Genomic DNA, 144,179 nt, shown 5'->3' with positions numbered 1-144,179 from the left:
TTCCTACCCTAACTATTCTATGATTCTATGATTCTCACCTTAAAATGTCATTACTGTAGCAATTAAAAGGTAGTTAGGTTATCTTACAATGATTTTTACTAGTTAGGCTATCTTACAATGATTTTCCCCAGTTAGGCTATCTTACAATGATTTTCCCAACTTTCTGAATGCAAATAAGGAGATAATAGTTTGGAAGTAGGCAGGAAAAAGCCATGGGAGTTTTCAGGAGTGCATTGCAATGCAACCATGCTGCATCATGTATTTTACCCTGAATGTAACTGATACACCGCAAAACGTTGTGTAGGGCTTAAGCAGTGATGGGATGGTGGATCTCAACCCAGGTAGCCAAATCCCCAGCTGCTAAGAACCAAGTAACTCTGCCAAAGGACAAACCTGGCTTAGACCAGCTCAAATTTGACCTTTAATGTGAAAGATTACTCCTCATGTGGCAGCTGGCTTTTCTTCCCTGCATTTTGTAAAATAGAGATCTCCTGTTTGATGTGAGAGCTGTTATCTTCAGGTATCACCAGGGGCTAAAAACCAGCGAATAAACCTAAAGGTTTTACAGCTAAAAGGTTCATTCTGTTCTTTAGAAAGGGCTCATCTAATTCCCATTACTGTCACTCGCAGTTATGTGTAGGAGATGCACTAGAAAGGATTCTAGACCTTAAGAAAAATAACATGTTTAATATGAAAATGGATATAAAGTTATCAGTGTCTTTTAATTGTGAAGCATCAAATATGGGGCATATTCAGTCACAAGAATGCTTTTTGTTTTTCCCAGTGTTTCTGCAGTTACAATGTGAATTTCTTTAAATATTTGTATTTAAATATGTAAATATAAATACATAATAGACAAGTATATAAATACACATAAATATAACTATAGATATATAATATGTAAGCATCCAAAGGATACAGAAATATATTGAATATAAGCAGATAAATTTAAATATGCAAACATGCAAACATACATAAATGTGTGGAATATCAACAGAGATGTTTAAATGTGTACATGTGAAAACATGAATATGCCTTTTGCAGCATTCTTTCTTGTCAAATGCACAGTTTCTGGTAGTGAGACAGGTAATTTTCCTGCCTTCAAGCAGTAGTACCTCTGTGTGAGGGGAGATACCGGTTATGTTGTATTGTCATGGGACAAACAATTATTCTTTATTAATTCCTTATTAATTCCAATTAATTACAATTAACACACGGTTCGGAGATGTGGGTCCTCACTGTGGGATTAAAGCATCTGGAGCTGTACGGTCATGTGAGCTTTCCTCTGCAAAGTAAGTTGCTTGCCTTTATTGTTGAAGAGAACAGCTTAAAGCAATCGTAGGATCCCAGACTGGTTTGCAGCTTGCTCCAAGCCCCTGTGTCCAACCTGGCCTTGAGCACTGCCAGGGATGGGGCAGCCACAGCTTCTCTGGGCACCCTGTGCCAGCGCCTCAGCACCCTCACAGGGAAGAGCTTCTGCCTAAGAGCTCATCTCAGTCTCCCCTCTGGCAGGTTAAAGCCATTCCCCTTGGCCTGTCCCTACAGGCCCTTGTCCCAAGCCCCTCTCCAGGTTTCCTGCAGCCCCTTTAGGCACTGGAGCTGCTCTCAGGTCTCCCCTTCAGGAGCCTTCTCTTCTCCAGGCTGCCCCAGCCCAGCTCTCTCAGTCTAATTTGTTTTCTTCAGCTCACTTTTCAGAGTTCACTGTTTCAGAGGCGGCTTTCCCGGTTCCCACAGCTCCTCCCAGGAGCACCACAAGAGCTCTGTGGATGGAAAATGAGATATTTGGGATTTGATTGAAATCCAGGTCATTGTGCGAGTGAATTCAGGCTTCTGTTTGCCCTCTGTAAGGAGGGGTGGTTGGGGCTAGAGAGTTCATCAGGAGGTGTCTTTGAGGCTCCTCACGGTCCTGCATGCCCTTCCTCACTGGGCATCCCACACAGCAGTCTGGATTTGTTGGGAACCGTGGTCATTGGGAATTGCTCCAACCCTCTGTGGACAATGCACGAGTAATTTCATCTGAGGAAAGCAGGGACCAAACCAGCCTGTGGCCAAATGCCACATACGCATATCAAATCCGAACTAATTAGTGGTACAATTCCAGTAACAAGGGTGGAATTGGACTGTGGGTGACCCTGGCCATGTGCTCACTTCAGCGTTTCCCTGGTGTCACAAGACAAAGCCTTAGGGATCAAACCCCACGTTCTTCTCCCTTGAGCAGCTCTCCTGGGGTTAGCAAAGCCAGGAGCAGTGCAGGTGATGGTAGAGGCTCTGTAGGAGCTGTGCTGAGGTGCAATGGGCACCATGAGCGAACAGGGAAGCATCTGTGCTTGGGATGCGCTGGGCATCCTCACCGGAGCTGCTCCTCATGGATCGTGTCTGTCGTGTCGCCCACGTCAGAGCCAAAATGTGATGCACATCGCCAGACGCTCAGCCAGATGCTTTGGCCAAGAGATTGTGTTTCCTCTCTTGATCTGATTTAAGCTATTCAGGTGTGGTTTGCTTCAATAGATAAGCTGTTCATATGAAAGAATTGCTATTTTGTCATTGTGCCAGAGATGAAAAGGGCCAGAAGACAATGATATGAATTAAAAATAAAAAAAGTCAGGCTGTCTGTGGGTTTGGGAAGCTAGGTGGCTTTTTCTGCTAGAAAGTAATGTACTTCTCACAACAGTGAGAACATGGGCAGGTTCCCCATCCCTGGCAGTGTTCAACACCAGGTTGGACACAGGGGTTTGGAGCAACCTCATCTAGAGGAAGGTGTCCCTGTGCGTAGCAGGAGGTTGGAACTGGGTGAGCTTAAGGTCCCTTCCAACACAAACCGGGCTGGGATTCTGTGATTCTATGGTTATTTTAGTTATTTCATATCAAAGTTTTAATCAGAGAGCTGTGTACTATAAACTAACAGTGTTTTCCTGACCTGTGGTCATCGGACATGTTCATAACAGCCATAAGGGAACCCACGCAAGCCTTCAGGGGGACCTCACTGGTGTTTGGGTGGTTGGAGGTGGGAAGCTGTTGGAACGCTCTCTCATAGAAGTCTTCCTCAGCAGAGAGGAAGCAGCAGGGTAGCAGTGGCTTTTACAATCCCTTTCCTCTTCTGGTCTGACCAAGTTTGTGGAGGAGGTGTGTGGTCGCATGCATGCATACGTGCAATGCTGTGAGCATTGGAATCTCAGCACATCTTCACATAGCGCATGTAAATGTAAGGCCGCTCTGTTGCTGGATGCTCATGATGTTGCTGTGTTTACTCTGGAGTGAAGGTGGTGGGCATGAGGCATGGGCATTTCTGGTGAACACGATGCTGGAATCCACATGTAATGGGCAAAACTGGAAGAATGAATGTGTCCTTGGTTTGCTTCCAGCAGATACCCACAGGGCTTATTTGAAAGTGTGAACATGGCTGCCTGAATTTGTCTGCTTGTATGTCTGTATTATTCTTCTAAATTGCTGTTATGTTTTGAGGAGAGAAGGAGCATCTGGTGCATCAGAAGGACACTGCTATGTAGAGCTGTAGTGGTGTAGGCTGTGCCCCAAGTCCCTTGTTGTGGGAATCCATGAATTGTCCCTGCACGGTTGGGAACTCTTGAGTTTCAGACTCGTATTTGCCTCATGGGACCAGAGAGGAGCAGTGAAATAAAAGCACGGACAAATTCTAGTGCTTCTCACTGGGGAGTCACAAGTGGGCTCAGAAATAGCTTCTTCAGGGGATAACACAATTTAGTCACTGTTTTTCTGGGCACTAGCATATGAAATTTAGGGTTAAAATGGGAGTCCAATGATTTCATGCACCCAAAACACGGTTGGTTTATAACTCCCATTCAGGCTAATTACCCACGTTTTTAGAGAGCATGAGAAAGGCAAATTTTATTAAACACATATTTCTTAGGCTTATTCTCTCTATGCTTTTGAAACCCAAGCTGTAAGTCTCAGCTAGACACACAAGTGGTGTCCTGAGGTTTTGTAGCCCGCAGGAGGGCTTGGTGGCAGAAACAGCGCCGTGCTGTTGAACTTGCGGTGATATATTGCCTGTGTCGGTATGAACATCTGTACAGTGGGAGAAGATGTATGTGCTGTGGAAGTGGAAGCTGATGAAATGAAATCACCAAGCTGAAACATGAGCGATTCCAGCGAAAGCCACATCCATCTATGCGGTGATGGATGCCTCCCTGCAGGCCCGAGTGGGAAGCGTGGCGGAGCAGCAGCAGCATGCTGCTCACTGCTGCTTAACTGCAGGTTGAACACTCGCTGGAGAGCCGCTGAGCTGCTGCTGCCTTGGGAGCAATGCTTGAGTAATGCCAGAAAGCAGAGCTGAGGGGCCTTTCTTGCTTTCGAGCAGGAAAGAAGGGAAGCATAAAAAAGAGCAGAAGGAAAGAGGAGAAAGTGTCTGGTTATGACTCGAGGTCTAAACTTTCCCCTTTCCTTCCCTTCAGTGGGATTTGGTGAGTTATGGTTTTCTATGATGATTCCACTATGCAGGTTTTAGTTCAGTTACTTAACACAGAATAAGCCCCTGAGAGTATCTTGAGGTGAGGATAAAGAGAAATGTAGTGTGCTGATATGCCAATATAAAATAAGTAAAATACCAATACTACGATGATTTGGGATTCTTTTAACAGAGCAGTGGGCACGTTTAGTAGCGTTAATTCTTGGATTTCTAAGTTGAGCTTGAAAGGTAAAGTCACAGCCAACATAATCTTACTGCTGCTGGGATGGTAATCTAAAAGCTGAGAGTTCCTTTGTGGCTCTTTCTTGTTCCTGCAGTAAATACAGCAGTAGGCAGAATTCCTGCTAGCAGGCTGCCAAGTCTTCATCTGCAGTTTCCCAATGTATTTCCATGAGCTTCAGAGGAACTTAATTTATAGTCCCAAACCTGTTTCATTGTCTGCTCCTTTCAGTGTCTTAGATCTTGCTTTTAATTTTTTATAGCATCATTGTTCTACATCATCATCATTTATACAAAAGGTTTCGTTCCCGTGTTATCTTCTCCTCAGGAGTTATCCCAACATAACTTTCTGTGGGCTCCTCCATTTCCAACAGTTATTGTTGACATCAAGAAAGTGGTTTTAGGTGGTGTCTTTGTCAGTAGTTGTACAACGTGGTTTTCTGAGTTCTGTGCTTTGTCTTTATTCACTGTTTGGATTTGCAGCAAGCGTTTTCCTTTTCTGTACTCCTGTTATCAGAGGGGGTTTAGGCATCATCTGGGAAAACTGCTGAGTCATTTTCCTCAGTACATATTTCATAGCTCTCTGATTTTCCAAAGGAAGAGCCCTTCCTAGAGATTTGGGCTAGGGATTTTTTCCTCTTCATCTCTCCTCTCTCCCTTTAACATGGAGTGAACATTAGTGGGTAAGATCTCTTCCATCTCAGGTTTTTGCAGCAATTTTCTTTCCTATTAGACTTGTGCTTAACCGCTGGGTTTTGGAGGAAGCTTTTTCCTTCCATTTCTGATTTCCCTCATGCACTGTGATGTTCCACCTCACTTTTCCCCTTACTTCAGTCCCTTTCACTCTTTCTTTATGTTTCCCATGAATGATTCCCTACTCTTTCAGAGCCAATCTTTGCTGCCACTGTGTTCATCTGCCTGCAAGTTGCTGGGAACTGAAACAGAAGAAAGCAAAGTCATTTATTTCATGATGCAGCTCATCTCCCTGCTCTCCAGGCCCTTACCTATCCTTACTACTCCTGTATGACTTTTGTATGTGTGGTGGGCAGTTATCCCACTGTCATTTTTAGCTTTCTTTTCTTTCACGTGCACTTCAGCTTTGTTTCTAAGCCCTTCGGTCTTTTTTTTACAGTCTTGCACATTTGGGAAGTACTTTATCTTGAATTCAGTATTACCCTGATCAGCTGCTGATGTCAGTAGATATTTGCATGTACTCCTTATTCATTAAAACCCAAAGATCATTCCTGAATCAGCGTATGAAAGTCTGATTGTCCTGTCCATGCAGTGCCATGAGGAGCCTCCCTGATACACTCCTCTAACCTGTTTAAAAAATCCTTTCTATTTTATTTCTCAGTCCTTGGTCCAGCACCAAGCTCTGGACATTTTGTGAGTTTGGGGTTTTTCATTTATTCTGTTTTAGTTGTAATCTCTGGGGACCGAAGTCTTCAAATGTTTGTTATTAAATTGTATCAGCTAAAGGCCATTCCTCCTAAGAGCTCCTGGTGTTCAGCACTGGTGGCACCCTGCAGTGTGTGTCTTTGCTCCCCATCTCAGCAAACCTTGGTACCTCCACAAAATTGTATTGGTTTCAGTAGAGCTCACATACATCCATAAACAAGATAATGGACTGCAGCTAACCTCACTGTTGGGAAAATAGGAGTAGAGAAATCACAGCGGAAGGCAAGGCATCAAATAAGGGGAAATGTGTCTGTGCTGTTCCTGGGCTGGGGCTGCTGCTGCTGCTCACAGCAGGACACGTCTGTAGCCAAGCCAGAGGGAAGCTGTGGGTGGCAACAGCCCATGGAAGGAACATGCAGTGAAATGAATAGTCCCAGTCTCCGAAAGCCAGAGTGGTTCACAACACAGTGTACAAACAGCTTGTACAAACAGTGTACGTGAATGATTTCCTACCATGACTTCTTACAGTCTTCCCCTTCCCTGTCCTATTATTTCTCTGAAAAGGTTTGATGCAGCGTGTCTTTCTTGGGATGACTGGCAGCTGGTTTGCCAGTAGGTTCTTATTGGCAGGGGAAAGTAGAACCTGGGGTGGGTATGCTGGCATTTAAGTCTCTCCTATTATAAACATATAATATTCGTAGTAATACCACATAAGTTCATGCTTCCCTATATACCTCCCTATACCCTCATAATATTAAGCCCCTTAAGGATTTCCTGAGCCAGGCATCATGTCTGTGTATTATTACTTGGTCTTGGTTGGCTTTTCTCCCCTCACATGCATTTGAATGCTTTTTTAAATCCCTTCATAGCTTTGGCTTGTATACGGTTGTGTTGCAAAGACTCATAGAAAAATCACTCATCTCCATTTCTTTTCTATGTTGCCTTCATGCACAGGTTGAAGTCAGTGTTATCTGTGGGGGTTTTGAACTCTTGAAGTTGGCTGTACTGAAAAATAGCTCTTTGAATGAAATATAGAAATTACATGACACTACTATTTACTAAAAGGTGATCCTCTTTAACCATCACATTGTATTATTAGCCATATCTTCAGCTTTCTTACAGTTCTCAAAGCAGTGCATCCAAATACGTTTTCCTAGTATACCTGAAGTTTGTGGTTAAACTGAATGTCTCGTGGGGGTATTGACTGCATATTGCAGCAAGCATCCTTTGTCAGCAAATGCTGTGCCAATGAACTAACAGGAAAATCCTTCCTTTAATTCCTTTTAGGAAGCGATGCCACAATATAATGAGAATGTTATGGAGTACAATTGCATTTACACTCGCTAAAATTGCTTTCCTACGTGAAACTAAAGCTGTTGTAAGCCTCCTCTATGCAGTGCCCATAAATATTGCTCTCACGTTAGCCGGGATCCCTGCTGTTGGTCAGGGACTGCGGCCTGCCTGGGCTGCAGGGTGCATGCTGACCGTGGCATGCAGATGTTCGGTGTTGGCTGGCACACGCAGCAGGTTGATGCACCTCACTGAATATCCAGAGGGAGCCCCTGGCATTATTTAGGTACGGATGTGCGCTTTTCCCAGTTTTTAGCGGCTTGGTAGCTACTGAATAGACACCAAGGGACGTATTTTCAAACTGGGCTTTAACCTCTATCTATAATACCCACATTTACTTGTACTGAAAGACATTTTTACGTGCAGGTTGGGTAATTAAGAATTAAATTGCCCTTTCTCCAGTAAAAATAACGTTTTCTGCACAGAAAAAGAAGCAAAGTTGAGAGGCTTCATTCTCGAGAGCTGTTTGCAGGATTGGTGCGGAGTCTGGAATGACTTGTTTGCCTTAAAAATAACCCGATGGTGAATCCCTTGAAAATGTGCTTTGCCAAGTATCCACAAGAGAAGGAGCCAGGCCAGGGCAAGGCAGTGAACTGCAGAAGTGACCTCAGTTTATCCACTAGCATACAGATCTGTCTGGCAGAACTGAATTATAACAATTGCTGGAAATATCACAGATATAAAGTCCTTATTTTTTCACCTTTAAGTGAAGGACATTCACAGATTGGGGTGAATGGGGGTGATTTCATGGCCTAGGCAATGGACTTGCCTCTTTGCTAGGGTCTTGTGGGCAAATTAGTTTCTTGACAGCTCATGGCAGCATTGATCAGCTGGATATATAGATGACTTGTGTTAACTCACCATTCATTGCTTCCTAGCAATGGCATGTGGGACTTTCAGTGATGCTAAAAGCTTTAGTGGCAGTGTTGTTTTGTGTACAGGATTGTCCATGGAACATGGATCCTGGTACTCGGAAAAGATCAGTCTAAATGAAAGCACCTTCATCTTAGTTGTTCCAGAAATACACCCAGTGGGTAAACCAGATGCACTAACCCATGAATGGAAAGGTTCCCATTTTCAATTACATTCTGTGGCAAGCAAAGACAATGAGAGAAGCTTCATTTCAATCTAAAATAGATTTAAACTCTGGGATTTATAGTCTCTTTTTGTGTGCTGTTGGCTGTTTCCCCATGTGTCACTGCATTCACCCAGCTGGTGGTCGTATGCTTTAGCTGCCCTGAAAGACAGCGTCTCCTGCAGGGCAGGAAACCTTCGCTCCTTTTGGTCACCATAGTGCTAATCGGGGAAGCCAACTGCAAACATGGAACATGTGCTGCTAAGGGAGACGTGTGCTCTGGAGGGCTTTCCTGTTGGAAAGAAAGACTGCCAGAGTCAGCCGAGTTAGCTGAGAAGCTGATTTACAGCGTTGTGGATATAAATACGAAATACAGCCCAGAATTATGCATATATCATTCATTTTGCATTCTTTCTTGTTTTCTTAACCTGCCTTCTATGACTTCAGAAGCTGATGGATGTTGCCAGGTGCTTGTGCAATTCAGCCTCTGTGAAAATTAATGTAGTATCATGCTCAGACACTTGAGACCGCTTTGGTGCTACAAGTGCTTATGGTTACTTCAGCTTTGATGTTTGTAAGTCAATACAACAAGCTGTATTATTATTTGCCTTTATGGTTTTAGATTTGATGTCTTGCTACATTCCTTTGGTGACATACACAGAGAGTGCTACTGAGATGCCAGGATTCCCTCTCATGGAACTTAGGCTTCTACCAGTAGTGAATAAGGCTGCCTGGGGCTGGGTAGTCTGGCTTCCAGCCCTCTCTAAGTGTGTGCAACACATGCTGATGTTTGCTTGAAATGAGCTCCCACTGGTATGATTCATACGAAATGTATATATTTAGGTCACTTACCATGATTCTTGTTTTCCAGTGCAAACCTGGCAGGGTCGTAAGTGAGTTTTAGGAAGATAATCTCAGGAGCATCCGGTTTGAAGGTTTCCAAACCCTATCTCCAGCCATGGCACTGGCTCTTGTGGTGTTTGCTTATGGGTTCTGGTTTTGCAAACTCTTCCAGACTCCTGAGTACCTTGAAGTAAGACACTGGTCAAAAGAGCCTGGAGACCCAGAGCAGCCTCCTGGGACTCGGCTCTCTCTGGGCACTGCACAGCCAGGCATGGTGTGGCTCCAGAGCAGCAAACTTGACTACTCCACTGACCTTAGGTTCTTCATGTATGTGTGTAAGATATGCATATTTATATATATATATGTGCTTTGTGTGTATGTGTAATATAGACATATTTATATATATATGTGCTTCGTGTGTGTGTCATATATACATATTTTTATATATATGTGCTTTGTGTGTGTGTAATATATACATATTTATATATATATATGTGCTTCGTGTGTGTATGTAATATAGACATATTTATATATATATATATATGCTTCGTGTGTGTGTAATATATATGTATTTTTATATATATGTGCTTCTTGTGTGTGTGTAATATATGCATATTTCCTTCTGTTTTGCTCTATGAACTTTTGGTCCTGTTGACTGATTTCAGTCACGTTTGCTATGGAGGAGTTTCCCAATGTGTTTAAGTATCTGTGGGCAGAAGGAGAAGAAAACTTTCAAGTGGCCTCATTGGTGTCCCACTGCAGGGGCAGGCTGTAAAGTGAACTCACCGAGGAGAGAACCCCAAAGCAAACAGGCTTTGTAAATACCCCTCCTGCAGAAAAAGCTTCAGTTGAGCAGAAGGAAGTTGAAGAGAGAGGCTCTATCCAGAGGAAAGCAGGCTTTGCTACTACTGAACATCATGGAACTACTTCATTTTCTAAGTCTGAATCCTGTGAAGAATGGAGCATGCACATTGACAGGAAGTTCGGTTTCACCTGCTCATTTGGAAGTGTCTTTAATTAGCTTCTATTTGAAATTTTAGATAATAGGCAGCATTTTAAGACTTGTCTTATTTGTTTGGTGTGACAAGGAGAGCTGTTCATCTAAAGAAATGGAACTGTTTCTGCTGAGCTGAGGTATTGATTGTTTTCAGATTAGATTCTATTCTCTGTGGGTGATGTAATTCATTTCCATGCTCATACAGAAATTGCAAGTGAACTCATTGGTAAAGGAAGACAGGAGTTTGTGATTTTAAGGGATGAGCTGGGTGCTCATCCCCAGGCTGGAACTTCCTCCTGGGTGATCTTTATAGGGACATCTGACTTTTCACCTTTGGGATTAAATGGCACATAAATCAAATATCCCTTGTATACAGCATGATGCTAGGTAGTGCTTCATTCTGTATTTCTTGCTTCCATGGTCAACTGAGATTGTGATGCTCTGCTCCAGTTCCTCATATTTCCCCCAAGTTTTTGGATGTTGGTAGCAGAAACGAGGTGTGACACATCCATTTTGCAGAATGGGTTTGATACTTTCTAAAGCCATATTTGACCTTGTAGTTGTTGTGCATTAGTAAGTATGCACACTTGGTTCCAGAAGGCAGTTATCGTGAAGTTGGTTTTGTAGGACAGGATTCAGGATGGAGATAAAGAGCGGGATGCTGCTGATGGTGGAAATACTCAAGAAGGAAGAATAGAAATAGCACAAGCTGTATGGGTGGAAGTCAGATTCTCACCTGGTTTAAGGCAACGTGAGTGGTGAACTCCAGTACCTGGAACGTTTTATTGGCATTTAGAGACACTAACACCACTGAATGAGTTGCCCTTTGCTGTATGCAGGTGAGTTCTTGGCAGGTCATTCAGGTTTAGCTGCTGGAAGTTAGTTAGGAACATCTTTTTTCTCCAAGCTGCTTGCCAGTTATGTCCGGGTTTATCCTGAAACATGGTTTTAGGTGAAACTTCTCTCATCAGCCTGTTTGAGTTGTGAGGGCCAGCCATGAACGGCTGCCTCTGGGAGTGTTCAATCCATGGCACAGTCCTTAGGGCAGGAGTCTCCTTTTATTTCTTACTGTACTACAGTGCAGGAAGAAAGGGGAAGAAATCATTTGCCAGTTGTGAGTGAGGCTTACCATGAAGTGAGGAAAAAAGAACTTCACAATTATTAATAATGCAATTATGGAATAAGTACTCGGTTATGGAAGAACGAGACTCTGCCATGGTTACAAATCTAAAGCAATTTATGATGCTCTCAAGTGATGCCCATCTGTGTTTCTGACTTAATCTGCAAGAGACTTTCTTGCAGTTTGTAGTGCACTGGAAGTCTTTGCATTCTACCGGGTCATACGTGAACAGAGCTGCCCCTGTTACCTCCTTGGGAAGGGCACAGGGTCATTGGGAAAGAATTGCTGTCATGCTCATGGTCTGGCTCTCTTCTCATTTTTAAAGGCTGTATGTCAAGGTTAGATGTTAAAAAGCAAACAACTTATTCTGGAAGACGAATGTCTTTATGATATTCAGAGGATGGATTGTGTCTAAATAAGAGTGGCCTTAAGTTCAGCTTTATCCAGGGCTTTGAAGTGAAAATAAGTGAAGTACTCGTGTGTTAGCTGGACAGCGTAAAAGGGATAAAACATGTGTATTTGGAAGGCAATATTGATATGTCTTAGACCATGTTCTTCAGGCATTTATAGCCAATAATATCTCAAAATCAGGCTTTTCTATCTTAATAGAGTTGCTACGTGGAGAAGCAGGTTCTCAGTCATTCATCCCATTAAACCACCTTAAGGGGACAAACTGATGAGATTGTTTTCTTGGTTCTTGTTTTATCCTTTTCCTCATGCAAGTTTAATGCAAAGTTAAATGCAAAAGCAAATTACTTGACTGTGGCACTGAAACTGGTGTTTACTTGTCTGGGGCTGAATTTCTAATGGTGCATCTGTTCCTCCCTGGTTTATAGACAGAACAGTACCAATATGCATAATGAAGCAGGCTGAATGATTTCCAGGATGTCCACACACTTTCAGTTGCCGTAAGTTGCCTGGATGAAGCAATAGACTGATGTATTCTTTTAATGTTTGGTTTTGGCTTGTTTCTGGCCAGTTCTTTTTGTTGTTGTTCTTGATTTGTGTTTTTCTTTAAAGTTTCAAGTTTTAATAACTGTCAGAGCAGCTTCTGAGGGTGAATGAAAAATCTGACTGTTCTTAAATGTTGCTAGAGTGGTTTTGAACATAGAATGAATCCCAGCCTGGTTTGGGTTGGAAGGGACCTTACAGCTCACCCAGCTCCAACCCCTGCCACGGGCAGGGACCCCTTCCACTGGAGCAGCTTGCTCCAAGCCCCTGTGTCCAACCTGGCCTTGAACACTGCCAGGGATGGGGCAGCCACAGCTTCTCTGGGCACCCTGTGCCAGCGCCTCAGCACCCTCACAGGGAAGAGCTTCTGCCTAAGAGCTCATCTCAGTCTCCCCTCTGCAGGTTAAAGCCATTCCCCTTGTCCAAAGCCCCTCTCCAGGTTTTCTGGAGCCTCTTTAGATACTGAAAGGCTGCTCTAAGGTCTCAACTTTCTGGCCATGCAAGTATCTGGTGCAGCATGTGGAAATCTGGCAGTAATTGTGAAATGGAATTGTTCCTCTTTCCATGTTTATGAACAAGAATTCCTAACTGTGCGCTGAGCAGCTCTGCTGTATTCTTGGTAGGCTTTCTTACACGTTCCCCTTGATTTTCAGATTACTTATGCCTCAGAGAGAGCCCAGACTCAATTGATAATACCACCCTGTTAAGACTGGGTCACACTGTAGGCTCAGAAATGGGTAAAATCAGGTTGTAAGGGCAGCCTCTTTGGGGCATTTCTTAACTTTGAAGCCTTGATTTTCCACCTTCTTCTGAGCTAGTTTTTGTGGGGGACCCTACAGAAATGCAGTCACATGCTGCCATTTTGCCATGCACAATGGGAAGTAATGAAGGGGACTGGCCAAAAGCTAAGAGGCTGCTTTTCAAAGGCTTTCCAATATTATTGTTACTGGACCTATAAATATTGTTTAAAAGCCTTTATAAAAGCGGTTTTCCCCTGGGGGTGCTGTACAAAGCAATGGTGTTCTGTAGTGGAACATAGACATCCTTAATACAGGGCTTTTAAATATTGTTACTTCCCTTACTGTCTTTAGTCTAAAAATACTGAATAAACCCATTTCTGACGTGTGCTTTTCCCCCTCCCTCTGAGATATTTTCTTGTCCTGGATCGTGCCTGACTGGGGATGTGGGTGACTGGTACCGGCTGCCTGCATGGCGTGCAGCTGCCACGCGGTAAGATTGAGTTATGAAAGGGAATAACTGAGCAGGCCTCACTGCTCAGTGAGCAGCTTAGTTTGGGGAGATTTCTATATGCTTCCTCCAATTCCATCTGTATTTTCAGTGTTGGAGTTTTCCAGACTCTGCCTGTGGCGCTTGAGGCACCGTCTTGTCCCCATACACCTCTTTTTCCTCCAGAGAAGGGTGGGTACCCCTCACAGTACAGCTAAGTACTGCATTGCTCTGGGGAAGTCACATTCAAGCCCCAGCCTACTCTGAGCATCCTACTTTAAGGAAAGATTTGGTTGCTTGGAAACTAGAGCTGGTCAAACTGTGGAGTTTCAGTTCTAGAGATATGGGGGTTTCTGGTTTTTCCTTTTGGATTGGAACAAAGACTGGAGAATTTCTTACAGAATCCCCCAGAAGTGGCCGGTTGAAACATTTCATTGCAATATAATCCACATGCCTAATTTCGGATTTGGTGGAGTATATAGAGTCTTGTAGAGGCCAGGATGGGGCTTGGAGCAAGGAGGAAGGCGTCCCTGCATGGAACTGGGTGAGCTTTAACGTCCCTTCCAACCCAAACCAGTTTGTGGTTCCACTGCATGACTCAGCTCCATGATGCAGAGCGCTGACGTTTTGGTATCCTGATCTAGAAAGGTTGAACCGGATCATGTTGAGTTTATCAAACCCCTCTTACCCCTGTTTGGAAAACAAGGCTCTTGTAGGAAGATATTTGTATGGCAAACTTCATTTTTGGCAAAATATTATTCTCAACGGAAAAAAATGGTCAGTTAGACATTTTTTAGGGAGTTCTGCCTGTCTTGCTAAGTGCAGTTTTTGGCTTTCTGGTCATGCTTACGCCACCGCAGTGACTTTTTAATCCTTGCCCATTATATTTTCAGCTTGAGAACACTGAATATTTCTCCCCTCTTTCTTGAATGTTTCAATTTGAGAAGTGCTCTGTCCTGTCAGCTGCTGTGTAGAGGAGATGGGAACAAGTGTTTAAGAGAGAGGAAGGCATGACATGATGCTGTATCCTGGGGAAGGCTTCTCTCCAGCCCCTGTATGTGAGAGTAATTGAATCACAATACAGATATCGCTCTGTTGAGCTCAAGAGGTGCCTGATGAAAGGAGATTTTCTTTTATTCCCTTCATTTTTCTGTATCTGCTTACAAGCTTGAGTGAAGGGGATGGAGATTGACGTTTGGCACTTCCGTGGCATTGTGCTGATACTGATATTAAATTGGGATGAAGAGTATTTACAGAGTGTCTGAAAATTAATCACCAGAGCACTTTCCATCAGATGCAGGGTGACTCCTTCCCCCTTTCCTCAGCCGTTTAGTCTCATCCTACACTGGCAAATTTGTGTATGGCAGTTTTTTCATGGGTGTGTTTATATTGCACCACTAACAGGAAATCAGTAACATTTATCTTTGAACAGATAAATTTTATCTGTTAGAATAACTTCTCCACCTTATGATCAGGGTAGGTGTCAGGAACTGGCCTGCCAGAGCAATGAATTTGATGGTGTGAGATTATCCACCTTTCATAAAGAGGGAATGATGGTGTGAGCTGATTGTGGCAGCAGGAGGCTCCCATTCTGGAGACACAGCTCAGCCCTTCTATTTATCATTTTTAAGTTCTTTTCATTTTGCTTCATGCATTTGAAGTTAACTGCTTAGGTTGGGCTTATTGAAGGGTAGAAAGTGGAAATTGAAAGTGTGCGGAGCTCTTAGCACAAGCATTGCTGTACTGATTTCATTCAAAGCAGGTGCTGACCTACTTGCTTTAAATTGGGTCCTCTTTAACCACAGTTAATTAAAATCTATCCTTTTTTTCTGTTTAAAGGAACCCACTACATGAAAAACTGTTGTGAATGAAAATACCTAAAAATCTGCAGCTGCAGGAGTAACTACTAAGTAGATACTCTGTTGTGGTCAGGGGTGTGCAGCTGATGCACATGCACACGTTTGTGATCCTGAAAGGATGCTCAGTAGCACTCACTACATTTTCATCCTAATCTCTCAACAAGAAGGAGGAACCATACAAGAATGATTTGAATGAATTAAGAGGGGAGACTGAGATGAGCTCTTAGGCAGAAGCTCTTCCCTGTGAGGGTGCTGAGGCGCTGGCCCAGGGTGCCCAGAGAAGCTGTGGCTGCCCCATCCCTGGCAGTGTTCAAGGCCAGGTTGGACACAGGGGCTTGGAGCAAGCTGCTCCAGTGGAAGGGGTCCCTGCCCGTGGCAGGGGTTGGAGCTGGAGGAGCTTTAAAACCCAAACCATTCTATGAATTGACTGCCAGTGTAGCACTTGAAGTGTGCAAGGTGTGGGTAGCTGGGAGGGTGCCCAATTTCAAGTACTTTTAAGACTTCCCCATTCATTTAAAAGCAGACGTTGCTCTTAGTTATGTCAGATGAAATGTCACTACTACAGATTTGCACAAGGAGAGTTGAGAGTAGGCTCTGGCTACCCATTCATCATCATGTTGCTCGGCTCTCACAGGGCACGCTCTGTTGATGAGAGAGAAATGCCCGTGTCCATGAGGTCAGAAGTACATACAGCTCAGCTCTGCAATGTCAGTGAAAACTCACCTCTCCTGAATTGTTTCCATCTGGAAACTAAAGGGTTTGTCTTGTTTCACAGGCTCTAAATCTCCTTGAAAAGGTTATATTGCAATTAATTACAATGCAAGCAAACAATGAAAAGCAATCTAAATCCATCACTAGAGTTTGCTCTATTTTTATTGTTATGGCATTTTGAAGTGAAGTGAAAGAGATTATTTGCAAAGCAGGTGTTCAAATGAAAGTGAATGAGGAGAGTGCCAAGTGAACAGTCAGGGCTGTGTAGCTGTACCGGAACAACCTTCCTAGGGTCTCTCTTGCTTCTTTCAAGTAGGAAACTTCTCTTAGAAACCATAATCTGCCTACTGGTAGGGGTTACCAGGAGAAACTGGAGGATTTCTTTGAGGTTTTCCTTAACTTTGTTTTGGAGGATTTTCCATTTTCCCAACTTCTACTCTTTGTGGCATTCAGCCCAAACGAGTTTGGTTGATGTCTGAAGGCCTCGTCTCTCAATTGCTTGGCCAAGGGAGTGATTTGCGAAGATCCAGTTTTTGAGATTAGGGATTCTGATTTGAGGAAAACCAGCACCAGATGTCAAAACACGCCAAGGCGAGCGCAGTGGGAGTAGCACTGGGAACACTCTGATCCTCAGTCTGTGCTCTGGCATGTGGGCAAGGAGGGGATGGCAATAGCAGAACGAATGCGGGGCTGGACGCTTTGCTGTACAACGTCCCTTTCCTCATCGGGAATATGTAACTGTGTTTCTGCAAGCTTTTCTTCAAGATGCAGAAGCTGTTTCTTGATGAAAATATACTGGGTTTAATAATATATGTATTTTTTTAGCAAAGATTTGTACACGCATAGGTGTATATATATATATGTATGTATGTATCTATCTCTATATATCTATAAAAGTAGCAGAGTAGTTTCTCCTGTGGTGGAAACTAATACATCACCTTTAGTTAATGAATATTTGCTGGTTTACAGAAGGGAGGAAACTCCTGTTATGACCAAGAGATTTAATTGAGGCTGCCTAATCCCTGCGGACAGAGGCATTTGCTCTCATATCTCAAGAGAAGAAAAGTTCTCAGATTGCCATGGTTGGATGTTTTTTCTCCTCGAATCCTGCTGAAGAAGCAGGTTTTTGCCATAAGCAGGGTGGAACATAAAAATCTCCTCCTCTGACTGAAAGGCTCTTGCATTAATCAGGTTTTCCCTGAGTTCCGCTTCCATGGTCACTTCTCTGGGCACCCTGTGCCAGCGCCTCACCACCCTCACAGGGAACAACTTCTGCCTAAGAGCTCATCTCTGACAGTTGAAAGTTCCTATGAAGTGGGAGGGATCCGATTGTGCTTTGCATCAACACAGGCTTTTGCTCTTGATGGGGCTGCACTTTTGGAGGAGCATCAGGACAGTCAGGATGTTTTCCATTGTCCTGTGTCTGGTGCTTCATGGGTCGATGTGTTGTTCCACCCTGGAGCCACCGTGGGGACCCTGATGCTTGAGCAGTGCAGTGAAGCACTGGGCTGCGAGCTGCCCTTTGTGGTTAGGCCAAGTGGGTGCAAAACCCCTTCCACTCCTCAGTATTAGTTTGTGTGCTTCGCATCATTTCTCACAGCAAAAAAAATAAAGCTGTTCAAATCAAATAGTACATTCCGTGACCATAGAGCCCGATACATATACGAATATATATATAATGCATATATATGTACTTTATCAAAATGATGTAATTACATTTGTCATCTTGATCAGGCTTGTAAGAGTTTTGGTATAAGTCTTTCCTCTGAGGTATATAGTTCGTTAGAATTATAGATTATAATTGAAAACAAAATCAAATTGCAACAGCATATTCAATCCTTACCTGTGTCTACTTGTAACAGGACATAATATATTTTACCTGATGGGTTGAGATCAACACGCTTATAATTTGGAGTCGGGGGAAAATTGCATTACAGACCCCCAAACAGCAACAAAACATCTGTCCCTGAAGGGGATTCTCTGTACTAAAAAAACCAGAGAATCTTTTATTAAAGTCTTTTATTGTAATTCTGCGGAATTTGAACTGAAGACCAAGAGAGGCTTTTTTTCTTAGCAACTACCTCTGACTCAGCATTGCTGCTGCTATTTAATTAGCATAAACTCACCCTGTTTACTCCTACCAGCACCCGGGGTGCCTTCACTGTTGCTGAGTTATGGAGCCATCTCCCACCTGGAGAGATGTCAGTTCCCACTGCAATCAGGGCAGTGGTGCCAGGTCAGGTGAGCTGAGACCTGCTTGCTTCTACTGCATACACACTGCTGGAATGTGGACACTCACTGGAGCGAGGCTGGTGAAGGGCCGTGACGGTGATAAGAGCTTGGAGCATCTTTCAAATAAGGAGAGGCTGTTTAGCCTGGGAAGGAGGAAGCTCAGAGGGGATCTGAATAAATGTGTGGATGCCTGATGGGAGGCAATGAGAAGCTGGAAACTCAGTGGAGCCTGGAGACAGGACCAGAGCCAATGAGCGCAAACTGAAACACATCAAATGCCCTCTGAACATAAGAAAATGATTTTTTACCATGAAGGGAGCTGAGCACTGGAGCAGAGAGGTTGTGAAGTGCCATCCATGGAGATACCCAAACCTGGCTGGTCACAGTCCTCCTCCAGCTGTCTCTGCTTGATGCCCTGCATGGGCTTGGAGCACATCGTCTTGAGGACCAACATCAACCGTTCCATGATTCTGATACTGTCAGCTTTTTCCCTCTGCTAGATTTGGCTGTGAAGGCAGGAGTGACAGATTCCCTTTCATAGGTTAAAAATACATAGGAAAGAAACTCATAATCAGGAGGGGTAAAACCACTGAGGACCAAGGTAATATTCTGGCATGAACTGTCAGTGGAAATTTTAAATCTAAGGGCTTCTGTGAGTTGGTTTGAAGAACAGCCTAAAGGTATTGACATGGCATTTCTGAGCCAGCCCTCTGCATTCCTCTTGTCTGGGCTTTGTAACTATAAATGTACAAAAAAGCAGAGGAATGTTCCTTTAAAACAAAGGTTGCTCTATTCGAGATTACTTAAGTGTTAGGAGGTGAGTCACAAATTTCAGTTCTATTTCTGATGTAGCTTCCTATAGATTATCTGTCTCCATAGCACTGATAAGGCCTTTTAAATTGTGGCATTTATTGACCTAGTGATTTGGGGTGTTTCCTACAAAAGCAGTTTTCTCTCCGAGGAGCACTGTCAGTGTCTTGTCCAACACGTGTGGAGGAAAAATCCCAGTTTGATGTACAGCAATGCTGGAATGCTGAAAGCTTGGTGTTTGTTGAGTTTCCCAAATCCAGAGCATTTCATAGCGCATTTCAGTGCTGTGTTGCTAGCAGGCTGAGTGAGCGCTGCTGGAAGTCTGTAGTTAATGTGCCAGTAAACCTTCCATTTCTGGTTCATCTCATGACAAAACACAGCGGAAGCAGAGGATCTCAGCTCCTTGGGTGTTGTGCTTAATTTCATGGCACCACCTTGTAAAGTAGATCCTAGCTCAGGTTCCAACTCTTTTACTTTTCCTGTTGTAGAGATGCAAGAAAATCTGGCTGGGACAAGAGATTTGTCATCACAGAAACTGATGTGTGGATACTTGAGGTTATGGGAGGTGTTCAGTCAGGGCTGCCTGAAGATGCTCATACATCTTCCTGGAAAGTGTTAAGTGATTTCAGTTCGGTGCCTTTAGATCAATGTGCCCAACCTCCTAAAGCATTAATAGGAGCATTTCCACCACATGGATGGGAACCAATCAAACCCACTTTGACTATCTCACAGTTAGTAGCACGTGGATCCTTTCCTGACCAGGTTCTCTCTCTGTTTTAAAGTGTAGAATTGCATGCATGCCTCTGAGTTTATTCCTGAAGTTATCACAATTGGAAGTTGGGCAGCTGATTCTGAAATGAAGGGATTTCCCAAGCTATTGGGCAAAAGTCAGAATTTAATTCCTTTTTTCTGTGAAATGCATTGATTTTTTTGCTTCAATGAGTTCATTATTTGTCACTAAAAGTTCACAATAACATCTGACATCATCATGACGTCATGAGATCACTTCACGTGGCACATGGATGTCATAGAGATGAAAGTCACAGTATTATCTTCCTTTCATTTTGATATATTTTAAACCAGTAAAGGCAAATTGATACATTTTGCCTTATTTCTTTAGGTCAAAGTTTCTCCTGCTTGCATTCATAGGAAACATCTTGGCAGTCTGAATCAGGAAGCATTAGACACCTTGTGAGTAAACTGGAGGAGCAGCTATTTTCAGTAGTAGAAATGTTACCGTAGTCTAACACATGGGTGTTAAAACATCTGCTCCCCTAATGAGTTCACTGAGTATTTCAGTTTTCTACATGACTTGAAGTGCTCAGACGTGCCCCACTGTGCACCGCTACAGCTGGAGAAAGGTGAAACCATAGCAAAGGGACTAAATGAGTTTTCAAACACAGGCTCGATTCTGACATCGCTCTGAGACCTGGAAATCCTGTTTTGCAACAGAAGTGCTGCGGTTCAGTGACCTCAAACAACATCCTCCAGGCATTCAACAAGAAGTTGTGAGCAGGGATAATCCGTTATTAAGTGTGCTGACCTTCATGAAACTTAATGGCATCTGAGATATTAACTAATGCTTAGGTTATTTTTTTTGTGCCCAGTATTGTATTTATGACCATTGTCTGTGTTTGGGAACACAGATACATGCACATCACTATTTTCTGTAAATCACAAAATGGTTCAAACGCCATTGTTGGAATATTAATTTCAGATGAGATTATGGAAAGTTTTATTTCCCTTTTTCCTTAATAGTGGGTATCAATTGCTTTAGCCAGAAATGGAGGGAAGACTGAGATGAGCTCTTAGGCAGAAGCTCTTCCCTGTGAGGGTGCTGAGGCGCTGGCCCAGGGTGCCCAGAGAAGCTGTGGCTGCCCCATCCCTGGCAGTGTTCAAGGCCAGGTTGGACACAGGGGCTTGGAGCAACCTGATCCAGTGGAAGGGGTCCCTGCCCGTGGCAGGGGTTGGAGCTGGAGGAGCTTTAAGGTCCCTTCCAACACAAACCATTCTCTCACTCTACGATATCTCCACAGATGACTCCATAACCTCCTGGGGAACCTCTGCCCTCGGACTGAAAAGGCAGTGTCTGGTGTTCAGATGGCGTTTCAGGTGTCATGGGCTGCAGTCCCTTAATCGTCGTCCAGGAAGCCCATGTCTGTGTTGTGATGAGGAGCCTGGAACAGAGCAGGGCCCTCCTAGTGCAGCCACACCGATGCCATGGGAGCAATCACCTCCTGTGACACATGAAGAGGTTGGGAACTCTAATTATACAAATAAGGATGGCAAACAGCTTAAACGTGACTAAATATGAGGGGAAATAAGTGATTTAGAATGCTTACATCTTAATGTTTACGGTTACATATTAACATGTAAATGTACTTTTTAAAGTAGATGTTTATGTACTTTTGAAAGTAAATGTTTACACGCAAAATTCCATCCTTGATTTCCTCTGAGTGTAGGAACTGAGGCTCTGGCTGTGAGTCATCTTTAGTCATCGCAGGGTCTGACATTTCTATTTGGAAAGGGCAAATCCTGCACACCCAGGTGGAGGGGACTGGCCAGTGTGAATGTTTTCTTGACTGAGGGAGTGTTTCAGAAGTGGGGGAGAAGAAGGAGGGAACGTTTTCTGTTTCCCTCCTCTCTATTTGACATCACCGTCTCATGCAGTAACATTCAATGCCAGGCTGGCATGTTCCTTCTAGAAATGAAGGCCAGGCCCGACTTCTTTATAGGTATTTCAGCTTCCCTTGTAATGCAAACACTCTGCGTTTGAATGGGCTACTCCCGTATGGATGCAACAGCTTAAGAGGTGATGAAACTGTGGTTTTAAATTTGGCTGCTGCTCATGTGCATAAAGCAGGAAAAATGTTTGGTACCGTTTTCCTTATGGAAATGCAAGGGAGCTGTGGTGCATCAGTTATGTCATACTGCAGATCCTGCACCCCGCTTCCACATTTCAAATGTGTGTCTGTAAACTGATGGTCTTGAAAAGAAAAATCCCCTAAAAGAAAAAAGTAACTCAAGCAAGTTGCCAGAAATCACTTGGTGTAAACCAATAGGAACTTCTTTCTCTGGCAGACTGACATCTGTTATAATCATCCTCTAACTGCAGAAGACAGGTTCTTTGTCAGTCAAGTAATACCTCTTTCTATCTTAGGAAGTGACAAAATGAAATCCTTTTCTAATGATTCTGTCTGTTATAAATTGATGCTCCCAAATCTTGCTGTACTGGCTCAGCAACTGCCATCCTCATCTCTAGAACTGTTCGAACTCAACAAGCCTCTCTGGTTTTTGGGTACCTGTTTATGTCTATTTATTTGTGACTCAGCTTGCAACTAACCTGAACTAGTAAACCCTAAATAAAGGTTCAGTAGCCCTGATTCACCACTGTGCTGCTCTGGTACCTGTACCGACGAGCTTGGATGAGCTCTGTGGTGCTGGTGTGCCACTGAAGGAGCGCTGCCAGGTTCCTTCCTACCAGTTCCTTCAGTCCCCTTCAACCTGGTGAATAGATGAGAGGAAACAGTGCTTGAAATACTGTGGGTAAGGAAGTAGTGTGATGTTTCATTTTATAGGATCTGTTCCCACTTCTCTCTTGAGTATTTTCATCCATTCTTGGGGACAAGCCCTTTACACAGGATACTTTCTACACATGTAAAACCATTTTCATGTCGCTTCTCCCCAGATCCCTCCAATCTACTGTATTCACAGTAAACAGGTGATTACATTTGACTTGTCTGCTCTAAACAACTAAGGCAGTTCTGTTCTAACCTTCCAAACTGTTTGAAGCCAGGAAATGGTCAGAGAGGTACACTTGTTTCTACCAGCCCCTTCCCCTGGGGTTTGCCTGTGCTATGAAATCAGGTTGCAGAGCTTTTGGAATGGTACTGCACAGTTTGAGTGAGACCCCAAGTGTTACCCAGAAGGACAGGGCACTCGTAATGGTTATGTGAGCTTTGACGGGGTATTTTGTTCCTGAATTGTTGGACATCAGGACATGAAGGTAGGGAAGTGAGTGACCTGTCTCCATCTTTACCAGAAACTGGTGGCACAGCTGCAAACTTTCTCCTCTTATTTTCCTGTTAGTTTCATAATGGTTTTATCTGCAGCAAATAGATCTGGGAGGGAGGGGATGGGGATATTTATTTTGTTATGATAAATCAGAAACAAGTCCGGGTGCATGAGCAGAAATGTCTGTTCTGTACAAAAAGATTTCAGTGTTATAATTATCATACTCGTACTTGCTCTTTCCCTAATACCAGTGCTACTTCAAGGTAACCTAAGGAACTTCAGGAGCACTGCTCCTGTGATATACAGAACATTTAGATGGGGATGTGGTCAGTATAGCAGAGAGAGAATGAAGGGAAGAACTTGTTGAATTCTATTGTTGATCTCCAGTTTCATCACCGCAGACGGAGTGCAGGACTGGTGTGTGATGGGTGTCTAATTTGATAGGACTAAGCCAGGAGAAATGTGTCAGAGATTGCTTTGAACAAAAAGGCCAGAATTTAATTAATTTCTGACTAATTTTAAATTCAATTTACAAGCTTTCATCAGATTTCTCTCAACTGGCATGAAGAAATGGTTTTGCTGGGAGCAGAGCTGAATGGCCATTTGAAGGCATTATTGTATTTAGGATAACCGGGATTTGCTGAAGGCATTTCATGAAGCGGATGTCATTGAGGAAGAGGCGCAGATCTCAGATTCACACTGCCTTACTAAAGAATACTGGCTTTGTTTGGGCTGTAGGATACCAGCATTCTTACCAAACAGATTTCCTATCTTCAGAACATTTCTCCAATTCAAAAGCTTTAAAGTCAATGCAGTTCCAGCCTGATTTTGGCAGCTGTCAACAACCAACAGCTCGAACCTCAAAATGTCGTCTTAAAAACTGAGCTGGCAGATGAGGAGGATGAGGCCAGTGAGCATCTGAACCACACACAAGGAACCATTTCATAGCTAATAGGACTAAATTTCATAAACAGTAGGGCTAAAATGCATAAATGGAAGGAAAAATGCAAAATATACATACAGGTTTTTGGGGGGTTTTTTGGTTTTTCTTTGTTTCAGAGCTTTAATCTGGAGAGTAAAGAGAGTAGCTACATAACATGTTGGAAATAACTATCTTCAAATGTGGTTTAAACCCACCAAACACTCAAAGGTAGAAGGTGTCAGGTTGCTGACAACAAATGGGTAACAAGCTTGTTAAAACCCTGGTTGCATCATAGAATCCCAAACTGGTTTGGGTTGGGAGGGACCTTAAAGCTCATCCAGCTCCAACCCCTGCCATGGGCAAGGTCACCTTCCACTGGAGCAGCTTGCTCCAAGCCCCTGTGTCCAACCTGGCCTTTATATTATATATATATATAATATTCTACAGAACACCATAACCAAGGTTGCTGATGTCTTTCTGTTCCATTTCCAAGGAGCAAAACATTGCAGATATTTTTTACATCTTTTGGAAAAGCGGAATGTGGTTTTTTTCCGAGAAAAGTCCCCACGCTGCTGCATTATGTAAGGAAAGTGGACGCCTGATAAAAAGCAGAGCTTAACATGGCCTTCATCTGAATGCTTTTCCCCAGTCTTAGATATTTTCAGTTTATGAACTGAATTTCTAAAAGAAAGCCTATGAATAAACCAAATCCTAGAACCTTCGAGCTGTTGAAGCTGAGGAGTAGTGAGCCTGCAGTCAAGCTCTTGCTCCAAACAAGACTTGCTTTGATCTTGCCTATGCTGATGATCTGTCTGAGAGTCTCTGGGGTGAAGATTGCTTGAGCTGGCTGGCCCCACTGTTCTAGTACTTGACCATGTTCATTGTGGAGACTTTTTCCTCCTATTTAGTGAGAATTTCCTCTGCTGCTTCTGCCTGTTACCTTGGCCTTTCCCTGTGCAGCTCCAAGATGAAGCTCGGTCTGTCCTCTCTGCAGTCCCGCAGTACACAGGTGAAGAAAGTGGTCAAATCTCTGTTAGCTTCTCCTTCATGTCATGTTCCAGACCCCTGACTACACTGTCTTTTTGATTCAGGGCAGCCCAAGAATCTTCGGTGCATTGAATGCTCAAAACAGAGAAGCCATTTCACGCATCACTTTTTATTCCCATTTAATTAAGGTGAAAGAAACAAAAAGGGTTAGTTTAAATAACAGCATTTTACAACAATTGTTTAAACCTTACATAGCCAGATAAGGTGCAAAAAATTCTACAAGGTTGAATCTGGTTTTGATGACTTCATAACAGTTTCCATCGCCTCTTCTGAATTTCCTTATGCTTAGACTTGTCTATTCCATCAAGCTCTTACCTATAAATGAGCATGTTGGCACAGGAGAAAGTGGGTATAAATAGCCTCTGGATGAATTTAGGCCAGTTATTAATAGTCATATGAAACACAGAGAAAGTGAAGTTTCTACAAGAACGTTCCAGGAGGACTCGCCAGGAGCCAGACACCACTTGACCAGAGGTGGGGTTAGAAGAGTTTAGGTAGGAGGTTGAGTGATGTGGTTGTAAAGCCCAGTAGAGCGTCGTAATTCACCAGAGAAGTTCCTTCCCATCCCCTGCTCCTCTGCCTCTCTGTTTTTATTCGTTAAGAACAGTAGCATAGACTGTGAGGGTGTTGTTCATCTTTCTGATCCCATCTGTTTTCCTTGGTGGGAGGGAGAAATGGGATTCGTTCCAAGCTGTTCCAAATGTTTTTTCCTCATTCAGGCTGAAATTCAGATGTTCATGTTCAGTTTCTAATGCGGTTCAGTGGCACTTAGAGTGCTGTACTCTGGGCAGGCCTGATCCATATGTCACTTGACCCAACAAAGCTGTAATCACCTCTTTGCGGAGATAAAAGGGCTGAGGCAGTCGCTCTGAAATCAAAGGATGGGGGTTCATCGGTGAAGCTCATTGCCTTCTTTTGCTGGATTTACAATTCCTTCTTTCTTGTGTATTGACTAAATGCTTTCTTTTAAGCTTTTGTTCAGCTGCTGTTCCAGTTCTGTACTGCCTCTGTCTGTTCTACTTGTCCTCTCTGCAATCACCCTGACCATTGGTGATTTTCCTGCATTTTCAAATCCTTTCATGTCCCACTCCAAATTCTTTTCATTTTCTCCTCCATCAAAATACCAGGCAGCGTCCTGTTATTTCGTGTTCTCGCACCCATCATGCTGGCTGTGCTCATATTTTGCTCAATGCCTTTGTTTTCAACAGGCACTGACAGTCTGAGCACAGTGATACTCTCTTTTTCTTCCTTCCAGCCTGCAGTTATATGCCTTCAAATCAGAACCTCTCCAAAAGCCAGGCTGAGAACCTGGCTCTGCAGCTTATGCCTGGAAAGTGCTTCCCAGTACTTTTCCCTGGCTTTTTCAGCCTCTTCTGCAGAAGTTTTCTGCAAGTGCCTCTCTTGCATGACAACACCATGTAAAACTGTCAAACCCAATATAGCTGCATGCTGGAAATGCCGTGCATTGAAAGTCCTCACAGCAGTTACAGTTAAATGCTGCTCTTTATGTGCTTAGCCACAAGCAGTAACAACTCCATTGACATTGTCTCAGCCCCTCAGGTGTCCTGACAGTGGAGGTTTATCCTCACTTGCCAGTCAATAGGTGCAATTAAATAACTTGGATGTTACAAAAATTATATTGTTCCTTGTAAATGAAGTCCTGACAGGATGGGGTTTTCATCTTTTTTGGGGCCATGGAGGGACTGAATTTTTAGTCTGCTCTTATAGAACTCAAAGAAAGAAAGAATGTGTATAATTAGATGTTAGCAGGATCGTCACGTTACAAGACCTGACTACATCTAGTAAATCAGTAAATGCATGATTTTTGTATTTCTTTTGTGTATGTGCAGTGTTTGGAAATCACCCAGTGCTAAGGACTTTGATGTACACGATGGAATCATGCAATGGTTTGAGTTAGAAAGGACCTTAAAGCTCCTCCAGCTCCAACCCCTGCCATGGGCAGGGACCCCTTCCACTGGAGCAGCTTGCTCCAAGCCCCTGTGTCCAACCTGGCCTTGGACACTGCCAGGGATGGGGCAGCCACAGCTTCTCTGGGCACCCTGTGCCAGCGCCTCAGCACCCTCACAGGGAAGAGCTTCTGCCTCAGAGCTCATCTCAGTCTCCCCTCTGGCAGCTTAAAGCCATTCCCCTTGGCCTGTCCCTACAGGCCCTTGTCCCAAGCCCCTCTCCAGGTTTCCTGGAGCCCCTTTAGGCACTGGAGACTTCTCTAAGGTCTCCCTGTAAGGAGCCTTCTCTTCTCCAGCTCCTTCCAGTTTCACCAATCAGTGCTAGTTTTTGTCTGTTTTGTTTTCCAAAGGCCCTTTCCATTGCCTTCTCCAGGTCTCACAGAGAATCATAGAGACTGAAAAGTGACAAAGCATCTTCCAGCTGTTAAATTACAAGTATGTAATAAATATTTCAATATAAATTAGCATTAGGGTGCTTGATGAGTCAGGCAATAGCAAGAGAAAAATGTCAAATGCAGAAGAACACTGGAGTAGGTATCGTGGCCAGGGCTCTGCTGTGCTGCTCCTGGGGACACATTTATCAACCCGTGATTGTCATCATTAGAGATGTTGCTGGGATAATTTAAATTGAAAGAAACTGATGAAATCATAAACTCTGGAGATAAATTTCTAAGGCCTTCAGGAAACTCCTTAATTCTTTTGCGTGCACTGTGAGAATGACAAATGAGGATTGTTCAGTTTGATTATGGAAGAAGATGGATCAAATACCAGATTGATGCAGTTGAGGAAAACCAGTTAAATCTTTACGAAGTGCATCTGCTTGAGTGTTGTATTGTGAAGCAGATGAAATTAAGTCATTGCCAACTTCTGTAAGAATTAACCTGAGCATTTTGAAATGGCATGAGGCGTATATTTCAACACCTTTACAAATATTTATATGAATATTATGGTATAGCTGTAATTCGGTTGGATCTGTGTATAACTTTTCAGTTTTATTTGGCGTTAGCTTCGCACCTACCTCAGTGGTGGTTTTGCTTTGGCTTGTGGCTGTCCAAATGATTATAACACTTGATACGTGGCACAGAAACTGTGTCTGTTCAGATGCCAGAGTTCTGTTAATTCAGTCAGGGATGGGAGATTCCATATTTCGCTTCTCTCTGGCTTACAAGCACATGCCTCTAGGCCAGGCTTTGCTCTCCTTTCTAGACCTCTTATCACCCGAGCAGATTGCACAATGCAAGTTGTGTGTCCGTTCCTAAGTTGCTGCCAAAGGCTATCACTGTTCATACAGAGCTAAGACTTCATTTAGCAGGTGGGTGGATGCTAAAATACTGCTTAGTTCTTTGTCCATGGCTTTTTAATCTTGTTCCAGGCTGTAAGAAGTTACAGTGGACACTGAGCATTCGCTGTGCTTGCTCAGGGGAGGTGTCTTAGCCCTTGGAGAATGTCTGCAGGGCTAGATGAGCTGACACAAGGGAAGACCTTACGTTGTAGGAGGGAATAGTTAGCAATTTAACGATGACCACCGGACAAAAGCATGCACGAGCAAGGGAAATACTAAATAAATCCCAAAGGAAATCCTTGTTCCTGAATGGAAAGAATGCATCCAAGTTCTTGAATCTTCCAGAGCTGTCACTTCCACACGTGGGATTTCTGATGATCCGATGAACCCCTCCATGAACAACCAAGCACTTGTATTTCTGGAGGGGAGCAATTTGGCACAGCTCTGGTTGATGATCCCACTTTACAATGGGAGTGCTGAAATTCTCTTCAGAAAGTCATTGCTAAGACTGCATAATTGGGCATTGAAGTTGTGATTCTACTTTCCAAACTCCAGGACTTTGTTAAAAACCTGCCATTCCAATGTACTGAATCTCAGTGTTTGACAGCTCAGCTGTGAGAATTTTTTTAGAGAACATTTGTACCATAAGAACAGCATGTTAATTGACTAAAAAAAACTGGGACAGATTAATCATGGGAGGGAAACACGATACTGAGGAGAATGTGGTTCTGGAGCCCTCTGCTGATGGAAACCTTTAGAACCACAGCTCATTTCAACTGGCCTGTTTTGAATGGCCTGGGTTATTCATCCCATCCATTTCGGACCCTGGCTCTGGGTGGGGTAAATCACACACTGACGTGGTTTTCTGGTGGTGCTGACCAGGAAGCAGCCTGAAGGACAGGCTTGCTCCGCACCCTGAGCTCCCACATGGCCCCAGATGAAGTGATCCTGCTGCTGGGTGCCAGTAGGTGTGTGTTCAGGCGTGTTATTGGCACGTGGGGTTTAGAACGATGTCATTTCTCTTTCAGCAGTGGCTGTGATTGTCGTTAAAGTGATGTATGCTGCAAAAAATGATCACAATATGGCTGAGCACTATTGCTTAATGCATTGCAAGAGCAGAGAGAAGAGGCAGGAGCTGGAAAATGCACCAGCAGAGGACATGTACCAAGAGCTTACACCTTCCGCACAAACACTGCTGCAGGCGTCGCAGCTTCTCTTTCTCTTTGTTTTTCAACGCAGTGGTTTGAACAGGAGCCCCTGCAGCACAGCACCCCTGTTGTGCCTGCCCCATCCCTGGCAGTGCTCAAGGCCAGGTTGGACACAGGGGCTTGGAGCAAGCTGCTCCAGTGGAAGGGGTCCCTGCCCGTGGCAGGGGTTGGAGCTGGAGGAGCTTTAGGTCCCTTCAACCCAAACCAGGCTGGGATTCTGTGATTTTATGATTTTGAGAGTTCCCCCTGTGAGTGGGTAACAGTGACTTTGATGTGGAGTTTGCATCCACAAACTGCTGAATTGATTTATTGCTATTTTAAATTTATTGCTAGAAGCAGGAGCTGGGTTTGTGTCAGGCAGGCAGAGGTCTTGTTTGTTGTTGTGTAAGAACATCTGAAGTACAAAGAGGTCTGATAGGGCTTCTTTCAGATTTATAAAGCTGAGGCCTTCTGGCACAGTCGTTTACTTGGGGAAGAGAGGAGCTCTCCTGAAGTTGCTCCTAAACGTGCCATTCCCTTGTGCAAGATGCAGTTACTCGCAGCAGTTCAACGTCAGTACACCCAGAGCAAGGCAGAGGTAGCTCTGAGCAGCTCTGGGGCTCCAGTTCACAGTTCTGCAATTGTACGGTGTATTCTGCACAGAAACAAAATGAACGTTTTTAGTGTAAATGTATTTTAAACTCTGCAGATGACCCAGGCAGTGCCCTGGGTTCAGGAGGCTTTCAGGAAAGGGTCCGGGTGCTTAATTCTTCCTAGCTCAAGGCCAGTGATGGAGGTAGTTGGTGTGGAGGTGAAAGGGCAGGATTCCACTTTATTACTTGATTCTGGCTAAATGTGTCAGCTGCTGTATACATGGAAATAGAGGGGAGATGTACTCGCGTGTTCACAGGTAGTGGGGTATGCACAGGGATAATGGATGTAAAACTGTATTCTCGTATTCAAGCAACCAGTTTTCTTGGGTATTTGTGGGAATGATGCTTTTCCCTTGTGCTGACATTCTGCTGTACAGACACAGGCTTTTGCATTTTAATAATCTGATTTCTGAAGGTACAAGCAAGCATATTGCAGCAGGGATGCATAGCGTCAGTGGGTATGGTGAAACAAATAGGGAGCACTGAGCAAAAGTTGTATCCAGAGCCAGGAAGGAGGTAGAATAACAGAAGAAAGAGGAGCTGATGGGCAGTAAAAGGTTTTTGGATTTTTCTTGGCAAAACTTCAGATCTATAGAGAGAAAAGAGGGTAAGCGGGGGGGGGGGGGGAAGGAGTGAGAATGGTGAGAACTAAGTTACGTGTTTGTGTGGTTCAGATGAAGAACTTGGGTGTTTATGTAGGAACTCACACAAGAGAGGATAATGGCACAGTGCAGAAAGCCAGCCTGACCATTGGGAATTGTGGTAGGATGTAACTTCAAAACCAGGTACAGGGGGCTGTAGAGGTGAAGGACAAAGGATGTGAGCAGGAAGAGGGGTTTGAAGGTAAGACCTGTGGTTAGGACATGAAGGGCAAAAGCAGATGGATGAAGGAGTGTGAATAGAGAACTGTATTAAGCTCAGACAGGAAGGAGAAGATGGGGCGGATAACAAGTTATTGGTGGTGGATGAATGGAAGACCAGAAGAGGCTAAAGAAGATAGATGACTGCTGGGGAGTAGGTTATGCAAAATATAGGAGGATGCCAGGAGATGCTGAGAGAAGGGAGAAGGTGGGCAGCAGGAGCTGGAGAGTAAGCAGTACTTCTCACACTTGGGTCAGTGGAAGGTAGAAGAGTTGAACTAAGTGATGGTGAGGTGATGTCAAAAGACTTCCTATAAAGGGAGAGCATGGTGAAGGTGACAATCGGGGATCAAAAAAGGCTTTGGATGGACCCGGCAGTAATGTGGAGGCTGACAGGAAAGAAAATGTCTCTTGGGCTGTTCCAAGAGGAGCAGTTCGATAACAGGTTAAGAGGAGGTGGCTGGGATCATTATGAGGAGGAAGGGAGAAGCCCAGAGCTGCCTGCCAGTGCTGTAATGTGACATGGCATGCATGCTGAGCAGGTCCCTGCGATGGTCAGTGTAAGTGACGGGATCTGCAGTCCTGCCACATCTCTCCGTTTCTGTCCATGTGGCCCAATTGTCATTGGTGCAAGCAAGAAGCTGCCGATGAGGAGCAGTGGGGTGGTGCACAAGTAGATTTCCTTCTGGTGAGGAGCTAGGACATAGTCAGCTAGGACATAATCTGCACCCTGGGGCACAGACACAGTCCTGGGGGCTGTGGGCTAGGTTGGACATCGTGTAAAGTACAAGGAATAGTAGGAATATTCACAGGAATGGTGACCTGAGGGAATGGGAGCTGTCTCAGGGCAGTCTGAGTGGTGGAGGAGGTCTGCAAATAACCTCTCATGGAATCAGAACTGTGGGGTTGTTTCATGATGAAAAAAAGTCCTATTTTTCAGAAGGAAAAGGGTTTGTGGCTGGATGTGGCTGTTTCCCATGGGGAGCGAGCAACACCCATTTCCAGGCAGTTTGTTGTATGTATGTCAGATGTAACCCTGTTTTGGAAACACAAGCGTCTGCACAAGTATGTGTTAGGGCATGTTGAAAATGAACTTCATCTCTTTCTGTGCTGGACTTCAGCCATACCTGCTCCAGCGGGACTGTATCAGACTCGTGCTGAGCGAGGTAGTAGTAGTAGGAAACAAGAGAAAGGTCCCGTGTCCCCATGCATCTCTGCCTGGTTCTTTCAGAAGATCAGCTTTTGGTATGAGTTGTAGCTGTCACTTTTAATTAAAACTTCCCTTTCTAGCTGCAGTTTGTAGTTGCACATTATCATCTCTGGAAGTTTCATCCTGCATACTCAGCACAACGCCACGGTTTCCCTGTAGTGAGCTCCTGCTAAGCTGATGAATATGTCAGGAGTAATGCACACGGGTTGTGATGTAAAGCACTGAAAAGTAATTGGCCATTCTGTATGGTCCTGTGCTCTCTGAGGAAGCAACCAGACTTAACGAAACTTATACAGCTCATATTTAAATGCCAGTTTGTTTGGTTGATGTCTTTACCAGGTAAATTACGTTCTCTATTCTGTTCCTTTGGATTGCAGTTCTAGCCATCATATAGGCAACGAAATCCATTACACCATAAAGCAAGAAGTTAACTGTATTTCATACCCAATTCCCTACCAGATAATCTTTCCAACTGAAGGATTACATCCAGTAAAAGCTGAAACACATCAAAGATCTAAGTTAAAATGTAAATTCCCCAGTTTCCAGAAAACCCACTTTCCAAAGGCTATTTCTTGTCTTATTGTCTTATCTGTATTGAGATTCTCTCCAATGCCTGCATCAAAAGCATGGAAGAGCTTAATTCTTAATTTTCAGCATGTGCTATTAATATGCAATACATTATTGGAATTCTGTCAATTATTGTATGAAAAGAAACTGAGCAAAAATGGAGTTTTCCTGAAGGTTATGTGAAAACTCTCCTTAGGGAGAACAGGATGCAGGAACCAAGTCAGGAGCAACATCCCAGCCTGTGTAGCAAAGCCAGAGAAACTGTGTCATTAATACTCACAAGAGACAAAAGGTGAAGCTGCAGTGTTATCATTCATGCTTGGTTATTTTATTTTGGGATTAGCCAAATCTTAATATGAACTTGGATGGAGAATGTTATAATGGGCATGTAATGAAGGGAATTCAGTTGTCGCGCATTAGATGGCCTTTCTGGGTGAGATGTGGTGGCTATCGTGGCATTTCTGTGCAAGAAAGCAATTCGGGTAATATTTCACACCCCTCTTTTTGATAAGACAAATTCCCCTGGTGTGACTTCACCTTTAGAGCCAGGTTCTTAATCTGTTCAGGAAGATGGATGAAAACTATTCCAATTGGGTTATACAAACTGAACATCTCAATTCCTAACTTGGAGTTACCAGCTGGAATACAAAAGTGATGTGCCTGCCTCCTGCACCTGGCTCAAGACTGAAATTCCAATCAAATCTGCCTTTTGCTGCTGAAGAGGATGAGTAAAACTGGAACTTAACAAAATGTATCGTGACTTCCAATGGAGAAAATGAGATCAAAAGGAGCGGGGTCTGCTCAAACTGAGCAACGTGCTTTGTCCTTTTCAAATGCCCTAATTGGAACCTTGTGAAGAATGTTACCCTGATGGGAAGGCACTGAGGTTTCACCTTGTTTTCTGAAGCTGTTCTCCCTGGCCAGCCCCCAGCAGAGGCAGGGGTCTGCAGCATGGAGCCCTGCTCTGGAATTCCACAGCACGCTCCTCAGAGCCTTGCTTGCAGCACTTTCCTCCTGTAACTCTTCTAACATTGCCCCTGGTTTTCTTCCATTCCTGCACAGGATTATTATCACTGATTTACTGAAGTGGAAAGGCTAAGTTGACCTTTTTTTCCTTCTTCTTTTTTCCTTTTTTCCTTGCTGTCAGTGCACGGTTGTATTGACTTCAGCAGAAATACTGGATAAAGAACAGAATCACCCACAGTCCCTCCTTTGCTTCGTCTTTAACAGCTCTTAACTAATAGTAACTAACAGCAACTAAGCAATAAAATAGCAAGAAATCTGGTCAAGCGCTTTTTACAAGGCCATGTAGGGATAAGAAAAGGAGGAATGGCTTGAACCTGCCAGAGGGCAGACTGAGCTGAGCTCTTAGGCAGAAGCTCTTCCCTGTGAGGGTGCTGAGGCGCTGGCCCAGGGTGCCCAGAGAAGCTGTGGCTGCCCCATCCCTGGCAGTGTTCAAGGCCAGGTTGGACACAGGGGCTTGGAGCAAGCTGCTCCAGTGGAAGGGGTCCCTGCCCATGGTGGCAGGGGTTGGAGCTGGAGGAGCTTTAAGGTCCCTTCCAACACAAACCAGGCTGGGATTCTGTGATTCAAATTTTCTTTCTCTCAAATCCTACTTACACCATTAGAAGGGAACAAACTTCCAAATCCTGGTAGCAGAAGGGGCTGGAACCCTAGAGACAAGTGAGTTTAGCAAGTGCAGCCACCCTTCAAGTAGCCACGGGCTGGCTGTGGGGAGGCATTACGTTGGTGTGATGGCAGGAGCGTCACTAGTGCATGGGTCTGGTGGCATCCCAGACCATGCTCTTGCTTGGATTACACTATGGCTCAAGCAGGGTTCGGTATCAGGAAAAGAAATGGTAGGTGAAGGGTCCGGGCTGGCACTGCCCTCACATGGCCTCTGGGGTGATGAAGGACCTCTGGGAGCACTAGAAGGGGACAGTGTGAACTGTGATGTGTTTAGTGATTGGTGTAGTGTGATTCCTAGGCTCAATACTGTAACTCACTGCAAAGAGCCAACATATTAACATATTAATGTTGTTGATTCTGCTGATAATAACAGAAAGGAAAAAGGAACAGAAAAATCATCACTTCTCAGTGATGTATGACAAAGAAATCAGCCAAGTAAATTGTCTGCTGCTCTGGATATAATGAATATTTTCTGAACCCTCTGGCAAGTGTTGCTGTTATTACTCACTTCAGCCTTGCAATGCTCTCATTCACTTCCAAGTCCTTTATTTTCAGGATCTCTCCATGACTTTCTAGCACTACCAGATGACTCAAACTTTGCAATCTCTTGCAGCTTTTTGGATGAAGTTTCTTTTGTATGAACTGTTTTACATTTGGTACCCTGTCAGACCACACAGCCTGGTCCTGCAGCACTTACTACCTGTTGTTTCTCTTGCTGTTTGAATCTTGACTCAGACCATTGACATTGATGCCAGTGCATCGAGGAGCTAAGACCTCCCTGATATAAGAATAATTTAATGAAGTATTGCATCGAAAACTTAGTTGGTAGAAAAATTAAATTCATAATTAACTTCTAGTGCAAAACAGAAAATCAGAAGCTGATTTATCCTGCATTGGCAGAGAGGCGCATTCTGGAGTTTTACATTAATACTTTAACTACCTCTTTTCTTCATGTATCTGCTCGACACTTGAGAAGAGGGTATCAGGAAACTATTGCTTGCTTCTAAGAATTAAAACTGCCTTCAGTGATTAAAAGTGATTTGGTTCAGTGAGGACTTCCAAGGAGAGGAGGAACAGGTAGACACAGGGCAGCAGCTCCATGGTACTCGGCATGTTGGCGTGCAGTGATCCCAAGGAACTCACGGCTGGGGAGTGGGATAAAGGCTGCAGGAAGCTGATCCGTCCTGGCTGTGGAGTAGGATAAAAATCCTTTTAGAGAGGAGCTGCATAGAATTCAGTAGTATCCATGGCAGGGATTGGAACTGGATGAGCTTTAGGGTCCCTTCTACCCAAACCATTCCAGGGTTCTAGGATTTTAGGAGCTGATTTCCTTGTGGAAACTGACTGATTCTTGTCATGCTTGATACAAGCCAGTGAGCCTGATACAAACCAAAGCTGTGAATCACAAAGCTATTTTTAAAAGGCTTACCAGTGCTTTCTACCCTGTATTTTTGGTGTTTGGGTTTCTGGTTGGTTTTTTTAGCATGTCTATAGATAAATGCTTTTGAAGTTCTGCAGGTCCAGGGTGATCATCAGAACTGACTTCATAATTACAGCCACATCTTTCAAATAGGGCATTTGGGAGTTGTTATTTTAGATGTGCTTTCAACAAGAGATCAAGTGGATTCCAAAGGCTCTTTGAAACCAGCTCTTGTGTTACAACTCCTTCAAGTTCCTTGCCCAATAATTACCACTTCCTACTTGTTCCTACTGGCTTTTTAACACCGCTAATGGAAAAGTAGAGCACATTGGAGATAACACTTTGCACATTTTAGAATAAAACTAAACTGATTAGGTAAGAATATTTTCCGGGAGATATGGCATTTCTTGTGGGGTTTAAAGCAAATTTTTAATTACTTTGTGAGGAGGAAAAGGAAAATAGCAATATCTGATCCTGTGTAGGCCTGTTGCAGGGAAAAAGCTTCTGAGATGGAAAATAAACTCTTCTGTCTTAAAAAATAAATTGCTGCATCTCCTGTTCTTCAAAGAGACTTGGCGTCTTGTTGAGCTTTTTCATTCCATCTTTAAACCAGAGCTATGTGAGCAGTGCAGTGATTGTCTCTGCCTCCATCATCTAAAGAGGTGAGAACATCTTCTCGTGCTTACTGAGAAACAGGGATTAGTGGTTTTCCTGCACAAAAGAGCCATTAATTGAGAAGAGATTAGATTTTATTGTAATTAATTTCCATAAAACAACTGTTTTTCTTAGATTAAGGGTTTTCTTTATAAGGAAATGAACTGCAGCTGATGATAATGAGATGCTTGCATGAAGCTGATAAACAGCAGTTTATGTTTATGCTTTTTTCATAGGTTCTTAATCTCATTCAAGAAAATATACTCTTTTAAAAGCATTCAGAAAACAGGTCACAACATTTTTAAGCTTTTGGGGAGGGGGAATCTTGTGTTTGTGTTTCATTTTGTTTTCTGAATTGTTGAAAATGGCACATGGTGGTTTGTTATGAATGCAGTTGTAGAGAATGAATCATTTATTAAGACAATAATAAACTTCATCCTCTTTCTTTTGCTTCTGAAAAACCCCACCAATTCCCACTACCTTTGCAGGATGGTCTGTACAGCTTTGCAAGTTGCTGAGCATCTCTGTGTGTGGTCTGATGAGTCTGGACAATGTAGTGTTCTTGCATATGAGACTGAATAGACAACCTGGCATGTCTTCATTTTGGCTGTGGTAGAGATCCTTTAGAGACAAGAAACCTGGAGAGGGGCTTGGGACAAGGGCCTGTAGGGACAGGCCAAGGGGAATGGCTTTAACCTGCCCGAGGGGAGACTGAGCTGAGCTCTTAGGCAGAAGCTCTTCCCTGTGAGGGTGCTGAGGCGCTGGCCCAGGGTGCCCAGAGAAGCTGTGGCTGCCCCATCCCTGGCAGTGCTCAAGGCCAGGTTGGACACAGGGGCTTGGAGCAAGCTGCTCCAGTGGAAGGGGTCCCTGCCCGTGGCAGGGGTTGGAGCTGGAGGAGCTTTAAGGTCCCTTCCAAGCCAAACCAGGCTGGGATTCTATGGTTGTAATGTGCAGCAAGTGGCACACGGTGAGCAGTAACCTCTCAGCTATGGAGAATTGCAGTTCAGTAGTTTGAATGGGGAAAAGCACTTAAGCACTTGTGTTTCTGTGGGGAGATGGGAAGACTTTCTCTATCCCTTACAGGGATTAAAGAATTCTATAAAGCAGCAATGCATGTGGTGACTCAGCCTCCCCAAGTGGGGATGCTTGGCTTTGTGTTGACTTGGACTTTAATTTTGCTCCCAAGTAGCAGTCCTCTTACAATGAGGAACCATTAGAACAAAACCAAAGCCTTGTGAAATTTATGAAGGAATAAAATGTAGGTAAGCAAAGAGTAATCGCCAAAGCTGGCATTGGTGCGAGTAGGAATTAATAACACTGAGATTAATAAAGGGCTTAATTACCATTAGCCCACAGGGCATGAAATTGTGCTCCTTCCCTGGTACCACAGTCCTTTAATTCCATGCTGGTGCTTTTTGCAGTGATTGCAAAGAACAGCGTAAATCCATGGGGACTTTCTGACAGGTTTTTCAGCAGTTTTGCTCATTTGCTTCATTATTTACTCTTTGTAATTAAAAAGGAGACTATGGACACATGCAAACCCACTGCTTACCAACACACGTTGAAGTTCTTCCTTCCCCATGGCCGTTCTTCCAGCAACTCTCCTACAAGCAGCAGTTTCCTTGGCAGGGGGGTTGGAACCGGATGATCTTAAGGTCCTTTCCAATCTTGACTATTCCATGATTCTATGATTCTGGGGCAGATTTACTTCATAGTGATTTTTGTCACAAATCTTAGCAATGCACCACATTTCAGGTCCAAAGTGCCTCATTCCAGCACTGATCTTTTCCTAAATACAGCTTCTGCTTTGGTTTGTTCTTTTCCCTGAAGAGGATGGTTCCATTAAATGACCAGTTGATCTCACCAACCTCTTTTATCATGACAGTTGGGTCTTACTGCAGCTTTTGAGGAAGGTAACATCATTACATCCCCTTTGAATACCCTCTGCAGGTTTTTCTCTCTAATTTATAAAACACTTTTCTGTTGAATAAGAAATTACAGATATTCCTATAAACTGCAGTAATGGGAACACTTCTGTTTGCATGAGCGAAAGAAAAGGGTCCTGTTGAAACTGCTGGGTTTTGTGCAGTATTCACTATTTGCACACTTTACACTGTTACTGCCCCGGGTTTCTATTGAAATGAAGCGTGGGGTTTGCTCTGCGTCTGTGCCTACAGGAGAGGAGAATAATGCAGAGCCAAGTGCTTTGTAATGCCTGTGGGAAGCACGTTGTGAGGAGTTTCTGAAGTTCCTGTCACTGCTCAGTTGTTCATTACCTTTAAATGGTTTGAGAAGCTACAAATAATTTGGTATTCCAAGGGCATTTATTTTTATCGTGTCAAGGTTTGAGATAGGCAGTTGCAGATGCTGGGTCCTGTGCTTGATGCAGGAGCCGTGCAGCTTGGCAGGTAGCTTCCTTTGGCTTGTGCAGAGCGTGTTCTGTGGCCAGAGCTTTGACAATTCTCATCTGGTTCCATCTTGTCCGCTCCAGGGAGCTACTGGGGGGGTGTTCCTGGCAATGAGGATGCGGAGCAGGTTGGTGTCAGTGATGGTGCTGCACCTCCTCCGGCCTCTGCTTGGATTCTGGAGGTACAGGTGAGGTGGGGCAGCTGTGCAGGGTTTGTGCTGCCTTCCCCAAGGCATTTCCTGAAGGCACAGCACCCTGGAACACAGAGGTGGTCCCTCTGGAAGGGGGCACCAGCCTGGCAGCCTGGGCTGGGCAGCCCATGCAGGAAGCATAGGGAGCCGTATCCCCTGGGTCCCTTCAGCAGCCCTGTGATGGTGACACCTTTCCTCTTGTCACTGCTTTGCCTCCTGCCCCTGGAGGTTTGCTGAAGCCAGCAGTGGCTGCGGCTGCAGGTGGTCCTGAAGCCAGGTAGAACATGGTGCAGGGTGGATAACTTCAGGTGGCGATGGCCAAAGCCACTTTCAACGTCCAAACACAGACTGAGACCAGGGGTGCTGACTGCATGTGATGTGCTGTGGTGGTGGGAGCAGGCACAGTGAGAAAGAGGTGGAGACAGCAGATAACACAGCAACCATCAAAACCCCTGTTGAGAGAGGAAACCAGGAGCACTTCTGGTGTAATGGGCCATTCCCTGCTGGACTTGCTTTAAAGCAGAGCTTTAGGGCTTTGCCTTATATAGAAAGTGACAAAGGCAACATATTTGGAAGTTGAGAAGATGATAAAAGTCATTTCCTCCCAAATGTGTTTGAAATGGAGCAACAGATGGGAGCTGAAGAGGCAGTAGCCTTGTTCCCAGCAGAAAATTAGAGGTGATGTTAAAATAAACATCCCTTTAGCATAGGGGATTTTGGGTGCTGATCAAGGAGCCACATCCATTTACAGCCCTGGGTATGAAACCTGACTGGGGATCAAGTGTCCCCGGGGTGGGGAATTGGAAGAACACTTAAAATCAAAGCTCACAGTGGATTTGAGCCGTGTGTGGCATCCTTGCATGTTACCTGGGTCGCTGCTGTGTTCTGCAGTGTCTATACCACTGAACCGAAAGAAAGCTTTTAGGATTTGTAATTCAGTGCTGGTACAGGAATTGCTGCTTTTTCCATACCTGTGAGCGTTCTGGTTTCACATATTTAGCAGTTTATGCACATGTATTATGCAGGTATTCTCGGTGCATCAGCTGACTGTGGTTCAGATACAACTTTCATGTTACACCCCCAACCTGCTCGGGATGAATCACAGAATTCCTCCATCCTTTCCTCTGCTTTAAGCTTTGCCCTTAAGCCAACAGGAGGCAGCAGAAAGCCTGTCCTTGGCACTGCTGGGTGAAAACCAGCTGCACTCAGGTTCACTGTTGTTCCTTTCAACATCCCAACATGTGTCTGCTTGAGAGCATGAACACCCGCTATTTGTGTGAGTGTTTGCGTGCTCATCCCATTGGGGTTATTGGAGGTAGGTGCTAAGAAAACTGAAACATGGAAATGAAACATTTGAGTATTTTATTTACCTCCAAAATATCAGTGGATTGCATGATAAAAAGTCAGAGATCCATGAATAGAGCATTTTCTGACCAATTACATTATTGATCTTAAATTTTGGATAAATAATTGCTTAAGCAGTATGAATTATCTGTTGGCATCCAGATGAGCTTAAGTTTGCTTTGCTTGGGCTGATTTTGTGCGTTCTCTTTATAAATGTAACTCAAAACCTTGTTAGTGGCTTAGAAAATGGGAGCTGAAAGTTTAGCTGGCTTCGTGGTAACGTGCTTCAGAAGAGCCTGTTTTATCTATAATCATGTTCAAATAGCTTCTGAAAATGTCAATATCTACTGACTAAGAGCCTGTTTGACGGGTATAAAACCTGGGGTTTGAGTGTACTCTCAAGGTGGTTTTATCAGTGGAAAATAGTGGGATACACTTGTGTGAAGTGTTACTCGGGTGAGTTAAAGGCGCTTGTGCAAACTGTGCACAAGGAAGGTCTACAGATCTTGGCACCCGAATTAGAGGTTGTAGGGAACAGCCTGTTCTGATGCTTCCCAGGTGTTCCTTTTACTGCAGAAAAACTAGTGGCATTTTTGCTTGTCTCTTATCTGAGTTATCAGCAGACTACAGTGATACAAGAGAAGCAGGAACGACAGAGAAACTGTCTGATTTGGGTTACTTTTGTTCTGGTTTTGTGGCCAGTTCAGTTTTCATACCCTTTTCTTTAGTTGTGTGGTTGAAAAGAGTCTGCAGAGCAGAGCTGCTCCAGCCCTCGCAGCATCTCCATGGCCTCCTCTGGCCTCGCTCCAACAGCTCCACGTCCCTCTTGTGCTGCTGCCCCAGAGCTGGATCAGGGCTGCAGGGGGGGTCTCCCCAGAGCACAGCAGAGGGGCAGGATCCCCTCCCTGAGCTGCTGCTCACGCTCTGGGGGTGCAGCCCAGCTCAGGGGGGGGTTCTGGGCTCAAGCACACTGAAGCCGGGTCATGGGGAGCTTCTCATCGACCAGCACCCCAAGTCCTTCTCCTCAGGTCTGCTCCTTCCATCTTCCCCAGCCTGAGTTTGTGCTGAGATTGCCCTGAGCCAGCTGCAGAACCTTGCTCATATGTGTTGGATGTATGTTCATGTGTGTCAGATTTACACACCTAATTTGCATCATTAAAGGAAGCAACAGTTGTGAATGGGCTTGGCATATCCTCTGCTGTCCCAGCATATGGGGACTGATGATGTCTTGAGTTTGTTCTCTGTGATTACTCCGACAAATCCTGCTTTTTCATGTGTTGTAGAAAGGTAGAATAAGAGATGCAGGCTACAGGAATTATCCCTCAGGAAAAGCTGTATTTAATGGACTGCAATCTTGATAGCGATTCTAAAGAAACAGTCCCCAGAATGTGGATAGTTTCAGAAAAGTGTCTTTCCCCTTTTCCCTCAGTATGCTGCTTGGAGATGACAACCAAAAGGAAGATCATCGGCCGCCTCGTGCCCTGCCGATGTTTCCGTGGGGAAGAAGAAATCGTCTCGGTGTTGGATTACTCTCACTGTGGCCTACAGCAGGTGCCAAAGGAGGTGTTCAGCTTTGAACGGACACTAGAGGAGCTTTACCTAGATGCCAATCAAATTGAAGAGCTACCTAAGGTAATGGGTGTTGTGCCTGCAGTGCGGATGGCAAAGCTGTGTGCTTCAATGTGTGTGCAGCATGTGCTTCAGCTCGGAGGTGGGGCTTGCCCTTGACCAGCAGGTCTGCTTGCTTTGGAAGTCCTGGTTAGCAACTCAAGATTCAGTTCTGGTTTTAGAAGGCTTTTTCTGCCTTCTGAAGAGCCCAAACAGCCGAGGCAGTGACCTCAGAGATGGTGCTGCATGGGGAGGAGTGGGGCCACCTCCTCCTCCTCACGTCAGGGCACTAACACAGGGAGCAGCCAGTGAAGTCTTAACATGGGGAACTAAGGGTTGTTCAGGCAAAGGACTTTCTGCAGTGCAAGTAATTAGTGTGGCATTGCAGACCTCGACCAGGGTGTGCTGATCTCACATTTGGATCCTCTGTAGCACTGCATTTGAAAGCAATTTCCTCATCAGGATAAGCCCTTTATCTTTGTGGGAGGAATGCCAGTGACTGGTGTCGTTACAACTGCAAAGGAGGTTCTGCAATGAGATTACTGAAGTAATCCTTCCTGTGCAAAACTTCTTACATGGAATCTTGAAATCTGCTCTTCTGCTGATTAATGTTTACTATGAGAAATTAAAAGTTACTGTAACTTCAGTGCTGTGGAAACAAAAGAGGGCAAGGTAGGGGAAAATCAATTACTAGTAGGTGCAAGCTACATAACGAAGCATGAAGTAATGTAATCCATTCCTTAATTGAATTTTTCTCAGCAGTACTGAAAGGTGCTTACAAGTCTTTAATTAAACATTGTTCCACTGTAATCCATTCTTCAGCATCTCTCAGCATATTTCTTACATAGGCTGCAGAGAGGCTCTATCTGAATTCTGTTTACAAATGTAGAAACCATCTTTCTTCCATTACACGGAGTTCCTTTACTCAGATATGATGGTTCATTTAAGATTGCTCACTCCATCAAGAAATTCTTTACAGATGGTAAGACAGGGTAGCTGCAATCTTCTAAGGGTCACAGACAAAAGACATGGAGAGCTGCTTCATCTCTCCTGCTCCCAGAAAGGACAACAGAGAACCAGGTATGTTCTCTGTCCCCATAAGTATGAAATGGGAGTAAAATGATCTCCACCGCAATGAGGACTATTTCTCTTTATAATCATCTATTGTTAACCGTGTGTATTGTAATTGTGCTACTGAAGAACCAGTCTGAAGAATATAGAAAGTGTTGAATTTAGCCAGGTCTTTGGGGTGTATTTGTTTTGAGTCTCTTGAAAGTACACATACTACAGCATTCAAACTCAATGGCAGTGCATAAAGGAAGACAAATACATCAGGGCACAGAACAAGAGCAATATGCTGTAACTCTCTATGGCAAAGCTGAGGGCCCAAAGGGAAGGGGTCCAAAACCATGACATGGAGGTGAAGATGGTAGGTGTCAGTGTCAGTCACAACAGAAAGGAAGCCTTCATGTTGCATCATGGTATCATCTCCTTTGTATTGGTGGTTTGTGCAACACAACAGCACGTGAATACATACCTTGAGGAGATCTAAATGTATAGGACTCTATTTTGGCACCTCTTCTCCAATTTTTCTTTACTATAGATAGTATTTTGAAGCAAATACTATGGATTGAAGAAGTCCTCTGAAGTAAATGCATCGTCTGACACAGTCTTGGCCTTGTCTAAGAGTCAGTTAATGACCGTGTTAATTTGCTTTCTTATCACCATTCATAATATTTTGTCTTAAGCTGCTGTTAATCCTGACCATGAATTAAACAGTTCAAATAATTTCTTTATCAAATTTTCTGCTTGAAATCTTTTTGCTGCATGTCTCTGAACTCTTTTTCACTGTTGAGTTGATGTGCTAGGGGAGAAAATTCCAGGTTTTCCTTAAAATGGCACAATATGACTGAACATTAACGTGTTGCGATCTACCATAGGCTGAACTTTCCTCTCTCTAAACGTGAATTCAAATCACTTCATCCAGACAAGATCTGTTTGGTCGATTTACCTGTTATTTACCAAAACTTTGGGGCCTCTGAAGTTACAATATTCCTTTGAAACTCTCTATCATCAGAACACTTGATCGTGTTTAAAAATTGAATGAAAACAGCACAGGTAAAAACCTCCATTAAGTCCTGATCTACCCGAGTTACTTCCAGTGCTGCATCATGCTCTATAAACCAATGCATTGTTTTGCATTAATCTGATTAAAGCCATTCTGCTTGGGTTTTCTGTAATCTTTTACCTTTATTTTTATGTATCATAACAATGTTGGGTTTTTTTTCATTCTGTCTTCCTTAGAAATTGATTTCTAGTTCCTCATTTCTAATATCTTTATTTTCTTTTAAGGATTTATAGGATTGTTAGATAATTCTACTTCTTTATTTTCCCCTAAATCTAGCCAAGTCTGTTCTTTATGTGCCTTTGGGTTCATTATCTTGAGCTGCTGCTTGCAAATATGCCCCTATTTGTATGAGCCACATGAATCAGTGACTAATAAAAGTGAATATTGGTTTTGATGAAGGTGGAGTCACTGGCAACCAATATCCAGAAAAACATGAATGAGATGGAAATTTTCCCAAGCAGCTTTCCCTTATAAAGACTTGGACTACTTTGTAAGGGACAAAATTAGTTTACTTGGTAATGCCTAAGGAAAAAATTGTCTGTCTCCAACAGCGAACTCTAGAAATAGCCACCACTGCCTTTTGCCATCTCACGTGTTGGTAAAATAATGTGCTCCTGCAGTTAGAGGCTACATCTTAATGCTTAAATGTCTCTCTGAGAACAAAATACAACCAACGTAAAAAGGTGGTGAGGTAAATGCTAATGTATAGCTCCTGTGGGTGGGAAGGTATTATAAATTCAAAGGTTTCTCTTTTGCATTGCATTTGCTATGTAAGTTATAGTTTCCATTAAAGGCATTGAATTCTTCCTCTAAATCTGTCCCTAAGAAATCATATTTGTGTTCTGCAAAGCTAGGAAGTGTTATTTCTTTGTATTCCTGACATCAGATTCCCCCAGAACATGAGCCAATCCATTTCACAGCCATGCCTATGGGAAGTAAGGAGCACAGATTTCATACTGTTCTCCAGTGGTCCTGGAAGCCAACAGCCTCTGCTGCTGGTCAGTCAGGAACCTGAGACGCTCAGAATGACAGCTCGTCCTTAGAACTCACAGCTCTATTGGCACCACTTGGTTTCAAGCCCGAAAGGAAGAAAGAACAACAGAACAGGGAGGTACAGTGCGAGGATTACAGCAAAGGCATGATGGCAAAGCCAGAAAGCACTAGAAATTGAGAAAGGCACCTTTTGAAAACACGCTGGGTAAAAAAAAGTGTCCAATTTTGGGGCTGCATGCCTGTGTTCACACTTTTATTGATCCTGATACAACAGTACAGCACAGAGTTACTCCAGGGGGAATATTTTTTATTATGCTTCATTCAGCAGCTCCAAAGCCTTGTATCTGTTCAGGTATTGCCAGAACAGTTCCAGCCCTTTCTTGGCTTTTAAAATATGAATTCTCCAGGAGAACGGCTGGGGACATGCACTGGGAATTAAATTTTCCAGGTACAATAGCATGGTATGGTTTCTATAGGTACCGATATTGTGAAGGTTCCCCATGCTGAGTGTTACTCCGGTCTACAGCTTCTCCTGCAGTAATGTGGCTGGAAACTTCAAGAGCCTATTAATTACATTCCTTTCCAGTCGTGTCCAAAATGATGTGTTTCCCTTTGTGTCTGGTGGCAGTTGATAGCCACTGTGGTGTGGGGCTTCTCATTTGGAGCACTGTTAATTCATATAGTTCCCTCTCAGTTTTCTGAGGATGGATTAAGTGGAAGAGCAGGATTTCCTACAGGATTGCCATAGAAAGTTTGACAGAAAAATGCACTTTCAAAATGATCTAAAATTTGCTTAAAGTGAAGGGTCAGGTTGGCATTTGCATGACATTTGTGTGTTAATTTTCTCCTCTCCAGATACTTGGCTGGGTTTTTCATCTAGAAATCATTATGCCTTCTCAGATAGCCTGGAGCTGAGTATATAGACTTCCTTCTGATAGAGAAGTCTGAAAGAAAGGCTCAATCTGGTGTAACTACAGCACTAACATTCCAAGAACCCTTGTGAGATGCCTGCAAAGAGAATTTCATAGATTCATAGAATCCCAGGCTGGAAGAAACCTCACGGATCATCTGATCCAACTTTTCTAGCAAAGCATGACCTAAACTAGATGTCCCGGCACCCATGCAGCTGAATCTTGACAGTGTCCAAGGTTGGGGAATCCACCCCTTGGAGATTATTCCTATGGTTGGTTGTTCTCATTAGGAAAAATTTTCCTCTTGTGTCCAGTCAGAATCTCTCCAGGAGTAACCTATGCCCATCTCTCCTTGTCTTTCCATGGGACTCCTTGTCAAAAGGGAGTCCCCATCTTCTTATAGCCACTTTTTAGGCACTGGAGCTGCTCTCAGGTCTCCCCTTAAGGAGCCTTCTCTTCTCCAGGCTGAACCAGCCCAGCTCTCTCAGCCTGTCCTTAAATGGCTTTGCAGTTCTTGGATCATCAAAGTTGTTCTTGCCTGGAATGCACTGAATTTCCTGGTGCCATTTGTGAACCCATTTTTGCAGAAGGTCCTACAAGGTTTGGTAACTTTTAACTCTTGAAAAGCAGAATGGTTTTGGAGCCCTAAAGCCATAAAGTGGGAAACGTTGAGCAGGTCTTTCCTGCAACCTGGTGTGGTGGCTGTCCATTTTCCACAGGACTGTTGCTGGGGAATGTGAAGCTGAGCAATTATATCATGGAATCCCGGAATGATTTGGGTGGGAAGGGACCTTAAAGCTCATCCAGCTCCAACCCCTGGCACAGGCAGGGACCCCTTCCACTGGAGCAGCTTGCTCCAAGCCCCTGTGTCCAACCTGGCCTTGAACACTGCCAGGGATGGGGCAGCCACAGCTTCTCTGGGCGTTCTCCTCTTGTACCTGCCAGCACTGGGCTTGAAGAACCTATTGGCTACTTGATCCAAAAGATACATCTGTTTGTTCTTCATCTGCTGACCTGGCAATCATCCTCTGACTTCATCCTCTGACCTGGCAATGCAACGTGCCTACATGTGAAATCCTTCTTCATGGCTGCTTCCTCCTAACGTGGTGGTTTCATTCATTTTCCCACGTGGAAGGTGATGTATGAGAGGGGTGTTTCATGAAGAAAGCAGCCATGGGAAATTCGTGCTTTCAGCCTCACTTATTGATTACTTTAGGTTGAAAGGAGAGTTTGGTTTTGCAGTGGGAATTCTGACAGGTTTGAATCTGAGTTTGAATGAAAGTTAGAATCAACTCCTGAGTTTGGGGGAGATTTGAAGGACACCTTGGGAATGTCAAAGCGTTTTGTTTCTTAAAGATAGTGAATTTCTTCTGCATGCAGTCAAAATATGTTACAATCTATCCTGAAATTGAATTATAAAATCAAATATTTCAAGTTACCACAGGCCACTACAGTGTTTGATTTAATTTGTCACATACAAAATATGTACCTACAAATATTGATTGCAGAGAGTGTGAGTTTTTGACAGGAAGCTCTTTCTGATCATTCCTGCTGTCAATCAACTGCTTTGCTGCTTATTCCTTCCAACTGTGTTTGTGCTGTTTCTGATACTGAGCAGCCTGCAAGAATGGCTTCTCAAATAATGGCTTTTCACGCTACTTTTTGACTATTGAATTCTTACGGAGCAAATGTAGGTTTGTGACATTCGTTGCTTCTGTGTATAAATATTGATCCCAAACTGCTCCTTTTCCTGAATTACTGTAAAGCATCTTCTTGTGTTGCAGCAACTGTTCAACTGTCAAGCTCTCCGCAAGCTGAGCATCCCAGACAACGACCTTTCCAGCCTGCCAACCACTATTGCCAGCTTGGTGAATCTCAGAGAACTTGATATCAGTAAAAATGGTAAGAGACTGAAAGTATTTAAAGGAATTGTAATGACTGTGAGGTTTTAGTTCCTAATGGCTCATAAACTCGTGTTCTAGAAACTTGCTCCTATTGCAGATTATGTATCATTCTCCTGTCTGGCACTTTTGAGAAGCCTGGCTGATATCTACCTCATATACTTTTCTCTAAATAGAAACAGTAGAGTTTGCTTTATGCTGTGATGGTTTGTGACTGATGAACATTGCAAACAGGAAGGCTCCTCAAGGATCCCCAAGGACCATTCCAAATAGGAGTGGGAGACCATTTTTGAGTGCGCTTATGGCCCATTCCACTCTCCAAAGTGGCCTAGCACTTTCTGGGCTCTGTGTGATGTATTTAAGGCTATGAGGCTGCAGGTGAACAACTGCCAGGATTTATATAGGCAGTGATTAGTTTGCTGAGTGTGTTCCCAAATTAGGCATTTACATTCTATCTCGTTATATTGATGAGCCTAAAAGCCTTCGCCTGGCTGAACTTCAGTGTCTTTGTTTTGGAATTGAGGCTTAGGCACTCAAATTGTGAAAGATTCCCTCTTGGTCTGGGCCTGGAGACTCTCAGGAATATATTCATGTTCTCCAGCAAAGAGAAGGAGGCAAAGAAGGAAAACAGTTTGGAAAGAAATGAAAGGCACAAATCTCAGAACAGATGACATCACTGTTTAATTCTAGAAGGTTATATAAATCAAGCATTAGCATAATAGTTTTATACAAGGCATAATATCTGCTCTGGTGTATTTATTCAGTGCTTAAGTATCATCTTTTACACTATAATGCTAAACCATATGTGTTCTTCCTGTTATAGCCTAAGTCTGATCTGAAAATGCCAAATGATTTATGAACAAAACAAGTTAAACAGGTTTTTTGTGTGTGTATGACAACCCTTTCAATATTTTTTTCAGGAATTCAAGATTTTCCAGAGAATATTAAATGTTGTAAATGTTTAACAATCATTGAAGCCAGTGTCAATCCGGTCTCCAAGTGAGTATCAATACTCTGTGTTTGTATCCCGCAACTGCAGAAACTTTTTGCCAAGTGACCTTCAATGCAAAGGCATTGTATCAAGTTCATTTGCAGGTTTAATCTAAGTTATTCAATCGTTTTAATACATCAGCGTTGAGGCATCCATGAAAAGATCTGTGTGCCATGGAACAAGTGTGGTGTCTTTCCACAGAGTAAAGAAAGCGTTGGCAAAGCAGCCCATGGGATGGAGCCTTTTGAGCACAGGGGCTGGTGCTTTATGTGTTTGGGAAGTAAGGCAGGCTGCATCCCACATCCCCTCATCTCCTGGTTGGGACCTTAGCAACCCTTACTCCTTCAGAAAGCTTGCCATAATAATAACCAAACCTCTGTTCTGCAATCCCAGGATTTATAAACTGGAGTGAAGGAGATAAAAGGATGGTATTTTACTATTTCAGTTAAAAAGAAAGAGAAATAGAAAGAAAGCACCTTTGACTTAAACCCCTCAGCTGGGAAGGGAGGAAAGGCTGATGGAACTTGATTGTGCCAGGTATTTGCATTCCATGTGGTTATAGCAACATGGAAGAGATGAAAGTGGGCAAAAATGTTGTCTGTAATGAGTTCTGCTAGAGAATTTAGGTAGAAAAAGAAGGTGCGAGAGAGTCATCTTTCTAAATATACATTGTTGTCATTTCCATAGCAACTTTGGTGGGAGCATTAAGCTTTTAACTGTTTTTTAGGCTGCCAGATGGCTTCACACAACTTCTAAATTTGACCCAGCTCTATCTAAACGATGCCTTTTTGGAGTTTCTTCCAGCTAACTTTGGAAGGTAAGAATTAGTCATCACAGCGAGTTGCTCTTTCCTATGAACCCAGTTTAAGCTTTAAGGGACCATTTTAAAGCTGTATTCTTTTCAAAAACAAAGCTAAAAAAATATGAGAAGATTTTGGCTTTTCAGCCCTATTTTGATGAATGATTGTTTTTAGAGAGGATGTGGTGTCAGCAGGAATTCTGTGATGAAGCGATGCAGTTTGGTGGTTTAGGGAAAAGGTGAGAAGAGAGAGAAACTGAAGAGGAGACCTGCCCTTGATCAAATGTATTATTGAATTGTGTCAAGGGCAGAAAGAACAATATGGTTTATGCCTGTTGGAAACTGAATGGAAGGAAAACGTGGTGAGAGTCAGGAGGAAAGAAAGAAATGACTGAACGTGGTTGAGTAACCAAAGATAAAATGTGAAAGCCGGAACAGAGAGGAGATTCAAAAGACAGCAGAGCAGAAAGGCTGGAGAATGAGGGTAAAAATAAATGCAGCAGAAGCTGAGCCAGAAAGTGTTAGATAAGGACAAAGTAAGGGGAGGAAATCAAAGTTAACACAATTTGCCTCAGCCAAATGGCAGTGATCATCCAGTTGGGCAGATAGCTCAGAAAACAAAGGATTAGCAGAGGAAATCCATGGTGGTGTTGCAGAATTCCCCCAGTATAAGTGTTTTCCATGGTCCACCCAGCACCCGTATGTGTGTGTTATTGTTCAACTGGGAACATCGACTCAACCCTCCAAAATGAACACAGAGGTGGCAGAATCTGTGTTGGAAATCACGGTGGTCTGCTCAGGCACGGAGAAAGCGCTGCTTTATCAGCACTCCCTTGATGGGGCTGTCACTGACCCGACCTGAGTCTGGGCTTTAGGCTGCAATGACCATTAGAAAATGCTGCTTGAAGGAGGAGAAGAGAAATTGTCATTGTTCGCGTTTGAGGAGTCTTTGGAAGAGCAGAGTAAATCCTCAGACAGGCTGCTCCTGGGGTTTGGAGTCATGCAGTGTGTTCAAATCCATAGAATCATAGAATAGTTGGGGTTGGAAAGGACCTTAAGATCATCTGATTCCAAATGAAATAGGAAACACCCTCAATTTATCAGGTGTGGGGTGTCTATATCCATTATGCTCTTCTGAAGCTGTGCTGGTGCTTTGTCTAATAATCTCTGTGCTTCAGGACATGCCTCATATTCTAACCCTCTTAGCAGAAAGCACTAACTTCTTGTTTTTCCTTCAAAAACACATAATTTATCTACACAAAATGATGATAGTTCCTTGATGATTATTTTGCTTCTATTTTATCCATTTGGTATCTTGCATTTCCAAAACCTGCTCATATATTCAGAACTTCCCACATTAGCATGCAGACATTGCTTTTCTTTGATTAGCTCTTTACCTGCACCTCCCTTCTTGCTCTTCTCCATATTTTAGTGCTTGCTTTATATCTTCTGGTACAATAAGACTCGGCTGGTCTGTTACAGTCTCATCGAGCCGTGCAAATAAAGTCAGGAACAGCGCTACCGAGCAGCATGTAAATGTCTTTCCACATTTCTCATTGGAAGCTCTTTTTGGTCCTGGTTATGCACAGTGAGGACTTGAAATGTTTTCTGCTTTATTTGGTAGGGCAAAGGAAAATCATAGTTTTGTAGAAGAGCATGATATCAGGAAGCCTGAGGCTCCATGAAACAGGAAAGTGGTGTTGGGCTGGACAGAGATCTATCTAAAGCTTTGTTGGGGTTTTATAGACTTCTCTCACAGCCACACGTTTGCACTTGTGGCACTAAAGGACCTGGACTATAGAGACAGAGTGATATGAAGAGGAGTCGTGAATTGCTGAACCTCACTGTCCTCCTTCCTCCCTGTTATTCTGCTTCATGAGATTTATTGCTGTGGCTTAAATAATGTTGCCAGTTGGAGTCTGCACAGTGACATGGGATTGTGAAGGGCTGTCGTGTGCAGGTTCTAATTCATGCCAGCACTTGAGCACTTGTCCTGCTCCTGTTTGAAATACAGCAAACTCAGGGAAGATCTGTTCTGTAGATTGGTGTCTCTGTGTGGAGCCATAGAATTCCGTGCTCAAAAACTGCAGAAGCCGTGAGCTGACTGGGGTTTGCTTTTTATCCCTCACTACAGCTGGAAAGGTTTGAGAGGAATTTTTACTATGTTTGCCTTGTTGGAATAATGACTAAAAATAGTTTAGAATTACTGTGAAATCCTGATATGTCTCAAAGGCTTTCAGAAGAGATCAGGTAAAGACAGATAACATCCTTATCTGAAGCTGTCTGAACTTGCATGAAGCTATTTGGTTCTTAATGCATTTTGACCCCACTCAACCCCACAATACCCAGACATCTTACTCTCAGGCATTAAGCAGCCTCTCTTTTTGTTGTAGTAGGTAGTTTGAGCCCATTCTTAAGGGTACCTGAACTAATTCATTGAATGAACTAATTCTTTTCCATCATATTTCAGACTTGTCAAATTGCGGATTTTGGAGTTAAGAGAAAATCACTTGAAAACTCTACCAAAGTAAGTGGCTGAATAATCACATACATCTCTTCCTCCTGAAATTCCCAAAAGGGCAAAACGTTTGTATTGTCAGCAATGCAGTGACATTGTTTCTGTGAAGAGTTATTTTTTATGGTCTAAAGCAGTTCTGCTGAAGGCTTTTAGCAAAAAGCAAACATACAGCGGAAGATGGGGACTGGTACATTTACATTAGCCAGCTGTAACTCAATATCCAAAATCTATGACGTGACATTTCAAACTGAGATGTGAACAGAAATGGAAAACAGCAAGAGATAACCCTGGTCAGTGCTAATGTGATGCATTTTCTTTATCAAGAAGGAATCTGATGTATTGAACACACTCAGTGTATTAGGACAAACTCCTCAGATGATGTGTACAGAAGCTGGATGTATTGGGTGGGTTGCAGTTCTGTGTAAAGACCTGCGTATCAGAGTATGGAAGAAATGCCCATTTGGCAGTGATTTTTGATGTTATTTAAAAAAAAGCAAGTTGCTGTGTTCTGTTGCTATAATATAACCAACATTTAAATGATATTTTGAAAAGCAAACAGTAAAGAAATGAAAAATGAATCTGTCCACCTCCCATGCTGAATGTGGGACGTTGCCCTGCACACAGCAAGCAATGTTATGTGCTCTGAGTGGTGTTACATGGCTGTTTTCTGTATCGGGATCCTATCCAGTGAAAGCATGCACGCGGATTTGGGGGTTGTTAGGAATGAGGGGTGTATGTCCCCATTGTAAGTGAGGCTTGTGGTGGCAATAGGCTGTATTTGTGAAGTGGTGCGAATACTGCAGCGCATATTATTTAGCTCATTTAAAAGGCACTTTTTAGCAAGCATGCAGTTCTCAAAAGCTCCTACTCAGGCATTTTGCCTCTAATGGGATATAGTGACATTTTCACTACTTCCCATGGGATTTATCCACAGCTCTTCCTTTTCTTAAAGGAAAGCTATTTTTAAAGGCAGTATTCTTTATATCTGCTTAAAACACTTCTTTTTGTATAAACTTTTTCTTTCCCCCGTTCTGAGTACATTTACTCTATTGAAAAACAGACAAAAAAGCTTCAATCTGGTATCAAAGTGTTCATCTGCGTTTAGAAATAAGACCTGTTCAGGACAGCAGATTTTCAGCCTTTGAGGTCTTCTATCACTCAGAAGGTTGTATCCACACTGTATATATTCATGTTATCTGACTGCCTCGGGAACATCAGTTTCTCTTAGCAGGGAGTTACAGTCTTTGCCTGCAGAAGGTGCTGGTTGGAATAAATGGATGTGTGTGTGCTAGGGCTGGAGAGTTGGGATTCCACAACAGAACATTTTTGATCAAACAGAATATCTTTCTATTTCTGGACTAAATCTCATCCCGTTAAAGATGATAACAGAGCTGCTGCTGAATTCAGTGGAAGCACGATAGGGAATGTGTCATTGTTACTGATAATTTGGGGTAGGTTTTTTTCTCTGATAGATGGTGTTTAACAGGCAAATTTTGCCAAGTTTTGCAAGTGTTTGGAATATTCATACCTAAGCACAGTAGCCTCTGCTTTCAGTAGCACCAAGTGTGTTAAGGTGGCTGAGTGTGACTTTTCCCACTCCCTGATTCTGACAGTGAGGAGGTGCTTTGATTCATGTCACCAAGGGAAGCGTTACTTGGAGACGTGTTTGTTCTCTGCTCTTTGCTATGGCTGAAGCTTTGCTATATGCTGCTGAGATCAACTGGAAATCAAAGGGTTTGCTTATGCAGATGATGTGCTTAAAAGTGCTAGATGGAAGGGACAGCTGTGTTATGGAGAAGAGGAAGAAAGTTGACAAGGTCATTTTTGCATCAGCTGGGACAAAAAAGGGAAATGGGTGCATTTCTGGGCATCTTTGGTCCTCTGCAAGCGGAGAAAGGTGCACAGTGGAACGGAAAATAAGGAGTTAGCACATGTTACAGAGTAATAATACGTCTGCTTCCTTGTCAGGGTGAATTTGACCCTTTTTATTAAAAGCATCTAAAGCAGCATCTTTTACATACTGGAAAGGGCCTGGGAAGATGAGGGCTGAGCGTGGGAGGTTGTAGGAGAGTGGTGAGGCCATGGGCAATGCAGAGCCGGGAATGGGGCAGGTGGAGCTAAAACAGCACTGGAATGGCATTCAGCCTTTACAGGGACACAGGGAAATGTTGAATACCAGCCTGGTTTATTTTCTTAGTTAATAAGAGACTGAAAATCATGACAAGAAAGCTGTGCCTACAATCCCAGAATTGGTCAGGTCGGAAAGAGCCTTTAAGCTCAAGTCCAACCGTTCCCCAGCACTGCCAAGTCCATCATTAAACCATGTCCCTAAGTGCCACATCTACGTGTCTTTTAGAACCCTCCAGGGATGGGGACTCCACCACTGCCCTGGGCAGCCTGTTCCAATGCCTGAGCACCCTTTTAGGGTAGAAATATCTCCAAATTATCCAGTCTAAACCTCCCCTGGTGCCCTAAATTTGAGGCCATTTCCTCTCATCCTATTGCTTGTTACTTGAGAAAAGAGAGCAACCCTCATGGACCATCTGCAGTTAGGAAAACAAGTGCAGTAATGTAAGTCAGAATATATTGTACAATCTAGTTACAAAACAGTGGTGCAGGTTCAGCTGTGTGCTTAAAGGCTTTCTTCCTTATCCAATAATTTATATAGATGTGTCATGAATGAGAAAACCTGATTAGGTTCGTAGCTTGTTTAGCAGTTCTAATGCAAGAAAAGACATGGAAAGGAAGGCAAATAAATAATAATATTATAATTTGGCTTTTAAATAGATGTGAAATGTATTGTGAGACTGTTCCAAGTAACTTCTGCTCTATAGTATTACTTAAAAGATGTCGAACAAAAAGTTAATGGAAAGCAGATGATATTTTCTGCTCTGTTCTGTGCTGTCAAGTCTATGTATAAAGAATTTTTTAAGGAAACATTTAGCAGTTTGGCATAAACAGGAATTAGATGTGCTTTGTGTTCACCACAGCTCTAATTTTGCTGTATTTCATACTCAATCATCAGCCGAGATTGTTGTCAAATGTATCCATAGAAACTGAATGCAAAATGTTCTCAAGTTATTATGAAGATATCAGAGGAAGTGAATGCAGGCTATGCTTGGCTGAAGGGTAACCCTAACCAGAGCAGACATCTCCAGAGTGCTCATCTTCAATGCATCGTGCTTTAAAAAGGAGAGCTTCCCGTCGGTGAATTTGTTGTCCTAAGTTTAAGGCCTCCAAACCATGTCCAAACCTGTCAGTGTGTTCCCGGACAGACAATTAGTGAAGCATCATTCATAAACCACTGTGCAGATCACTCTGATTCCCTCTGACAAGCAGACCACACATTTAAACTGGTGCTGCCAGGCTGGATCCTGCCGGGCTGGAGATGCACGTCCCTCCTCAGATGGAAACCTTGCAGGATGATCCTGGTTTCTGACAGCAGTCCCTTCTCCTCAGGAGATACTCCTAGGCTTGCAGATACTGTTTACATACTGAAGTACTTGTATGTTGAGCCTGTAGATCTTCACAATCCTCTTCTATAAACTCAGTAGTTTATTGTCTCTCTTCTATGGTTTCATTAAAGATCATTATGGATGCAGTATTCAGGATCCTCTGAACACTTCGAAATATTTGGAAATCTCTGGCCAATAAAGCAAATAACTTCTAATATTTTATGAAAGCTTGAATTCATGCCACAAAAATAGAAAGATCTGTGGGTTTTGTCTTGAATTTGTGTGCAATGGTTCAAAGCATTTGTGAGATTCTGACTTGAGTTTCCTACCTTTGCACAGTGTTACCTCCTCAATGCGAGGGTTGTCTTTTGGCTTGAAGAACCACCTAAGACAGTTTTTATTGTTCTGTTTGGATAAAATTTACTTGATCTTTACTCACTGTAGCAACGTGTGATATTACTGTGTAAGAGCCAGGGTGGTGTTTTGTGGGCCCCAGTAGCTCTGTAGCATCTGCTCTCTGACCCTGCCCTCCTGAAATACATGTTTGAGGCCAGTTGCTGGGGATGTTTTTGGTCATTCTGCACCCAAGCTGAAGCCATTCAACTCAGTGGACAGATTCCTGTTAGGTTCAGTGGGGTCTGAGTGAGGCAGTTTGTGCTTCAGTGTTTAATTATTCTGTGTTTGAGCCATTTCTCAGAGTGGAGAGATGGAATTCCTGTTTTCTATCCTGCTAAATAAGGATTCAACCTGGTTGGGAAGAGGTGAGAAAAGACGAGGATGCTGCTAAGGGAGGAATCATGTAGAGGACTGTGGTAGGAGACTGACAAGTCCCGCACGTCCTACCAAGGGCCCATCTTGCCCTTGGTTAGGTTCATAGAATCACAGAAGAGTTAGGGTAGGAAACGACCTTAGGATCATCCAGTTCCAACCCCCCTGCCATGGGCAGGGACACCTCACACTAAACCAGGTCACCCAAGGCCTCATCCAACCTGGCCTTGAACACCGCCAAGGATGGAGCATTCACAACCTCCCTGGGCAACCCATTCCAGTGCCTCACCACCCTCTCAGTAAAGAATTTCTTCCTTAGATCCAAGCTAAACTTCCCCTGTTTCAGTTTGAACCCGTTACCCCTTGTCCTGTCACTACAGTCCCTGATGAAGAGTCCATCCCCAGCATCCTTGTAGGCCCCCTTCAGATACTGGAAGTCTGCTATGAGGTCTCCACGCAGCCTTCTCTTCTCCAGGCTGAAGAGCCCCAACTTTCTCAGCCTGTCTTCATGGCAGTGATCAACACTTACCTGGCAGAACCTGAGTCACTTGGTATCTGTAAGCCTCTTTCCATCAACATGCCCTTCTCTGTTCTTTATAACCAAACTAACCAACATGTGCTCCAGCCCAGAGCCGGACTGTTGGCAGTTCTGTTGGCAGTTCCTCCTCCTCCATCCTCCATCCATTCATTTAAAATTGGTATTTTTTCCAATCTTTGGTCATTTCTTTACCAATGTGAAGACCCTTTCTGATCTCCTGCTTAGATTAAGAACTTTGAGTGAAGGACCTTTGCACGTATCTCTTGGAAATCATAGAATCCCAGCCTGGTTTGTGTTGGAAGGGACCTTAAAGCTCATCCAGTTCCAACCCCTGCCACGGGCAGGGACACCTTCCACTAGAGCAGCTTGCTCCAAGCCATGCTGGTCAGTGGCCTCAGCTTGTGCTGGGCATGTGTAGGAGGGTGAGCACCAAGGAGCACGCTGTGACTCCTGCTGTGGCTTCACCAGGAAGGAAAGAGCTGTGAGAGCACCAGTGGCACACTTCAGTGTGCACACGTACAGACAGCCCAGGGCAATGTGCGCTGAAAAGAGATTGTCCTGAGCATAAAATTAGGGGGATAGAGGCACCCAGTGAGCACCTCTGCCTTTCCTTACTCTCCCTCAACAGCCTGAGCTCTGCTTGTTTGTCAGTTTTATCCATGTGGGTTGTTTAGCATTAGCTTGTGTGGGTGGTGTCCATGAATGCCAGTGCATCTGTCAGCATCTCTGGGTTCAGCACAACAACCTGTGATTACAGTTGCACTTTTCATCTGCTGTGTCTGGTGAAACAGAAAACACCCCACTGAAAGGTTTTTCTCAAGTTTACAAGGAAAAAATACATTTAGTTGCCCATTTCAGTTCTGTATCAGAGCACACAGAATCGTAACCTCACATGGTTTGGACTGGAAGGGATCTTAAAGCTCCTCCAGCTCCAACCCCTGCCACGGGCAGGGACACCTTCCACTGGAGCAGCTTGCTCCAAGCCCCTGTGTCCAACCTGCCCTTGAACACTGCCACAGCTTCTCTGGGAATTCTCCTCTTAGACGTGCCGTTATAGGGAGTTACTGAGAGCACAGCCGGGCACTAAATATATCCGGCTATTTTAAAATCATGCTGGTGAATCAGGAGTGAATGATGTTTATGACAGATGTTATGAGTGTGTGTGCCTCCGGCTTGGTGAATCAGGGGTTCACATTACTGCCCCGGTATTCCCACCTTGGTCCGGTTAAAGAGCTTCTATGCCTGTGTTATGCTCTTCTCTGTTTCCTGCTCTCTTAACTGCAGCTTCAGCCTACAAGGCTTTGCCTCACCTCTGACCCAAACTGGAGTGTTGTTTTCTTGTACAGTGGCACAGTGAGGAGAATTTTACCTTGTGGTGAAATAACTATTAGGCTGGGAGTGTCCCTGTTGATGCTTTAGAAGCCATTTACCAAATACCATTGGTGCTTTGAAGCTGTGAACTACACTTCATTATAAGGTCACCCTTTAGGAATGGCTGTGAATATTGGACACTCCTGTAGGAACACAGAGTGCTCTGATGGTGCCGTTCTGTGCGCTCCGATGCACAGGATACTCGGTTTTCTCTGAGGAGGCAGGTAGATGGCACAGCACCCTGTTTGCCTATGTTTGGTGAGTGGATTGTACTGAATGTGGGAGAGCTCAGGCACTGAGCACTTTGGTTGGTGTTGACTGGCACAGAAAGTGAACTTTTTGCAGCCATTAGTTGTTCCGAACTAGTTGAATGCAGGTTCCCAGTGGATGCAAACACCAAAGTCATGTTTGTGCTGCCCACACTGTCGGAAACAACTTTTACATTATGGTGAGTCAACCTCAAGTCACGCAGCAGCAGCAGTGCTGGCAGTCAGCCTCTGGGGTTGATTGCTCCAGTCCTGGCTGCGGTTTTAGGCCTGGTGCCCTTTTTCTGGCTCTTTAGTTCTAATAGATGTACTGGTAGGCAATGGATCTTCTAACTGCAGTCTGATACGCTCCCAAAATAAGTGAAACCCAAAAGTTTGTGTTCAACTCGGAAACAAATCCACAATATTGAAAATAAGGTATTTCTATTGCCCTTCTTCCAAAGGTCACCTGGTTAAATCCTAGCATTGCTTTCCCAATTTTTTTCCCTTGTAAGTGCTAGGACAGTTGTACTACGCAGAGTTCACATCAGTACAGGCTATATTTTCATCTATATTCGTCTCCATCTTCACTGTTTTCCAGGAGCTTGAATGTAACTTTGTTCTTGTATTAGTAATGAAGATGCATCAAAGACCTGTGCCCTTGTGTTGGTGTTCAAAGGAGGATATTCAGGCTGAGGAAAGAACCCTCACAGGAGAGAACAGGGAATCAGTAAAGCCAAAAATACCTTATAGCATAATTACACCGGCAGATTTAGGAAGCAGAGATATGTACAGGCTAAATATAACTGCATATTTTGTGTGCATCTGCTTATATACACAGGCAGATACCGATATACAATATACATGTGTGTCTATAGGCACACTTCCATGAGCTTACATATAGAATCCCAGCCTGGTTTGGGTTGGAAGGGACCTTAAAGCTCCTCCAGCTCCAACCCCTGCCACGGGCAGGGACCCCTTCCACTGGAGCAGCTTGCTCCAAGCCCCTGTGTCCAACCTGGCCTTGAACACTGCCAGGGATGGGGCAGCCACAGCTTCTCTGGGCACCCTGTGCCAGCGCCTCAGCACCCTCACGGGGAAGAGCTTCTGCCTAAGAGCTCGTCTTAGTCTCCCCTCTGGCAGGTTAAAGCCATTCCCCTTGGCCTGTCCCTACAGGCCCTTGTCCAAAGCCTCTCTCCAGGTTTCTTTTGCTGGTGTGCAAACACAAGCCTGGTTGTGGTGTTTGCAGATTGTGTTAGGACAGCACAGTGGTTGTGTCAGGAGAGCTCAGAGTTATTACAGTAGTTGAAGTAAATCAACCATTCTTCCACCAAATCTAATAGCTGAATTTACAACAGGTTTGCGAAAGGAATGTTCAAATGCAACAACAAAAGCTTTCAAGTTCCTAACACTTGTATTTAAGCCTGGTCTGGTTGCTTCTTCTATGGAAGCTCATTAATTTGCATTGAGCTTTATATTTTCTGAGATTAGGTTTTGTCATCGATATCCATTGCTCTTCAAAGCAACAAAAGTCAGCTGACCTGCCACTGCCAAAGTGAATGGTTTGGGTCATTAGGATCCTGCTGAATTCCTGAGATCAATCAAGAATGCTTCATACCTCAGGGAGGATTCTAGAAACCAAACCTGTGCTGTTGCTCTCACCCAGCAGCCAGGCAACCAGCCTGCATGTTCTCCAAACTACTTCAGTTTACTCAAAGATCATAGAATCATAGAATAGTTAGGGTTGGAAAGGACCTTAAGATCATCCAGTCCCAATCCCCCTGCCATGGGCAGGGACACCCCACACTAAACCAGGTCACTCAAGGCTCTGTCCAACCTGGCTTTGAACACTGCCAGGGATGGAGCATTCACAGCTTCCCTGGGCAACCCATTCCAGTGCCTCACCAGCCTCTCAGTAAAGAATTTCTTCCTTAGATCCAATCTAAACTTCCCCTGTTTCAGTTTGAACCCGTTACCCCTTGTCCTGTCACTGCAGTCCCTAATGAAGAGTCCCTCCCCAGCATCCTTGTAGGCCCCCTTCAGATACTGGAAGGCTGCTATGAGGTCTCCATGCAGCTTCTCTTCTCCAGGCTGAACAGCTCCAACTTTCTCAGCCTGTCTTCATACAGGAGGTGCTCCAGCCCCTGATCATCCTCGTGGCCTCCTCTGCACTTGTTCCAACAGTTCCATGTCCTTTTTATGTTGAGGACACCAGAACTGCACACAATGCTCCAAGTGAGGTCTCACGAGAGCAGAGCAGAGGGGCAGGATCACCTCCTTCGACCTGCTGGTCACGCTCCTCTTGATGCAGCCCAGGATACGGTTGCTTTCTGGGCTGCGAGCGCACACTGCAGCCGGCTCATGTTCATTTTCTCATCGACCAACACCCCCAAGTCCTTCTCTGCAGGGCTGCTCTGAATCTCTTCTCTTCCCAACCTGTAGCTGTGCCTGGGATTGCTGCGACTCAGGTGTAGGACCTGGCACTTGGCATGGTTAAACTTCATAAGAAGTTGGCGTGATCTCTGCTCTCAGAGCTGCTGGGGCTGGGGAAAACATCTCAGGGTTCAGTGGGGATCTGTGAAATAGAACAATTGCAGCAAACCACATTTGTAAATGGTGAGTCACTGGTGGCTGAGGAGCTGTGGTGCTGGTGGTTGATGAGAAGAGACTTGCATTTGTGGTACTTGTCCTAATGACTCACTGTTCCCCCACTGAAGCTGTGGCTTCTCATCTTGTCTTTGCTTTTCCTGACAGTAGGTATTAGGGCTGTTGTTTTTGTGCAGCGCCGTGCTGTTAGGAAATGATGTACAACAGGGATGTTACCAAAGGGATTCGTTCCTACCAGCTAACGTTAGGGGAAAATGTTTTTTCTTGGTCTTCAGCTCCTGCTTTGTGAGGAGTATGAGTTGTAGATCAAGTTCTCGAGTATAGCCTCTAAAAATGGAAGCACGATATAATTCTGAAGAGGAGAGCAATTAAAACTGGGTGATATTTAGTAGTACAGTGCACAAGGTCATGTACTGAGGGACTGATAGGAATTGATGTTATAAATTAGGAGTTCTTCGGTCAGAAATCATCCTGGAAGAGAGAGACACGAGTGTATTAGTAGGATGTAAAATGTCCGAGTCATTGTTCTAATAGAGTCGTGAGAGTGCCAAATGGTCTTTGTCGAAGTATTTTCACTGAAGACAAAGAAGTGTTTGTGACATCATATAAAAAACAAGGGAGACTTCATTTGGAAAAGCTCCAGATGAAACAAGGATGGAGAAGAGCTACAGAAGGTCCTAACCTGGTAGGAAAAATGATGAATGCAGAGTGTATTATATAGAAGGGCCCTAAAAATAATGTGTTCCTTAATAGAAGAAGACAGAAGTTGAGGGGAGATAGGTTGGTGTTTGTCTCTACACACACAGCCAATGTGTAGGCACCTTTGAAGAGAATGGTTTCTTGTGTGTGGTCATAGCAGAGTAACAAACACAGGTAAGCTGGCCCTGAGGGGCAGGAGGGGGAAGTTCCCAAAGTATCAGATTCCTCAGTCCCTTCTCCCTCCTCTTTTGAGAACTGAAGAACATCCCTCTCCATTTTGCTGAAGGACAAAAGCAGCACTTGGGGTGCTGTATGGGAGTGGGTCTGCTGGGGGCAGAGGGAGGAAGGAGGTGGGGGAACCAACCATGGGGGTTGTTCCTATCTCATGGCTACTGAAGGAGCTGGCCCAGAAGGTCCCAGGGCACTGGAGGTGAGCATCCAATGGCCCTGCCCACCAGTCACCCTCCTCCTGTCCCCAAGCTCCAGTTCTCACCAGGAAATTGGGGAGTGATGAAACCCAAGGAGCATGTTTTGTGGTCATGGTGGTTTGTTGGTGTATCGAGACATCAGATCTGCTCTGGGCACACAGCAGGTTTGGGTGGTTTTGGCTGGAATCAACCAGAAATGGTAAGTTTTTATCACAAGTTATATAACTACATTATAAGACTGCATTGATCAGCACTGATAATAGTCCTTTGAGCATGCTTGCCTGCATTGTTCTGTTGTTCTTTGTTGCTTTAAATCCATACATTTCCGACAGATACTGATTTTCTCTTTACCCCTCTGTCCCCTTGGTTTGGGATTGTTTTAGCGCAGTCTTCCTGCATTGCCCAAATATTCCATACCTGTCATCCTACTCCTGGTTAGAGTCAGGAATAAAGGAACTTTATGGACATGATGATGATGATGAGAGGGTGGTTTGGGGTTTTAGTCCTTTTGTTCAAATAGCCATTTCATATTGATGTGGTTTCAGTCTTAAAAGATAAATCAATGTGTTTTATTCTTGATTGCACAGTTTTAGGCTTTGATTGCAATAAAATACAGCTATGTGAAAATAGAGGCAGTATGTTTTAGCCACACAGTCTCATTTCTGAGAATTGCTGCCAATTATGTTTGCTGTCAAATTCAGCACTGGAAAAACCCTTGCTGAGACTTAGCTGTTGTCTGTAACCTTCTAGTTTGCTTTTTTTCTGCAAATACATCAAGTCATAATGAATCTCAGGGTTTTAATTGTCTCTATCTACTTTACAACAGTACTTCTGTGCCTTCCAGTTCCACAAGAGTGGTTCTCCAAAACTCTATGCAAAAGAAACCTTCCTATCTTGTGTAGTATTTTACTGTCAATGCTGGACTATCTTTCTTGATGCATCTGGATATGTTTTCTTCCAATCATTTGAAAGCACAGAGGGTCGGTCTCATCTAAAATTTGCCATGAAATGTATGTCAAAGAGAAATGGAAACAAGAGGGATGCCATCCATTAAATGCTTTCCTTCTGGATAATTAATGAATATATTGAAAACAATATGTTTGTTCATATATAATGATGGTGTCTGGTTTGGCTTCACAATTGAATAACAAAAGCTGCGGAAATGGAGAATCCTGGTTTTCACCCAGAAGGATTTACTCTTGGGGAATTTCACAAAATGGATTTAACGGATGTTTTTCTCTCCTTTAGGTTCCAAGTGTACTTTTTATTCTGTAAATATAATGTGGAAATTCTTCATTTATCTCTAACATTCTATCTTTCCATGTCTGTCTTTGCTCCAAAATTTAGAGATAGGAAGTAGAGGCTTTATAAAGTGGTGCTGGGCAGTGAACAGGTTCCTTTTCCCCCTGGACAATTTATCTCTTTGTGTATGTATTTTATTTTACAAACCTGCTAAATCAAAGAGGTTATGAGTCCTGGGTTGTGATTTCCTTCATTCCTTGGCCTACTGCCTGGCCATACGGTAACTCTTTCACACCTGCGAAATAAGCCAGACTATTAAATGCTGCTCTGGGAATGCCAAACTTTGAATTAATTCCACTACTAAGCTCTAAAATTCATATGCCAGTTATCCACAACTGCAAAATACCTGTCAACAAATGGGATGGAAAAAAGACAGAGTGGTAGAGGTTGTCCTGTTCTTCTTGTAATTGTCATAATACATGGGGTTTAAATTACTTGTAACTCTGACTTACGCTAGTTATGTGCTAAAAGTGGTTATACTGTGTGTAAGGAGACTCAAAGGATCAAGGTTTCTAAGCAGCAGCAGAACACCTGTATGAACAGCAGGGTCATTTGGTTTTAAAACAATATGAAGTGAAGTAGGCCAGATTCTTCCTTGGCAGAATAGATACAACAGTAGATGTTCTGCAGAGGTTAAGTTTGCAGATTGGAAGTATCTAAACCAGTACAGTGATAATTCTTGCACCTTTCTGTACCTAGGACTTTATTCCAAGTGGAGAAAGCAGGCAGAATATTACAGGTGAATCACTTCTTGTGTAGGTGCTGTGTGTGCTGAATGCTGACATAATGATTTTGATGTTAAACTGGCATATGTCACTTAAAGCGTCTTTGGTGATTTATCAAGCTATTGTCTGAAAGAGTCAAGTGCAGCTATTTTGTCCTTATTCCCTATTTCAATACCACTTTGCTTTGTCTTTTTGAGATAAGTATGAACATTTCTCAGGGTTTGCAGTGCTGAAAGGCAGAGGGTAGAGCCCTGCTTCCTTCTGGAATTCTATCTCACAGGAGTGAGCCAAGATATTCACACAAGATTGAGACATCAGAAAGGTCAAAACCCTAGAATCATAGCATCACAGACTGGTTTGAGTTGGAAGAGGCCTTAGAGTTCATCCAGTTCCAGCCCTCTGCCACAGGCAGGGACACCTTCCACTATAGCAGGATGCTCCAAGCCCCATGCAACCTGGCCTTGAACACTGAAGGGATGGGGCAGCCACAGCTTCTCTGAGCACCCTGTGCAGAATTTGCTGAATAAAAGTGATGCCATTAACCTGATGTAAAAAGCACTTTTGTGACTTAAGAACGTTGATCCCCTTGGCTACAATCACATTTATGTTTCTAAGATCCTGAAAACTTCCGAAATCCTGGTTTAGGAAGTAGATTTGCAAACATTGCAGGCTGGCTTAAGTGTGTTGAAGTCAGTGGAACACTTTACAGCAGCTGAGAATCTGTCCACGGGCATCTAAATGCAGGTTTGAAAGCCTGGCTTTAGGCTGCTGCTGTCTGAAATGCTGTTCCGCTTCCCTTCTCACTTACTATGAAGATGTAAGCTCTTTCCCACACTTTGACATTCCAAATATTTTCATCATTCTTGGTGACCTGTTTTCTTCAAATACCAACTCTGGCTGAGTTTATTAAATCATATTCCACAAGACTTACTATTTTGGCACTACATTAGTAAAATATTGCCAATATTTTAATAAGCAACTACTATTAAATACTGTCCCTTCAGGCTTTTTGAACTGAATGTATTTGCTGCCAAGAGGAGATGCAGGAAAATGTATTATATTGTTTTCATGTTGTAAGAATGCTTTTTCAGCATACACGGTGGGTCAAGGTGGTTGGAGAAACTGCCTTCATTATTCATGTCTGAAGGCAGGGGTGGCATTTTTTCAGCTGTATCTCCAGTAAGGGACACCCTGGGGGAAGGTGCAGCTGGAATCACAGTGAACAGACACAGAGCTGCTTCTGCCAGCTCGGATCATCCTCACATTGCTCAAGCTGCAATTAGTGCTTCTTATCTGGTGGTGTTCATGCTGCATAGTTTTAATGTGTCAGATGGGTAAAGGGAAGACGCAGCAGAAAACACGTCTAGGCCTGTTTCATACACCAAGTATTTTATATTATCACTTATTTGCTTCCTTACAATTTCCAGTTAACAAATGCAAAGGTGATTTCTTTCTTCAGGAGGGTTTCTGTCTGCTCATTAGGACGGATTTCAGATAAAGACTTCATAGCACAAAGTGGCGGGAGGGGAGAACATTTATAACATGGAGAATCATCCAAACTCACTCTCATTTTGTTCTTAAATATCCCAGAACAGCAGGAGCTAAACCCTCCCAGGATTCCCTCTCACTGGTATTAATGAGGTCTGGTTTGGTTCCACTTACACTTTGTGCTCTGCTTTCCTGGTTTATGGTGTGCAAGGAAACCACTTGTTATGCTCAGAACACCCTAAGTCAGCATCCTTTTAATTTTACTTGATTTAAAATAAAGTATCTACAGAGTAAAACTGCCTGCACACAGCCCGGACTGGGAGGAATTCAATAGAAGATGATTGCTGGAATGCACTGAGAACAGGATGGGGTTTTACCTGCCCTCACTGTTGGAGACCTTTTCTTTTCCCCAGCTGGAACAGGAGACCGCTCAAAGCACACGTTTCTCTGCTGCAGAGCTGCTGCAGCGCTGACTTGCACACAAGTCACACCTCCCCTGAGTGCCTGTACTCCCTGAGCTGTGTATCCCTCTCCTGTGTTACCTCTGAGGTATGGCTCAGCCTGATGCCCTGGGACAGCACATTTGTCCTTTAGCGAGCTGTTGGAGTAGGGATGGATGAGCCAACACTGTGCCCTTGTGGCCAGGAAGGCCAATGGCATCCTGGGGTGTATTAGAAGGGGGGTGGTCAGTAGGTCGAGAGAGGTCCTCCTTCCCCTCTACTCTGCCCTGGTGAGACCGCATCTGGAATATTGTGTCCAGTTCTGGGCCCCTCAGTTCAAGAAGGACAGGGACCTGCTGGAGAGAGTCCAGCGCAGGGCGACAAAGATGATGAAGGGAGTGGAGCATCTCCCTTATGAGGAAAGGCTGAGGGAGCTGGGTCTCTATAGTTTGGAGAAGAGGAGACTGAGGGGTGACCTTATTAGTGTATATAAATATATAAAGGGGGAGTGTCACGAGGATGGAGCCAGGCTCTTCTCAGTGGCAAACAATGATAGGACAAGGGGTAATGGGTACAAACTGGAACACAAGAGGTTCCACTTAAACTTGAGAAGAAACTTCTTCTCAGTGAGGGTGACAGAACACTGGAACAGGCTGCCCAGGGAGGTTGTGGAGTCTCCTTCTCTGGAGACATTCAAAACCCGCCTGGACACATTCCTGTGTAACCTTACCTAGGTGTTCCTGCTCTGGCAGGGGGATTGGACTAGATGATCTTTTGAGGTCCCTTCCAATCTCTAGCATACTGTGATACTGTGTGCTGAGCTAAACACCCATGGAATGATGATTGCAGTTGTTGCCATCCTTATCAAAGTGAGGAGCAGTGCCTGCAGCCGCTGCAGGTGGTTTATTTATGTCATCAGGAAAATGATCAAGCAAAACTGGATGCCTCCCAACTGCTTATGTTCTTACACCTATAAAATGTGATTGACAATGACTTTTGAAAACTGCAGAATGCGGATGTCTGAGGAAATCACAGTGGTCATAGGTTCTTCAGCAGTCACATCTTCCTGTAGCTGGTCAGCGAGGTCTTTTATGAGCTATTAACCTTTGTATTTCCTATTGACATACGTTTGTAGACTGTGTTATATCCAATATTTATGCCCTGTAGCCATGTTTTTAGCATGTGTGGCTTTTCCATCCTTTGCCCATTTCAGTGTGTGGCAACAGAGATCCTCTAGGTCTTACAAACTGTACTTCTACAGCTAAAACTGCTGGAGATCACCTATGAAGCAATCAGCCATTCTTCAGAGATGGTATAGCTACATAAAGATACTTTACATGTGACAACAGGGGTTGTCCTTCTGGGTTTTCATTTTCTGAGATGCTCCTTGCCATCTCTGACTGCTTCCATCCTTCTTCCCAGTTAATATGTACTTAGTTACTGAGTCATGACATTTTTCATCTCAAATTCCTCCTTGTCTTTGTCTAGCACATTCGCGTTTTGTTTCTCTGGCTTTCCCTTTAGAAATAATCCTGGTTTTGATAGTGTTTGTGATGTCTTTAGGTCATATTTTGGTAGGAAGAGTAATCAAAAGGACTGCTAAGTTAGAAATCTGTGTTGAGAGTAAAATTCTTTTGTTTTTTGGGCTATCTGATTCAGTTAACTTTTAGTCATTGGATATTCAGTAACACCATTTGAACTTGCTTCATCCTGTTAATTAGTTCAGCATCTTAAGTTTGGTCTTCTTCCTGCTCTCTGGCAAAGTAAATGGGAAAACAGGGCCCATACTGCATTTTCAGTCTCTCTTTAATTTCTGTTCATTCATTCCGTGCAAAACTAGTACATGGGGGGATAAAGCATGTGCTGAATTCTTTAGGGATTTGAATAACATATGGTGTATCCTGCTGAAACATGACTTATTTTTAGTCAGCTTTTAGTAGTGGGAAACATCGAGACTGCTTCTCCTCCATCTTCAAGGTGGTGGAGACCCAGATCCCAAGTGCTACTCATTTTGCATTGATTTAGTGATATGATTGAGTTGGTCAGCACTGCTGTGGCTGGTTCCTTTCCACTGTATTATTACCCCATAAACAAAATATAAGTTGCCAAATACCTTATTTACCAAATACTGAACCTTTAAAGCAAAAGCACAAGGTGGCCTTTGTGGCAGTGAATGGTGCAGTCACCCTGCTCAGTTCTGGTGGGTCCCTAATTATTGAATAGGGGCGTCTGCCCCAGAACACGGAGCAGTTTGTGCTCTCAGTATGTCTCCTCTGTTACTGATACGCTGTGTTTCTCTGCCCACATGCAGACAAATTACAGCAAAATCCTTAATCTCAGCAGAACCACATCTGCTTTAATAGATGGGAATTTGCCTCCAAGGTTTAGTGACTGCTGGGGGGTGTTTACCCTGGGACTCACACTGCGCTCAGGGAGTATTATCTATTATAATATATATTGCTTCTGCTGGTACTTTGACTGCTTTTAACTAGATATACTTCAAAATATTACTACCTTGAATTTTTCATCTTCAAGTTGTCCACTGAAATCAGCATTTTACGGTAGATATGAGGTTAAGAAGCACACATTACTTTCTGGAAAAGGGGCTGTAGTTAAGTTGAGGCCATTTAATCCTGCAAGGGGGCACATAACTCCTTATTACGTTATGGATGGCAATCCTCTAGAGTTTTCTGATGTGAGCATTATGAAATAGAAAACACCACACGCTAGGTGGTAATTTTCAGTTTTCTATATCAAAGGATCCTTCAGGAAGTGATCATAAATGGGATACTTAAGGGTCACGCTGTGAATGTGTACATGGGGGATGAAATTGCTCCAGTATTCCAGAAAACAGTCATAAGATTCTCTACAGAAGTACCATATGCATCATGCACTGATCATCGCACCAATTACTCCATCCCAGCCCATTCTCCTGCTCTTACACAGCAGCAGCAATAGCTGTGTTCTGCTGATGTATGTAATCAGTTAGGCAGAAGTGGATCTGAACCAAGATTCCCAATGTTCTTCCCCAAAGCTCTGAAAAGTGTGTTGGGAGAGAAATCTGTGTGTGAATGAGGGTCAAAACTGTGAAGATATCACCTTTTTCTGCCACCTGTTGAGCAAACTGTTCCATCTGTGGAATGGTTCATAACTGGGTCCTGAACTAAGGGATTAATTCTAGGGATCTGATGGCTTTCCAGCAGAAACAAGGCTGAAGGGAATTTAGGCTCCTGTGTGGAAGGCAGTGTTTGAACTCATGGTGTGGTTTTAAAATCTTTACACTTTGCACACGAGCATTTTTTTCCCCAAATGAGGTGTCCCTGTGTTTTTCTTATGACTGAATCACACAAGAGCTTGATTTCCAGCTTCTGTGTAAAGGACCCTTGTCCGTGTGGCACCAGAAGTGGCAGCGTGAAGAACACCAGCATGAGTAGACTGTGCGGAGGTAGTTCTCCCAGACTATATTATGATACCAAAGAACTCTGGTACACAAAGGCTGATGGAGGCTGCCTGTTAGTCCCGGAGGGTTTGATCTGAGTGAGCACGCTGGGTGGTTTCCCCTATGCTCAACCCAAGGAACGCTGTGTACAACCCAACATGTTGCACGGCAGTGTTGCTGTGCAGACTCTGCTCCTCACTTCTCTCTGTGTTAGTTAATAAGACCTTCCGAGAGTAACACTGCCACAACTGACCAATAAAGAGCTGCTGGAGTTACTTGGTCTTCAGACACAGAACTGCTTTGGGCATCATTCTGGGGTCTCTGCTATATTCTCTGATTTGTGCATTGATGCTGCGGTTCTTCAGTCCTTAAGCTCTTCAATACAGTTAAAAGTTGAAATGGATATTGAGAGTTTAAGACAGATAGGCATTAGGATATATATTATGTACACAATTTTAGATACTTGCTCTGTTACATACTTCAGTCCATGTGTAATAGTATTTTGTATCCTCAAACTCAGTTTTTAAGCACACTCTGTTATTTCGAAGCTTGTATAATATGTAGGTTTAATACTTTATGACAGATTAATATATACTTTTCACCCTTCACTTCACACTGTACATGTTTTATATTCCAGAAACTCTATGAATTATTTTGAGATTTACGTGACTCTATCATGTAATGCTTTAGCCCTGGCTGAGATTTAACTGCTCTGCAACAGGGATACTACTAACATTAAGTATTAATAGCACAATGTAACTTCCAAACTGATTCATTAATGAATTTTAAGGTACATTGCAAGGTTTAAAATACTGAAACTGGAAGAGACTCCTGGATGTGATGTTTTAATGACTTGGAAATAAAGGAGACTGTGTACAACAGAAGTGTGAGAAGATGCTATTTGAAGTGAACACAGCAGTCAGTACGTGCTAGCAGCATATTTGCCTTTATTTGCTTTTCATTTCTTCAGAAAATAATGGTATCCATTTACTCTGAACTCAGATGAAAATGCAGTTGTGTGTGTTGCTGCCCAGGACACAGTGTGTAACTGCTGTAACTTCCTCAGTCCTCCTTTAGAAGTACACCATGTGAGAAGCAGGCATTGATTGAGTAGCAGTGTCATACTGTACTTACCCTGGTGTAAATCTAGTTGTGTCTGATACAGCGGCGTCTCACTCCTGAGTTTTTACCTATTAGAGATGTTTGTGTTATTTATGAATACAGTTCGTATGTGGGAATAATGCAGATGTGGCTAGAAGTTTGTGATTGAAGGTTTGGATAAACCTGCACGTCATCATCACCTCCTGTCTGTCAGAAAGCTGGCCAGGGGTTTGATGGGAATACCATGATTTCTTTAACAGAATTTATGGCAGTTGACTTGTTTGTTCTGGCAGAATCTGTAAAGCCAAGGCATGTTCCTAGTTATTTGAAGTGTTTGCAATGTGTAGATAAGTATCTTCTAAATAAGGCAGCAAAAACAAACATGAAAAACATGAGAAAGTTGTATTAGGCAGTGTATGTGATTACCATGACTTGTAATGAATGCCAATGAGCTGTATCATGGGAGTTATGCTTTATGGTGTGTGAATGTTGTAAAACTGTCGTGAACAAGGTTCATTTTCACACAGTATGTAGTCATCTCTCTAAGTAACCTGGGCTGATTTTCATGCGTTTGTAGGGCTTTGAGAACCATGTTCCATTATTGTGTGTAAAATACTCAAAAAATTATACCCCTTATTGTGAACCGACCATGAGGTCCAGTTCAATAGCCCTGAATCACTGTTGTTCAGCCTGGAGAAGAGAAGGCTCCTGAAGGGGAGACCTTAGAGCAGCTCCAGTGCCTAAAGAGGCTGCAGGAAAGCTGGAGAGGGGCTTGGGACAAGGGCCTGTAGGGACAGGCCAAGGGGAATGGCTTGAACCTGCCAGAGGGGAGACTGAGATGAGCTCTTAGGCAGAAGCTCTTCCCTGTGAGGGTGCTGAGGCGCTGGCCCAGGGTGCCCAGAGAAGCTGTGGCTGCCCCATCCCTGGCAGTGTTCAAGGCCAGGTTGGACACAGGGGCTTGGAGCAAGCTGCTCCAGTGGAAGGTGTCCCTGCCCGTGGCAGAGGTTGGAGCTGGAGGAGCTTTAAGGTCCCTTCCAACACAAACCAGGCTGGGGTTCTGTGATTTTTGTCTGTGTAACTCCTGCAGTTCCTTATGAATCAAAGAATAGACTGAATGCAATATGGATAAAGATTTATGTGAAATTTTGGGCTGCAGGTTTTATTATTGCATTAGTTACCTTACATTACATCATTTAAACAGTGAATATTTAACTGAGCATCCCCCATAATTGCACCTGTCCTGTTCCACCTTTATAAAATGACCCTACATAAAAAAAATTATAATGAATCTTTCCATAAGAAAAATATAATTAATTACATGAAAGAGATAAAAATATCACCGGTTAATGAAAAATGTCAGATACTATTCCCCTGTGTGCCTTTGGCAGTGTGATTTATCTTTGATCTAGTACCAGGCAGCCAAAATTAATCTGCCCCCATACAAATGGTTGAGTTTCTGATGGAAATTACACGAAGTGGTATTTAGAAGTTGGCTACAGTGGTACAAACCAAACCTTCTAAAGCAGAAGCCTTGCTCAAAGGTAGAACACAGTGTGACATCCACAAGTCTTCACTGACTTAATTGTAACTTTGATTATTATTAATTTTTGAAGAGTTTCAGAGTTTTGCATTTCGAAATACATGATTCTGGCTCTGTGTAAAGAGTGATTTCATGTGTGAACGACAATGGGCACTGCTGTTCAGGCATTTCCACTCTAGTGCTTGAGGTTTAGGATCACTTCCATGAGGGCATGGGGAACTGTCATCACTAGAAGCCTTTATAGACTTTAACGCAGAATGCATAGTCCTGCCTGAGAGAAAGCTGTGTACCAGCTATTAAAAACATGCATCACGTTTCCTGGTTTATACTTGTGAAAGCTCTGTGCATTGTGTGTGTACAGTTAATATAACTGGAGAAACTTGGAACATCTGCATGTGTAATGGGCTATAAACTTGCAGTGCTCCCAGGCTGGAATGTGTTTCTGGTGTGTTTTAAACAAAAATACTCTGATTTCCCAAACAGTAACTGGTAAATTGTGGATAAGTAAAAGTTGAATTGTTTTTAGGAAGCTCTGGAGGCCGGGCTTGGCAACGCTCACTGCCACGGAGTGCACACAGGAGTAAAGGGTTCTCCTACAGTCAGTGAGATTCTGCATGGTAACCAGCGGGCCCATAGTCAATGCTTTTGCAGTTACAAGTGTAGTTACTTACTCCATGGAGTTCAATTAATTTTCATATCTGTGTGTGATATTTACAACTTGTATCTAAGTGTCAGAAGTCTGAACTAGAAAACAACAAACCAGTTGGGACAGTGGTGAAAGGTTTAGGAGGAGTAAGTTGGACAAAAGGTAGATGTTTTAGGGATATATGTGTTACTAAGGAGAACAGGAGGGTAGATGGGCTGGTTTGAGTGTGTTGCAGATTAATACTTAGCTGTTGTCTGGGTGTGTAACATCTCACTCAGCTTTTGCAAAGCGTTTCCAAAGAGAAGTGCAGTGCATTTGAGCACCAGAGAGGTTAAAAACATTTTTCACTATTACTTTAGTGGAGATTATAATATAAAATAGAATCATTTGGGGGAGAGTGTGAACGTTCGCTTTGTGCAGGTGACTTCGTTGTCTGTCTGCATCATCCTCCTCTGCTGTGCTGCTGGAACGCTCAGTTATCTTGCCTGGCTCCCACCCTCCCAGATGCTGCTGCAGACCAAGTGCTTGCCAGTGAAAGAGAAGATGTTTTCAGTTTTCCGTCTGGTTTTATAACAGGAATAAATAAATGCCGTAAAAACAAAAATGTAGTAAGAAGCAGGTTGGGAATTGGGGAGCATGAATCAAGATTTATAGTGCTAAAATGGTCTGGGTAGAGTATATAGAAATGTATATGTATAAATTCAGGCTGAGAAAGTTGGGGCTGTTCAGGCTGCGGAAGAGAAGCTGCGTGGAGACCTCAGAGCAGCCTTCCAGTGTCTGAAGGGGGCCTACAAGGATGCTGGGGAGGGACTCTTCATCAGGGACTGTAGTGACAGGACAAGGGGTAACGGGTTCAAACTGAAACAGGGGAAGTTTAGATTGGATCTAAGGAAGAAATTCTTTCCTGAGAGGGTGGTGAGGCACTGGAATGGGTTGCCCAGGGAGGTTGTGAATGCTCCATCCTTGGCGGTGTTCAAGGCCAGGTTGGATGAGGCCTTGGGTGACCTGGTTTAGTGTGAGGTGTCCCTGCCCATGACAGGGGGGTTGGAACTGGATGATCTCAAGGTCCTTTCCAACCGTAACTATTCTATGATTCTATGATCTGATCACAGCTCTATTGATAAATATTGTCTCAGAGAAGCACCAGGATCAACCCCTCCATGCTCTAGGCTTAAACTACAACCCTGTGATTTGTACCTTATAACCAAAAGGTTGTTGTTGCTTTTTCACTTCAGTTTAACCCAGGTGCTCAGCCCTTGCGAGCCGTGTGGGAAGCTCCCTTTCATTTTAGCAAACAAGTAAAAAGTATCTGTTGCTCTCTTGTCTCAAAAGGATCTGTGAACATTGATCAAATAGGTTGGAAGATATATTGGAAAAGAGTGGGGCAGGAAAAACAAAAGTATAAATAAACCATGTGCAACCACGAATATGACATAGGAGAGCTGTCAGAAAGCATTAAAAAGCAAAGTTATCGTGAATTCATGTTAGGGTGAGTGTCAGCATAGTAAGATGAAATGATTCTGGAAGTACACTGTGACTGTTTCTAGATGTTCCCAAAACACCAACTGATCAGCGGGAATAACACAGTTGCTAAATAGATTTCAGAGACTTGGTAGCAAACTGAGATGGGGCAAAACTGGACAAGAAAAGAGCAATAATGGGCAAATAGAAAAGTGACCATCGAGAAGAATGTTTCAGAAAGCCCGATAGGTTAGAACAGGCGCGCAGTAACACAGAAGGCACCAAAGAAATCAGTAAGGTTCTATCAGAAGGGATTTCTCAGTCCTTAGGCAGATAGCTCACCACTGAACCAGAAAGGCAGCTTCTCTGTACAGATCATTACTCTCTGTAAAGTACACATCTGATGCCTGATCTTAGCTGGTGAGCCCAAGATCCATTCCTTGAAGATGCACTGGAAGTGAAGAAGTGCAGCAGGTCACTCAGCATGACCTGAGTCTGCTTAGTTAAAGAAATCCAATGAAATATGTAACTTCTTCACCTTAAGGGCAGATTATTTGTTTATCTACATGGGGTTTTATTTTACTAACGTGTCTAACAACAAGTCCTTCACTGTTATTGAAGAACAGCACATCTGTTTCTGTGACTTCTTTTTCCTATCTTAGAAAACTAAAAGGAAACTTTGATTGTCATGAATGTGCAGCAGTGTTCTGTAGCCAGCCCCAGCAAAGCCCCGTTTCCCCCTAATTTCAGTGTTCAAACAGGGCTGTGTTTTTAGCCACAGCGTCTTTGATAATCAGTTTTACTTCTGCTACAAATTGCAGGTTGGTATTTTAGATCACGTCAATTAAGTCTATGCTAATCTTTGATTAGGAGCAACTCTGATTACTTCAGAAAGCCTCTGAACCCACTGCTGCAGTTAATGCTAAATTACACTGTTATTTTTATCCTCTTTTTCCACGACCACAATCCAGTGTGGTGGTCAGAGTGTATTGGCCTAGCAGGGCTTAAAGAGAAATTAGAGGTAATACCCTGTTCCAGTGTTGTTCATGCAAACAAAAGCAGTAATTCATTAAATTGAACTTGAGGGAAGCCACATTACCTCTTGGAAGGGGTCCTGGCTAAGTTTCAAGCTAACTCAAGCTAAGTTGCAGGAGCTATAGATAATGCTTTTAGAATGGAGTATATTGTTCTCATTTGCATCTGCATCAAACTGATGGCATTCTTCTTGCAATAACAGTATCAGTTGAGCTTTGGTTTATCTGACCTATCTGATTGACATTTTGCAAGTAAAAATTTCACCTTGGATATTTCCTCATCTCTTTCAGGTCGATGCACAAACTGACTCAGCTGGAGAGGCTTGATCTGGGCAATAATGAATTCTCTGAACTGGTAAGAAGTGCATGAGTCCTTAATTGGAAGCCTGTGTGGTTTGAGTGCTCAGTGTGTGGGGAATTAAACCTTTACTTAAAGGCATTATTGTAGTGTAGCCAAGTGTGATGGCCACGTTTCCTTGTAGAAAGAAGACTTAGCATAGTTCATGAGGTGAATGCTGGTAACAGAATGTGCTTCATCTGTGTCAGGCTTCTGCAGTTCAGATCATTGAATCATAGAATCATAGAATAGTTAGGGTTGGAAAGGACCTTAAGATCAAGGTGATGATTCTCTGAGCTGGTTGCTATTGCTGGAGTACTTCAGTGTGGGGTGACCTGATGATCCCAGTGTAAATGCTTGTCATTACGTAGTGATTTCTTAGTATCTGTCATTATATCTTGCAAATATTGGAAATTGCCATTAGCAGGAGTAAATTTTGGACTCCAAAAGCAGTTCTGTCCCTACCTCACCTCTGAGATGAGAACTGGGTTCCCTGAGATTTAACAGCTTTCGGGAGTTTTGTCTACTGTCAGTATAGAAAACAAATGGGTTGCTGTTCCCTTTAGGTATGTTTCTACTGCACCTATAGGAGTTGACACTCGTCAGAAACAGTGTGAGGGTGTTTAAACTGTCTTAAAATGTGCCTGTTTTTAAGGAAAGCTCACTGATTTCACCTGAAGGAGCTGTAAATCTGCTAAAAGAACGTAAAGCTTAGAAAACTGGTGCCTTGTCTGTTGAGAGCAATCACTACTTGGGCTGTTCAGGACTTGCTCTTGTACGACAACAAATGAACACTGTGACACTCACTGTTGCACTGATGGTGATGGAGATTAATGCCTGTGTGTTCCTTACCCACCACCAGCCTGTCCAGTGGCTAGGAAACCCTGTGAGCTCAATGACCTTTTCCTTCAGAACCACAGAAATAAAGCCAGTGCTGCTGAATCAGGAGTTACAGTTTTAGGAGGGTGATAGTTCCTGTAGCTTTAATTAAAATGAGGGTAATTTCACTTTAAACAACTTTTGAAAGTTCAGCCCAGAAAGCAACCGTACCCTGGGCTGCATCAAGAGCAGCGTGACCAGCAGGTCGAAGGAGGTGATCCTGCCCCTCTGCTCTGCTCTCGTGAGACCTCACTTGGAGCATTGTGTGCAGTTCTGGTGTCCTCAACATCAAAAGGACATGGAACTGTTGGAACAAGTCCAGAGGAGGCCACGAGGATGATCAGGGGCTGGAGCACCTCCTGTATGGAGACAGGCTGAGAAAGTTGGGGCTGTTCAGCCTGGAGAAGAGAAGCTGCATGGAGACCTCAGAGCAGCTTCCAGTATCTGAAGGGGGCCTACAAGGATGCTGGGGAGGGACTCTTCATCAGGGACTGTAGTGACAGGACAAGGGGTAACGGGTTCAAACTGAAACAGGGGAAGTTTAGATTGGATCTAAGGAAGAAATTCTTTACTGAGAGGGTGGTGAGGCACTGGAATGGGTTGCCCAGGGAGGTTGTGAATGCTCCATCCTTGGCGGTGTTCAAGGCCAGGTTGGATGAGGCCTTGGGTGGCCTGGTTTAGTGTGGGGTGTCCCTGCCCATGGCAGGGGGGTTGGAACTGGATGATCTTAAGGTCCTTTCCTACCCTAACTATTCTATGATTCTATGATTCTATCTAACAGTAGAAAGCTGTAGTAAAGTGTTTACATCTGGTTTATAGGCAGTGCGCTATCTTCTTCCATTATAGTTATAACCCCATTAACATTAACTAGTTTATACAGCTGGGTAGGAGATTGATTTGTTTAACTCAGAGTTTTAATTAAAGATAGAAATCTTTTGCATAGTTAAATAGAATAAAACTTTCAGAAGTGGCATTTGGAATTTTGATTGTAAGAAAAAATATATATTGTATATATATTATTATATAAATATTTTATACATTTTTTATATATATATATATGCTTTCTGAATTCAGAGTGTGTCCTCTTCAGGGGTAGTCTTTGTTTTAAATGACTTCAACATCATTCTATATTTTTTCATTGCACCATACTGTCACCTAAGAGAGATCAGTCAGGACCTGGTGGCCTCATTCTGCTGTGAAGCCCAGACTCCGTGGACTGAGTCATTTTTCAGGAAGCTGGTACAGCAGTGTATGAACTGGAGTCAAATGCCACAAACAAAATGGGCAAAGAGGCAAGGGCACTGCATGAATCTGCAGAAATGTCGTAAGAAAAGTGGTACTAGATTAAAGGAAAAAGGATGGAAGGGTCCTGTTTTCCTGCATTCTCAAAACCTGATTTGGGCTTCAATAGAAGCTTTCTTCTTATTGGAGGAAAACACTACCTAGAACTCCAGGCTTGTTCAGCCTGGAGAAGAGAAGGCTCCAGGGAGACCTTGAGCAGCCTGCTCTAGTGGAAGGTGTCCCTTCCCATGGCAGCAGGTTGGAACTGGATGAGCTTTAAGATCCCTTCCAACCTAAACCATTTTATGAGCTACGGTGTTGTGAAAGAGCTGAGTTTCTGCAACAGTTCCTTTCTTGACCATTGAAGTCCCTCCCTTTGCACTGGAAGACTCAATGCTCTCCATACAGACAAACTGGAGCAATGGGCATGGGGTTAAGAATAAAGGCAATTGCAAAAATGAAGTAATTCTGCTCATTCATTTTCTGGAAATAAGATTATACAACTCATGGGCAAGGCATGCGTTCCGAAAATAGAAATTGGCACTTCCAAAATAGAAACCATATTCAAAAGGTTTAATGTAATCAAGGAAGGGAAGAGCAAATCTGTGTCCCAGGTCTCCAGGAAAACTGAAGCATTAAATCACAAGGTAGAGACAAGGTTTTGAGATCTCCCACTCTCTGAAGTGTCAAAAAATGGCACTGGGCAAAGGATAAACAGCAATTGCAGGATCCGAAGGGAGGGGGAAGGCTGGGGTGGCTCTTCCCAGAGTTTCCAGAGTCTGCTGTCCAGCAGCAAGGCTTCAGGAGAAATTGTGAAAGAAAATAGATAAAGGGAGGGAGAAAAGGAAGAGGAAAGAGGACACAAGGTAATATACTTCTATCAAAGATTCCTGTCAGTCTTCAATTCAGACTTGATACTGGGAGGTGTTTCTATACTAAGAGGGTGCTTGAACCCTGGTACAGGAGAGGTGGTTCATGCCCCAGGCCTGTCAGTGATGAGGAGGTATTTGACAATGACCATAATAATATCCTTTAAGTTCTGGTCAGCTCTGAATTGGTCAGGCAGTTGGACTGCATGATTGTTATAACTCCCTGAAATAGTCTATTGTATTCTATTTCTATTCTAGTCTATTCTAGTTATATTCCATTCCTATTCTCATTCCATTTGTAGCAATCTATGTGGAAAATGAGAATACTCTCCACAAATGCATCAGCAGAAGCATTTCTAACACAGACCAATAAGTTTTTAATATCACTTACCAAACCTTCAGTGAGATCTCATCTGGATTATGGTGCCATAATACTATACCATAATGCATGGCATGCCATAAGAATGCTCAAGACATTTCCAATCACACTGTAATATGTGCAACATAGGAGTAGTCTGTTGCCTTTGGGAAGAGTGTCTGTCTAATGAGAGGGATTTAAAAGAAAATTGAAGTTGAGAGAGGAATTGTGGCTTTGTGCAATAACCTCAGTCAGTGAACCCCCTGGAGGAACAGAGACATGGACCATCGCAGGAACAAACAGTATTAAATGACCAGTAATCAGTTCGGCCTAGAAATCAGAAGTGGGTTTAAGCACTGAAGGACAACAACATTTCAATAGAAGCAGGCAAGGCAAAATAAATGATCTTTAAACTATTGACTTATCATTTTTTAATAGAAGCAGATTAGGTGACAACACAGGAAACTGAGGGACTGAGCTCTCCAGGTGGGCAGGTTCTTTCTGTACTGTGTGACTTGGAAACTCATATTTCCTATGGAATTACATCCTTCCAAGGAACTTAGGCCATAGCAGATAATCAGAGCTCTCTCTGAAGGTCATGCGGTGCTAGACACTTGTTTCTAGCTGTGTTAGAATAATTCCAGTGCAATAGTACTACACACTTATAAATGGTAGAATCTGAGTTAGAGCAAAGGAAATATTTCATATCAGTTTCTGGCAAAGAAAGACCTCTGCAACTTTGCAGCTAAGGCACATTGAAAGTCTTGGATTATTGGGAAAAGAATGTTTCATGAAAAAGGAAACTGCTGCTGAGGCTGAAACCCAGAAGTATTGTGACCTGATAGCTCCTGATTTCACAGCTGTAATGAGTGAGAAATGATTTTGGGAACTGCCTTTTGCAGCTTCTCTCACTGACATCCTGGAGTGTTGAAATGAATAAAGCATCTTAGATTAAAGTTCAAGATTGTCATTTTAAGGCTTTATCATTGCATACCACTGTTTTAACCACCAAAAATGACATTTGCAGCCATCAAATCACACATAAATGCAGTTTTCACCCAAACCCAAGGAAGTTTTCAGCAGCATGACTCTGTTCAGCTACCATGACTCGTGCAAAAGGCAGTTTCACATGTGCTGCAGGATGAGCTTTGCTCTTTCTTTCTCATGCATTGTACCTGAAGCTGCACAGTTATCACTTCTCTTACTTGCCTTGTTCCTGCTGCCAATAGACTGTTTTAGAACAGGAACTTCTGAGTTGTTCTCACTCTTCATTTCTGTTCCGAATCTTCTTAAATATTACAGGTTTTGAAAAGAGTAACAGTGCTTAAATGGAATGAAACGAGGATGTTGTTCATGTCATTAACTGTCTGAAAGTCTGATGTGGGCTATAAAAATTAAAAGAAGGTGAAGAGGGAATCCTTTTTTAAAAGACAATATTGATTTCTATTTAACCACAAAAGCAGTGATTTATTTAACTGTCCCTAACACTGAATTCTTTTCCTCAGCCTGAGGTTCTCGAACAAATACAGAATCTAAAGGAGTTGTGGATGGACAACAATTCCTTGCAAGTACTACCTGGGGTATGAACATTTATTTTATGTAATTAAATGATTGTGTGATACAATGAACTATTTACCTTGCAGTGAACAACTGCACGTGCATTTGCTTGGATGGGTACATATTCCTGGTTCACATAGTCATTAATTAGTATCAAGACATAAGTCTCATCTGAGCCATTCGTATGAAAAGCTTTTCAATGTTGTGTTATTACATGATATTGGCTAAGTAGGGATGTGCCTGGCTTGTTTAAGCCTTGGGTGGTTTTCTTTGTGAGGGGTCATTGCTTCTTGCACATCACCGTGTGTAAATTAGCCCTTCTGTAAAAACCCATGTGAGTTTTACAAAGAAGAGGAAATATTAAGTAATCTAAATAAGCTTAAAAATAACAGATGGTAGACACAGATTGAAGTAAGCTAAAAGCAGTTCTGAGGCAGGGGCACAGGATGTGTTTCTCTAGAAAACACTCCATTTATAAATGGAACAAAAGGCATTTTACAATGCAAACATTATGGTCATGGTTATCTGTCAGTGCTGCTTCTGAGGCATTGCTACTCACCATAGAACTTTGATTTTCAACTTTTATTGTCATGAATTGATTGAGATTGTCACTCTAAAATCCCTACGGTGATTGTGGCTGGAGAGGGGGCTCCCCATCGTTAGGGTTTTAACACACAGGTGACAACAGATCATGGGTTTCACGCACTAATGCTCCTTATTGCTGCAGGGAGAATGTAGAACTAGATCTACCACTGACGTGTGGAGGTGTTGGAAGAAGTACCATCTCCTCTTTCACCTTTGAACATCTGTGAATCAAAATACACTGTTTTTCATTGAGCAGTGACTGGGTTTTGTCTTAACTAGGTTACATTCGGGTTTTATTCTGTGCTAAGCAGATGTTTGCATGGAAAATTGTAATTTTCAGTCTCTGTCCAAATCTCCACTATGAGGGCTGTCAATGCAAAGAAAAGCTGATGTGGAAACCACTTCTTGTTACTGAAACCAGCTGGAGATCAAGAACTGAAATAGTGCAGTATCGCTGCGGCACTGTAACCGAGCAGAAGGAATAGCAGATCCACAAGAGAGCGTGGGCACAAACATTTTAACCGTTGTTCTGTTTCTTTCCCCTTCACAATGGAATGGGTTGATGCATCCAGTGCTAAAACGTGTTCCAAAAACAGTCCTGCTGAGCTGCCAGAATCCCTGGAGAGGGTCCTTAGAGGTGAAAAAGTTCAAGGAGATCGTGGACCTGAATCCCAAGGAGCATAATTATTTCAGTGAAGAATTCATGTTTCCTGAATCTCTTCCTAGTAGATCCTAGATGACGTTTTATGAAAGCCTTCCTCACAACAAGAGGTTTAAAGCAGTTAATATTAGCCTTATATTTGGCTTTTAAAAATAGAAATGCAATGCCAAGTAGTAATTGATTTTAAGATCTAGAGATTTGCCAGGTTTCCAGTGTGGATAATTCAGGTTTTTAAATAGTCTGTGCTAGAAACAACGATCGTGTTCAACTATTAAAATAAGTATACTGGCGAAGGCTGGGTGAAAAGGAGATTTTCCCTTTACACAACACTCAGCTAGGATTAAAGATAAGATGAAACTGCCTCTGTAGAAGCAGAGATAATTCCTGTCCTGTTGCTCATTGATGGTCTAGCTACAGATAAACACTTATTCACAAACATGTACCATGGCGGTTAACCCCTCATAGTTGAACTGTGAATGTCTAAAGTCTAGTTTTAGGTTCTATAAAATTCAGAGAATCAGTTTGATGCAAAAGAGCTTTACCTGCATGTCCAGCCTTAGTGCTCTTCAAGACTGCTGAATAGATGTGACTTGTGAGTAAATATCCTTGTATCTGTGTCCAGATGAAGAAATAATAGGGCTGAATGAGAGCTCAAACCTTGCACAGATGTAATGGATTTGGAACACATTATTTAGCTTGGCATGTGTTGTTTAGTCTGGTATGGTTGCTTTTGCAGTTGTTGGGACAGGAGGGGTGTTGGACCACCACTCGTACCGTGGCAGTGAAATAAAAGGCTGCTGAGATAACTGTATTACCATGTATTACCATTGCTTGTCTTTAATTGAACTTAGAAGCTGGCATGCAGTGTCTATCTGTTCAAGTAACGCTTTGTAACATGCTATTAAGTCTATAGGGAAGTTAAAACAGCTCGTGTACCTGGATGTGTCAAAAAACAGGATAGAAACTGTGGATTTGGACATATCAGGATGTGAAGGACTTGAAGATCTCCTGTTGTCATCCAATATGTTGCAGCAACTGCCAGACTCCATAGGTGAGAAAAGCTGAGGATTTCTTGTAATCTTTTACAGTTGAGGATGTAATTTATATCTTTTTTTGGAGGTGATTGTGAGACTTCATAATAGCTGGAACAAGAACTGCCATTAAATTCTGAAGGAGTCGGAAACATCTCTGTCTGGACCATCCATGAAGACCATTTTGTAAAGTCAGGGAAAAAGTCCCTGGTTAGAAGGAACTGATTATTCTGCTTTGCTATTTTAAAGAGAATAAGCAAAGAAAGATATAATTGAGCTGATCTGAATTGGAAAGTAAGTGTAATAGTGATTATGTTAGCAGCAAGAAACTCTGGAAGGAAATTGCTGCTCTTAGTTACAGTAGTGCGATTCCATATGAGAGCATTAAACAAAGAAATAATTCAAACTACTGGTTTTCTTTTGTGACTATATTGCATGCACAGAATTTCTGAATTATTTAGGGTAGACAGAAGTTCTGGAAGCTGAATGGTTGTAGGTGTCTTACTCTGTATATCTGCATGTTTCATATTGGTCTTGATCCCTTGTATTTTCTTTGGCAACACTTGAAGTCTTTCTTCTACTGCTTCCAGCTGATGAGCCACTAAATCATTATCATCATCATGTTTTTCACCTTCCTAAGTGTGTCCCTTTAAACATGAACTCTTAAATTCCCCAGTCTTAGTCAAGACTCCCAATAGTATTGCTAGGTAATGTTCCTGTGCTACGGGAATGGTGTTAGATGCCTTTTACAGCTCTTTTCCATCTTGGTCTTCTACATTGCACCCTAAATTCCAGAGGTTTTGCTTTATGTGGGTTTCTAATGTGCATATGCAGATTGGTTTTTAGAGGAGATTTAGCTCCTGAATAAATGTGTACTCTTTGAATTATACATTCTTGCAATTGTATATATTCAGTCCTCATTTCCAAATTCTCATTACTCAATAGTAATAGATTTAACAGAAGTAAAGCAAAAGCAAGCATTTTAATACTACATTTTCTAGCATCCCTTTTAATGATACTTTTCATTTGCTTCAGTTTTCATACATTTTTTCTGTATTAGTGATTAATTTATATTATTCCCAACATTAATTGCAAATAATAATTTAAAACCTGCTATTTCAGTGCAGAATTCTTTCAGGAGGAAAAACAGGTTCTGAAGTGTTAATAACCTCCAGAAGGTGGAAATCTGTTTCAAGCTCTGTTTCTAGCACTGTGATGCAATGTTTTTCCCATTTTTTCTGTCTTTGTTATTGTTTTCTGCAGTTTTGCCTTGATAAAGCGGAAGTTTCATTCCCTTCTTGGTAAATGTTACCCAGTTATGCATCTGCTTACACTTGGACGTGTAAAAACTCTTTTAACGATAAGAATGAACTGCAGATGCCAATACAGTCAGGATAGATTCTGGTTTTCAGTCAGATTCCAGTCTTCTGTCTGTACTCACATATTGTGAAGCTTTATAAATGCAGCATTAACTTTAGATGCTTTGCCTCATGTCCTGTTATGACCTGAGCACCTTTTAATCGAGGCAACAGGACTTGAATTCAATAGAAACATTAATAGATAAGCAGAAATACAGCTCTTGCTGCACAGATAGGATCCTGGTCTTTCTTTTTTACAGGTTTTTTAGACTCCAGGAATACATTTAACATTTCGCTTGCAGTTCAGCTTAACGTTTAATCAGTGCTTCAGTTTGATGACACACATTGACAATGGGACAAGAATGTGGCTGCGCACTATCCCATATACATGTGTTTTCTAAACTGTAGATCAGGGTTAGTCAGCATTAGAAATCACTGTTTCTTGAAGGATATGGGGGATTACAGAAAGTAAAGATCAATGTGAAATGTTTTGCTGTTACTTCTTCCTTCCCTGTTTTGCAGGGCTGTTGAAGAGGCTCACAACTTTGAAAGTAGATGACAATCAGCTTACAATTCTGCCAAATGCAATTGGAAAGTGAGTATAAGTCTCATGATTTTCAGCATTAAGGAAAATGTGTTTTCCCTTCTGCTTGTGGAATGTGGGAGTTTGAAAATGAAAGATAAGACAAAGATGTATTGAATTATAACTTAGAAATGTGTGCCTAACACCAGTTTATCGCATTTAGATTTGGCACAACACTATTACTTCTGTGGACTCAGACTGCTGTAAGTGATCAGAAGATGAAATGTATCTCATTTTCCAAGGAAAAGAACAAAGATGTTTTGCTGTATGAATCACTCACAATTTAGATGATTAGAGCAGGAAAAGTGGAAGAACCAGAGGGATTTGGGGGAATACGTCTGTTCCCATAGCAACAGCCAGGCCTCGATGCTGAGTAGAAAATGGCTGTAAACCTCCTGTGTATGGAGATCTCCTCAAGTATTGAAGCAGCAGAAATGAAAAAGTCATGAGCGTTTCATAGGTGTGTGTGCATCAAAGTGTGGCAGTGTCCTGTCAGTAATCTTACTATGAAAAGCACTAATGATGCCGGTTAGCTACTGTTTTGTCAGATATTACATGATCACTGGTGCAGAATTCAAGCTTGTACTGCTGTGTGGTGAGCTTATTGCTAAATGAAACCTCCAATTTGCTGTAAAACTCAAGGTGGGTGTAAGTGTGTCTCTGAGCATGGAAATAGGTGATTCTTTATGAAGTTACACACTGCACATATCCCTCTCTAGCAGCCCATACCTTTAACGTCGATATGTTTGTAAGACGCCTCTTCCTCTACATGTTTTACTTCTGAAATGCAATAAACTGATATTTGGGGGAAAAAATCAGAATACCTGAGCACTGGCTGCCTTCTACAAGTAGAGCACTGCCGATTGCATCATCCCTTTGCACCAGCAGGAACATTCCTGCAGAAGAGAGAACAGAGCTCAGCCTAAGGAAGGATTGTCAGCCTGGCACAACTGAACATGTGGTTATGCCATTTATACCAGCAGTGGAAGTGGGCATCAGAGGGCAAGTTGCACTCAGGCTCTGCCTTTGCTTCCAGCACAAAAGTTGGTCTCTCTTCAGCAGGTTGTAACTCAACAAATGGTTTTGTTAGAAGTAGTTTTCTTAAGCCAGGTCTGGTTGGAGGCTCCCAAAATTAACACCTAGAAAGCTTTGTTTAGGCTTGTCCAGAAACACAACAGTACAGCGAGGTCTGTAGAACAGAAATGATTTCTAACCTGCATAGCCATGCTTTACTACTCCTGCACCCATCTTCTAGTACCAATTTCAATAATAATTGAGTTGTTGGTGTACCATTTGGTAAAACAAATCCAGATTTATGAACTATTACAACTATAGCAACTGAAAGCTCAGGTTGGAATTACCATGCTGTACTTCCTGCAATGTCTGTAGATTTATGGGGTATTCATGGAAAGCATTAAAAATCAGTTATATGAATCACAAAAGGGCAAACCTTTGCTGTGCAAACCATGCTGTAGCAATAAATCCTGATAGGCAGTGAAAGCTCAGGAGGCTCAGAGCTGTGCTGGACACTGCAGAAAGGTTGATGTAATGGCCAACATTAGTTATTTGGGGGAAAATTGTTAAAAAGTTTTCAAACCTTTCTTATTTATTGAATTACTCAAATTAAAGGGGAAGCCCTCCTTTTTTTTAACCTTATATATGTTTATTCGTCATGGAGCTTTAATTGCAGTTGTAAAGACACATAGTGCTGCTCCAAATGGAGTATATGCGAAGCACTAGGCTAATCAGGTAATATTATCACATTAGTTTTGAGTGATACTTTTCAATGAAGTACTTTCATTTAATGAGGACAATGTCTCCCACACGAGAATGAATTTCCTTTCTCTGACTCATCCATTTGGATGGTTTCCTACTGGGTCTCTTTCTCCTAAATGATAGTGGTAGTCAGTACCCACTGCAGGGTACATTGTTGTCACACAAAGATTAGCAAGGTGAAGGAGGGAACTCTCCCTCCAGGGACCAGTTTCCTGATGAGACACAAAGCACTTTGCCACTGTCAGAGTCAATGTTGCTCATAGGGAACCACTCATTTTTGGCAGTCTTGTTCAAAGGGCAAGCCTTTAAATGTAAGCAGCGTTTAGAGTTTGAGCCTGTAAGATACTATGCACGGTAGACCTAAAATTCTACCTCAGATCAGGGGATTCCAAGTTGGACACAGACTGGAGATTTTACCTACAGGACCTGGTGAAGAAATGTCCCTACTTCCCCATGGTGGGTGGGAGGGTGTCACAAGGGAAGTCACAACCCAGCCATAGGTAATGGTGCAGCAGGTCAAGAGCCAGAATGCAGTTAGATAAGTGCTTTGTGTATGTGTCTAGGCTGTACCATATTTGACAGCACCAGATGCCGCAAGTGAAAGAGCAAACTTGTATTCCCAAGTCTGCAAAATTGCTTTTGCCTGATGTTGGATAAGTAGTGAGTGCAACTAAGGATTTAGGCTGCTTTGGCAGTCACCTGGGTACTGTGGCTGTTGGGAGAAAAGGTCTGTGACTGCATGGAATGGGGCTGACATGGATTGGAGCTACCCTTTGGTCCATGGCGGTCATCATTCTCCATGGATCCCTCTCTGCTCCTCTGTCTAAAGATATTCCTCATCTACATTAGTGTATGTCCTGTGACCTGCCTCATTTCAGTGGGTGCCAGACTGAACAGCAGGTCCATGTCTGATTTTAGTCTGCCTTTAAACCTGTCAAGAATGATCTGAATTTAGCCCAAGAAGACAATAAGGTTAATGGTATTTAGCTAAATTAGCATTGTTGGAATTATAGCTGCTATTGTCAACTTACTTTCATGCACAATCCATGATGAATGAAAAACCACTTTCTGAAGTGCATATTTTCTTAGCCATGGTAGTTACCGGGATAAAATCCAGTTTCACGCTGGTCGGTTTTGTGGCCACCTTCATTTGCTTGCTCATTCCATCAGGAAGGCAAGAAGCTGAGAATGTCTGTGCCAGACAATTCCCTTCGCATAGAATTCTGTTGTCTGATGAAGTTGTTCTTCACTGCCAGGGAAACTGCTCCAGTTAGAGCTCAGCATGTCTGAGTTTCTCATCGCCATTGGAAGATGATAGTTCTCAATTAGCTTATCTGTTTTCAAGCTCTTCTTCTTGTGTCATCATCAATAGAAGTTAAAACGTGTGTCTCAGAATGTACCAAGCTTTCCAGCTGGACTTCCTCCTGTCGAGCACACATCCTGTATGAAGTAGGTAAATGTGACGGACTTTTGCCTTTACTGGAATTGTTTTGTATCTCCATTGAAATAAACTGTGGTGGGTACAAAGCTTTATTAAAGAAAAGCTAAACCCAAAACCTGGCAGAGCTTTTGGATATGTTCCATGCATCTCTTTCACTAAGCACTGTGGCTTTTCAGCCTATTGAAATACAGCAATTAGAGGCAAGTTCTGAGAATTCCCTGCTAGGAGAAGCTACTTCTGCTTTCCTGGTTCCGAAAGTTTGAAAGCCGAAAGTCCTTTTTCTAAATTAAGAAGCTGGAATAAAGGTAAATGAGAGATGCAGCAAAGGCCCAGTCCTGCAGCTGTGACCCATTGAAATCTGAGTGAGCAAAGGTGAACTTTGCATCAGATCTACCAAAACGTTTGGAAAAATCCCAGACAATCTTTTGGGCACGGAGTCCCATTGTCAGTGCACAGGGGGGTGGCAAACACCGAGGAGGAAATAGTTGCTGGCCATTTAGCCTTGCTATTAATTACAGCACTTGAAAGAGAAAAGGCAGTATATGTGGAGCAGAAAAATGGGGGCAGAAGCAAGGAATGATGGCATTTGTGATGGGCCACCAAACTTGTATTCTGTGAGCTGAAGCAGCAGTGCAGCATTCATTTGAAGAAATTTTATATCCAGCCTAAGTTTTTAAGATTCAGAGTATTTATATATGTGTGTGTGTGTATGGTCAGAATATATATGTAATATGTCTGTATTTCATATATATGTGTATATATATAGTGAATATATAATAGATCTCTTAATCAGGGCCTGTAGGGACAGGCCAAGGGGAATGGCTTTAACCTGCCAGAGGGGAGACTGAGATGAGCTCTTAGGCAGAAGCTCTTCCCTGTGAGGGTGCTGAGGCGCTGGCCCAGGGTGCCCAGAGAAGCTGTGGCTGCCCCATCCCTGGCAGTGTTCAAGGCCAGGTTGGACACAGGGGCTTGGAGCAAGCTGCTCCAGTGGAAGGGGTCCCTGCCTGTGGCAGGGGTTGGAGCTGGATGAGCTTTAAGCATCCTTCTACACAAACCATTCCGTGGTTCTATAACATGTATTGCATATATATATTCCTGTTTGTGCTATTTGCATTAGCAAAGGGCAAACTGTTGACTCTTAATCCTCAAAGTAAGACTGGTAGTTAAGTGTTGCCTGATACCTTTTGTCTCCTGGAAAAAGCAAGCCTCCAGAGCATCCCAGGAACTGAGTGCCTGGTAGAACAGGGTCCTGAATGGCTGAGAAGTGCTACTGGGGGCTGTTCCATACCGGAGCAGCAGTGGATGGGCAGGTTCAAGTGCTGATTGTCAGGCCAGGCATCTTACTTTTCCCAATTTGACAGAATACAGGAAATAGAATCTAGGGAAAGGGATACAAGACCAAAATGGAGATTTTTGAACTTGGGTGTCTTAGGATGTCTTTGGTCTGCTTTGTTTCAGTCCTTGCCATCAGATACCCTTTCAAGAGCACTTTCTAGCCAGCTCTCAGCATGTAAGAGAGGCACATGCCGAGACAAAAGCTGTGTCCATCCACAAGAGGCTGAGATACTTCACTGCATTTACATCCCAGTTCATCTTTTTTGTCACCACTGATCTGTATTAGGATGACCTGAAATAGCCCAGTATCACTTTGGAGATGATGCATACATAGACTGCACAGCTATGCCTAATGTTCTCCCAGTTTAGCTCCCTTAAAAGCAAAAAGTCCAAATAAACAAAGAGCTGTCATTGATCTTGGCTGTGAATATTCATAATGTAATAGTAGCTGTTGTCCTTAGAAACAACAAGCACTTGAAAGAGATTTGATATTTTAAGTAGTAGCTGAAATTAGTCTTTGCTATAAGGGATTCAGCTGTAACTGTAATGTAAAAGTGATATGGTTGTTTATGCTGGTGGTTGCAATAGGTTGGTCTCTGCTCCCAAGGAACAAGGGATGGGACAAGAGGAACCGGCCTCAAGCTGCACCAGGGCAGGTTTAGATGGAGCTGAGGAACAATTCCTGCCCCAGAGGGTGCTCAGCCATTGGAACAGGCTGCCCAGGGCAGGGCTACAGGCACCGTCCCTGCAAGGGTTCACACAGCGTGGAGACGAGGCCTCAGTGCCATGGGTTAGGGGTGGCCTTGGCAGTGCTGGGAATGGTTGGACTGGATGAGCTTAAAGGGCTTTTCCAACCTGGTTGATTCTAGGATTCTATGACGTTAGGTGCCCCTGTTGCGATGTACCCTGCGGGTAATTTCTGTGTCCCTTCCCTTTGCTCTCACCAGTGCTATTGCTTTACCTGTTGTGTGTCTCTGATGTTACAATGATAAACTTTTTGGTTTGATTCTTCTGCTTAGTAGGAAGTGCCTTGGTCACTCTTTGAAGTAGCTGAAAAACACCCTCACTACAGAAAGTAAGGATGATGATGTGAGGAAACCAAGTGGTCTTTCTTAAACTGCCTCATTGGATAAAATTGATGAAAAGTGTTCCTAAAATCACATTATTATAGACTCATAGGGAAATCTGCACAAAACATTCCTTCTTCAGGGCATGGTGTCTGTAACAGTGTGATGCTTTACAACTGTCAGAGGTTCTAGCTTTGTTATCTGGTCCTTGTACAGCATCTAACAAGTGTATTTCCAATTTCAGTTTGTCTTTGTTAGAAGAGTTTGACTGCAGCTGTAACGAGTTGGAGTCTCTACCTTCCACCATCGGCTACCTTCACAACCTGAGGACATTGGCTGTGGATGAGAATTTCCTTCCTGAACTGCCCAGAGAAGTGAGGAGCTGATTCTGTTTAATTTACACCTTGAAGTGTTTGCTATAGGGCCAAGATTTCATCCCTACTCAGACAAAATATCTCTTCAAGCAATTGCTTCTGCACAGTGTGGAAGAAGCATGTTCTTACCTACTCAGTACATACGTAGATGCTCAGTACTCTTACATAATGCTAAACCAGTGAAACAATTGGTAAATTCATGTAAAGGTGAGAGTGCCCCTCAGTGTAGTGCAGGTAACCCTGGCGTTTCCCCGATGTTACTGGCAAAGGGAGGACATGGCTTTAGGACTAGATTCTCTATTTTCTGTGCTTCTGGTCACCTCCCAGCATCAAAATTTAGTGATAATGATTTTTACCACGACAGGTATCCTGATATCTTTGGTTCTCCATCCCTCTAGATCGGGAGCTGTAAAAATGTGACAGTGATGTCTCTGCGCTCCAACAAGCTGGAATTCCTCCCTGATGAAATTGGGCAGATGCAGAAGCTGCGAGTGTTAAATCTGAGTGATAACAGGTACAGTTCACATAATTCTTCTAAGCCACTGTAAGACTTTACTAATATAAAAACGATATTTAGGATTACTTTATTTAAACTATAAGGCAGGAAACCTTGATTTATTTTTTTTAATCTGTATGGTTTGGTCTTAGTTCCAGTGCCAAACTTGAATGGGGCCAAGATCTGGGTTTCAGTGTGTTTTAACAGATTAAAGCCTGCTTACTTCTTTTATCTCCTGCTGTTTCCATGTGGAAGTGTGATATTTGGCTCCAAAATTGTACGCAACTTTGTAATACTGAATGATTAAAACACTGTGACAAGCTGGTGCATAGGGACTCATTAAATGCAGGCACATTGGTGTGTTATCCTGTTATCCTGCCTCTGCTGAAAGCGAAAGAAAACTTTGTATTTCCTTCAGCAAAGGTTTTGTCAAAACCCAGGTTCTTCTGTTCCTATTCACATGCTATTCCTGAGAAATGGAATCCTTAAGTGAGCCTTTCTTGACCCCCACTCCATGTCACAGATCAGACTTTTCCTTAAAGTTTATACGCGTGTATGTTCTAAGAATACTTTGATTTTCTGTGTAACCACAGAAGTACAGGTTTGCTCAGTGCTGCAACGTAGGATGTGCAAATGCCGTTTTGTTTCCAGTATTATCATCCATACTCAGTAAAAACCCGGGGAAGGACTTTCCACATCTGTGTCTATGTTCTGACAGCAATTTCACTGCTGAAATTTAAGCATAAAATATAAATGAAGTAATGTAGACATCCCTGTAATGTATTGGTTTAAAATTATTCGCTTCATTCTCTTGGATGTTTTTCAGCATTGCAATTGTGTATCATAAAAGGCATGAGGTATGGACCAGAGCATAAAGTCAGACTTTAGTTTGTGTTGAAACTGTCCAAATCCCAGAATCAAACCTTGGGTCATTGATTTTGGGTTTCAGATCCCAGTGCTTCCTCAGGGCTGGGGAGCCCTGTCCCATCAGTCTGTCACCACAGCAGTGTAGGTTTGTGCTTCTGTCTCTACAGCCTTTAGTGTCCCTCGGGCTGGTGCCAGAATAGGCACTGAGGCTTCCCTTGACTGCTGTGCACCCATGTACCCTGTTCTGTCCTGCTGCGATCCTGTTGAGGTGTACAGGGATCTCGAATGTTGGTGCAGATGAGAGGAGGCTGTCCCAAACATGGTGAAGCTTCAGATGATGTCTCCAGAGGCTGGTCCACTTTGCTGCTGCATGGCCAGCACACAGGAGGAGGCACAAGGTGGATGTAGAAGTGGGGAGGCAAAAGGACAGCGCTGGTTTGGGATCTTGGGGGACTTCAAGGAGTAGCACTGCAGCGTGCCTTCCCTGGCACATTAATCCAACCTGTCCTGGATCACTCTGACCTCTTCACAAACCTGGAGTTGTGGCATGAGTTTGTGTTGAGGAAGCAGAAAAATTGTGTGGGTTTTTGTTTTGCTTTCTCTTTTTCTTTGTTTTTGGCCGAGTAACTTTCAAGCCAGGCCAGCTCCTGATTTCAGGCTCATGTTTTCATGTGTGATCGCTGAGAGAGGGAGGAGGTGGTTTACTGCTGGGATGAGGCACTGGAGGTGGTAGTACCAGGCAGGGCTTCCAACCAAGCTGACCTGACAGATGGATGCCACCAGAGTAGCAACCCTGCTCCACCTTCCTTTGTCCCCAGCTGCCCAGGTCTAAGAGAGCACTGGGATTTCCATTGTGGAGGAAGGTAATTACCAGGGCCAGCATCCTGATGATGTGATATTCCATGGGGTGGAATGGGCTGCTGTCCTTCCCACCCCCCCTTCAGTGCTGGCTGTTAGCCCTGCATCTGCCCTTACACTTGCTCAGGGCTTACTGGAAGCATCACTGAGATGATTGATCACACTGAAAAAGGAAGAAGCGATCATTCTTGTTGTGTTTGTTTTATGACACTCTTTGTGGTTGAGTTCCTCACCATTGAGCCTGGCAAACATGAGAACAGGACCTGTGCCTGTTGGGGTGAGAAGCTGTTCTCTCAAGGCAACCTGAAAAGCTGCACAGCGAGATCTAAGCGTTGAATAACTAGTGAGAGAGCAGAGTCTAGGCTAGGAGAGATAGGAAACAACTCAGAATGTAGGCCTTCAGCCTTTAAACCTGGGTGAACTGTCTCATGTACTTTTCTCTAGGGGTTTGGAGAGTAAATTTTTCCTCCTTGTTGATATCCATTCTGGCTGAGGTTAAATGTTGCCCTGCTGGGACATTGTGATAATGATGCTGTTATGGATGTCCCCATTTTAATGAAATCAAAGTTCCAGTGTTTTGGCACCAAAGGCTTTGGACAAAGTTCAGATACCATCTTAATGCTGGGGTTTTACATTGTTTTTAGTTTTCTGGTTTCCCATTTTCCCATTCACACCAACATTAAGGCAATATCCATTCTTTCTTTGAATGAGTCCACATGTCCGTGTTAATAAGGAGCATACTTGGCCTCTGCTTGTTGCTAGGAACCTTTCCATGTCACTACACCAGTTTTGCCCCTCTGCTCTTCCTGCTTCAACTGTGACAGAGGAGGTAGAGCACCCCAGCTCTTCTCCTGGATACCCCTTCAAGCCCTTGGAAAAGGAGACAGACACACAAGCAGAACAGAAAGGCAGTTCTAGAGCCAGGGGGTCAGTGCATGTGCTTCACCCCACATTGATGGGGTCCTCGGTGTCTTTGCACATTATTTCTCTCACAGAGGGAACAGACTTTCATCAGGGAACACAGTCTTTGGGGACCTATCCACTGGAGGTTCATTCCAGTGACTGATACCTCAGGGTCATCTACTTCATCACATGCCAGATTTCACCTCTCATGTGAGCATAAATGGTGCACTTGTGTATCCATTAGCCTCTTATGTCATTCCCTTTATCCCCGTGGCTCTCTGCTAGTAGCCTGGATGGACAACCGTGGTGTAGTGTGTAAAGAGGAAGAGAGGAGCTCTTCCTCCCTTGCATTATCTGGGGCTTGCTTGGATGTGAAAGTCATTGCTCATTTGGGGAGATTTGGTGTAAAATCCTGACTGGATGTCTCTCAGGGAGGACACAAACCTGACATAGACCTCTTTGCCACCCAGGCCAGTGGGAATCTCAAGTTGTGAGTTGATGCATTTTGCTTGAAGGTGGGTCGGTGTTTGGAGTCCCCCCCAGTGCATTTTTAATACCATGGTTTCAGCTACTGCAGACTTTCACTTGTGTTCAGTATCTCCTGAAGGCCCTCAGCGCTGTAAGATGGACCTTGCTATTGTAACTGACCAGAAGCTGATTTAATTCCAGGACATTCTTCAAATATTCACATTAGAATTCCATTTTAACCAGGGAAATAGACCCGAGCTTTTCTTTCCCATGCCATACACTCTAAGGCTGTTTCTATACTTCCCATCTCCATAGCTGGGAGTCCTTTCTCCTTTGATCTTTACAGGTCCAAACCTTTTCAACCCTCTTCATCTCTGGGAAATGCAATATTCTGTTGTCTCTACACACTTCAGTGTGTAGAGACAGTGTGTAAAGAGGCAGTGATGGGTTCAGTCCTGACTTGCTGAAGGTAGAGCCTAAGGAGTGTTAGTGTGCAAGCACCCAGAGCTTGGGGAGCTTCACCTTCTGCAGTCAGGGAAGTTTTGGCTCCAGATGCTTGCAATGCAGCTACCTGGAGGTTCATCCCAGCCTTTCCCAGCCATAACACTATCTCCAGTGCTTCAAGAACCGATGCAGCATTTGATAAGTAGTTGTGCAGTTACTACTTGTACCAAAGATACGGAGACCTCCAGCACGTAATGAGTCCCTGGGGGTAGCTGCTTGGATTCAGTCACTGTTAAGAGTACACATGGGATTCATTCAAAGAAAAACGATGTCTTACCAGTAACCGGTGTTCTTCACAATGTGTAGTCCACATATACATTTGTCTTCCATCTGCTTCTCCTCTCTCCTCAGAGTCCTTCCAGGTATGAGTCCTGTGATTGAGAGGTAGAATTGTTAGAATGTACATTTGGGCTACACTTCTCAAAGAGCATCGGTTACTGGTAAGTAACCTTTCTTTTAGTTTTAGATTGTGCTTAAAGAAGAGCTCAAAGAATCATCACCTTTCTGTATTTGGACTGCTTCTGTCCTGGGGTCAGAACTCAGTTGCTGCTCTGAATCTCACCCACAGAAGTTAAGACAAAAGAAGGTCCTAAGATGACATGACCCATTCAAAACAAGGCTGTTCCCTGGTGTACCTCTTCTTTTTCTGGCTAGATGTTTAATTGTACGGTATTGCTCATTGCCCAAAGAGGTAGTTACTGATGGCCATGTATATCCACAGTGGTTTTATGGACAGGATGTTGATGGGTTAATATAAATGATGCTCTTTCAAACTTCCCCACTCTGAAAACCCTGTTATTACCAATTTGCTGAGAGCTCCCTTGGAGAACTGTCACAGACACCACTGTCTCTGGGCTTCACTGACTGACCGGTGATGCTGCTTCTAATGATCAGTTTTCAACGTGTTTGGACATGAATTTTCCATGTTTGGGTTATTATTAAAAAGTCTTTCTGAATGTCACTGAAGTATGATGTGCATCGATGAATCTAGAAGGTATTTCCCATAAGCTCTTTGTACATTTACCTTACTCTAAGTAATAATCAGGGGAAACCTTTCCCATCCTCTGAGCTGGATTACTTAGGACATAACAAAAATGTAGTACCTGGTGCAAATATGTAGTGGTTATTTTGCAAAGCTATGAGAAAAATAATTGGTATCAGGAAAGAGAAGTTCAAATTATGTCTGTCAGGAAGCTTCAGTAGAAGCCAAGACCACCTTTGCCCCATGAGACCCCTCAAACATCAACATTTGATGGTTTCTGTATCTACAGCATTAATGACATTTTCTTTCCTTTGCTTGTGCCCCATGAATAATATTTTTAAAGTCTCTAACCCTTAAGAATTTAACCAATTATGCGGAAGGTGTAATCTGGGTTTAATGATGGAATTATACTGAAGTCCTCCCTCCAGACCAGTGTAACATCCTGATGTGTAGCTTCCCTGAGGTTGTGAAGTCATATGATACAGTGGTTTAATGTTTAGGGGTGTTGTGTCAAAAAGCATGCTGGGGTGGGTCTGGTTTTATTCACCTGAGGAGCTTCAGGGGAAATTTCTTCTCCTTTTTTTTCTCATGAGAAAACATATTCTATGTGATGATTAAACACTATAAATGAGCATTGGCATTTCAGTTGTTTCCAGACTGTTACTGGGGACAGTTGTTTCCCTGCAGAATCAGTTGGTGCATCAGGGTTTACCTTAAAAGAAGTATTTTTATTGATAACTTTGAAACTTTCACATTTACCAATAGCATATGTGATTTAACCTGTAGTTTAACCTAATTAGTATGAATCATGGAATCCCAGACTGGTTTGGGTTGGAAGGGACCTTAAACTTACCCAGTTCCAACCCCCTGCCACGGGCAGGGACACCTTCCACTAGAGCAGTCTGCTCCAAGCCCCTGTGTCCAGCATGGCCTTGAACACTGCCAGGGATGGGGCACACAGGTAATCTCTACAGCACTCAGAGTTTCCTTTAATTTGGCTATCACGTTTTCCGCTCTTTTCACAAACCAGTGTAAGAGATTGCAAACTGAAGTTATTAGTGGTGAAAACATTGCAGAGGAATGGAACTGTTGTTCATGCAAGGGAGCACACCCAGCAGGCACCAGTTGGAACTGGTGTCATTGTCCTGAACAATCAGAGATACTGTTTTCCTGTGGACTTTATGTTTCAGGACATCACTGGGCTGATGCCTGATGGAAGGGTGTAGGCTCTGTGACCATGTTTCTGTCCATCCTCTTCCCTATCCTGCCTGCTGCCCTTCCTCTGTCAAGCCTTCTGGTAGAGAAATGGTCCCATGCAAAGGTCCTTTATTCAGGCTGAATAAAATACCAGTCACAGTCAGAGCAAGTCAGTTTGGTACAGCCTAATTTGCCTTTGATTTCTAAGTCAGTTTGATTTGGCCATCTTCTTGATTAGCTATCTCTGCACCAATTAGAGTTTCATTTAGTTCTGTGAATATATTTTCCCTTAGATTGATAAAAATAATGACATATGTGATTTTCCAAGCTGTCTAGTGAGAAGTTTCAGCATCTCAGCATAAAAGAGAATGCTCTCTGTTGAACAGCACACCCAGAAAGTTTTATTTCTCTGTACTAACTAGAGATATGTGCAAGAGCAATGGAAGCAGTGCAGATTAATTGCTTTTTTCAGTTACTGATGAACATTTCTCTCTTCAGAGGAGGCCAAATCCTTTACTGAGGATGATGTGAGTTAGCTCTTTGAAATCAGCAGGTTATGCTGATTTATAGCAAGTAGGATTTGGCCTAGAGGATGTAGAAGCAATCAACCTACGTCTATGCAGAACTAATGTTTGAGATCCTCTATAGCTGTGATATATCCTTGTTTTGACTGATGAAGCTGGAAAAACATTGATCTATTTCCCTTTCATGGTTAAACTAATGCAGTGTAAGTGCCAGTTATCATGGGCCTTGTTTTGACCCTGGGTAGAGCGTGAAACCACTTGGTAATTCATTTGTTGGTGAAGGCCGGAGCGCTTGCATGAGCACTGGCAATACAGATGAGGGAGAGATGTTCCTACAGCACATGATTTATGAAGCAGTCGTAGTTCTCAAAACCAGATTGCAGTTAGGCAAAGAGGCTGGGGCTTATCTTGGTTGAGCATTTTCCAAAACCACCCATGATTTTGGGTGCCCTCATTCTTTGAGCTCTATTTGGGGGTTTCTTCCTTTAAAGAATCCTTAAAATCTGGCCTTTTCAGAGGTTTAAAAAGGGGTATCTAGGCTTACTGACAAAGAAGAATTAAAAGTAATGAATTCTGTGTTTTGAGTATGGAAATGGAAAACCAGCTTGGAGATCCCCTTGCCACACACCATTTCTGGAGCAAGCTCACCAGCTTGGCTTCTCCCTTTGGTACACACTTCTCAACTTGAGTGCATTGAACCACCACCACCAGTGACATCTGCAGACAGAGGCTGCTGTTGAGTTTTTAAACTTATGTTACTGGTACTGAATCCTAAAATGTACAGAAATAACAGTATCAATTGAAAAGCCAAAGTTCTTCTCTTTTTATGCAGAAAAAAAGCTCTGCATTAAACACATGGTTAAACACTATTTAAGAATCTTTATGTTAACTATTACAGCTTAAACTTGTAACCTTAATATATATAGAGTGTCCACAGTGCACTGTTCCACAGCAATAACACTGAAATAACACTATCTTCAGAGGTAATGACTTTGTGGCAAAAATACACCTACAAATTCCATAATGGGCACAGTTTCAAAGCACTGCAGAGAGGCAGTGGCGTAAAAGCTCATGAGGTGCTTATGTCCCAAAAGTATGGGTAGGTTTTAATGTGCAGAAGGCTGCAGGAGTGGTGTTGGCGATTTGGTGGGAGATGGCAATGGATTATGATGAGGATGCCCTGCACATGGGGCAGCACGATGCCACCCTTATCTGAGGTGTGAGTGAACATCTCTGTAAGAGCTTTTCTTTCCATAGCATGGGATGTCTGACTCTCAGGAAAGGGCTTTTCCTCTTTTCTTGCTGTTAAATCACATTTAGCTTTTGTCTTTGTAGGCAGTCCTCTGGTCAGTCCATTTCTTCCTACAGCCCTCCAGCTCCTTCACCATCCCTAACACTAAGATGGGTCAGTGTCAGTGTGCGGTCAGGACACTCTCGTGTTGGTACAGACCAAGAAGTAAAAAGAGCATGTTCAGAATTAGTGGGGAAAACCTGAGTGAAGCTTCCACAAGGATTTATTCATCCTGCCCCCACTCCTACATTCGGATCGCTCTTAGGAAATGCATTTACATGTATAACTAAAATGTTTTTTCTCCTGCTTCATTTAATTTTGGCATTTAGGTTCACTCTGAATATTTATAGTATTTTAATCATTTTCCTAACATTTCTGCAAAAAGGGATTTTCAGTAAGTTCAGAGGATTTCTGTTCCAAAATGTAAATGTCCAATAAAAGGATTTCTGTCACCTGAAAACTGACATCTTTCCTCTAAGCCTTCCTGGGACCAAGATTTTTCCTGTTGTCTGCATTAGAAGCTGTAACTTTGGTTCCTTTATAGCCAAGGCAAAATATTGGTATCTCCTTAACGCTTTTAGGGTATGATGTGAGTAGTTTTAGATTCCAAACCTGGAAGGCCTTAAATAATCAATTATATTTTCTTAAAAAATGAGAGAATATAAAGAGATGGAGTCATAGCAATCCCAGTCTGGTCAAGATAAACGTGCTACTTACAGAGCTTTGAAAGAAACTATAGTGCAAATGGATTCATGTGGTTCCAATATTATCGTTCACAGGCTGAAGAATTTACCCTTCACTTTTACAAAGCTCAAAGAGCTTGCAGCTTTGTGGCTCTCTGACAACCAGGTAATGACTTTGGGTACTCATATTTTCTTCAGTAACTCGGGGTCTCAGCCAGGGCTGGGGATGAAACCTGTAATTTAATACATGATTGTAGGAGAATTTTACAAGTATTTGCTCCCAGTCCAGCTTTATGCTTTCATATCAAGGTCTAGATTCCTCTGGCTGTCATTTGTTAACTTGGAGAGATCACCTTTGCAGGATTTATCACTTGCATTTAGCTAAGCTTCTCTAAGGCCAAAAGTACAAGAGAACGTTTTGTAAATAGGAACTCAAGAGGTAAGACTTTGTTACTGAACTTTCCATCCTTTACTCCATCTATGCCTCTGTTCTTGTTGTCTGCCTTTTCCCTTTCCACGCTCCCATTGCTGCATACTTTAAACTCCATTAAAGTCAATGGGAGTTTAAATATGTAAAAGATGCACCAGAACTCTGAGGCTTGTTTTGGGGAAAACTCTCATTTAAGTTCCTTTTACATTTAAGTTTGCCTTTCTTTGTTCCAAAGGGATTGGCTTCCCAGCTATATGTTCTTTGGTTTCTATTTTAAAACAAATGATGGAGCTTATGCAACACTGAGAAATGAAACAGTTCAACCAGCATCTCAGCACTGAAATAAGTCCTGACCCTCTCCAGGGTTGATGGATAGAATCATTTTGCACCTCTATAATTTAACCCTAAATGGAGAAAAACTCCATTTGCACAAAGACATGTTTGACATTACCTAACAGGTTTTAATAATCTCAATACAGCCTTATAATCTCATTGTTCCCACTTTGCAATAATGCTCATAGTCAGATATTGCACTTCTTTAGCTGCAGTTGATGAGGTTAATTCTTCAGGGGCCAATTGTCATGCTACCAGAAATGAGTCCATCCTTTTATCCACATGAAAAAGCCCTTATGGAAGCAGAGCCCAGCAGATGGGGAGGTTCCGTTGTCCAGACGTCAGATAACATTCCTGCTGACTCCTGGCCAGGGCACACCATTCAGCCAGGCTCTCACGTCACATCAAAGCCAATAGCATGGCAGTCAGTAGATTTGCACTGGTGCTGCTTAGTGCACTGCTCCTTCTGTGTACTTCTTGATTCTATAGCGAAGCAAAAAATGTTAAAGCTGAAGGGAGGGGAGATTAAGTGGAGGGATAATAGAAAAACACAGAACCCCAGCCTGGTTTGTGTTGGAAGGGACCTTAGAGCTCACCCAGCTCCAACCCCTGCCACGGGCAGGGACACCTTCCACTGGAGCAGCTTGCTCCAAGCCCCTGTGTCCAACCTGGCCTTGAACACTGCCAGGGATGGGGCAGCCACAGCTTCTCTGGGCACCCTGTGCCAGCGCCTCAGCACCCTCACAGGGAAGAGCTTCTGCCTAAGAGCTCATCTCAGTCTCCCCTCTGGCAGGTTAAAGCCATTCACTCTTGTCCAAAGCCCCTTGCATCAGTTGAAGCAAGACACAGCAGTAACATCTGAATATTCAGAGTGCCTCCATGTAAATTCTCCAGTATCTTGCACCAGTTTTACCCTCAGATGAACTAATAACTGTCATGAATCTTCTCCTCGTTAGCCCTAGCTTTAAACAGACCACAGCCGCAAAGTGGGTGTTGTAACTGTGTAGCTGCAGCTTTGCTCCACTGGGCCTTCAGCTTCCTCCATGGGATGACTGAATGTGCAGATGGGGTTATTCTGTTGGTCCTGGAAGGAATTCCAGAAGTGAGGAATGGGAGAGGAGGCTTTTCCACCAAAGTGATACTTGGTTTAGTCCACAGAGAAGTTTGTCCTCATGTAGAATTTTAGTTAATCTTGTGTTTTCTATTTATCGAGTGCTAAATCTCCTCTCCATGCACATGCTGTGAATTAACAGTTCTCTGTTTTGCCTTTCTGCACAGTCCAAGGCTCTCATTCCACTGCAAACCGAGGCTCACCCCGAAACAAAGCAGCGAGTTCTGACTAACTACATGTTTCCCCAGCAACCCCGCAGCGATGAAGGTAAAATGCCATCAGCTCTGCCCACAGAGGCAGAAGCAGAGCTTGTGCAGATAGTGGAGGAAAGAACAGAGGGAGGGAAAAGAAGGGGTTTCAGACCTGGTTCTGTGCATGTGTGTGCCTCTTCTGACACACAAAGCCAGTGGTGCCCACATGCCAGTGTGTGTTTTGTCATACCCAAAGGAATCCTGTTTGCAAATCCTTTATTCTCAGCCCATCAGATTTACATTTTCCTAAACACTTTGATATTGTCAGCAGAATGGCTTTGTAGGAGCAATCTGAACTTGGGAATTGAGTGTGCGTGGGACAGAAATGCTAAGATATGCCTTGCTGCCATGCAGATGGGCACGCGGTCAGAGCAGGCTCAACCTGCGGGGACACTGGACCCATCTGAGGGAGCTTTCATACATCCCTCCGCTCCAGACCTGCATCAAAACCCTGTTGCTCCCCATTGCTCTCACTTCAGTTTAAAGCTTAAGCACTGTTTGTAATGGGTTATGGGTTACTACTCTCACTTCCCCCCTCAGCAGTTCTAAACCAATAACCCAAGATGACAGGATCAACTAAGAACGTGTCTGTTAGATCATTTCCAGTCTTCTGCTGGATGCACTAATGGCTCTTTGCAATTTAACTGTAGATTTCCAGTCAGACAGTGATAGTTTTAACCCTACTTTATGGGAGGAGCAGAGACAGCAACGTATGACTGTTGCCTTTGAATTTGAAGAAAAAAAGGAAGAGGAGGAAAATGCAGGGAAAGTTAAGGTAAGTTCTATTTGATTTATTCTGGAATTCACATAGTATAGACAGAGTCCAAGCTGCAGATCTGGGATTGAGCTGGTTTTGAGTTCTAAATACCTAGAAAGTACTCGTCACCGTGTTTGAAGTACAGCAAGAGAGGAAGAATAGCATGTCTGTTCTCCCTAAAGTTCACACCACCCATTTCTGCTTTTGCTATTGCTGTCTAGACAGCAACACTTCAGTTCCACACGTCAGCTCAGGCCCATAGCCCTCATGTCGGGTTCCTGCTGTGCAGGGTGTTTTGTCACGAAGACAAGAATAACACAGAATGTTGGGAGACTTGGAATTGATGTCCCACCACCTGGTTCCTGAGAAATGATCAGATCACACAGGGGATTCCATGTTCCTCTCAAAGTCAATGAGATCTTTGCAGCTTCAGAGGGGTACACAGGGATGTGCAGTGGAGGGGGTCTCTCTCGTCAGGTTTGTAACCTACCAAAAATGAAGATCAAAGCATGAATATCCTCCTCCAGTTATCTGAAATCAATGTAATTCCCGAGTTTTCAGTAGAGTCCATAATCATAAACCTTGTCAGAAGGACATTGTCAGGACCAGCTACATGTACATGGCATGAAAATTTCCATTTCTTGAATAATATAAAGGAATTACCCCAGATCAGACACTTAAACACTGCACATTTTTACCTGTGGGAAGATACCCAACATCAAATGTATTGCCAGGGACAAAAGTCCTGTGAGGAGGTTTAAATCATATTTTCCTTTTAAAATTAGCAATACCATTATTAACAGTTATTTAACATCCCATTTAGATCTTCTTGGAAATCTTGGATTTTTCCTTTTTAGTATTTTTCCCAATCAAGGAATTTTCATCTAACTCTTGTAACCAGGGATAACAGACTCTGCTGCTTTAATAAAGCAGAGAATGAAGCCCAAACACAACCTTTGCCTCACAATAAAGGGATTAAGCTGAAATTGTACCCCAGATGAGTTGCAGGTTTATGGGTCATATAAGGAAAGCAGCATCTGGGAATCTTTGTAAGATGATAGAAGAATTTAATTGTATTGTATGGTATTTGCTAGTGTTAGTTTAAATATTGGAATGTAATGTATGAATTACATCACTTAGCCGTTGGGGTTTAATATATTTCAGAACACTATGAATGGCTGAAACAAATGTTTCCTCTGAGTAAACTGTTCTTGTAGAATAAATAACTCCTTCCTGCACTGAGCTGTTCCTCTGCGTCAGTTCAAACACTGCCATCTGCTGCATGGAGAACAGGGAAGCAGAGGCATAGCACCACGCTTCCTTCCAGGTTTCCTAGAAACAGGACTTACTTAGCAAGAAGAGCTGGCCTGTGCCCATGCTGTGAGCAGATGTCTCTGTGTGATGTGATCCCAGGCCCTGGAGCTGCTGGGGGTGCAATGGATGCTCTGGTAGTGGTGGTTCTTACCTGTTCTCCCTCTCATCCATAGAGAGTGGGCATAAACCAGTGTTGTAGAATGTGAGTCTGCTTCTGGATGAGATGCTTCTATTCCCACATAAAACCCAATGTTCTTCTCCTCCAAAATCATGGAATGGTTTGGGTTGGAAGAGAGCTTAAAGCTCATCCAGTTCCAGCCCTCTACCATGGGCAGGGACACCTTCCACTAGAGCAGGTTGCTCCAAGCCCCGTCCAACCTGGCCTTGGATAATGATCCTAATGTGTTCTCATCAGTTCAAACCACTAAACTCTGCAGCTGATGCTGTACTTATTGCTTATATAGAGCAGAATAATTAAATGAAAAGCTAAGCAGGGAGCTAGGAGCTGATCAGATATTCTCTCCTGTCTGTGTACCTTGAAGAGAGCTTCTCTCCTCTCGGGTACCTCACTGTGTGTACACCAGGTACCCAGAAATACCTGCAGTGTGTGAAAACTGTAAGTAGAGACCTAATACTGCTCAAACCTGGGAAATCTCGCCAGGCTGTGAAAGAATTTCCCACTGGAGGTGTGTGTGGGATTTTCCATATCATGGAAAAGAGCCTTTTTGCCCAAGCCATGAAAAAATGACCTCAAAACCAGTTCCTATGAATAAGATAGAAATGTTTATTTGCATCCTTCTGGTGTGTCCATGCTTTTTCCTAGTAGTGTCAGTTCAGCTCTTGTCATGGTTTAGCCCAGCCGGCAACTCAGCCATGCAGCCCTCGCTCACTTCTGCCCTTCCTCACCCCTGCTCCCGGAGGGATGGGGAGGAGAATAGAAAGAATGTAACTCCCACGAGTTGAGATAAGAACAGTTTAATAACTAAGGTACAACACAAATCACTGCTGCTACCACCAATAATGATAATGATGAGGGAAATAACAAGGGAAGAGAATACAGCCGCTCACCACTCACCGACCGATACCCAGCCCGACCAAGCAGTGATCTAGCCCTTCCAGGTAACTGCCCCCAGTTTTACATCCCAGGCATGACGTGCTGTGGTATGGAATACCTCTTTGGTCAGTTTGGGTCAGGTGTCCTGTCTCTGCTTCCTCCTGGCTTCCCCTCCTCCCTGGCAGAGCATGAGACTCACAAAGTCCTTGGTCAGGGTAAACATTTGAGCAGTAACTAAAAACATCGGCTTTATCAGCGCTGTTCCCAGGCTGAAAGTCAAAACCACAGCACTGCACCAGCTACTAAGAAGGAGAAAAAATGACTGCTACTGCTGAACCCAGGACAGCTTTAGATACAAATGAGCATGAGGGTGTTGTAAGGAGTTGACCGAGCTGTCCATCAGCCTGTGTGTAGAGGTAATGGCTGGAACCTTCTGAGGACTCAGTGTGTGTCACACCATCCCGGTGTGGCCATAGGTCAAAGGGAGGTTTTAACAGGTATGTTCTTAGCAGTTTTACCTGACCTTTATGGGATGAATCTGAAGGTTAATTTAAACTGTCACTAGGCAGTAACCACAGACATCAGTGCTGTTTTATCGCATGCCTAGTTTTCACTTTTGATCTTTCCTAGCTGAAACTGAACTCTCAGCCAGCTATAGGGTAAAACAGATTTATTTGGTAACTGAAATTGCTCAGTTGCGTCTTCCATCAAGAATTTTGAACTTGAAAATTCTCTTTCAGGGTCATGCTCCTTTTGATGTAGCGTTAACCATGCGAGAGCTGTGTCGACAGGGAGTACAGATTTCCTCTAATGATAAGTCTAAATCACTGATCAAAATATCTGCATTCAGTGGCTATCCCCTTCCACCGCTGCCATGTGAAACGTTCACTGTTTAATATTAATACAGTGATACAAAACTCTCGCTGAAATCCCTGCCTGTGGCTTGTCTATCTCAGGAAAACCTTTCAGTTAATTCTTCCTTGCCTAGTACAAGTGAGAACTTGCCCTGTGGCTTGGCTTTAAGCTGGCTCTGTCTGCAGACCTTAACGCTTAAATCTCAGTCCTATTCCTGGGAAAAAGCAGGTGCCTCATTAGGCCACACGGAAACACGATTTCTTTCAACCGTAAATCAACCAGAGCTTTAGTAACACTTTATAGACTTAATTTATTATTTTCTGTTGAAATTCCTTCTCAACATATGGCATCACAGTCATACATTGTAACATTTTATGTTAAAGTCATGTCAGAATCAATTCTCTGTACTGTTTATTTGGTTGTGGTTCAGAATCGTATGCTAGTATTTCATACAGTTTTATTTTCCAAATTGATCATGCTTTTGCGTCTAAACTCTTCCTATGAACAGCCCATGCTCATTGGAATCCCAAATTACATTTTTCCTGCTCTTTAGGAATTTAAATTCCAGCAGCTATAACAGTGAGCTATCAAAAGTAAGCTGCCTTGGCTTACCTTACATACACAATGAGGCAAAAGCTTCTTTGTAGTAAACGCTTCCAAATGCTTATCACACGGTAAATGTGGGGTGATTTCAAATTTCACAGCCTCGTAAGTGGGAGCAGTTATCCTGGCATGCACTGGGAGCTGGAAGTTTACCCCGTTTAAGGATTTTATTGCATTTCCACACCACATTCAGGCACTCAGAGAGCAGTGAGCTCAGCCACTGTGCTCAGGCTTGCTGCTCCACACGGTGGGCTTTCCGGTTCCCCTGTAAATCCCATGTGAAGCCACAGCCATCTTTCATAGCTTGGACAAAGGTGGTGGAGATAGGACCAGTTTGCAGTGGGGAGGGCAGGAGATGCTCTGAGGAGCAGAGGGCCCTGTGCTGAGAGGGAAGCATCTGTGGTAGGGCTCTAGAGACAGACCTGTGGGTACCCACACTCTGCACAGCCCAGGCAGCCTTGCCAAGGTACTGCTTTGTTTGGATGTACACTTCAGTTTCCTCAGCATCTCTTCTCATGACGGGGTGTGATGTTCAGCAGACAAAATAGGTCCATAGTGCGGGAGGCGTACGGAGAGGTCAGCATCATGTATGTCATCTTTCCTGCTTCCATCGCTGCTGATGTGGGCATTTGCTGCACCATCTCCTCAGAGCAATTTGCTGGCAGTGTGATGTCTTTGCAGGTGATGGGGTGATGACACCCATGAGCCTTCTCAGCTGCTCCTCCCCTTCACTCAGCCCTGAGATTTTGTAGAGTTGCCTTCAAATTAGCATCGCTTTGGACTTGGGGAATACGATGTTTCTCTGCTTCTGAGTGATAAAAATTGGAGACTTAAATGTGGAGCTTTCTGGCAAATCCGTAGGTCTGTCAGTCACTCAAAGTGCCATTTGGGTGACTTTTCTGTCATGGTTTGAGTCTGTTTTCTTGTATGAGAAAAGAGTAAGACACACTTGAGTGCATGTATGTACAACAAAGAGCAAATAGCTCCCGGTAGATCAGAGTCTGTTCTCAGCTGCCATAGATAATTCAGATGAATTCAGAACACCAAACACAGTTATAATTAATTCTGCATTTACACCAGTGCTGTTTTACAAAGGTGTGGTTTAATATGTCAGTACTCTCAAGCAAAGTGTAGAATTAAACTACAATACTCTCACAGGGCACAAGATGGGCTTATAGGGAATCATTCCCATCCATTATTTTATGTCAGTGAAATTCCATTACAGGTTGACATAGTGTAACTGAGAGCAAATTTCAGTACAAAAACTCCATGAAGAGAGCTGTTTGTAGCACATTACCTCAAAGAGATAATTAAAGATTTGAGGGATTTGCACTTAGCCATAGTACTGTAACCATGGTTTTCGTTTGCATGCTGTTTTCATTTTGTATTTGTGCTTTAATTCTTTTTATGAATGTTCAGGTTGAAATAAATCTAAAACGTTATCCCACTCCATACCCGGAGGATTTAAAGAATATGGTAAAATCAGTTCAAAATCTGGTGGGCAAAACAAGCCATGGAGTACGGCCTGAGAACGCAGCACCAACCGCCAACAGTGACCAAACTGTGAAAGACAAGTATGAGCACAAGTGGCCCATGGCACCAAAGGAGATTTCAGTGGAGGTAATGTAAAAGGATCGTTGTTCCTCTCCAGAGTTCAAAATGAGGTTCTCACATAACTCCCTCCAGTGATATGCTGCATCTGCTGTGAACTTCATGCCTAAGAGCTCCCAGTTTCATTCTGTAACTTATAATTTAGTTTTATATCCAGTCTCTGGTTTTCCCAAAACGCCTGAGTTTACCAGACTGAATTTGGGGGTTTAAATCTACTTAGATCTGAATTTAGCTACTGATACATACGAGCACTCTCCTAAACTGTAACGATATGACTTGCAGATTAGGAGGAGAATGGGCCTGATCACGATTTACCTCTCAGACTTCAGTAAGTGCATTTCTGTGTCAGATATGTTGCTGGCAAATCAGTTTGTTCCATGTGACCCCACGATGCTATCAGGTTCTGCTGCTTCTATTCACACTGCGTTAATGGATAGATAGCCAGGGACCTTGTCACAAGTGAATGGAGTCAGCAGGAGTGCTGCTTCAACTGCAGGGAGCTTTAGATCAGGATTCCCCTGCACGGAGGGGACTTAAAAGAGGTTGCAGAATATAGCCCTTGGTATGTTTGCCAGTGTGGGTAGTAACATCTTCACTTCTAACAAATGCTGTCATTGAAAGGTGAATTCCTGAATACTGCAGTCTTGTGCAAAGCTGCTACAAACATCTGAAGCTTCATCTCAGAGGGTACCTACTCATTAAGGTTCACACTAATGACTTGCTCTGTGCAGGCACAGTTGGTAACTAAGGGAAATCTCTTACCCTGGCAGCACACATTGGTAGTTTAAAAGCTCGGGCAGGTCTACAAGAGCACCTTGAAAATCTTGATGAAGTCTTCATGTTGAAAAGAAAGAAATGAGGAAAAGAAATGATCACATTAACTTGTCACTCCTCTGTGAGTTACACATTATGCTGAATTCATTGTCCTTGAAATATCCCTGGCTCTGGCTAGTTGTGTGTGCAGGAATCTTTCTCCCTCAATTCCCCATAGCCTTACCATGGATTGGCTGTTCTTACACGCTCAGCAGTTGCTGTAGCTGTTCTGTCAGTGCCCTGTGTTTCATTTACACTGCATTTCCTAGGAAAAAACCCAAGCAAACAAAAATCACAAGTTTTCTCTTCAAGATGGCTTCAGAAGACTTTCTCCAAATCTAGGCACAGTTTTGGTTAGTCCTTCAAGCTAAAATACTTAAATCATACATGGTTTTACCTAAATTTGAAATCTTCAATTCCACCATTATTCCTTTTGACTCTTTAAATCCTTTCTTACTGTGTAAATCTGGCCTTTGAGCCAGCTTATGACCTGCGGTGTGAGCATCGACGTGTTCTGCTGTTGTTGCTGAATACACGCAATTGATTTTGTGTCATGTAACTTTTGAACTTGAATATTCATCATAGCTTTCTGCAGGTTTGAATTATCCCTGCTGTGAACATATTATCTCTGTGGAATTTGGATCAGTGTTGTCTGACAAAGACATCAGGTGTTTGGTCTTGTGGCTGTGGTTTCAGGAGGTGGCTGCACTGGTTTACTACAGTTTACTAAACTAAATGTTTAGTACAGTTCAACTCAATGTTCGGTTGTTAAACTAAAGCCTTACTGAGCCACGGAAGTGCCTTGTGCGTGCACAGAGCCCAGTGAAGCCTCTGTTACAGAGGTGTAAGGAGCGAGTAAATTGCAGAAACACCATAAAATACTATAGTTACTGTGAGATGCTTGTGTTATACAGGCTGGTTTCTAACACAGAAAAGGGTGAAGGCAAATTTCCTTCTTACGTTTCATTCTTTGACAACAATGCATTCACTTTTGCAACAGGAGCATAGTCCTTTCTGGTTTTCCTGGGAATGTTCATGGGCATCACAGAAAGCATTCTATACAAGCAGTTGAATTGCTGAAGATGCTGCAGTAACTCCTGGAGTGCAATTAAATAATGTGATTGCAATTTCCTGCCTAAATTCCTACCATGAGCAACTGATGTAAGCACATGGCTATTGCCAGCAGAGAAGTGAAGATGTATTTTTTCATCTTCCGATGTTGTAATAGTGAAGATGGTGGAACTTTATCAAGATCTTAATACCCCTGGTACTCAGTCAGGACTAGTATCATAGAACACCAGGGTGGAAGGGACCTCTAGGACCATCTGGATTAGTTACACAACTGCCTCCCCTACTAAACAAGAGAAAAACATGTTCTTGTCATTCACACAACACTGGGAAGATGTTGTGGCTGTAGAGCAGGTTACTGCATGCATTTTGCTCTCTTTGGCTTCCTGCATGAGGATAAAGAGGAGGTATGAGAAGCTGGAAAAAGGGTGAATGATTTTGTGAATAATATTGGCATGATTTCAGTTATAACATGTTAAATAAAATGTAATTAAGCTCCATTTGCTTTGCAGATAATTAGGAGACATGATCTCAAGCCTCGAGTTAAATACAGTTTGAAATTGCAGGTGTGTTCTGATGTAGATTTAGGCTGAAGACAGTTTCTAATAACAAGGTAATTTGATTTCAGGTGCACTGCTCACTTTTCATCCTCAGAGGCCAAAGCTGGTTTCTTTTCTGATCACTTTTGCTTTTCCTTGCAATTAATTTACACATCTCTTCAGAAAACTGTCTCTAAATGAGTAAAGGAAGCATTTGAAATGAGTAAGAAGCTACATTTCAAACCCCCTCTATCATCCTCCACCTGCAGTTCTAATGAGCAAACAATTTCTTAAGTAATCATCTATTAAAATAAACATCTTCATTGTCCTAAGAATGAATGCCCTGATGTCTTTCATGTTGCAAGATGTGCATTTTGGACAAAAGAGAGCCTGGGATAACTCAGTGTGCTGTGTAGCCATTCCATGAGAAACAACGGGAAATACCTCAAATCAGATTTCAATCAAGATCTTTATAGTTTTGGTATTCTTGAGATGTATGGATTGAGAATTTAACTGGAAATACTTCTATATAACTCTCAGCTTTGGATCAAACCAACCTCTTTCTAGTCCAGCCTATGGCATTCCACCCTCTGTGTTGATTCCAAGCAGGTCTACTAATACTGTGTAAAAAGGAGCGGTTGTTACTCTTGAAGTGATCCAATGCAGATCCTAGTGGTAGGAGCTAGAAGAATAGGCCTGAGCTGTATGGGATCTTCTGAGACCTTCACCTCATCTCAGTCAACGTCAGACCTTGCTCCTTCTAACTGCTGACCTTGTCACTGTGTGGGTTTGGGTTGTGGGGTTTGTTCCCCCAGGATGCCTGGCTTCACTTGATTCAGTCCATGTGGCTACTGTGGGAACTGTTTTCCACTAATGAGATGCACCATGACAGGCTCTCCTGGCTGGGAGAGGAATATGTGCTACAGTTTTGGTTTGTATCTGCTTTAAGCCCATGTCTTGATAAGTTTGCAGCAGAATTACCTGTATTTTACCAGGAATCTGAAATATTCTCATTATAGCAGTTTGGGTTTCTCTACAGCACAAAAGATCTTTACTGAGGTTGTGCCCTTGTCAAAGGAGGAAGGAGGTAATGATTTCCTCTTCTGGAGGTCTGGCTCACAGGAGACCTTCCTTCAGATAGGATGTCAAATGTCTTCAAGTTCATTTTCAGTTACTTTGACTTCTGCCTGAGCTTATTTCAGTGTCTGGATTGGAGGAGCATTATTCAGGGCTGTCTCCAAGGTACAGCTGCCTTCCCTAAAAGACATTTCTTGACCCCATGAGGCTACTGCTCTGCATGAGGATGGAGGAGGTGCAGTGTTCCGTGTCTGGGCATGGCATCTGTGCGCTTGTACACACGGCGCATGGACACGAGATGTACGCAACTGGGTGCAGTTCCCTCAAGACAGAGAGCAGCAGAAGCTTGTTTCCTCCACAGATGAGAGACAGCAATCACAAATCAAGGTGTTGCAACTCAGGGCAGTGATGGGATTTCTGTCCTCACAGTGAAGACCACATACAGAGCTGGGCAAGAGCCTCTCTGTGGTTTGTGACTGAGGGCGATGTTGGAAGGTCCTCTGCAGTACATGACTGACGACTGGTTGGATAAGCTCTGTTTCTGAAGCTCTGCAGTTTATCTGTGCGGAATCCTGACCATGTCAGCTAACAGGCTTACCCAGATGAGACTGAACTACTGGAAATGGGAATTTTCAGTCTAAACCGCATCTTTGTAAACTGGGGATCTCTAAGTTCGGTTTCTTTGGTGATGGGTAATGCTGGTGAGTTCCTGGGTGCATCCCCTGGGCTGTATTTCTGATCACCTGGATGGGCAAGGCCAGTGTGTGCATTCCTCCAACTACTTGTAGGTCCATCTGCTTGCAAGGCAAAGACTCACGGCAGGAACAGTCACTGTATCCTACCTGCAGCTTTTTTCCAGGATGACTTTTTTCCAGGATCTGCTATGTCTGTGTTCACTATGGGAACTCCAAAACTGCCTCTGCCCAGTCCGTTCCTCCTGTGATTATATCTCCTTTTGAAGCTCTATGATGTGCCTGAGGTTGCTGCTGGAGCTGAAAAGCTGAGAGCTTGCTGCACCAGTGCTGTAATGTTGTGCTGGTGGCTCTGCCACCTCTGCAGGCAGGAAAGGTAGGGTTTCTTCATTCTCACACTTTCAGATTCCATATTCACATTCGGAAGTTTTCCTTACACCAGTTCAGTTATGTCTTGTGTTAACATCCTGTTTGGGAGAACCTTCAGATCTAATGGCTATTGAAACTGGCCTTTCTGGAAGCTGCCGCTGCAGCCAGAGAGTAGGAGGTTGAGGAGCAAGTGGAAGATCCTCCCTTCTGCTTTCTTCCAGATAATCCTCAGTTTTGGGGTAATTCTCTGCATTCCTGGGTTGAGGACTGAGTTTTATTAACCTCAGTCTGATAATGGCTAGCTTGCACAGCAGCATACCCAGCACTGTGCCTGCCTTTCGCACGGTTATGTTTGTTCCTACACTTTCTGTGATCTCCTTTATTCTTTCATTAAAATCTGGACCAAGTAACGTTTGCCTTAATCTACGTATTTCTTTGCTCCTCCAATTCTTTCTAGCCATTCTTCAGACTGACCTGGCCTCCTCCAGTTCAGAAGTGCTGCCAACCCTTTACATGTATTTAATCGTTCCTCTGGAACAGACCCATCATTAATGGTCCCACATTCCTGTGCCTTGTGTGTGCTGTGCCTGCCCAGAGCCCCCATCCGCTCTGCTCCAAGGCTTCATATTCTTTGCAAGCAGACTCCAAGAGTTAGATTATTTCAAGAATCCCATTTCTCCCCATTATAATTTGATGTTCTAGTGTTGTCAGCATGAATAATTGGTGATATTTCTCTTTCCCGGTTACTTTAATGGTTTTTACCACTTATTTTCTCTTGGGGAACAGCTCACCATATTTTTCGGTCCTCTACCTATATCTTTCCTGGTTAGTCCTGATGAATAAGTTCTGACACAACACAATTGCATTTATCTCTTCCCTTCGTTCTTGCGATTGGGCCTATTAATAATAGTTTTCTTTCTCTTATTAGTGACCTTTTTGTTCTTGAGCGTGTAAGAAAAAATGTCCTCTTAAACACAGTAGAATTAATGGAATATGATTTGGTTTTTTTACAATGAATTTCACTTTCATGGAATATTGACAAATTCCAGACTAGTCCTTTCAAAAGTGTGTTGATTTTTTCTGGAATAGCTGGAGGAGGGGCTAAAAAGAAGAGAAAACCCAAGAATATAACATAGAAAACTGCATAAAATCTTGCACCTGAAATAAAAACCTGTGTTCATCACTATGTCACAAATGGAACTGCTGGCTCTTCCTGTCTCACAGCAAGTAGTTTTATTTTAAGTTATAACCTTCAGAAGTTTCATGGTACAATATTGGGGTTCTAGGTTCAAGATAGAGAAACTAAAGAATCCCAAAAGGGTGACCTGTCTGATGCAGACAACACTCATAGATCGACTCTGGAAACCCCAGTCGGGAAGGAGGAAGAAGAGCATACAAAAAGCTCAGAGGTACAGCAAGAGAGTTACCACGCACCGTGCTTCAGAGGTGCAGAATTCCCCACTGTGGATGCTGGGCACTTCTGTATTCCTCAAAAATGGGTTTGCATCACTTTGTTACACTGCACTAGGAGATGGTTGTGCTGCACTGGAAGAATGTTGCACTATTGGTAGCTTTGAGTTGTATGTACACCACTATTGTCATGCAAGAAATACCACACACAGCACGGGATCTCTGCATGTGAAAGCAATTTAAAGTCTTGAATAAGACTTTACAAGACATTTTAAGAATCGGTATGGCTTAAATGTTAGCACTGAGAGGGTTCATTACATGGGCTGCAAAGGTACCTGGTTTGGTACGGTGCTACGTCCAGTAGAACACCAAATGTAGAAGGGTTGAAACATCTGTAGTTAATGGAGAGTAAACCTCTGAAAGTTTTCTCCTGCAGAGTAAAGCCAGTAAATATAAACATATTGTAGCATTTTACATTTTAGTGATGTGGTTTGGGGTCTGGTACTCCATTTTAAATTGTATCTCTTTCTTTAATTGACTTCACTCTGCAAAATCACTGGAGTACCTTTAACCACAAAATGTCAGGGTACAGAGATCCTCATAGTGTCTCTATAAGTACGAGTTCCCTCCCAGATATATTTCTCCTAACCGTTTCCTTCCTCATTTATACTGCTAATTATAGATTTTCTCCTTCTATCTCTCCAAGACTTACTTTCATTTGCTAGATCCTCTCCTTCTCCAACTTCCATCCCTTTATGAAATCACAGCTCTCACTCCTGGGCGGATGCATGTTTCTCATACTCCTCCCCACAAGGATCTTGGCTGCATCAGTACTACTTCCTGGTGTTGCCCTGCCTGTCTCCACCGTTCCCTTTCCATTCCACTGACACCCACAGACTGCGTTTCCCATTCTGTTCCTTCTTGGGTTCTCTTTCCATCCATTCTATCCCAAGGGCAGGGTTACCAGTATTGTTCCTCCAATAGGTGCCACTCCCACCCTGTGTCCGCAGGACAGCAATCTTCAGGTCAGCATCTTCCTCATTGCTGAGCAATACCAGGGATCAGAAATGCCATGGACTCCCTCTTTGTGTCTTCATTCCCTCCTAGCTATGCCATGAGCCAATTTAAATGTCCTCATTTAAAATATCTAAGGGTACATCTCACTTCCCTGCCACTTCTGAACTTGTTATTTTCAGTGTATATCCTGTTGCTGGCTCAACCAGCACAACGCTTGTGCAGGGCACCCTTTGAAGGTGCAGGTTTGCTGAACTCTCAATGAGAAGTTTATGAAATCTGAGTCATTTTAATTTAGCAAAAAAGACTCTTTAGAGACAAGGTCATTTTAATTAAATACTGCTGCAGGGCCAGCTGCATCCATGGCAGGAGTTGTGCCATGCATAAATGAATGGGGGTGCTTACTCCTGAAATAAGTTGTTGTTGTTTGCTCTGATTTTTTATTCATTCCTACTGGCAGCTTGCACTTCTGTGGCCTTTACCCCATCCAAAATGTTTGCATGGCCTTGATGTATCTCGCAAGTTCCATCTGATTTGTCCCCATTTTCAGAACGAGCTCAGCACCAGAATTGTTACATGTATTCCTGTAGGACTGATTAGAATGTTCAGCTCACAAATCAGGATGATTGGACCCGACCCGTTTGGTGGGGCTTTGGTGCGTTGTCACGTTGATGAAATGAGGGCTGTGAAATGTTTGCTCCTTGCAGTTTGAAGAGGGTTCTGGTTCCTCTGTTTACTCTGCGTTATTCTATTCCCCAGGAAGCCTTTGGACATCCTCCCACCGAGATGAGGATAGGGGAGCTCCGTCCGTCCATGCCAGAGACTCCCTTGTACCCACCCAAACTTGTCCTTCTGGGTAAAGACAAGAAAGGTACTCACTTAACTTACAACCGATGAAAACGTATGTACTGTAGATGAGAGAGCACCGGGTGACGCGGTCTAGGGTGAGGTGTCCCTGCCCATGGCAGGAGGGTTGGAACTGGATGATCTTAAGGTCCTTTCCAACCCAACCCATTCTATGATTCTATGTCCTACACATCACTATGATTTTAAAACATATTACATGCATATTTGTGGACGTGTGTATTCATTTAAAAATGTGTTCTTCTGAAGTGTAGCTGTCAAATGCCATCCCCTGAAAACGTTTGCTGTGTTTTGTTTCAGAATCCACCGATGAGTCTGAAGCAGATAAGATCCATTGTATGAACAACAGCGTTTCCTCAGGCACTTACTCCGACTATTCCCCTTCCCAGGCTTCCTCAGGGTCCTCCAACACGCATGTTAAAATGGGGTCCTTGCAGACAACGGCTAAAGAAGCAGTGAACAACTCTTTGTGGGGAAACAGGTGGGACCATCTTTCTACACAGCTTTTGGTTGCCTTTTGTCTTATGTTATCATAGACATTCAAAGTGATCCTGTGCTACCTGTGAAGGCATTCAGTTAAATACAGTGGTCTTACCCTGGTTTTGCAGAGGTCTGTGTAGCAATTCAAAACTCAGGCTGTGCAGAGTTGGCCACCCGTTCATACTCTGTGTCAGTAATTCTACAGCTGGTGGCTCAACTAAGTGCTATAATCATGCATTAAGAGTGCCTAGTAATTGAGCTGCAATTACTCTGCTCTCTGTGGTCCTGAGCTGCAGCTGGCTGGAGTTTCACACAGACAACAGAGTGTGTGCCTCATTACTGCTGTCCTGAGCCTCACTCTGCCCTGGTTATCTGAGAACACCACAGTCCTTTGGAGGCTGTAATTTGCACTGACCATCAGCAACCTGGAAACAGTTTCACACCCTAGCAGGAGCACCCTTCCCTGTCTGTTCCTGCCATAAATCACCTAATACAGTTCCATCCACAGGCTCTTCCCTATTAAAGACAGGCTGGAGCTTGCTCACCGGAGATGGTTAAACCCTTGGTGGTGAGGACATGCACAAAATGAATCTGGTCTTTTTGTTAAAAGAAATAATCATGTAAGTGTTAAAAGTCATCTTCCATTGCACTCACAGAAGATTATTTTTGAAGCAGGAAAATACGTTCAGCTGGAATTCTATGAACATGGCATTGAAGCCAACCAGGAGTTTTGATGGAGCTGTTGGTTTGCCTGTGTATGTACTTACAGAATCTGTGCTCCAGTGCAAAACACTGCTGCAGGTATCCATGCCCAACCAGTGGCACAAGGTGCACGAGGATCGTGGTACGATCCCAAAGCCAGAGGGAGAGGATTAAGTTGCCTCCTAACTGCATCTGTCTGACGGCTGCGTGCGTGCTCTAATAGAGGGCATTTCATCTTGTTTGGGTTTGTTCTGTTTGTTGCAGGTTGGCCCAGTCCTTTCCACAGCCCATTGAAACAAAGCCATTGCTGAGCCAGCGGGAGCCGGTGCCGGCCGGGAGCCTGCCGCAGCGCACGGACCGGCGCCCGCTGAGCGACACCTTCCCCGACAGCTGGAACGACAGCACCCACTACGACAACACGGGCTTCGTGGCGGAGGAGAGCGCGGTGGAGAACCCCTCCGCCAACCCGCTCCTGAGCGCCAAGTCCAGGAGCACATCCGCACACGGACGCAGGCCGCTGATCAGGCAAGACAGGATCGTTGGCATTCCCCTGGAGCTGGAGCAGCCGACGCTCAGAAACACACACGAATCTGAAGTGCCTCCTCCCAACCCTTGGCAAAATTGGACCAGAACCCCCAGTCCTTTTGAAGACAGGACAGCTTTTCCTTCCAAACTGGAAAGCACCCCCACCACCAGCCCTTTGCCCGAGCGGAAAGATCATATCAAAGAGTCTCCCGAAATGACTAGCACTTTCACTCCGGGAATACCATGGGAATATCACGATTCAAATGCTAACAGAAGTCTCACAAACGTCTTTTCCCATATCCACTGTCGCCCGGATCCTTCCAAAAACGTGATTTCGATCAGCAAGAGCACGGAGCGGCTTTCTCCCATGATGAGGGATTTAAAAACGAACAAATTTAAGAAGTCGCAAAGTATTGATGAGATTGACATTGGTACCTACAAAGTGTATAATATCCCCTTGGAAAACTATGCATCCGGTAACGATACTGTAGGCACCCACGAGAGGGTGGACAAGCTCCTGGGCCCGGAGCACGGCATGCTGAGCATGTCCCGCAGCCAGTCCGTCCCCATGCTGGACGACGAGCTGCTGACCTACGGCAGCGTCAAGGTGCAGCCGCAGCAGAAGTCGTCCGTCACGAAGAAGGTCTACCAGTTCGACCAAAGCTTCAACCCGCAGGGAGCCGTGGAGGTGACCGCGGACAAGAGGCTCCTGCCGCCCTTCCAGCTCAACCCCGACTACATCCCCCAGCAGAGTAAGAACCTGCCGCAGGAGCTGGTGAGCCCGAGGGCTTACCGCGGCTACCCGCCCGTGGAGCACATGTTCTCCTTCTCCCAGCCCTCGGTGAACGACGAGGTGGTCGCGGCCCCCTTTGCGACCCAGGGCTCCCGGCCGGGCTTCTTGAGGAGGGCGGATTCGCTGGCCAGCTCCACCGAGATGTCCATGTTCAGGAGGGTCAGCGAGCCCCACGACCTGCCCCCCGGCGACAGGTATGGCAGGGCCCCGTACCGCGGCGCCGTGGAGCGCCAGGGCAGTATCTCGGTGGCCGAGTCGCAGTTCCTCAAGAGGAACGGCAGGTACGAAGACGAGCACCCTTCCTACCAAGAAGTGAAAGCCCAGACTGGAAGCTTTCCCGTTAAAAACCTGACACAAAGGAGGCCGTTGTCTGCAAGAAGCTACAGTACAGAGAGTTACGGCACATCCCAAACCAGGCCGGTCTCAGCGAGGCCGACAATGGCAGCTCTGCTGGAAAAGATTCCGTCAGACTATAACTTGGGTAACTATGGCGACAAGCCTTCCGATAGCAGTGATATAAAGACAAGGCCTACCCCTGTGAAGGGAAATGAGAGCTGTGCTAAAATGCCCGCTGACTGGAGACAACAGCTACTTAGACATATAGAAGCTAGAAGGTTAGACAGGGTATGTTTGGCATTTCTCTGCAATTAATGCCTTTAGTTGTGTGTTTCGGTCTGTCAAACTATTTGCACGTACAGTGGTAACCACCAGAATTCCCAGTAATGAAATTCCTTGCACTGGTGTCAGAGGAACCGGCCCGCAAAGGGGCCTGGGGGTGCTCCAAAGCAGCTGGAGTGAGGGTTTCCTGGGTAAATGAGCCATAAACACAGAGTCTGTGCGCAAGTAACGCACCACGGTGCACGTTGCTAACGCAGTAACTGCTGCAGCACTGCCTGAAGTAATGCAACCCATAAAAACCTCTCCTTATCAACAGATGGGAAGGTGCTGCTGAGATGCACCACTTCAGTAATGATCTGAGAGCTTTCAAAGGTGCTGGGTACAGCTTTGCAGTAAAAAGAAATAAAACCACCAGAGTTAAAGGGTAAAATGATGTATTTCAGCTTTCACGTCACTGTTAGTGGAGGGGGTTTCAAGGGATCCCTTAACTCCGAAAAATACCACTGGATGCACACTGCCACTGTTCTGAACAAGGGATATGATCATTACTCCTTCTAGCTGTAGGAAGTTCTGCTCATTTGCCTTCTATACAAACCAGTACAAGTATTAGTGCATGATGTCAATCTTGGTCTTGACTATTTAATGACCTGCTTCATGAATTGGATTTGCTTCATAATCTGAAGTGGTTGTGAAAAAATACTGTAATGAAATGCATAAGTTAGCTGCAGAATGTGTCCTTAAACCTATTTTTTTGCTAGATACTCATGAGTTTGGTGTTAATATATTCATAACCTTCCAGTTGCTCGAATGTGATGCATATTAAAATATCCTTAAGGATCAAATGGGTAAAGCTCAAAAACTGGCTTGAAGGCTGAAGCTTTTCCCTTCCTTCAGCTTTCTGCCTTGTGTTGTGTCAAACTGATTGGAGAATTCCTAATTCCTAGGCAGAGCAGTGCACCCCAAGCAGGGCCGTTTCCGGTGGAAATAAACACTTCCCAGATGCTTGTTTAAGGAATAACTTCACACTTAGCTTACGATGTGTATTTGCTCATGGGAAGCTGACACTGGTCATTTTATCCAGCTGCCTTAGTCCACAGGGATCCCTGCAGGTGCCAGCAAGCCAGCTCCTGGCTGTTGGCCGCCCAGGATGAGCAAAGCTCGAAGGAGCTGGGCTGTGTGGTGGGGATTGTGCCGCTGGGAAGGCCTGGGCATTGCCGTGCAGCAGCTGCTCAGGAGAAGACACTGCCCATCTCCCCAGGGCGGTGGGATGCTGGGCTGTGTGGAGCCTGGTCCCTGGCGGGTCCCAGCCGCAGAGCTGGAGAGATGGTGCAGAGCCTTCTTGTGTAGGGTTTTCTCCTCTGCCTTTGATGCTCTTTATACTAGAGACGTTTTCTGGCCCACCTGTGGCTGCAGACATACCAAAAATTGGCCGTATTTGCAAAATAAAGACTTGTACCATGTTAAATCCTGCAATTTTCAACCCACAGAGAACATATTTCATCTGCTGTCAGCGTTGCAGTCTTTTCTGGTATCCATTTTATGTATAACTAGCAATGTATTTGCTTCCCTGTGACCCAGTGCATGCCTCAAGAAGCTATTTATTTCTCGGTACTGTTTGTTTGCTTAAACTAAAACTTTGTGAAATTAACCATTTATGTGTGATACTTACTTGAAGGAGCATGTGTGTTCATACCTGTCACGTGGTTGTTTCCTCTACTCAGACCGCTGCTTACAAACACAACACAGTTAGCCTTGGCATGCTGCACTCTGGAGGGTTTTCAGCAATGCATGCCGGCAGAAGCATGACTTTAAACTTGCAGACTAAATCTAAATTTGAAAACCAAATGCTTCAAGAGCTACCTCTACCGAAAGTAAGTATGGGATAGCCAGCATATACCAGCATTACGAGTAAATTGATAACACTCCTTGCTTTCTCCGGGTTTAGCTTTCGCCTATGATTCATGCTTATCCTCTACGCAATCCAAAAAGCAAAGACGATTGTCAAACACTTTTCCTTACTCCGTAATCTTGCTTTTTGGATTAAGTAGCTCTCGTGGCTGTCATTACTGCTTTCTGCTCTCGTCTTACAGACTGATGCCATCATTTTCTCAATGACTTAGTGCTTGCACAGAAATGGAAAACGTGCTTTGTTTTGTCACTGTTTGATCTTAGAAAATTCAACGCAGAAATGTTTAATTATACATCTAAATAGGCTCTGAAAGACAGGGATTTTAACAGATGAACATTAATTGGGTGTGCTGTAATAGTTGATTGGTTTTGAGTACATGCCTACTAAACCTAAAAACTGACTTTAAACTTTTGCTGAGTGATGCCTATAGAAAGAAAATAATATTCTCATTCTTTCACTGTTTATTTTACAGCTATTAAGGGTGTATTATTGATAAGTACTTACATACTTATGTCATACTTATCAATTATACTTACATAGATAACCGTATACGGACTAATGTGTTCAAAGCCAGGCTGGACGGAGCTTGGATCAAGCTGCTCTAGTGCAAAGTATCTCTGCCCATGGCAGGGCTTGGAACTGGGTGACCTTTAAGATCCCTTCAACTCAAACCAGTCTGGGGTTCTATTCTATGACTTAAGAAGTATTCAGTGGGAAGAGCACAGATGTCAAGGCAGAGGGGGACACAGCTGAAGGATTGTCAAGAGTATCAAGAGGAGATGCTGGGATGTTGCTCTGTGGCACATATGGCTGCGCTGGAGTCCCTGCAGCAGCTCGGTGGCAGCACTGGGATTGCATGCGATGGCGGAGGACTGCCACTGCAGCAGCAGCAGTTGGGACAAATGAGCAGCTTCTCTGTGGGTAGTTAAAGGGCAGCAGAGCACAGAGCCAGGCGCTGCAGGGCTGTCATCTGCACTGTGAATTGCAGGGCTGGCCTCAGGCTGGGGTGGCCCTGGCCAGCTGGCACCTCCCAGGATGGCCCTGGCCGGGATGGGCTCTGGAGCCAGCCAGAAATTCCTAAAGGAGGGCTCCGGTGCCCGATTTAAGGGTTTAGATCCAGGTCTGTTTAGAAGAATGAGATAGTTTAACGGCAGCAAGGTAACCGGATTGTGCTGCTTGGCCTGAGGACAGTCCTTAGCCCTGCTTAGCTTAGTGATACAGGACTAAGCGCCGGATTTCCAGGGAGAGCTGTGAGAGGTTAAAGCACACGCACGCCGAGCTCACTGTCAGCTTTCTCCTGTAGCCTACTTTCCACACACCCTTACCTCCATTTACACCTCCCATTCAGCTGTCCCTGGGTTTAAACAAGTCCTGATGTTAGTGTGTCCTTCTCTGTTGTTCAGCTGATGCCGTGTAGGTCAAATCTGGACCGTGGTAGATGTGTGTGTGTTTGGACACAGGCAGCTTTGCAGTGTTGCTCGTACTGTTTTTTTTCCTTCAAAGAGTTTGTTTGTCTACTTGGGTATACGCTAATCCTTGTCACAAGTCCTTGCAAGAAGTGTGTTTGACATCAGCTCCAAAGAATGTTCTGTTTCCTACACACATTTAGGAATAAGGTATTTTATGGCACTTCAAGAATTTCAGGCTGTAGATGAATATGGATACTAATATATGGGTGTCTAAGGAAATTCTAATATATGGATGTCTAAGGAAATTCATGACAAGTTTTGGGGTGTGGGCTTAAATGATTTATTCTGCTTTGTTTCATTAGCATTGCTACATACCCATATAAGATGCTGAACTGCATGAAGGGGGTGTATTCTCTTACTGTACTGTTTGGAAAGTGGTGGAAAATTATTGTGAACTGTATAATGTGAATGTTTAATATCGTTTCATTTTATTCCTTCACATGTTCTAAGGAATTTGCATTTCTTAATGAATCCAGGCCACAGCACCTTAATATTTACCTCTTCTTCCTCCTTCTTGTGGCCTAGATTCAAGAGAGTAATGAGTGACGTCTAATTGTCAGCATCAGGAAATCAGATATAGCAATTGCTTATATTGAGAGAATTTATTACATTGATTCTACTCCATGTATAAAATATTTGAACTGCTGCTTTTTACCTCCTTCTAAACTTACCAGATATGTAGTTTGTTTGCAGCTTGCAGATGAGTACTATTGCAAATAGACAAATTCATTTTACTGCAGAAAAGCAAAAGAAAAGCCTGTTATCACAGAACTTTCCTATTTATTAAGCAAGCAGAAAGCAGCCTCTTGTGTTTCTCTTTATCCATTCTGAGTGCAAACTCACCTCTGCAGATGAGTCAGTTGCTTATAAAACCAGCCCAGCATTATCTGCAGTGACAAAAGAAACGCTTTGCAGAGGAATTATTTCCATTTTTGGCATCCGTCTCATGATTCTTCTTAAGGTTTATGGGTTTTTCATCCCCAGAAGGGTACAGTACCAACTCCCTTTAGGAATAATGAGCATATGCACATATATAGGCCAGGTTGGATGGGGCTTGGAGCAACCTGCTCTAGTGGAAGGTGTCTCTGCCTGTGGCAGGAGTTGGAACTGGATGATCTTAAAGTCCCTTCCAACCCAAACCATTCTATGAGTGTATGGTCACATAGGAGTAAACCCATAGGAAGCTGTCTCATTAACTCCATGTCTCTGCATGGGGAGGCACCTTCCACATGTTATAAACTCACGTCATTCCACCTGGCTGTGTGGATGACTGAAGGGATGACGCAGCACAGAGATGATTCCCGGCCTTTGTCATTCCTTTTTGCTACTCCTCAGAGCAGAGATTTCTGCAATCGTACTTTTTCGGAGCTGCTTGCTGCCCTGGTCTCGGATGATGGACCTGGTTGGTTACATGGGGATGGGCAGCAAACAAGGCAGAATGGCTGATCCATGAGGCACAAAGACCCACATTCTGGTCTGTGGACAAAGAGGGCTCAGCATGTCCTGGGCTGACCCCGGCAGCTCTCCAGGAAAGGTTTAGCTGTGTTGGGAGGGACTTGGAGCCATAAAGGCAGGTTCCATCCATGTCTACACACCAGCCTACAGCTCTGGACCCAAATTAGGGTGTTGTGCTATCCAAGAGAGCAGGGCACTGGGACCAGCTTGTTGAGCCATGAGGGATAACCCATAGGAAGGGTGCTGAGCCTGCTCTCCTCTTTCCATTTCTAACATGTCTACAGAAAGCTCTACAGGGAGGTCTTGCAGCTTCAACAGAGGAAAGGTTTTTTCTAGTGTTTTTAATATAAGGAAAATCACGTTTTCTTGATCTTTTCATAAGACTTTTCGAATGATGACAGAATTATAATGAAAATTTTCTTTGATTTTAAAAATTGGTCGATATTTTTTTTTTAACTTAACCTCTGAGGAGCATGATTTAAATCACAATTCACTTCTATTTACTTTGGAAGGATTTTGAAGCTTGCATTATAAATTTCTTAAGTGACCAGATATCAGCTTTACTATTTCAAAGCAACAGTTTCATTTGGTCTTCAGCCACCTAAGGAAGTGTTTCTTGATTTTTTTTAATACGAGATGAAGGAGAAGTTGCCTGAACAACAGTGGGGAAGAGCAAACTCTTTTTCCTTTGCAGATTACCGTTAATCAGAGCTGAAAGAGCCGTTAACTGAATAAGCACTACCCAGGGTGAAGTGCTGTTGGTGGTAGTGCAGTGCTGGCATTTTGGAAAGTCTAGCACAAAAAGCCCTTCCCATGGTAGCAAAATCTCCACTGATGGTGGAGAAAGAGACAGGAAACAAAGTCAGGGTGGGACAGAAAGAGTACATGTGTCCTAAAAAGTACTGGAAACAGGATAAAATAACCAGGGGAAAAAGAAGAATAGTATATAAAAGGAGAGAACAGTGGAGAATATTAATGAAAGTCCCAAGCTCATTTAGGAAACTTTCAATGTGTGTTATGTCCATTCATAGCCAGGACAGCATTTAGTTACTAGTTAATATCATATAGATGATACCCTGTTACCTTAGAACAACACCAGCCATAGCCTAGAGAGAGGTCACAGCACACACAGGATGCACAGAGCATACATGAGGTGAGAGTAGTCCCAAGGTCAGTATTGCCGGTAAGGAATGTTTTCTGAAGAAACTGTAAGCATATAATTTATCTTGGTGGCAAATACTTAATTAAAAGGGTTTTGGTACCTGAATGACCTGTAAGAAAGTTCTAATTTGGATATTAATGGCAGACTGCACATTTAAATTTAAGGAACTTTGCCACCATTTGTTTCTTTGAAATAATGAGTTACATTGAATTAAGTTTCTCTTCTCTCTCATCATTCATTATTCTCATTACTTCTCTTATATATCTTTCAAGATCTTCTGCTTGCAGAAAGTCCCACAAAAGATTGTTAATGAAATATTGTGAGAATTTAAGAGGATGCCGCGCTAGCAATAGCGTGTTGCAGTTTAACTGGGTTGGTTACTGAAATAAATACGAAGAGAGTGTTTTCTGTCATGGTGTGCCCCGTGACTAAAGGCTGCCCTACCATTTCTGCAACAGACCCCATCGCAGCAGAGCAGCATTCTGGACAACGGGCAGGAGGAGGTGTCCGTGAGCAGCCAGTGGAACCCCTACCCGCTGGGCCGGCGGGACGTGCCCCCAGACACCGTCACCAAGAAGGTAAGCACACGAGCAGCCCTCTGACCTGGCTGTGCTTGTCCTCTTCGCCCAGCACATCGCTGGCAGGAGCAGAACAGGTTAATGAGGTTTGGGAAACGCGTATTTTTGTTTCAAAGCTTAAAGCAATAATCATGGTGATTCAGCTGCCTTGTGTTCTGGACACGGGTGTCCCCTAACGCCATGAGAACTCTCCGGAAATTGTTATCCACAGAACAACATGTGAGCACCTAATACCTAGATGAAGGATGGAGCCAGGAGGGGCTGGGCTCTGCTGCCAAGGAACAAGGGATGGGACAAGAGGAACCGGCCTCAAGCTGCACCAGGGCAGGTTTAGATGGAGCTGAGGAACAATTCCTGCCCCAGAGGGTGCTCAGGCATTGGCACAGGCTGCCCAGGGCAGGGCTGCAGGCACCATTCCTGCAAGGGTTCACAGCCCGTGGAGACGAGGCCTCGGTGCCATGGGTTAGGGGTGGCCTTGGCAGCGCTGGGGTGAAGGTTGGGCCTGATCTTGAAGGTCTTCTGCAACCTGGTTGATTTTATGATTCTATGATTTAAGGATGATGTCTTCATGCCTGCTCCCTGTTTCTGTATTCGGTGCACATGCTAGTGGTTACATCTCTATCTGCGGTACGGGCACATGGGTTTGGCAGGTGTATTCCTGCACGTGTCAGAGAGCTGTCAGCTCCCTCTTGGCCTGCGAAGCCTTCACTCAAACGTTTCATTTCAATTCCATTCTCCAGTTCACAACACAAGATGAATGTGTTAGATGGAGGCCAGCCCAGCGCCTGGGCACAGCCATTTTCCCCGGGACATCCTGGGCGCACTTCATTTGCTGATAAACTGACTAGAAAGGGGCCTAATTTCAAGTACCTCGTGGTGGTAAATATTAGATGTCAGTGCTTGGATCTGGCCTGCTTCCATGAAAACACTGGCTGCTCTCTCCCGGCCCCAGCTTGGCTCTGCTCATCGACTGGAAACTGCCATTTCGAGATGCTCTGGAATGGAGGATCTTAGCAAACTGACCTGAGTTCACAATCAGCTTTACAAGGTGGAACTGCACATGTAAGCAGTGATCATTACATTGAGCATTATCTATACGGAGACTGGTCCTGCTCATTCCTGAGGAAGAGTCTTATGAGTGAACAAAACCATTATGAAAGGCACAATGTGCACACGAGTAACTTCTGTGGTGTAATTAACTGTCAGCACTGAGGAGGCAAATATCTTCCTATTGGCCTCACATCTTTGTATCCAAGACCATTTTGGAAGCAGCAGCCTTTGCCTTCACACAAAAGCAGAGACAAGAGATGGACAAAAGAATTGCTTGAAGATGGGAGACTGAAGCCATTGCACCCAGAGAATCCCAAACATTCCTCCCCAGGCACTGGCCAGGGATGAGAAGGAAGAGCAGAGCAACTGATATTGCTGGAGCTGCCTCTGGCAGCCAAGTTATTTGAATAGTTTCTTTATCTTCTGATACACAAGAAACTAGGGTAAGAAATTTAAGAGGAGGCACTGCTCGTCTTCACTGGCATATTGGGATAAACCCTGCCTTTATCCATTCACACAGTCTAACTCAGTCTGTATCTTCCATTTGTACATCACTGCTGTTACTATGATAAGAAACTGCAGGTTCTGTTTCATTCTGCAAATTTCAGTATCTCACTGCTCAGATGTGGTAAGTACAAACGTTGCATAATGGTACTGAAATCTGCTTAACTCATGGAGTAATCCATTGTTCCATCCCTTGTCAGCTACTTCAACTACACTGTAAATATTGGACACTGAGCTGAAAGTAATTAACTTCTGTGGTGGATGTTAAGGAATACAGATGAATTTGGGGGAGCAGCCTGCATAATAGATGTTTTTCTGCAGAATAATTCCCATTCCAAGGGAGGTGGCTTCCAGCAAGAGCCACAGTGTGAATGCAGAAGAAGCAGTGACAGGAGCTCTTCAAAGTCTGTTAACAGGAGGGAGAAAATGAATTCTGAGCGTTGCTCACGGCAGTATTTCTGCTTCCTGGAAAATGACTTTTTCTGCCATATCAACAGGACAGATGCCAGGTACCTGCCTGGCTAAATCTGCTGTGTTCTGAGTTAGCTGCTCCTCTGTCAAAAGGGAAAGGGTAGAAGTGTGGTGGGGGCTCTCCAAAAGGGCACTTGGAAATCACTTCCTGTGTAAAAAGGGATGGTGGAGGGTGAGAACGCAGACGGCAAATGAACAGACCTCAGACCAGCAGCCTGGCTGCGGGCGATGGCGCTCCAGGAGGAGCAGTGCAGGCGTGGGGATGGGTAGGACAGGACTGTGCGGGGTGAGGCTGCAGATTGCAGCAGCCCATGTGGAGGCTGAAGCTGTGCAAACGTGGAGATCCCAGCATGGGCTGCAGTGGCCTCGACGGGTGCAGAAAGAGCCTGTGCTATGGAACTGGGGCAAGGCGCCTGTCTCAGAACTGGGACATACAGGAGAGTCCAAGTCACCCTTTCTCTCCCTTCCTGACCTGGGAGTGTTTCTGTTAGCCACCACCAAGAGGCTGGAGGCCCTTTCCCATTCACTTCCAGCATCTGCTGTTCAGTACAGAGGTCTTTGAAGCGGATTAAGAATATCTGAGGCTTTTCAGTGAAGAAGCACAACTTTTCTTGTATTTGAAATGGACGTCTTCCTCTGAGGCACCGCTGTGTCTTCTCCTCTGTTTTCCTGAGAGCATCAAAAGACCCAGTCAATGTACATCAGCATTTGACTTACACTTACAAAGTACTGGAGCTTCTGATCAGTAGATCTTATCATATAAATTTGATGACTTGATTAGTTGTGGTTTGTAAAAGCCTCATTTGTTCCTAGGAGCAGCCAGGGGATGTAACTGGTTACACTGTCTCTGCTCAGTGCACAGTGCTGGCACAACGCTGTATTTGTGTTATCAATCTGATCCAGACTATCCTCAGGGAAAATATCCCATCCCAGTGTCTTCAGAGTGTGCTGTGATGGATAATCCACCCTACATCAATCTATTAAATGTTTTCAGTTCACAAAACATCCTGAGCAGAAGCATATCATGCCGTGAGATCAAACCAGTGTTTTCTGTTTCTAAAGCATCCTGTATGTGGCTGATTTCCCTTAAACCCCAGGGACACTAAATGCAACAGGCATGTCCTTGCTGCTTTTAATCACGGTGGTTTCCAGCCGTGGTCAAAAGGCAAACCTCTGAGAGGATTTAAGAGGTTTGCTTTTACTTGACTCTGCAAGTTGTAATAATTGCTTCTTTTCAGCTTCCTGAATTTCTGGCCTAACGGGTTACGTTACCCACAGGCAGGTAGCCATATCCAGACTCTCATGGGATCCCAAAGCCTTCAGCATCGGAGCCGCGAGCAGCAGTACGAGGGGAACATGAACAAAGTCACCATCCAGCAGTACCAGCCGCCGCTGCCCATCCAGATTCCCTCCTCGCAGAGCTCTCGGGCACCTCAGACGGGGCGATGCTTAATCCAAACCAAGGGCCAGAGAAGCACAGAGGCGTACCAGGAGCAGGTGAGGTTGTGGGGCTGCAAAGTAATGCTTTGACAATGCTTTGTGGGGGTTCTTCTGCCCTGTGTGCAGCAGGAACAGGGAGAAACACAGGGTGGCATTGGGGGGTGGCTGAGCTGGAGGTGGATGAGCGGCTCTATCCTCTTCCCCAGTATTTTCTTTCTGGATTGAGCAAGCAATGCACCTTGGCACTGAAGTTCCTGATCAGAGCTGACATCCTGGGTCACACCGAGCTAACTTGCAATTTCTGATGATTCTCCAGTGACTCAGTTGAGCGCTGTCGGTGCAGCACGCCTGGCAAGACCCTGATCTCAGATCTGTGTTGGCTGCTCCAGCTTGGCCCTAGGAAAGCCCAGCTGTAGCTCCAGTGCTCCCAGTCAACATCGTGTGCTGCTGAGTTTCTTCATTAAGTGGTCCTATCCCCATTATATTTGGCGTTAATGCTTGCAGTAACTGTTGGAGGGACCACATTTGCAGAATGCGGTGCAGAATCGTCAGTAAACCTTTCCCTTGAGTAAAGGGTTGATCAATCCACATAGTAGCTGCCTGTATTAAGTATTGCATTGGGATTCCAAAGCAATTGCTTGTATGGCTTGAGTACGTGCTGAGGCTGGCTCAATGAGTAGTCATTAGAAGCTATACTGAAGTAATTTGTATCTTGTATTCAATTACCTAATGCCATTAGAGTCTTCCTGACTAGAAGATGAGATTCAGCACTGTTTCCTGGAGTAAGGCACTTGGAAAGGTTGGTGCTCAGTGCAGGCTGTGGCCCTAAGCTCCAAAGTACTTATCCCTTGGGTTTGACACAAGCATAGTACTGGGGGATGCTGCACATGTGATGAAGCATCACTGACAGATTTATCCCAGTGTTTAAATCAATCAGTTGGCCAATGTGAACTCTTCTCACAAAACTAAAGGTTTTTTTAATCCTTGAAAACAAAATTTTGAAATATATCCAAAAAATGCATGCAGCACTGTGAATATTACGGTGTCACTGCAGCATGCTAAAACCATGCAGATACGTTCAGGTTATAACGGTATTCTGCTGAGTTTTACTGCATTGTGCAGAGCAGCTTCTGAGAGGGTCAGCTCGTCTCATCAGCGGTGAGATTAATGGTCAAGGCCAGGTTGGATGGGGCTTGAGCAGCCTGCTCTAGTGGAAGGTGTCCCTGCCCATGGCAAAGGGTTGGAACTGAATGAGCTTTAAGGCCCCTTCCAACCCAAACCAGACTGTGGTTCTATGCAATGGATATATGTGAAGAAGATGCTGCTGTTTGGATAGGCTGGAATGTTGTCATTGACTTACCTTGCCATGTCTTCTTAACCTAGTTTTGTGTGAGGATAGAGAAGAATCCTGGCCTTGGTTTTAGTATCAGCGGTGGAATAAGCGGACAAGGAAATCCGTTCAAACCTTCCGATAAGGTAAGTTACTTACACATTTCTCTCTAAATGCTCCTTGCTTTCGAGTCGCATGTGGAGACAGACACAATGTGGGTGAAATTTTTCTGCACTTCTGTTGTGATATTTGAAAGAATTTTCTCCATAGTTGACTTTTTTTTTGTTAGGAGAGTATTTGCTTTTTCCCTGGTTGATGAAGAAGAGAGAATCAAAGCAGAAATCATGTGGGTGCCTATAAAAACACAACTGGAGATTATCAGCTACACAGGGCTGTAGGAGCAGGACGTGGACTCTCAGACCTGTTCTGAGCAGTACAGACTGGAGTTTGTGGAATAACAAGTGTAAGGGTACATCTCAGTTGAACACAGAGTTCGTACTCTCTAACAATACTGGATTCAGTGTGAAGAGGCTGTCATAACTTCCATAAACACTGAGAGTTTTTGGCAAAGGATGACAACAAAACTGGCTTTTCACCTCTGCAAATATTTGAGATCTGCCTGCAAATTGGAAAAATTATTTCCTTAGAAGTGCCAGTCTGACACAACCTGAACTCCTTGCAAATTGTCACTGACAATCCCCGGTCTGACCTTCAAGAATAGTTGCATTTAACATACACAACTATTGGGTATTTTAACAGTTCTCCCTTAAAACACTCATTTTTGTGTCCTCCTTTGAGGCTGCAAACCAGAATTAACACTTTAGAACATCACTGTGTCTTTACTGTACGATGCTTGACTTAAGCTGTGCTTCCACTGTCCGTCACTTGCCTAAACTACTAAAGCAGAGTCTGCATCCCCTTGTGAATGTGCCTGCACCAGTAACAAGCTCAGTGCATCAACACCTGTAGATGGGCTTCATTTTACCTGTAGCAGAAATGCAAATCTGTGCACTACGGGAGTGATGGGGTGGTTATGTTGAAGAAATTAATAATTATAAAGGGGTTTATATGCTGTCACTCTGAAACATTGCAGCAGGATGAGCACAGCAGAGGGACACTGAGGAGGACGCACAAGTGCAGGACTGCCTGAGCTGCAGGGGAATACTTCAGATGTGTTCACCATTGAGGAACTCAATGTTTGATTTGGGATTTTCTTAATGCATTTTACTGAAATACTGAAAACTAATCCAGAAATATCCTTTATCACTTCATAATTTTACCCCATTCAAAGTCATTCATGGCTCAGACCTTGGACTGACAGTCCTGCAGAGCATTGCACTGAGTATCTCAAGGGCTGAATATCAAGACTGGCTTTTAGAAAATGTTTTAAACTTTTTAAAGTAAATTAAGCACATATTGCTTTATAGATTGTGGTACCTTATCATTCTATTAATTAATGCTTGCTCCATTTTAATTATCCTCCTGGTAACTCTGTTACTTTTGCCCTGTTCATATTGGACATCATTTTGTGACATGGAATCTCAGTTTCAAATGATCGATGTGTTGGAAGGGACCCTAAAGCTCCTCCAGCTCCAACCCCTGCCACGGGCAGGGACCCCTTCCACTGGAGCAGCTTGCTCCAAGCCCCTGTGTCCAACCTGGCCTTGAACACTGCCAGGGATGGGGCAGCCACAGCTTCTCTGGGCACCCTGGGCCAGCGCCTCAGCACCCTCACAGGGAAGAGCTTCTGCCTAAGAGCTCATCTCAGTCTCCCCTCTGGCCAGGTTAAAGCCATTCCCCTTGGCCTGTCCCTACAGGCCCTTGTCCCAGGCCCCTCTCAGGTGATAACTCGCTGACGGTCACGAAGAGCTGCTACAAACCTACCCTAGTATTTGATTACGAACAGATTTAATGGAGTTTCATGTTTAAAACACTGACAGAATATGTAAAGCCCCAGACAGCACGTAGGGAGACACCTGTATTTTGGGAAGTAGTTCTTGGTGATAGCATCCTAACCTCTGTTACTTCTGACTTATAGGGTATCTTTGTTACTAGGGTTCAGCCTGACGGACCAGCATCCAGCCTGCTCCAGCCTGGCGACAAGATCCTCCAGGTAGGGGTGGATTTAAATCAAGCTTTGTCACTGAACTCAGTCTTTGCATCTTACACGTACAATGACATGGCTTTCAGCACAAGTTAACTGCTGGTTTTGTTACCCTGGTACTTTAATGCTGATTTATAACAGTGTTACAGTGCTTGTGAAAGCTGCTCTCAGAAGGAAGGAATAAAGCTGTTTGAAAGAAACTGAGGGTGTGAAAAAGAGGCACAGGACTGGCCCCGGTGACACGATTTAGAAGAAGGTGCAGGGAGAGAGGAGCTTCATGGGCAGTGTCACAAGGAGGAGTCTGTGACAGAGCAGATGTGTCTCCAGTTTTCACCTTTGCACTGGTGTAGGGAGCTCTATATTCACATTTTGACTATATTGGCAATTGTCTGTGTTGGCAAGTATTGACTGGTTTTGACAGAATAGTAACTGGCAATAGTTTTGCCTCTCTCTTGCTGCCTCAGCATTTGTGAATGCCATTGCAGGAAAAGGATCCACTGCTGGATCATGGAAGCAGCTGTGGGATTGACAGAAAAGTCTCCACTTTTTGTTCTGTTGTTTGTAACAAATGTTTCCTGTATTCCAGTGAACTTTTTAAAGAGAAAGACAGGCTATTCCTGCACACAGCTTTCAGGGCTCCTCATTCACTGAAATTAATGGCTGTCTGTATAGAAAACATCCTCAGTAGCCTCTCTCCCTCCTTCTCTCCCTCCTACCCAGCAGGGGCACTGCAGGAGTGACCAGCTCTGAGCTCTGCAATAGGCAACTCACGTTTGTCAGGATGCTCAACACCTGTGAGATAAATAACTAAGCTAAATGAAGTACAAAATTGGCTAGAGATGGTGCTGTATTGAAAGCTGAGCTTAGAAACAGAAGCAAAAATATGCCAAGAGCAAAAGATGTTAAAAAGCAACAGCCAAATAAGGTGAGAGGGTGACTTCTGATGGACACAGGCCATCAGGAGCTGGGATTTCTCATGTCTCAGCATGTGTCCCTGAACCAGGAGCATTTACATATGTTTATTTAAGGTACTGCTGCGTGGTCTGAGGGGAGCAGATCTCACTCTCCTGATTTATTCATCCCTTACACTTGTGAAGTTTGACTTTGCACTCTCAGTCCCTCTCATCAGCTCGCAGCTCAGCCTCAGCTCCTCATTCATCATCGTCGTTCCAGATGCTCTGGCAAGAGCATTTTCCTTTTACTTGCAATTACTTCTGCCCATGCATAATACCTATTACCAGGTGTTGATTTATATTGCGGCAAGTAAAAGGGCCATTAATCTCACGGAGGAATTAACAGACAAAACCCATAACTGTGATGAAGCTATTTTACTTCTCAAACACAAGCGGTGCCTGTAGCTGTGAACGTATCCCGTTCTTTGGGCAGTAAGAGCCTGAAATTAGTAATACTCAGTGGCATCTCTTCACCCCAGTTTTCCACCATGGCCATCACCTCTGTTTGTTTTTATCTCATGAGACCCTCCCCTACCAGAGACAGGGTTCTGTGTTATCAGTCCTGGCTGAGGAGGAGGTCCCAGTTTCTGCTGGGACTCAGAGCCACCATCTCCCTGTGTTTCCTCAGCCTCGGCCCCCCATCTTCATGCAATCTGCCCTGTGATCTGCTTCTCCTGTCACACAGACCTTCATCCTATGGACTCTCTCCCCCAGTATGTCTGTCTGACCCTTTCCCACCAGGTTCCTGGCTGGTGCCTTTGTGTGTCTCCATGGCTGGTATCCCCGATGTCACAGTCACTGGAACACCGCCACGTCTGTGCTCCCACACATTGAATTCCATTGAGTCAAGGTGTAGGTAAAATATGGACAGGTATTATGGGCCCAGGGCTGCAAGGGGGAGTTCTTCGAACATTCACATGAAGGACTCTGCTTCGCAGGATGCTGTCAGGAGAAGCAATGATGTTTCTGTTGTGCAGTTACGTGTCTCCCCATGCAGTTTTGGTAGATGAGGGAAGGAAGATTTAAAAAGCAAAAGGTTTGACACTCCTTGGGTGGACTTACCCGTAAGAAACTGTCATCCGTAAGCACAGTTTTGCCCAAAGCCTGTTTCTGAGAGACAAGCAGCTGTGTGTCTTCTGCAGGGAGAACGTTCTTGTCAGTAAATGTCCAGAAGCTCATGGTCCCACGGGGATCCTGGGGGAGCAAAACTGTTGTGTCTTCCCCTCCTGTGCCATAAGCTCTTCACTTATTTATTTGATAAGTAATAATTGTTTTGCTGCTGTTGAATTAGCGGCAGTTTTAGTGGATGACTTTCAAGGAGGAACATGGCTGTATGGCTGCTGCGGCTGTCAGCAAGCAGAGAGCAGCTCTCTCAGCTGTGTCATACAATTCTGCCACTGTGTTAAAGGCTGCCCTTCAGTTCTCAGAAATCTTGTTATGGTGGCTCCATGTTCAGCTAAAATCCATTCTTCCTGCCTAAGAATTAGAACTAAATAATCACAGAACCCCAGCCTGGTTTGTGTTGGAAGGGAGCTTAAAGCTCATCCAGCTCCAACCCCTGCCACGGGCAGGGACACCTTCCACTGGAGCAGCTTGCTCCAAGCCCCTGTGTCCAACCTGGCCTTGAGCACTGCCAGGGATGGGATAGCTCAATGTGTAACAGTAGATGGGGATTTCTCAGTATATTTTGTGGGGAATGTGAGACCCCAGCAGGAGTGACCATTTATTCCAGTTACCATTCATTTATCTGGTAAATCACAAATCCCTCTGGCTGTGGACCGCTGCCATGTCTCTGGACGTGTGCCTCCCACAGCCCACTTCCTCCAGCAGCTTTTCTTGTGGAAATGAAGTTTCTCTGTTAGCTAAAGCTGAGCTTGCACAAGGTTTCCCCACACCCCTCACTGCAGCTTGACAAGGAGAAGGGACAAGGGCAGAGCTGCCTGGCCTTAGGCTGTCTGCAGCGTCTTTGATTTCTGTTTCTATTTCTGAATGAGCAGTGCAGATCCCAGTGAGCTGTGTGGCGAACACTCGGAAACTTCAGTGTCTCCCTGAATGACACCAGAGCCTGAGATGACCTCCAACTGTGAATGCCAATGATTGCTTAGCTTGGGCACACAAGTGAACGTCTGAAACTCTTCCTGCCTGAAATCTGTATTCCTGTTTCTTGGAGCTTTATCCTTTAATGCAGTGAGAGGCCACGGAGCATCCTTCTGCAGCCCCTGCGCCAAGGGGAGGATCTTGGCTCTGCAGCCACTTTGTGCTGCTTGTCCCGTATGCTGCTTGTGCTGACGGTGGGCTGGGGGGCTTGGGAAGTGTCTTCCCTGGGTTGTAGGGTGTAGTACAGTTGTGTGGTGGCCAAGATACCCATGTGTAGTGGTCTGGGTGTGTGTAATAAGCATCTTCTACAGTAGTTCTTCCATGGGGCTGTTGTTTCTGTAATAGTTGAAGGTTTCTCCTGGTGTCTTTGGGGAGGGAATCAGCACAGAAGCAGAACAGTTCAGTCAGTGCATTCTCCGCTCTGTATATGCAGCGTGTCTCAGCTGGAACCTGCCTTTGCACTCAGCAATATGTTCTGGTGGCATTAACCTCCTTTGGGTTTCGCAGCGTTTGAACCTCTCACATCCAGGGTCATTGCTCCTTCAGAAAATAGGTGGAATTTCAAAGGGTCACTGAGTAATTTAAGTTGGGAAGCATCCCTGAGGCTTTAAGCAGGGGTGCAGCATCTGTCCAATGCAGGATGAGAGAGATGTGTTGTCTTAAGGGCACAGTCCAACTGTCGTGTGCAGGAAACCATCGTATGGTTATTATTTATTGTATGATATGATCATTATTTATTGTAGCCTTGGTTTTAATCTCCACATATCCCTTTGCTCTGCCAAAATGACGATGCTAAATAGAACCTCCTTTGTGTTTGTCTTGCAGGCAAACGGACACAGTTTTGTACATATGGAACACGAGAAGGCTGTGTTACTCCTGAAGAGTTTCCAGAACACAGTAGACCTAGTTATTCAACGTGAGCTTACTGTCTAACTATTTTTTTATAAATAGTAAATATGTCTAGCCAGATCTAATGTTCAAACAGATTTATACATAGGAAACAAATTTTTTTGCCAATTGCTGGACCAATGGCAAACAGTAGTGCCAAATGTAAAATACTCTATGTTAGTACCGATCATCTTGAAAAAATATATTAACTATATAAATATATTGTTCATGTGGCTACGTATTAGTTTTACTTGTCAGCCTCTGGCTGTGCATTGGTGCGTTTTTTTAATCCAGTTACTTCTTAAAGTCAATTTCATATGATTTCAAAACACAGAAGCACATACGAAGTCTTTAGGAATTCTGCTGTCCATCAGAAACACTGCCTCAAAGTTGTATATGCCTTTATAAAGATAAAATATATTAACCTGTACTTCCCATGAAATATTTCTATCATGTCACATACAAAAATAGAGAGAAAAAATATTTTCATAAACACCTCAAAGAAAGTATATATTAAATTAAATTTACTAATGTTCATTTATTTTCAATGCAAAGATATTATATGCCTTATGAAAATACCTGTACATATGCAGTGTGTATAGCTGGCTCCATAGGAATTAGTAAAAATGTCACTATACAGGGTGAGATACTTCATAAATTACACTCAACTCTGGGACCTACACAAAGAACTGAGATGAAATTGGTTAACTTCTGTCGTTTGACACTTTTAGTTGATCCCATGGGAACACACTCGGTGGACGAGCAATGAGTTCAGGCAGGTATGGTCAGAAATGGAAGAGGGTTGTGATGGGTGGCAGTAAAAGCACCTTTTGTTGCTGCTGATTTTACTATTTCAGGTTTTAATTTAATGACAGGCTCTTTAGTTCCATCCCCTGTGCCTCCCAGTCTTGCCCTGTTCTGTGTTTTCACGCTGGTCCAGCCGTGCTCGCCCCGGTCGCTGTGTCACTGTCAGGGAGGCTTCAACCTTTGTATGTTCCTTCAGTTGGGTAATGTGGCTCAGAGGGAGCAGGTTCAGTCCCGGGGGTGATGCTGGCCTGGCCTGGGGAAAGCTTCCCAACACAAGTGTGAAGCTGGAAAACCCTTCACGTCCACATCCCAGAGCTGTCCCAACAGAGCATCCTGACAGCACAGAACTGCTGCTGTCGCAGGCGTCCGCTGTGTCTGTAACCAAGGGCAAGGTGGAGAAATGTGAGAAATGTAAGAAGCCGGTTTTATGGGGATCCAGTTCCCTCTGACCTGATGGCACCGCTTGCACTGCCCTGAAGGGAGAGCCAGAGCATGCTCTGGGAGGGCCAGGCTCCCTTACATCTTTTCCACCTGGATTAGAAACTCAAGGCAGAGGAAGGTAGCTATAGCATGAGCACATGGCCAGAACATTGCACTTTGCTGCTTCCTCTAGAATTCTCACCCTTCCTGCTCTCCCATCAGGCACATGCTGACTGGGGTAATTCTGCTCAGATTAAACAGGGCTGTGACATGCAGCCCCTGTCTGCTGCACCCTGGTGTAACTGCAGCCAAGGCAGCCCAGCTGCACGCTGGGTGCGGTGGGTGGAAGGACGGAGCAGCGCAAGGTGCCATCAGCGTTCCTACCAGCCAATGTGTCCCTGCCACCACTGGAGCACACCCGTGCTGGCAGCTCCTGCGCGGGCAGGTTGGTGTGCCAAGGGCTTATGCCCATATCGAGGTAACCTGGGAGAAAGGAAAACTGCTGCAGCCGCTGGGACCTGGCAGTTACTTGGTGCTGGGAGAGGGTGGTGGTTCTGTGAGCACGTGTGCACGTGGGAGAGGAGGCAAAGCAGCCCACACATAAAAAGTAAATCACAGGTTAGTCAGAAAAACGGTGCAGCAGGAGCCATCCCCTAATGCTGTTAGGAAACACCAGATTTGGGGATATTTTCTCCCCTTTTTTCTGACTCTACAGCAGCTGCTGAGCCCGTTGGGATGACTTGATTCTTGGGTTCACCTCTGCCATGGGAGCTCTTTAGCCATGATCTGGGAAGCGACACTTCTGCATTTGCACATAAGCTCCCTGTGCACTGGCTGTTGCATGTTGGAAGGGACCTTACAGCTCACCCAGCTCCAACCCCTGCCACGGGCAGGGACCCCTTCCACTGGAGCAGCTTGCTCCAAGCCCCTGTGTCCAACCTGGCCTTGAACACTGCCAGGGATGGGGCAGCCACAGCTGCTCCCTCCTTCATCTTGTATCTCCCTCCTTCTCCTCAATTAATGGGAGAAATTTATCTGTATAAATATTAATGAAACATAAATTCCAAGCCCACCTCGTGCCCTCATCCAAGCAAGTGCTCCAAGTGAATGCACCATGGTGCTGCTGGCACTGCCAGACACCAGCAGGTGCCACTGAGCTACAGCCAAAGCTTATCCTAAGGTTTCCAGTTTGGAGAAGTTATTTGATGATATTCAGAACACCAATTTAAGTAATTAATACTTATCAGTAAATGAAAATCTTCTTGATGCCACCAGCTGAAAGAGCTCGCTGGATTTGCAAGAGCTGGGGCAGGATTGTTGCTTGCTCCATTTTTCCAGCTGTCAGGTTCCTGTCACATGGATGTGATTTCCTGACGTGCCATCAGGTCACACCGGCTCTGGCTGAGCCCATCCAAAATTTCTCTAATTCCCCTGACATTTCCAAGGCCAAAATTTCCATTCCTGAGTTCCCATTGCCCTTTAAAAAACACAAGAATTTATTCAACATCATGTTCAGGAAACTGTAGACACCTACGTAGCGTGTAATTACATTGAATGGGGATTAGGTCCCTACATGAATGTTTTTGCACCTAAATCCTTCTCTGGAGCTGCCTTTGGCTTTTAATGTGGAAAATCACTCTTGCAACTGTGCCCCCACATGCAGCCACTTGTTGGTGCCAGTCTGTGCTCTGTTGTTTTCCTGCACACCAAGCTCATCAGACCCAAAGCCTGGTTGGCATCACCAGTCAGGCTGTGTGCAGGTCCGTGTTTCAGGGCTGCCAGGTGCTTTCCTTAATGGATTATAATGAAATACAATGAAGGCAGGTTAGTGCAGTGGAATGTCATGTTCCAGTCCCTAACTGGGCCAAACCTCCCACCAGCTCATGAGGGAGGCTGGGGGACGTTTGGACTCTCAAACATACCACAGTGAAGCTTTAACACCAACCCCGCTGCCCCAAAATACCAAATACATTCTTGTTGGCGTTATTTCTATTCAGATGGGCTGAAATGTTTAGCTAGCAGTAGCATTGTGAGCAATTAACAGTACTTGATGGACTGCTTAGGAGTTTTCCAATGATCCTTCAAAATACACCCTGCGCCTCTTGTCTTCCCTGGCAGGTCTCCTGTAACGTCCCAGACACGGTCACCTGCAGCCCCGTTTGCAGGTCAGGTACCAGGTTACCAGTGTGCTTTGCACATAATGATGGTATTTTATGTTATTTTATTTACTGAATGTGATTATATGGCAAGTGTGGAGGCAGTGACAGTCCCCTCGAAGTGAATTCCATGTGTGGGTTCACTTCCGTGCGTGTGAATGGATTCAGACCCAGGCAAGCATGGCCACAAGAGGCGGATGCTTTCCCTGCTTTGTGCTTTTTAGATTTTTCCATGCAATAAACACTTATTTAACTAACGATCCTCAGGGAAGGGCTAGCTTAAAGAAGGAAGCCTGCAAGGTTATTCCCATATGCTCATTTTACAACAGGTTTTAAGGAGCTCAGTGGTCGGTGCCACTGCTCTGGTTCCTCCCCATAACACACAGTGGGGCCCAGCACAGACTGGCAGGAAAGCCTTTGCTTCCCTGCTGCCTTGTTGGAAGGCAGCTCCTAAGGGGAAAGAAGAAAGGAAAAAAGAGGAAAAGGAAAAGAAGCTGCTTATTTTGAGACAAAGGAGAAGCTCAGACCATGGGAAGTCCACAGGACTCTCCAGTCTTAATAATTTACCCATTTTCCCATTCCCAGCTTGCAGTTTTTACCTGGTTGTTGATGAACTGTCATATTTAGAAGCCAGTTGTGATCATTTAACATCTTCAAATTGGTTTTGATGTTTTCCAAGGTATTTTTTAGCACGTCCATGTCTGTATCCGTGTTTCACGGCACTACGCCAGCTCCCGAGGTGAGGACAGGCTCTGCCAGCCAGGGACACGGTGCCCGACAGCATCCTGGTGCAGGTACCTGGTGGAGGAGGGACAAAGCTGAGGTGCAGGGGAGAGCTGAGAGTAAAGCTGAGGGCCGTGTTCCCCATGCTGGGCACACAGTGCACCCAGGACAGCAATCAGCCATTCCAGGGCTGCCCTGGGGATGCTCAGCCTGGAAGCTGGCTCAGGTTTGTCCAGTGTGGTCTTTATCTGAGCAGGAATGACAAGCCCTGGACACCTGAAAAGTGCAAGCACTGATGTTACAGACCACCACTAATCTGCAGGAGCAAAAACTCCAACTGAAATTAGTAAAAATATTCAAGAGATTGGTTTGCTGTTGCTAGTCAGCACTTGGAATGTAAAGCCTTTCCTTGATTAAAGCTCTCTGGCTTGTAATATAGCACTTAGTTACCTTGCGCAACTCAAAAGCGCTTATTTATAGCTATGGGTGTATATATGTATATATCTGATGGAGATATATGCAACAGTAAATGCAAAGTCAGTGTTAAATGGAACCCCAGGCGTTTTGGCCCGCTCAGGAGCAGGCTCTGCTCTCCAGAGGAGCGGGGTCAGCGCCTGAACAAGGCGCTGTTGGGGATATTTATCGGGGGGACTGACCTCTAATGGAGTGGGGTTGGAGCCGGGCTCTTGCAGGCTGGGCTGATGTGGGGTGCTGTGTTCCATCACAGTGCTCCCCATCCCACCACCGGTGAGCCCTGTAAAAGCAGAATCAGGATTTGACATCAGTATCCATCTCCCCAGAGCCCCAGAGGGGCAGGTCGGAGGCTGCGGGGGCTGACGCTGGTGGATTCCACACTAGGGTTGTCAAAAATCAAGTGTTCCCTGCAGCTGAGCTCCCTTCCACCTCCACATCCCGCCCCAGTGCTCTTACCCAGTCTTTTGTCATCAAAACCTGAACTTTAAGCAAGCGCACAAAGATAATATGATTCCATTTCCAGGCAGTCAGATTTGAGGCTTTATTTGCAGTGTGAATACAACACAATGATACAACTTTCAGGCCAGTAGTTTGGATAGGATACGGATTAACTGATGGTTTGGTTTGGTTTTGATTTGAACACATTTGGTGATGGTGGGCACAAACCATGCGGCTCCCAGAGGCCAGGCTGGGGCACAGGTGGGTGGCAGCAGCAGGAAGAGCAAATGTCAGGAGCAGTTTCTATTAAAACCATTAAAAAAGGGTTTAAAAACAAAGCTTTTTGCCAATCCTCTCCCCGGGCAGTTCCAGCAAGTGGGCTGGAAGCAAGTGCCACCATTGCATTGCGTTCAGCATCCCCACTGCCCAGCCCCAGCCCCGCGGCACACGAGGGGTCCCCAGTGTCCCCCCGGGGCCCTGCAGCCGCTGGGCTGGTGCAGGCAGCTTCGCCCCCCCCCGCAGAGCAGACGCCCCCATCGGTTCAGTTTTCTACTTGTGAGTACTGTAGCCAACAGCTTACTTTGTTAAAGATTTTACCATTTTATAAAAGACATGTTTAATTATGATGGAGATGGCTGTATTGTAATTAATATTTTGAGATAATTGTGATTTTGAGCTTAAATTATATACAGAAAATGGTCATTTTTGTATGTGTTCAAAGATTGCTATATTACAAATGACTAACTGTACTTTTCAGTTTAATTACAGTATTAATGTAAATAAGGCTGAATGAAGAAATATTTACTACTTTACTAACATAGATTGTGAATGTACTTAATGTTTTTTGCAGTATAAAGACTTACTGAACTTGAAAAGCTGCTTCATTTTATGTGCAAAAAGGTACTTCAGAACTCTATTTTAACTCTCTTGATCAGTGCAATCACTTCTCTGGTGGGTTAATTTGCACACACCGGTTGTATCCACTCCGTCCCCCTTCATGTATGACACCCCCCGTAAGGTGCATATTGTGTTTCGAATGCATTTTGCAGATGCTGCTGTACATAGAACAACTACAGGGACTAAACCAATGCTGTGCAGTGTATAGCAGAGCCATTTTTCGGCTTTGGTGTACCCAACTTTTTCAGTATTTAAAGAAGTGTTTTGAATAACATTAAAAAGTCTCTTTATTGTATAAATAATAAAAATGTCACCTTATTGTAATTAAGCTTGTCATCTTTTACTGCTGGAAGGGAGCTGAGTTCTCAGAGAAGGCTGTTGGGAGCGAGCTGTCTGGTGGTAACCCATCCCATGGCAGCCCCGTGCCTTCCTCCTCAGCCTCATCCACCAGCAAACCGAGTGGAGGCTGAGGGAGAGACTCTGCAATTACCAGAGCCTTGGAAATGAAGCAGCTGCCCTCGGTCAGTCACAGCTGCGGGTGAGACATCAGATATGAAGAGGGGGCGGCTGCATGTGTGTGTGGAGCAGCTCAGCATTCACTGCCCTGTAGATACAGATGCTGTAGGAGAGATGGGAGAATGAGAGGAGTGAAGGTGGGAGAGCAGCAGCAGTTCCATCCCCCAAGTAACCCCAGAGCATCCTGCTCCGTGTCTGAGCTCAAACCCACCATCGTTCCTTCTGCACTTGACACTAGCAGGTATTTCTCCCAGGAAACTCCTTCCTGTTTACTCTCTGCAGCTGTCCCCAACCCCTCTCCTTCTGGAGCAGGTCAGTACCTGCTGCAGGTCTGTGGCTCCAGCCATGCTGGCCTGGTCTGGTCCATCTCCACCAGTCATGGTCGGTGCAGCCATGCACAAGCTACATCAGACCCTCTCACTCTCACTGAGAGGTGCTGCTAAACCTGAAGATGAGGTCACTGTATTTTAAGTTACCTCAGAACACATCCAAAACCTGGAAAGTTTAATGTTGAATCATGTTAATTCTGCTGTTATAGAGAGGTTGGGTGGAGAAAGGAAAATGCTTCCATAACCTGCACTTTTCCCTTATAAAAACATACCACAGACAGGGTCTCCATTCCACATCATCCCATCAGCCTTCATACAGATGAAGAGAGAAGAGAGGTGTACTTCTGCTTCTAAAACTTAGCAGGAATATCTTTCACTTGAACAATTGTTCTTCATTGCACAAAAGTCAGCAGTTTGCAGTTAGAAGTAGCAGTCATCCATAGGGACAGCATTAAACACTGTTTGCTGGCAGCAAAGGACAGGGCAGTACTGGGAAGACAGAGGTGATGTTGCTCAAGTTTCAGCAGCAACACAGGTACCTTGGCACCTACACCTGACACAGGGCAACACAGCCATGGGACCAGCGGCTGTTCCCCCTTGGTGAGCTCAGCTTGAGAAACAAACCCCCCTACAACAGCACCTCTGGTACCTGCTGCCACTTGCCATTCATCCGCC

General features: G+C 43.9%; 1 protein-coding gene across 4 annotated transcripts; it reads left to right on the top strand.

Annotated features, from left to right (window-relative positions):
• Positions 1 to 42,087: 42,087 nt before the first annotated feature.
• Positions 42,088 to 136,789, top strand: LRRC7 (leucine rich repeat containing 7; the record flags this gene model as incomplete). 4 transcript variants are annotated; one of them, XM_080623259.1, is made up of 25 exons in its annotated part: positions 42,088 to 42,282; positions 48,075 to 48,192; positions 49,112 to 49,190; positions 49,910 to 49,999; positions 52,452 to 52,508; positions 76,078 to 76,141; positions 81,016 to 81,090; positions 83,220 to 83,364; positions 85,225 to 85,297; positions 91,149 to 91,278; positions 91,677 to 91,792; positions 100,148 to 100,217; positions 102,093 to 102,192; positions 102,827 to 102,951; positions 108,179 to 108,379; positions 114,215 to 114,337; positions 116,112 to 116,223; positions 116,517 to 116,697; positions 117,663 to 119,340; positions 121,056 to 121,205; positions 125,788 to 125,907; positions 129,211 to 129,429; positions 130,756 to 130,848; positions 132,741 to 132,815; positions 136,682 to 136,789. In XM_080623259.1, exons 1-25 carry the CDS (start codon positions 42,094 to 42,096, stop codon positions 136,787 to 136,789), a joined length of 4,491 nt encoding a protein of 1,496 aa, XP_080479385.1. In that variant the 5' UTR covers positions 42,088 to 42,093. The 4 variants fall into 4 exon arrangements, with proteins under 4 accessions (XP_080479385.1, XP_080479386.1, XP_080479387.1 ...); XM_080623260.1 differs by lacking the exon at positions 114,215 to 114,337; XM_080623261.1 differs by lacking the exons at positions 114,215 to 114,337; positions 121,056 to 121,205.
• Positions 136,790 to 144,179: the final 7,390 nt, after the last annotated feature.

Source organism: Psittacula echo (assembly GCF_963264785.1).
Source record: "Psittacula echo genome assembly, chromosome: 7".
NCBI lineage: Eukaryota > Metazoa > Chordata > Aves > Psittaciformes > Psittacidae > Psittacula > Psittacula echo.
This window is presented reverse-complemented; position numbering and strand designations above follow the sequence as displayed.